The sequence below is a fragment of the Cygnus olor genome, chromosome 1 (genome assembly GCF_009769625.2).
Source record: "Cygnus olor isolate bCygOlo1 chromosome 1, bCygOlo1.pri.v2, whole genome shotgun sequence".
NCBI lineage: Eukaryota > Metazoa > Chordata > Aves > Anseriformes > Anatidae > Cygnus > Cygnus olor.
This window is the reverse complement of record NC_049169.1, coordinates 58,872,248-59,009,048: the sequence shown is the minus strand read 5'-3', so window position 1 is coordinate 59,009,048 and position 136,801 is coordinate 58,872,248. Positions and strand designations below refer to the sequence as shown.

At 41.5% G+C, this 136,801-nt stretch overlaps 6 protein-coding genes and 2 long non-coding RNA genes across 16 annotated transcripts; 3 read left to right on the top strand and 5 right to left on the bottom strand.

Moving 5' to 3' along the window:
• Positions 1-19,168: 19,168 nt before the first annotated feature.
• On the bottom strand, positions 19,169-50,021 carry NT5DC3 (5'-nucleotidase domain containing 3). The gene is made up of 14 exons (XM_040560536.1): positions 48,522-50,021; positions 45,611-45,795; positions 38,524-38,598; positions 37,970-38,025; positions 34,029-34,119; positions 32,236-32,373; positions 30,723-30,783; positions 30,402-30,504; positions 30,159-30,260; positions 29,146-29,227; positions 28,698-28,784; positions 27,439-27,579; positions 27,026-27,090; positions 19,169-22,334 (listed from the first exon to the last, which is right to left on the bottom strand). Exons 1-14 carry the CDS (start codon positions 48,712-48,714, stop codon positions 22,073-22,075), a joined length of 1,641 nt encoding a protein of 546 aa, XP_040416470.1. The 5' UTR covers positions 48,715-50,021; the 3' UTR covers positions 19,169-22,072.
• Positions 50,022-57,959: 7,938 nt separating this feature from the next.
• On the bottom strand, positions 57,960-81,629 carry LOC121071793. The gene is made up of 3 exons (XR_005820774.1): positions 81,536-81,629; positions 63,214-63,219; positions 57,960-57,972 (listed from the first exon to the last, which is right to left on the bottom strand). It is a non-coding gene; the product is annotated as an uncharacterized LOC121071793 (long non-coding RNA).
• Positions 60,359-61,797, bottom strand: LOC121071788. Its single transcript, XR_005820773.1, has 3 exons — positions 61,502-61,797; positions 61,354-61,427; positions 60,359-60,748 (listed from the first exon to the last, which is right to left on the bottom strand). It is a non-coding gene; the product is annotated as an uncharacterized LOC121071788 (long non-coding RNA).
• On the top strand, positions 71,527-81,885 carry HSP90B1 (heat shock protein 90 beta family member 1). Its single transcript, XM_040560505.1, has 18 exons — positions 71,527-71,774; positions 72,072-72,171; positions 72,842-72,983; positions 73,063-73,179; positions 73,398-73,729; positions 74,600-74,711; positions 75,445-75,561; positions 76,703-76,819; positions 77,460-77,597; positions 77,678-77,755; positions 77,852-77,917; positions 78,195-78,464; positions 78,687-78,932; positions 79,200-79,336; positions 79,748-79,826; positions 79,922-80,077; positions 80,644-80,742; positions 81,635-81,885. The coding sequence occupies exons 1-18, from the start codon at positions 71,726-71,728 to the stop codon at positions 81,662-81,664; spliced, it is 2,385 nt and encodes a 794-aa protein (XP_040416439.1). The 5' UTR covers positions 71,527-71,725; the 3' UTR covers positions 81,665-81,885.
• Positions 81,886-85,630: 3,745 nt separating this feature from the next.
• Positions 85,631-87,046, bottom strand: C1H12orf73 (chromosome 1 C12orf73 homolog). Its single transcript, XM_040560493.1, has 2 exons — positions 86,875-87,046; positions 85,631-85,979 (listed from the first exon to the last, which is right to left on the bottom strand). The coding sequence occupies exons 1-2, from the start codon at positions 86,980-86,982 to the stop codon at positions 85,884-85,886; spliced, it is 204 nt and encodes a 67-aa protein (XP_040416427.1). The 5' UTR covers positions 86,983-87,046; the 3' UTR covers positions 85,631-85,883.
• On the top strand, positions 87,023-100,324 carry TDG (thymine DNA glycosylase). 5 transcript variants are annotated; one of them, XM_040560427.1, is made up of 10 exons: positions 87,023-87,094; positions 88,805-88,953; positions 91,621-91,850; positions 92,369-92,438; positions 93,844-93,979; positions 94,065-94,147; positions 94,230-94,324; positions 95,892-96,063; positions 96,360-96,488; positions 98,173-100,324. In XM_040560427.1, exons 2-10 carry the CDS (start codon positions 88,860-88,862, stop codon positions 98,310-98,312), a joined length of 1,149 nt encoding a protein of 382 aa, XP_040416361.1. In that variant the 5' UTR covers positions 87,023-87,094; positions 88,805-88,859; the 3' UTR covers positions 98,313-100,324. The 5 variants fall into 5 exon arrangements, with proteins under 5 accessions (XP_040416361.1, XP_040416369.1, XP_040416350.1 ...); XM_040560435.1 differs by having other exon boundaries at positions 87,033-87,094; positions 98,176-100,324; XM_040560416.1 differs by lacking the exon at positions 87,023-87,094 and adding an exon at positions 87,121-87,215 and having other exon boundaries at positions 98,176-100,324.
• A 165-nt stretch (positions 100,325-100,489) lies between these two features.
• On the bottom strand, positions 100,490-115,821 carry GLT8D2 (glycosyltransferase 8 domain containing 2). 4 transcript variants are annotated; one of them, XM_040560452.1, is made up of 10 exons: positions 114,278-115,821; positions 112,332-112,376; positions 110,877-110,972; positions 109,557-109,725; positions 107,669-107,786; positions 106,993-107,077; positions 104,520-104,632; positions 103,618-103,784; positions 101,883-101,995; positions 100,490-101,070 (listed from the first exon to the last, which is right to left on the bottom strand). In XM_040560452.1, the coding sequence occupies exons 2-10, from the start codon at positions 112,348-112,350 to the stop codon at positions 100,898-100,900; spliced, it is 1,053 nt and encodes a 350-aa protein (XP_040416386.1). In that variant the 5' UTR covers positions 112,351-112,376; positions 114,278-115,821; the 3' UTR covers positions 100,490-100,897. The 4 variants fall into 4 exon arrangements, with proteins under 4 accessions (XP_040416386.1, XP_040416405.1, XP_040416415.1 ...); XM_040560471.1 differs by lacking the exon at positions 112,332-112,376 and adding an exon at positions 110,060-110,186 and having other exon boundaries at positions 114,278-114,664; XM_040560481.1 differs by lacking the exon at positions 114,278-115,821 and adding an exon at positions 110,060-110,186 and having other exon boundaries at positions 112,332-112,348.
• A 224-nt stretch (positions 115,822-116,045) lies between these two features.
• On the top strand, positions 116,046-136,477 carry HCFC2 (host cell factor C2). Of its 2 annotated transcripts, XM_040560391.1 has the most exons (16): positions 116,046-116,239; positions 117,952-118,100; positions 118,486-118,646; positions 119,684-119,892; positions 120,397-120,481; positions 121,503-121,606; positions 122,184-122,372; positions 123,668-123,853; positions 124,248-124,351; positions 125,364-125,526; positions 126,511-126,711; positions 127,912-127,982; positions 129,205-129,342; positions 131,268-131,453; positions 132,369-132,654; positions 133,519-136,477. In XM_040560391.1, exons 1-16 carry the CDS (start codon positions 116,074-116,076, stop codon positions 133,542-133,544), a joined length of 2,424 nt encoding a protein of 807 aa, XP_040416325.1. In that variant the 5' UTR covers positions 116,046-116,073; the 3' UTR covers positions 133,545-136,477. The 2 variants fall into 2 exon arrangements, with proteins under 2 accessions (XP_040416325.1, XP_040416316.1); XM_040560382.1 differs by having other exon boundaries at positions 116,049-116,239; positions 132,369-136,477.
• The last annotated feature ends 324 nt before the right edge of the window (positions 136,478-136,801 follow it).

The following is a 136,801-nucleotide window of genomic DNA, read 5'->3' as shown; positions in this document are numbered from 1 at the left end:
CCGCTGCCAGGCTTTTAGGAGACTTTTGCTGTCAGCCTTTTCCCCAGTTGGGCCAGGTCACCTCTGTGGCTGCTCCCGTTCCCAACAGTTTCCCATTCCCATGATGACTTCTCATCCCCCAAATGACTTCTCATCCCCAAGTCTCCCTTGGGGACCGGCCACCCGCAGCCGTTCCCCATCAAGAGCAGACATCCCCAGAACAATTTGCGGCGCGGGCAGCAGGAGAGGGCTGCATTCAATCCCGCCCCACTGACCAATGCAGGAATAAGTGCAGGCAGAGGCTTTGCAGGGTGGAAAAGTCAATTTAATACTGGGGTAATTGTGGCTGCCACCCCCAGCCCGTCCCCAGGTGAGGCCCTGCTCAGTCTTGGGGCCTGGCCCGCCGGCCCGCGTGGTCACCGGACCCCGGTTCCTCCAGCTGGACCCTTTGCAGCCAGAGTAAGTCCCCGAGGTTGTCATCCTCCGGGGACCGTGGCAGTCCGCGCCCCGAGTGCCCCGAGTGCCATGAAAAGCTTCGGGCAAGTTGTCGTGCCATGGGGGGGCTGCGCTCCCTGCGCCTGGGCGAGACGCTGCGGGACCGATAGCTGGAGGGGCTCCTCTGCCGCTGCTGCCGCCGCCCCAGCCCCACATTGCGCTCCAATCTTCTGCGGGGCCGGCGGGACGAGGCGTCGCGCTGAGCGGGCGGCACCAGGCGCACGATGGCTATGATGAGCCCGCGGCACATTGGGCAGCTGACCCTTTCGGCGGCCCAGACATGGATGCACTCCAGGCAGAAGGAGTGCCTGCAGGGGTTGATGCAAGCCGGGCTGGACATCCGGCCCAGGCAGATGGGGCACGTCTCGTCCCCGGGGGCCTCCTCTGGCTGCTCCTGCTGTGGCCGGTTCATGGTGCCTGCAGCCGCCCCGGCGTGGAGATGGTCGTCCCCTGTGGGAGGCTGCCCTGGTGCCAGGCGCTTATCAGCAGCCTGCGGTCCTCAGCACCTCCCTTGCTGGTCACCGGCAGGACCTCGATGCCTTCTCTCGTGTCGCTGGCTGGACCTCGACGCGTCGCGTGTCACCAGCAGGACTACTACAGATAGAACCAGGAAGAAAATATTCTATCAGCAAATATACATTAGCTTTCTAGGTTCAACCAAGTTGTCTATAGTACTGTAGCAGTAAATATTCTTCGTATGGATTACAAACATTGCTATTAGAATGGCAAATATGCTGATGATAGGTTATGCTTTACAAGAGTACACTTAGGACAGATGAGGTACATATATGTATAAGTATTTGATAACATTACCGAAGGACTTGGATGGATCGTGCGCAACAAAAAGGGCTTCGCGTGTGCTTCCTGCAACACCTCCGCCTCTCGCCTTCCAGCAATGGGACCTCGAGCACTCGAGTACCAAGAGCCGGACTGGACGCAGGCGCGACGCTCAGGGCACTTATGGCCAGCCACCTTTTGTGATGCCGTAGGGTGACAGTGACTCTGTGGCGGCATCACAAGGGTCTCGGGGTGCCCCTGATGGCAGCACTGACAGAGGTCACCTGACTGTTGTGAGAAACTGCTGACGTGAGATGGCTGCTCCACGCTGACAGGAGCAATGTCTGCCAGGCTGGGCTCCAGGCCAGGAGGTCGGCCTGCGGCCTGGGAACTGCCCCTGGGAGCCAGGGATGTCCTGGAATTATCCCCCACCTACCCAGCGCTGTTAATAAAGAATACCTGCTTTCTAATTCTCCAAAACGAGTCTTGGAAAGTTACTTTGCTTTTGGCGTTCCCCCATTGATAAGGACACAAGAAGAAACTGAGGAACAACTTCTCACCTGGGAAGGTGGAAATTGGCCAGAGACAGTGGGAACGTGCAGGAGAAATCTCGGGTTGTTTAGAGAAAATCAGGAATCGTGCTGTGGAGGGGCTGCGCTCCCTGCGCCTGGGCGAGACGCTGCGGGACCGGTAGCTGGAGGGGCTCCTCTGCCGCTGCACAACAGCCCCAAGCAGCGCTACAGGCTGGGAGCTGAGTGGCTGGAAAGCTGCCTGGCAGAGAAGGACCTGGGAGTAGTGGTTGATAGTCGGCTGAACATGAGCCAGCAGCGTGCTCAGGTGGCCGAGAAGGCCAGCAGCATCCTCGCTTGGATCAGACCCAGTGTGGCCAGCAGAACTAGGGAAGTGAGGGCACTAGAGGGCAACTAAAGGTTTTTGAATATTTAGCTGTCCACCTACACCATATAAATTACTTTGTTTTTTAAAAAATAAATGAAGAGGTTGTATCAGTGTGGTGGTTTTACTGTGCTAGGCAGCTGAACTCCACCACAACCGCCCTCTCACTTCCCCTCCTCAGAAGAGGAGGGGAAGAAGTAAAGGAAAGAACAACTCATGGGTTGAGATAATTTACTTAAAGGGAAAAATAATTATTAAGGAAAGATTTTATATTAATTAAACAATTTAACTAAAGGGAAAAAAGGGAATGGGGAAAAGGAGGGGGTAAAGGGAAGAAAAAAAATTAAAGGCTGTGTGAAATTGCAGAGGAAAGAAATTACTCTCTACTTCCCACAAAGAGCAATGCTTGACCACATTCTTGAAGCAGGGCCTCACGCATGTAGCCGTTGTTCGGGAGGACAGACATTTTCACAACGAGAGCCCACCCCTCCCCTCTTCTTCCTTTTTCCACCTTTTATTGCTGAGAGTGACATCATCTGGTATGGAATATCCCTTTGGTTGGTTTAGGTCAGCTGCTCTGGTGATGTTCCTTTCTCACTTTTTGCCCACCCTCTGCCTGCTGACTCTGGAAGGGTTAGAGAGAGTCCTGATGCTGTGCCAGCACTGCTCAGCAGCAGACACAACACTGGTGTGATACCAGTGCTATTCTAGCTACAAGTGGAGAGCACAGCACTGTATGGGCTGCTGCAGGGAAAGTTAACATCCCAGCCAGACCCAGTACAACACGTTAGGACAATAATGTGATTACTTTTTGCCAGGGTAAATTCAGTAATCTGTTTTCTAAGCAGGGGGACACAGAGCTAAGGTATCACTTGGAAAAGCCAGAGTAACTACCTATGAATCTCTTCTCCACTGGAGACCCCTCTTCCCTTCCAGGATTGCCAGCAAAGAGCACCATACTCCGGGGAGATCACATTCCAAGTGCCCTGCAATCTCTCTGGCAAAATTATCATCACACCAGCTCTGCCAGTCCCCTTCGTAACACCAGGCTATATCAGGCCACAGAGCTGCAGAAGGCAAACCAAAGCCCTAGTGTGGAGGCATTTTTCCCATTTAGACTAAATCCAGAGGACACGTGAATTTCCTTCAGCTCTTCACCTACGTATTTATTAAGAAGTTATGTAGGAACATAGAGTCTATCCTGGAACATGCAAAGAGCTGCTTGAATTGGCACTTTACGTGCTTGACTGAAGAACGATCTCAAGTTAAAGGCAGTGAACATCTCGGAGCAGGTTGATTTGAGCCCTGGTAAGCATGGCTCAGAGGGTTGTCTATCTGCCCACACAAAGCAGTGGAGAATGAGCCTGAACTCATAAAGAGACCTTTAGGGTTTACACCACAAGTTTTGAAAGCCACCTAAGGGACTTTGGTACCCACTTCTCTGCAGGCCAGTGTGGTTTGAGTTTCTGTGGCTACTTTGAAAACCGTGACTGGAAAAAGATGACTTAGGTGCCCCACTTAATGCATGGAATGAGAAGGGTGGATTTTAAGCAGGTTTGTGTGATTTTATGTAGTCAAAAGATGACACTGACAGAACATCACTGGACAAGTCCCAGCCTTCAAATATCACCAACCCCTCCTACGAAAGTTCTTCTGCGCTGACTCCACCAGAACCTACGTATGATCTTTTCTCAGTAAGTGTACATTTTGATTTGAGACACGTAACTAAGATCATGATAAGAAGAAATGACTTAATAAAGTGAAAATATCCGCTTGGGAAGGAAAAAAAGAAAAAAAGTGGGGGGGAAATACCATTCAGGATCTTGGCTTTCTTATCTCAGCCCAGCTAGAAATGGTGTTGGCCCACTTGAAGCAAAAATGAGGCTATGGTCTACAGATCCATCTCAAGTAATGACTCATGAGGCTGCGACCTACCTTCAAAGAGAGCTGAATTAAGTTGGACTTCAAATGCTCCTAGATGTCAGTGATGCATCTACACAAACTTTAAAAAGCCTTTTGTCTTTCCTTCTCTTTGCCGTAAACGCAGCTGAGTTGCATGCTAGCAGTCTTTGACAGAGTGTGAAATGCAGCAGGAAGGGGGTGGGAAACAAGGGAAGGAAAGTCTGAGTAAGACCAGAATGTAGAGGTAGCCTCAATGGTCCAATTCGGCAAGACTCCCATATACACAGAGAGTTTAAAGAACACAGTAAACCTTTCTGCATGCAGTAAAGAGACTTGTTTGGTGCAAAAGTAGCAGGTGCAAACTGCCATCTGTGTGGACAAACTGCCAAAAGGGAAGTTCATTTGTTGCACGATGTTCAACTCTGATTTTCTTTTTCCTTCTCTTCTATAGGATTCAGATGACCAGCAGCTTGTGATGAGCGGTCCGCATGATCAGAACTAAAGATGGAATTTGGCGTTAGTCAAATGTAAAACACACTTCTATTTGCATTCACTGTGAAAAAAAAAAAAAAAAAACAGCACCTAGAGCTTTCAGGGAATAAAATCTCACTATAAATTAAAAACCAAAACAAACAGTACAGCCTTGTTTAACATGCAGTCTGTACGGTTTGCAAAGTTACCAACCTCAGAAGTGTTACCTCTGTCTTAGAAATATCAACTATGAGTGCTAAATGCAAAAGTGAGTCTCGATTCTTAAACCACCCAGAGACACTTCTCTATGACAAGTGTAAAACTTTCACTAGCTTCCTATTTCACTACTTTCATTCTTCTGTACACAATCAAAATCTTCAAGTCAAAATCTTCTTCTGTACAACCATTTAGTCAAATGGCCTCAAGCACACAGGGCTGCTAACTTGGCAAATATCCTCAATTTGCTATTACTCCAGCTCTGTGCCTTTGTTTTGGCTTGGTTGTAAATACATCCACCTAGCATAAAACAGAACATGCATGAACCCTGTCTTTTTAAACTGAGGGGATGTTTTTATTAGTATCCTTGCTTATAAGGATTTCAGAGTAGGAAATGCAAGCTTCCTGTCTGTCCCACTTGCCTGCTCTAGCTTTTGTCTTTTCTCCAGCTTTCCTGGGTTTTGTTTATATCTCATATCACTATACAAAGAGAAATATTAAGTGTATCAGCTTTAGCAAGAAGTATAGGGTATATGAGGGTATTAAAATAGTAACCAATTTCTACTTGAGCCGTTTTTGTGAAAAAGTAGATACTGAAGATGGACATACCTTGCCATTTCATGACCGCATTCAGATTTTCAGGTCTGAAAGGAGCAGAAGCTATCTGTTTCTTCGCATACCACATTTGTGCAAAGCACATTAATGTTGCCTTTCAACCAACGCACAGCAATAGCAGCTATCTGCACCTTACTATTAAATGTCGATCAGACCCTACTTTGATTGCTAGAAACCACAAAACGGCAAGACAAGAAAGATTTTATTGCTGGCAGCAGCAATGTTCAGCTAAAACATACCTCCTGGTGTTTTCTGCATGGGGGGAGGGAGAGAAGATGGCCCTGCAGGAAAGCATCCATTGCCTCTGAGAACATCCCCAGGATGCCTCGTATCAGAGCAAGCTATACAGGCCAACCCAGGGTTGACAATGCAACTATCAAGGACAGCCAAGGGAATCTAAGGTGTAAATATGACTGAATGAAAGCCACAGATGGAAGTCATTTCCCTAACTCCTCTTCATGCCCCGACACATTCCTTCTTGATTTTTTCTAGAGACGGTAAAACAAAATTTTAGAAGGAACACGCACCCTTACATACACACGTTTGGGGGAGCTTTCCCCACAGTTTTGCAACAGTACAATTCCTGTTCTTTCCTTCTCCCATGTCACCCAAAAAATTAACGCTCATAGGGACCAGAAGACAGAGTCCAAGCATTTATTTTTGTAATAATCATTAAATATTTTCTAATCACAAAAACAAAAAAAGTTTCCATAGTTCATTAAACTCTTCTTTTACTGACAGACTATTCTCCTCTCAGTTTTTACAGAACAGAAAAAAAATTTCTTCTTACTTTGGTGTTCAAACGAACACTTCCAAAATGAACATAAACAGACATTGCCCTTTCAACGTGCTCAAAAATCTCTTGGAAGTCAGTAACATAAGGTTAAAATAAGTTATGCAGAGAGCACCAAGGTATGCAGCTCGAGTTCTTTGAAATAATTACAAAAACACAATACATTTTTAAAAGAATAATATTCTAGCACTGAAAAATAAATAATGCATTTTAAAATTCTCACTTAAATTCATATTATATGTATTTTTAAAAGAACATAACACTTCCATAATTATTTTTTTTCATGCAACGTTGTTTCAAGAAGTCATGCAACATAAACAAGATTCTACTTGAGCTGCGTGCTGTCACATAGCTTTGTACAGAAGTTTGATGGGTTTGTAAGTTGAGAGGGAGGAAAAATCATCTTGAAACAAAATGGGCAGTATGTGGGTAATATCATCCAACCCAATCAGACTGTTCCTGGTTAACACAGGAAAATTAGACAAACAAACTGACTCCTAGCCAGCTTTCAAATAGGAAACACAAGAGCTATAACCAAAACATTAGCAAATGCAGCAATGCAGAACTGAAGAACAACACTCTTAATTGCTGGTAGTGACATGAAGAATGTACAGTGGGTTTTGTTTTATTTTAAACAGTGCATTGAGATCTCTAGAGCATGAAAGGTGCTACGTATATGTAACACCAAGTTCAGTTCTAGCTGAGCATGAAGATAAAAAAATGAAGGCAAATTGGGGACATTTCCATCCCCAAATTTCAGCTGACAGAACAGCCTGTGTCGTCAAGTTATCACAGAATCACAGAATTATCTAGGTTGGAAGAGACCTCCAAGATCACCTAGTCCAGCCTCTGACCTAACACAAATGAGTCCTCCACTAGACCATATCACTGAGCTCTACATCTAAACGTCCTTTAAAGACCTCCAGGGGTGGTCACTCAACCACTTCCCTGGGCAGCCCATTCCAATACCTAACAACCCTTTCAGTAAAGAAGTTCTTCCTAATATCCAACCTAAACCTCCCCTGGCACAACTTTAGCCCATTCCCCCTCATCCTGTCACCAGGCATGTGCGAGAATAGACCAACCCCCACCTCGCTACAGCCTCCTTTGAGGTACCTGTAGAGTGCGATAAAGTCGCCCCTGAGCCTCCTCTTCTCCAGGCTGAACAATCCCAGCTCCCTCAGCCACTCCTCGTAAGACTTGTTCTCCAGACCCCTCACCAGCTTCGTTGCCTTTCTCTGGACTCGCTCAAGCACCTTGATGTCCTTCTTGTAGCGAGGGGCCCAAAACTGAACACAGTACTCGAGGTGCGGCCTCACCAGAGCCGAGTACAGGGCGACAATCACTTCCCTAGCCCTGCTGGCCACACTGTTTCTTATACAAGCCAGGATGCTGTTGGCCTTCTTCGCCACCTGAGCACACTGCTGGCTCATATTCAGCTGCCTATCAACCAATACTCCCAGGTCCTTCTCTGCCAGACAGCTTTATAACCCCTCACCTCCCAGCCTGTAGCGCTGCTTGGGGTTGTTGTACCCCAGGTGCAGGACCCGGCACTTGGCCTTGTTGAACCTCATACAACTGGCCTCAGCCCATCGGTCCAGCCTATCCAGATCCTCCTGCAGAGCCTTCCTACCCTCGAGCAGATCGACACATGCACCTAACTTGGTGTCGTCTGCAAACTTACTGAGGGTGCACTCGATCCCCTCATCCAGATCATCGATAAAGATATTAAAGAGGACTGGCCCCAGTACTGAGCCCTGGGGGACTCCACTAGTGACCGGCCTCCACCTGGATTTAACTCCATTCACCACAACTCTTTGGGCCTGGCTACCCAGCCAGTTATGCTAAATATTTCTTGTATGGCCCCACCAACAACTCTCCTCATAAAGCCAAACTACCTTCTTCTTCCACCAAGACAGCAGGACTGTCAGATGAACTTACCCATTTCAGGTATACTCTTCTGTTTAAACACACCACACACACACACACACACACACACACACAAGCACTCACTTTAGGAGTATGGCATGTCAAGTTTCAAATAGGAGCACAAGAAAACCATGAACGTAAAATCCATAAGCACCTCTCAGGACTTCAAGCATACAGGAAAATTGCATATGTAATGCTCTACTTATTTTACTCTAATTTACTCAAATTACTCTAAATTTTCATATGCACTCTAAGAGGCAAGTAAACTGCAGACATATAATACCAGCAATTAATTTGAACTACAGAAATTAAAATAACTCTTAAAAAATACCTTGTTTTCAGAAGCCTTTATGATAGCTAAAGAAGTTTAGGACTGTAGGGAACGGGTATTAAATCTGAACTGAAAGTGTAGAAAGTTATTTAAAGGGTACCTGTTCGTAAATCTGGCCTTTCTGCAATTTGTGAATTTTGTCCCAAAGCACTCCCAAAACACTCCCCTTTCATTCACATTCCAAAAAGGTCTTGAACAAAATTACACTGCTGTAAAAAGTGACAGAATTGCTAGATAAGTATTTACTGTGAAAAATATTCATCTTTCTAAAGGAAAATGTGCCTTATAGCATCTAAATACTTTCTGAGAGAAAAGGTAAAGCTCCAAAACTTCAGCTTTAGCCAGGTAAATGCAATCTATCTACGCAGTATACTGATAAAAACTATAACAGAGTTTGAGAACAACTGTTGAGAGCTAAGGCAGGAAACCAGCCTCCACAGACAGAAGGCAGAAAACAGTGACAATGGTCTGCCATTAAGAAGGAGTGATCCCAAAAAGGAATAAAAAATATGTAAAATCTTGCCCAATACCTCATTTTGCACAACTGAACAACTGAAGGAGGCAGCACAGGACTGGGGGGCTGTAAGGACAGCAAAGGGTTTCTTGAAATTAAATTGACCAGTGGTCAACGGCTGTCCAGTGCTCAACGGTTTTATGTCTGGGTGGAGGCCGGTCACAAGTGGTGTCCCTCAGGGTCAGTCTTGGGACTGGTTCTCTTCAACATCTTTATCAACGACATAGATGACGGAATTGAGTGCACCCTCAGCAAGTTTTCAGATGACACCAAGCTGAGCGGTGCAGTCGATACGATAGACAGAAGGGATGCCATGCAGAGGGACCTGGACAGGCTGGAAAAGCGGGCCCATGAGAACCTAATGAGGTTCAACAAGGCCAAGTGCAAGGTGTGGCACTTGGGCTGGGGCAGTCCCAGGTATTTATATAGACTGAGCAAAGAAGAACTTGAGAGCAGCCCTGCAGAGAAGGGCTTGGGAGTCCTGATGGACAAGAAGCTGGACATGAGCCAGCAGTGCGCGCTTGCAGCCCAGAAGGCCAACTATGTCCTGGGCTGCATTAAAAAAGGGGTGGCCAGCAGGGAGAGGGCGGTGATTGTCCCCCTCTACTCTGCTCTTGTGAGACCCCACATGGAAGACTACGTGCAGGCCTGGGGCCACCAGCACAAGAAGGACATGGAGCTCTTGGAACGGGTCCAGAGGAGGGCCACTAAGATGATCAGAGGGCTGGAGCACCTCTCCTGTGCAGAAAGGTTGAGGGAGCTGGGCTTTAGCCTGGAGAAGAGAAGGCTCCGGGGAGACCTCATTGCGGCCTTCCAGTACTTGAAGGGAGCATATAAACGGGAGGGGCAATGCCTGTTTACATGTGTTGATAGTGATACGACAAGGGGGAATGGTTTTGAAATAAGACAGGGGAGATTTAGGTTAGAAATTAGGAGAAAGTTTTTCACTCAGACGGTGGTGAGGCACTGGAACAGGTTGCCCAGAGAGGTTGTGGATGCCCCATCACTGGAGGCATTCAAGGCCAGGCTGGATGCGGCTCTGGGCAGCCTGCTCTTGTGGTTGGCAACCCTGCCCAGAGCAGGGGGTTTGAAACTAGATGATCTTTAAGGTCCTTTTCAACCCAGGCCATTCTATGATTCTATCATAAGCTGTTCAGTCACTCTCTACTGACCAAATACCCACCATAGCTTATAGTATCTGATTTTGGAATTCTTTGTGAAGCATGATCCCAAAATGAACCTGAATGTTCGAGGAACGTACGCTTCAGATAAAAACTGTGAATCAATGAGACTACTTAGGGACAGCGTTCTCAATAGCATCATATTGCTAAAGGTTAGCTGGCATATTAGTGTGAATCAGTTTGATAGTTTCCATCTTCATTTATCTATATTTAGAAATTGCTAATGGATTTTTATTTAAACTACAAGGTTGGTATAACTATTTTTTTTCCTCTCCTCTGTTCCCAGAGTTTGTTCCTTCAATTATGAGTAACATGCTGAACCCGGATGCTATTTTTTCAAACAACGAAATGAGCCTGTCAGACATTGAAATCTATGGCTTTGATTACGACTACACATTGGTCTTTTATTCTAAACATCTGCACACGCTGATCTTCAATGCTGCTCGAGATCTTCTTATTAATGAGCATCGGGTAAGTGAAAGTATTGGAACTACAGTAAATTTATGAATAAAGAGGATAATGGGTCACTCCTAGCTGAGGGAGACATAACTCATCTTGTCATGCCTCAGTCCTAGCTTGGCTCCTTTGTAACACATTTTGAACAACAGCTACAGATGAACCCCAGAAGTCCTGGTTTATTCTCAGCTACAGTTTTGAGCAGAGGAGAAGCTGGCAACAGTTAGGGAACAGGGTTTATATTTTTATTTATTTATTTAACATAGTGGTGGCAATAGGGTTTTGTTTTTGGTTTTTACCTGATTTTCAATTCTAGTAGTCACCCTAATGATATAAGAAGCTTGAAAGCTGTTTTTACTGTTTTATGCGTTGATGTAAGCTCACTGATTAATTTTCATGTGGAATATTTTAGCCCGACTCTTACGAAGTCTGTGATTGTGCTGTGTGTCTGCGAGGCGCTCTGTATGATTCCATCCGTTCAGCTGAGTTACCTAAAGGGGCAGAGCGTGCAGTGACACTGTAATCAGAGGCTGGATCCAAGAGAGATCAAAATAAGTGTTTAGCGCAGCAGTCCCCTAAGAGGGAGCGCTGATCTGCTGTCTGGCCGAGCAGCGCGTTTGTATTGGTGAGCAGTCAACATCCAGGCAGCTTGGAGCTGGTTTGGGGATGGCAGAAGGTACTGCGTGTCAGGAAGCAAGAAGGGAGGTAGATGATTTTAAAGGTTGTGGGGAAAACGGAAGGTTTGCAGGGAAAAAGACTGAAGAAAGTGTGGACTGGAGAAAGTAAAGGTAATTGCAGTATAGGAAGTGCATGAAAATAAAAGACATTAAAACATGGACTAGTTTAATTAATAAAACTGTTTGTATATTTTATGAAACCTAAATGTGAATGTGTGGTGTTATTCTACTTTCAAGTTTTAATCCAAAGGTTAGGAGCTATATATAAACATCTATAAATATATCTGGAAGAACAAACAAAGCTTCATGGGCTCTACAGGCATACACAACTTGATCCCCCTAAAATTTTGGCACGTCTTGGTAGCAATTTCTGTAGAATGCATAAATGTATTTTATAAAAGCTACTTGGTTCTTGCAGGAACCTTTACGGTAGCAGTGGGAAGACAATAATGTAAACATGGCTCAGTCTTTACTATTTGAATGGATGCAGATAGTAAGACCTTTACAGTTCTTGCTTCAATAAGAATCTCTTGAGCTGTAGTGAATGAAGCTACAATTGCTTTCTGAGACAGCTTGCTGAAGTATATCATATCTTGAAGTTTGAGGGGCAACAGTTTTTCTTAATACCAACTTCTGGAGCTGGTTAGTGGTTTTCTTGACGTTAATGTTAGCAAAAACTTTCCGGATAGCAGTGTCCACTATGACAGTTACAGTCAGTCTGAAAGATGACCAATTTTGGTCATGGCAGTTTAAGGTAATTCATCAGAAATTGCAAAATACCTTGTGGGAAGCAAGGAATTTTTGAAGTGTGTCCAAGAGAAGAAACATCAATTTAATGGTAATTTCAGAGGTGGCAGCAGGTGTTGAATATAAACTCTTGGTCTTGGATTTGTGTCTTTCCTAACATATGGGCCTTGTGCCGCCTTCTCTGGATTGCTGTTTCAGTATGTATCGCTCTACCGAGAGTGGTGGTGGGGGCTAAGCAAACAGTGCAATTTTAATCATTATTTTGTTTGGCTTGGAAGGCAGCTTTGATTTGTGTGCCAGGATAGGCTCAATCTTCTCATATGTACTGGCATGCATGCAAAAAGACAGCTTACCATGAGAATAAATTAAAATAGGAAAGTCAAGTATGCAGGAATTTGAAAAAGTCAAAACTAATTTTTCCTGTTCATACCTGGTTTGGCCACTTTGAGCATGTGCAGTACATTGTAGACTTGAATTGAACACATTCTGGACCCTCCCCTGATGTTTTCCCATGTTCCCTGGCCAAATCTACACATCCTCACAAACTGTCTTTAGGTTTGCAGTGCTGTTCTTTGTTCAAGTCAGGAGCCTCACCCAACGTTCTTTGGAACCCATAGTAGGGATGACAGTTGAGAAGTTGACAGAAGGTCTGTTTTCTTTAAATACGGATGCCTGTGCTTGGTACAAGCATGATCTGCAGCAATTGCAGAGCAAGTCCTTTTCAGCGTAGATGCAAACTTTGTGGAAAATGTAGGATTTCTTTATTTTTACAAGTAGCTAGAGCCTCTATTGTGAGGCTGCCTAATATACCTAGCCTCTGTCCCCCAGGCTTGTAAGGTAGCCATGTACCTATGGAGACTTGTACGAAAGGTGGAGGATATTCCTAGAGATGCATCAAGTTCTGAGAACAATGCAGATGGTTAATCAAAGAAGTGGAGTAGATGATCTTTCAGGGTCCCTTCCAATCCCTAATATTCTGTGTTTCCAAGTCTCTGAGAATGGCAGCTTTCCCAGAGCAATTCCTCCTTCTCAGATGGTCCGTTGCTCTTACAGTTCCTTGCCTTTGCCCTTGGTGGTGCTATCTTCAGGAGGTCTCTGGTTCTTAGGTACCCTTAGGCGGCACTTGCAGGAGGCCAGCAGCGCCTTCCAAGGATGCTGTGCGTTGCCAGGCCCGGTTCCAGAGCTGGCAGACATTGTCCGCTGCCAGGCTTTTAGGAGACTTTTGCTGTCAGCCTTTTCCCCAGTTGGGCCAGGTCACCTCTGTGGCTGCTCCCGTTCCCAACAGTTTCCCATTCCCATGATGACTTCTCATCCCCCAAATGACTTCTCATCCCCAAGTCTCCCTTGGGGACCGGCCACCCGCAGCCGTTCCCCATCAAGAGCAGACATCCCCAGAACAATTTGCGGCGCGGGCAGCAGGAGAGGGCTGCATTCAATCCCGCCCCACTGACCGATGCAGGAATAAGTGCAGGCAGAGGCTTTGCAGGGTGGAAAAGTCAATTTAATACTGGGGTAATTGTGGCTGCCACCCCCAGCCCGTCCCCAGGTGAGGCCCTGCTCAGTCTTGGGGCCTGGCCCGCCGGCCCGCGTGGTCACCGGACCCCGGTTCCTCCAGCTGGACCCTTCGCAGCCAGAGTAAGTCCCCGAGGTTGTCATCCTCCGGGGACCGTGGCAGTCCGCGCCCCGAGTGCCCCGAGTGCCATGAAAAGCTTCGGGCAAGTTGTCGTGCCATGGGGGGGCTGCGCTCCCTGCGCCTGGGCGAGACGCTGCGGGACCGATAGCTGGAGGGGCTCCTCTGCCGCTGCTGCCGCCGCCCCAGCCCCACATTGCGCTCCAATCTTCTGCGGGGCCGGCGGGACGAGGCGTCGCGCTGAGCGGGCGGCACCAGGCGCACGATGGCTATGATGAGCCCGCGGCACATTGGGCAGCTGACCCTTTCGGCGGCCCAGACATGGATGCACTCCAGGCAGAAGGAGTGCCTGCAGGGGTTGATGCAAGCCGGGCTGGACATCCGGCCCAGGCAGATGGGGCACGTCTCGTCCCCGGGGGCCTCCTCTGGCTGCTCCTGCTGTGGCCGGTTCATGGTGCCTGCAGCCGCCCCGGCGTGGAGATGGTCGTCCCCTGTGGGAGGCTGCCCTGGTGCCAGGCGCTTATCAGCAGCCTGCGGTCCTCAGCACCTCCCTTGCTGGTCACCGGCAGGACCTCGATGCCTTCTCTCGTGTCGCTGGCTGGACCTCGACGCGTCGCGTGTCACCAGCAGGACTACTACAGATAGAACCAGGAAGAAAATATTCTATCAGCAAATATACATTAGCTTTCTAGGTTCAACCAAGTTGTCTATAGTACTGTAGCAGTAAATATTCTTCGTATGGATTACAAACATTGCTATTAGAATGGCAAATATGCTGATGATAGGTTATGCTTTACAAGAGTACACTTAGGACAGATGAGGTACATATATGTATAAGTATTTGATAACATTACCGAAGGACTTGGATGGATCGTGCGCAACAAAAAGGGCTTCGCGTGTGCTTCCTGCAACACCTCCGCCTCTCGCCTTCCAGCAATGGGACCTCGAGCACTCGAGTACCAAGAGCCGGACTGGACGCAGGCGCGACGCTCAGGGCACTTATGGCCAGCCACCTTTTGTGATGCCGTAGGGTGACAGTGACTCTGTGGCGGCATCACAAGGGTCTCGGGGTGCCCCTGATGGCAGCACTGACAGAGGTCACCTGACTGTTGTGAGAAACTGCTGACGTGAGATGGCTGCTCCACGCTGACAGGAGCAATGTCTGCCAGGCTGGGCTCCAGGCCAGGAGGTCGGCCTGCGGCCTGGGAACTGCCCCTGGGAGCCAGGGATGTCCTGGAATTATCCCCCACCTACCCAGCGCTGTTAATAAAGAATACCTGCTTTCTAATTCTCCAAAACGAGTCTTGGAAAGTTACTTTGCTTTTGGCGTTCCCCCATTGATAAGGACACAAGAAGAAACTGAGGAACAACTTCTCACCTGGGAAGGTGGAAATTGGCCAGAGACAGTGGGAACGTGCAGGAGAAATCTCGGGTTGTTTAGAGAAAATCAGGAATCGTGCTGTGGAGGGGCTGCGCTCCCTGCGCCTGGGCGAGACGCTGCGGGACCGGTAGCTGGAGGGGCTCCTCTGCCGCTGCACAACAGCCCCAAGCAGCGCTACAGGCTGGGAGCTGAGTGGCTGGAAAGCTGCCTGGCAGAGAAGGACCTGGGAGTAGTGGTTGATAGTCGGCTGAACATGAGCCAGCAGCGTGCTCAGGTGGCCGAGAAGGCCAGCAGCATCCTCGCTTGGATCAGACCCAGTGTGGCCAGCAGAACTAGGGAAGTGAGGGCACTAGAGGGCAACTAAAGGTTTTTGAATATTTAGCTGTCCACCTACACCATATAAATTACTTTGTTTTTTAAAAAATAAATGAAGAGGTTGTATCAGTGTGGTGGTTTTACTGTGCTAGGCAGCTGAACTCCACCACAACCGCCCTCTCACTTCCCCTCCTCAGAAGAGGAGGGGAAGAAGTAAAGGAAAGAACAACTCATGGGTTGAGATAATTTACTTAAAGGGAAAAATAATTATTAAGGAAAGATTTTATATTAATTAAACAATTTAACTAAAGGGAAAAAAGGGAATGGGGAAAAGGAGGGGGTAAAGGGAAGAAAAAAAATTAAAGGCTGTGTGAAATTGCAGAGGAAAGAAATTACTCTCTACTTCCCACAAAGAGCAATGCTTGACCACATTCTTGAAGCAGGGCCTCACGCATGTAGCCGTTGTTCGGGAGGACAGACATTTTCACAACGAGAGCCCACCCCTCCCCTCTTCTTCCTTTTTCCACCTTTTATTGCTGAGAGTGACATCATCTGGTATGGAATATCCCTTTGGTTGGTTTAGGTCAGCTGCTCTGGTGATGTTCCTTTCTCACTTTTTGCCCACCCTCTGCCTGCTGACTCTGGAAGGGTTAGAGAGAGTCCTGATGCTGTGCCAGCACTGCTCAGCAGCAGACACAACACTGGTGTGATACCAGTGCTATTCTAGCTACAAGTGGAGAGCACAGCACTGTATGGGCTGCTGCAGGGAAAGTTAACATCCCAGCCAGACCCAGTACAACACGTTAGGACAATAATGTGATTACTTTTTGCCAGGGTAAATTCAGTAATCTGTTTTCTAAGCAGGGGGACACAGAGCTAAGGTATCACTTGGAAAAGCCAGAGTAACTACCTATGAATCTCTTCTCCACTGGAGACCCCTCTTCCCTTCCAGGATTGCCAGCAAAGAGCACCATACTCCGGGGAGATCACATTCCAAGTGCCCTGCAATCTCTCTGGCAAAATTATCATCACACCAGCTCTGCCAGTCCCCTTCGTAACACCAGGCTATATCAGGCCACAGAGCTGCAGAAGGCAAACCAAAGCCCTAGTGTGGAGGCATTTTTCCCATTTAGACTAAATCCAGAGGACACGTGAATTTCCTTCAGCTCTTCACCTACGTATTTATTAAGAAGTTATGTAGGAACATAGAGTCTATCCTGGAACATGCAAAGAGCTGCTTGAATTGGCACTTTACGTGCTTGACTGAAGAACGATCTCAAGTTAAAGGCAGTGAACATCTCGGAGCAGGTTGATTTGAGCCCTGGTAAGCATGGCTCAGAGGGTTGTCTATCTGCCCACACAAAGCAGTGGAGAATGAGCCTGAACTCATAAAGAGACCTTTAGGGTTTACACCACAAGTTTTGAAAGCCACCTAAGGGACTTTGGTACCCACTTCTCTGCAGGCCAGTGTGGTTTGAGTTTCTGTGGCTACTTTGAAAACCGTGACTGGAAAAAGATGACTTAGGTGCCCCACTTAATGCATGGAATGAGAAGGGTGGATTTTAAGCAGGTTTGTGTGATTTTATGTAGTCAAAAGATGACACTGACAGAACATCACTGGACAAGTCCCAGCCTTCAAATATCACCAACCCCTCCTACGAAAGTTCTTCTGCGCTGACTCCACCAGAACCTACGTATGATCTTTTCTCAGTAAGTGTACATTTTGATTTGAGACACGTAACTAAGATCATGATAAGAAGAAATGACTTAATAAAGTGAAAATATCCGCTTGGGAAGGAAAAAAAGAAAAAAAGTGGGGGGGAAATACCATTCAGGATCTTGGCTTTCTTATCTCAGCCCAGCTAGAAATGGTGTTGGCCCACTTGAAGCAAAAATGAGGCTATGGTCTACAGATCCATCTCAAGTAATGACTCATGAGGCTGCGACCTACCTTCAAAGAGAGCTGAATTAAGTTGGACTTCAAATGCTCCTAGATGTCAGTGATGCATCTACACAAACTTTAAAAAGCCTTTTGTCTTTCCTTCTCTTTGCCGTAAACGCAGCTGAGTTGCATGCTAGCAGTCTTTGACAGAGTGTGAAATGCAGCAGGAAGGGGGTGGGAAACAAGGGAAGGAAAGTCTGAGTAAGACCAGAATGTAGAGGTAGCCTCAATGGTCCAATTCGGCAAGACTCCCATATACACAGAGAGTTTAAAGAACACAGTAAACCTTTCTGCATGCAGTAAAGAGACTTGTTTGGTGCAAAAGTAGCAGGTGCAAACTGCCATCTGTGTGGACAAACTGCCAAAAAGGGAAGTTCATTTGTTGCACGATGTTCAACTCTGATTTTCTTTTTCCTTCTCTTCTATAGGATTCAGATGACCAGCAGCTTGTGATGAGCGGTCCGCATGATCAGAACTAAAGATGGAATTTGGCGTTAGTCAAATGTAAAACACACTTCTATTTGCATTCACTGTGAAAAAAAAAAAAAAAAAAAAACAGCACCTAGAGCTTTCAGGGAATAAAATCTCACTATAAATTAAAAACCAAAACAAACAGTACAGCCTTGTTTAACATGCAGTCTGTACGGTTTGCAAAGTTACCAACCTCAGAAGTGTTACCTCTGTCTTAGAAATATCAACTATGAGTGCTAAATGCAAAAGTGAGTCTCGATTCTTAAACCACCCAGAGACACTTCTCTATGACAAGTGTAAAACTTTCACTAGCTTCCTATTTCACTACTTTCATTCTTCTGTACACAATCAAAATCTTCAAGTCAAAATCTTCTTCTGTACAACCATTTAGTCAAATGGCCTCAAGCACACAGGGCTGCTAACTTGGCAAATATCCTCAATTTGCTATTACTCCAGCTCTGTGCCTTTGTTTTGGCTTGGTTGTAAATACATCCACCTAGCATAAAACAGAACATGCATGAACCCTGTCTTTTTAAACTGAGGGGATGTTTTTATTAGTATCCTTGCTTATAAGGATTTCAGAGTAGGAAATGCAAGCTTCCTGTCTGTCCCACTTGCCTGCTCTAGCTTTTGTCTTTTCTCCAGCTTTCCTGGGTTTTGTTTATATCTCATATCACTATACAAAGAGAAATATTAAGTGTATCAGCTTTAGCAAGAAGTATAGGGTATATGAGGGTATTAAAATAGTAACCAATTTCTACTTGAGCCGTTTTTGTGAAAAAGTAGATACTGAAGATGGACATACCTTGCCATTTCATGACCGCATTCAGATTTTCAGGTCTGAAAGGAGCAGAAGCTATCTGTTTCTTCGCATACCACATTTGTGCAAAGCACATTAATGTTGCCTTTCAACCAACGCACAGCAATAGCAGCTATCTGCACCTTACTATTAAATGTCGATCAGACCCTACTTTGATTGCTAGAAACCACAAAACGGCAAGACAAGAAAGATTTTATTGCTGGCAGCAGCAATGTTCAGCTAAAACATACCTCCTGGTGTTTTCTGCATGGGGGGGAGGGAGAGAAGATGGCCCTGCAGGAAAGCATCCATTGCCTCTGAGAACATCCCCAGGATGCCTCGTATCAGAGCAAGCTATACAGGCCAACCCAGGGTTGACAATGCAACTACCAAGGACAGCCAAGGGAATCTAAGGTGTAAATATGACTGAATGAAAGCCACAGATGGAAGTCATTTCCCTAACTCCTCTTCATGCCCCGACACATTCCTTCTTGATTTTTTCTAGAGACGGTAAAACAAAATTTTAGAAGGAACACGCACCCTTACATACACACGTTTGGGGGAGCTTTCCCCACAGTTTTGCAACAGTACAATTCCTGTTCTTTCCTTCTCCCATGTCACCCAAAAAATTAACGCTCATAGGGACCAGAAGACAGAGTCCAAGCATTTATTTTTGTAATAATCATTAAATATTTTCTAATCACAAAAACAAAAAAAGTTTCCATAGTTCATTAAACTCTTCTTTTACTGACAGACTATTCTCCTCTCAGTTTTTACAGAACAGAAAAAAAATTTCTTCTTACTTTGGTGTTCAAACGAACACTTCCAAAATGAACATAAACAGACATTGCCCTTTCAACGTGCTCAAAAATCTCTTGGAAGTCAGTAACATAAGGTTAAAATAAGTTATGCAGAGAGCACCAAGGTATGCAGCTCGAGTTCTTTGAAATAATTACAAAAACACAATACATTTTTAAAAGAATAATATTCTAGCACTGAAAAATAAATAATGCATTTTAAAATTCTCACTTAAATTCATATTATATGTATTTTTAAAAGAACATAACACTTCCATAATTATTTTTTTTCATGCAACGTTGTTTCAAGAAGTCATGCAACATAAACAAGATTCTACTTGAGCTGCGTGCTGTCACATAGCTTTGTACAGAAGTTTGATGGGTTTGTAAGTTGAGAGGGAGGAAAAATCATCTTGAAACAAAATGGGCAGTATGTGGGTAATATCATCCAACCCAATCAGACTGTTCCTGGTTAACACAGGAAAATTAGACAAACAAACTGACTCCTAGCCAGCTTTCAAATAGGAAACACAAGAGCTATAACCAAAACATTAGCAAATGCAGCAATGCAGAACTGAAGAACAACACTCTTAATTGCTGGTAGTGACATGAAGAATGTACAGTGGGTTTTGTTTTATTTTAAACAGTGCATTGAGATCTCTAGAGCATGAAAGGTGCTACGTATATGTAACACCAAGTTCAGTTCTAGCTGAGCATGAAGATAAAAAAATGAAGGCAAATTGGGGACATTTCCATCCCCAAATTTCAGCTGACAGAACAGCCTGCATCGTCGAGTTATGCTAAATATTTCTTGCACAGCTCCACCACCAACTCTCCTCATAAAGCCAAACTACCATCTTCCACCAAAACAGCAGGACTGTCAGATGAACTTACCCATTTCAGGTATACTCTTCTGTTTAAACACACCACACACACACACACACACACACACACAAGCACTCACTTTAGGAGTATGGCATGTCAAGTTTCAAATAGGAGCACAAGAAAACCATGAACGTAAAATCCATAAGCACCTCTCAGGACTTCAGACTGATTTCAAGCATACAGGAAAACTGCATATGAAATTGTGCAGGCTAGATTAAAATACATTCTTTACTTTGCAAACATGCTTTTAAAAACATGAGAGATACTGCATCTGGAATTCAGTACAGATTCTTGCATATAAGACAAGTTAAAAAACAAACAAGAAAACTTTTGGTCACCAAAAGTTTGTTTACCTGACTATCACGGTATGAACCAAGTGATATCCCATAATGAAATGAAAGATACCAAATGCTATGTATTTTGTCAATTATACGTTTTTAAGAACAGAACCCTTTATAACTAAATTTTGAAAACCGTTAGTCATTATGCCTTCTAAAATGGCTGGAGCAGGAAGCACCAGTTCAAAAATAATAACTTTCCTTTGGATGCAGAGACAAGAAAGCATCCTGATTTAAAAACAACTACATATCAGTTCTATAAAGTGCCTGTTCGAGGAAATACATCAACAGATGTTTTCCTTGTGCAAAATAGACATTTTTCAGCTCAAATCTTTGGAACATATATGCTACGCAAAGCTTGTGTTCGTGCCTTTCTTGCAATTTTAGTAATCCTATAAGACTTCTCACCTGCACAGTTAAAGTTGTTTTGCTTGATGCAAATTGTCCATCACCCCCAATCCAGCTCTGGGGGCTTGAGCTAAAAAAAATGTCATCAGAAAACTGTTTTTCATCTGCTCACGTCTCCTCTCCCTCCTCCCCCCCAAATTCATGTGCCCATTGTGCGTGTTTACTTTTGAATGCAGAAGTCCATTACTGAAGGCTACATCAAGTACCTCATCTCCAAGGGAACTTCAAAACTGCACTGCGTGCCGCACTGTAAGACACTTGTAAGTTTTAAAAGCAGCATTTAGGATCAATCTAAAGCCTGATGGAATTCTGCCTCCACTTTGAAATGCACACTGTGAGACCTGTTGCAATGGCTTTATTATCAGAGAGCAGGTATTTAAACAGTTTGGAATCTTAAAAGGAAAGGTGTCAAAGTCAGCACAAGGAAGCTGAAGCACTCCAAGCTTCCTGTCACTGTCAGGTTTAGGTTCAGGTCCACCTACAGCCAAGCACAGACAGTACAAGAACAGAAAATGATGTACAGGCAAGAAAAGAAGCCCACCAGCCTGAGCATGCCTGTACTGTAGCCATTGCAATGCTCCAGAGATGCACCCAAGCATTACACCAGTTAGTTCAGTTGCAGATAATGCTCTAGCTACGGCAACAGGAAGTTACTGCTTATGCCATATCCCTCTCAGTCTCACCATAAACTGGTTAGTAACAGCGTATCACTGAATGACTAACACTGGATTTAAGCTTTTCAGTGCCAAGCCATGACAGGCTCTAGCTACAGTTCTGATCACAGCCAGAAAGGACAGCACAGCTATTTCTTTGTAAGCCACAAGGCTGCAGATCAAAGTTTCCAACGAACAAACAAAAGCAACCATCCCAGAACATCACCAGCCTTTCCCCCTCAAATTTGTCCTCTCCCCCAGCCCTCTGCTATTTTGGCAGTCCATTATATCCTCTGTGTGTAAGAAGAGGTTTCACATCTCTGAGCAGTAGAGGAGAAAATAGGTGCTATGCTTATTGAGAACAAGTATGAATTACATCTAAATCAAGGTAACAGATTTAAGTGAGTTAAATAAAATGCATCCATATTCAAAAAAAAGGGTGTATTTGCCCATTTTAGAGATAATAAGGCAAGTGCTTATTTGATCTGAACCGTCTCTTGTAGGAAGGGTATTCTGAATGTACCAGTGCACAGCTGATCTGACCAGCCAGGAAGTTCGTGCTGCAAAGGAGTCCTTCTTGGATAAAATGTGTAGTCAGGCTCATAGTTCAAGAGACAACTCAGCGATGCCATGTAGATATCTGCAAATCTAGACAGACGTCTTAGGAAGTACGTGGGATTCTCATCCGTTCTGAATAAGCTTCCAAACTGTGCATTGAAGAAATTCCTGTTCATTTCCCTGTCCCCCAAAAAAAGAAAACAAAGAGAATGAATGGAACGTACTCGCACACATCTCTTTATCAGCTAGTTTCCAGAACTTGAAGCAAGCAGCTCCTATAATCTGTGCTGTGTGTTATTCTCTCACCATTTCACTTCAAAACACTTAAGTGCACCATATAAAGTTTTTCCACTTCTTGCATATACGTAGCCCAGATCTAGTCATCACAGTAGTGAAAAGAAGAGCATTATACTTCTCCCACTAAAACAGTGGTAAGATGCTCCTTACTTCAGAAACATGACATCTCAAGCTTTCACTTTAGAGATTTTTAGAGAAGACTTTTGTGTTTATCTAAATCCTAATGATATCCATTGGTCCCAGAGATAAAAGACTTAAAAAAAAAAAAAAAGATTTAGCTTAATGTACACAAAATACTTAAACATATCTTGGAATTAACCTCCGTTATTAATCAGTCACTGCCAAGCATTACTCCTATTTCATTTACTTCCACATTTCTGTGGAAGGCTGCTGTTAGCTCAGTTGTTGTCCTCACCAACAGTGCACTTCACACACTCTGTAATTAGGGACTGCTCCCTCATGCTAGCATGTTTTTAGGAGCTTTAGCCCTATTGCCTGTCTTTGTGATGAGACCATTACTAAATCCAGTGTAGCACAGAGCCCCATTTCTGTATATTCCAAAATACATTGTATGTAATCTGAACAAATCACCCAAAAAAAAAAAAGAGAGAACTGAAGAACTGACTTAGTGGTATTCCCTTGATACAGAAATACGTTTTCAAATCATGCAGAAGTTAAGCTGTGTAATCAATAGCAATGATGACAGCTGAACGTAGCAGAGGGACTAGAGAACCCACACAAGAAAGAAGAGTATTTGATCTAGTATTTGCCTAGATTTCAAGGCAATCTACCCCTCGCATCGCTACATCTTCTGTCAAGAAAGAAGGGTTATCGTCATGGGGGACTCCCTTCTGAAACGGACAGAGGGCCCGATATGCCATCCGGACCCAACCCACAGGGCAGTCTGCTGCCTCCCTGGGGCTTGGGTAAGAGACATTGCCAGGAAAGTCACTCACCTGGTACAGCCCACCAACTACTACCTGCTACTGGTTTTTCAGGCTGGTAATGACAAAGTAGCAAGGACAAGTCCAAGAGCGATCAAAAGGGACTTTAGGGCAACTGGTTAAAGGATCAGGGGCACAGGTTGTTTTTGCCTCTGTCCTTCCGATAGGAGGGATCAATGTTGACAAGCAGACTCATCTTACTAACACGTGGCTTCGAGAATGGTGCAACCGGCAGAACTTTGGGTTTGTTGATCACGGGAAGGTCTACGCGACGCCGGGGCTGCTGGCACCAGATGGGATGCGCCTCTCTCAAAAAAGGATTTTTGCCCAGGAGTTAGCAGGGCTGATAGATAGGGCTTTAAACTAGAGTCGAAGGTGGGAAGGCATAAAACCAGGCCTTCTGGTGATAAGCTAAGGGATGGCGCACTAGAATCAGAGGGACTGTGTGCTAGTGAGGTCCTCCGATCTGCTCCACAAGGTGCTGCGTGCAGTGAGGCACACTTGAAGTGCTTCTACACAAACGCACGCAGTATGAGGGATAAAATGGATGAGCTAGAAGTCTTGGCCCAGTCCCACAGCTACGACATCATCGGCATAAGCAAAACCTGGTGGGATGAGTCCTGTGGCTGGTGTGTCGCAATAGATGGTTACAGGCTCCTCAGGAGGGACAGGCAGGGTAGACGAGGTGGGGGGTGGAAATGTACGTGAAGGAGGGGCTGGACTGGGTGAAACTTGACGTTGGCGATGGCAAAGTTGAGAGCCTCTGGGTAAGGATTAAGGGACGAACAAATAAAGAGGATGTCGTTGTGGGAGTCTATTACAGACCACCCGGACAGGATGATGACGCCGAAGAATTATTCTTTGAGGAACTAAGAGATACCTCGGGATCAGCTGCCCTTGTCCTTATGGGGGACTTCAACTTGCCAGACATCAACTGGGATCACCACACGGCTGACACGAGCAAGTCCAGGAGGTTCCTAAAGCACCTCGATGATAACTTCTTGGTGCAGGTGCTAAGGGAGCCAACTAGGAAAGGTGCCCTCCTAGATCTGTTGCTGCAGTACAGAGAGGGTCTTGTGGCGGATGTGGTAATTAGCAGCTGTCTTGGTCATAGTGACCATGAAGCGGTTGAGTTTAAAATTTTTGGTGACAGAAGGAAAACTGCCACCAAAACTTCAGCCCTGGATATGGGGAAAGGAGACTTCAGGCTGCTCAGAGAACTAGTTAGCAAGGTCCCCTGGGAAACTGCTTTTGAAGGCATTGATGTCTATCAGTGCTGGTCAGTCTTTAAGCATTGCCTCCTAAAAGCACAGGATCAGGCGATTCCAAAATATCGGAAGTCAGGCAGGTGGGGCAGAAGGCCGGCCTGGCTGACCAGGGATCATCTGCTGGAGCTTAGGCAGAAAAAGAAAGTGTACAGCTGCTGGAAGGAGGGTCAGGCGACGAGGAAGGAATACAGGGATGCTGTTTGCGTTTGTAGGGAGAAAATTCGTGCAGCCAAAGTCCAATTAGAGTTGAAGCTGGCCATGTCTGTGGGAGGTTTTTTTCAAGTATGGTTTTTTTCAAGTATGTGAACAGAAGAAGGAAGACCAAAGAAAACATAGGTCCTCTACTTGATGGGGAAGGTCACCTCACAGACAAGGACATTGGCAAAGTAGAGACGTTTAATGCCTTCTTTGCCTCCGTCTTCAACGCTGATGATGGGCTTCGGGACCCTGGGTGCCCTGAGCTGGAGGACCGTGATGGTAAAGAATGACAAACTCCCAACCGACCCTGAACGTGTGCGGGATTTACTGCTCCACCTGGATCCATAGAAGTCCATGGGTCCAGATGGGATTCATCCCAGGGTGCTTAGAGAGTTGGCTGACATCATTGCTGGACCTCTCTCAATTATTTTTCAATGGTCTTGGGAATCTGGAGAGGTCCTAGTAGACTGGAAGCTGGCAAATGTTGTACCAATTTTCAAAATGGGCAAGAAAGAAGACCCTGGCAATTACAGGCCTGTCAGTCTCACGTCAGTGCCTGGTAAAATTATGGAGAAGATTATCCTTGAAGTTACTGAAGCACACCTGGGGGACAATGCAGTCATTGGTCCCCGCCAACATGGGTTCACGAGGGGTAGGTCCTATTTGACTAACTTGATTTCCTTTTATGATAAGATCACCCATCTAGTCGATGAAGGGAAAACAGCTGATGTGATCTTTTTGGATTTCAATAAAGCTTTTGACACAGTTTCCCATAGGATCCTACTGGACAAAATGTTCAGCATACAGCCAAACAAAAACATCATACAGTGGGTGAGCAATTGGCTGATGAGCAGGGCTCAAAGGGTTGTGGTAAATGGGGCCGCATCAGGCTGACTGATAGTCACTAGTGGGGTCCCCCAAGGTTCCATTTTAGGGCCAGTCCTCTTCAATGTTTTTATAAATGATTTGGGATGTAGGAATAGAAGGTGTTCTGAGCAAATTTGCTGATGACACTAAACCTGGAGGAGTTGTTGACTCTGTTGAGGGTGGAAAGGCCTTGCAGAGAGATCTGGACAGATTGGAGAGCTGGGCAATCACCAACCGCATGAAGTTTAACAAAAGCAAGTGCCGGATCCTGCACCTGGGACGGGGCAACACTGGCTACACATACAGGCTGGGCGATGAGATGCTGGAGAGCAGCCCCGCAGAGAGGGATGTGGGTGGGGGTTTTGGTTGATAGCAAGCTGAATATGAGCCAGCAGTGTGCCCTGGCAGCCAGGAGGGCCAGCCGTACCCTGGGGTGCATCAAGCACAGCATTGCTAGTCAATCAAGGGAAGGGATTGTCCCGCTCTGCTCTGCGCTGGTGCAGCCTCACCTCGAGTACTGTGTGCAGTTCTGGGCATCACAGTACAAAAAGGACATGAAACTGTTGGAGAGTGTCCAGAGGAGGGCTACAAAGATGGTGAAGGGCCTAGAGGGGAAGACGTATGAGGAGCAGCTGCGATCACTTGGCCCGTTCATCCTGGAAAAGAGGAGGCTGAGGGGAGACCTCATCGCAGTCTGCAGCTTCCTCACGAGGGGGAGTGGAGGGGCAGGCGCCGATCTATTCTCCTTAATCACCAGTGATAGGACCTGAGGGAATGGTGTCAAGCTGCAGCACATGAGGTTCAGGCAAGACATCAGGAAGAGGTTCTTCACCGAGAGGGTGGTCACACAGTGGAACAGGCGCCCCAGGGAAGTAGTCACTGCACCGAGCCTGTCAGAGTTTAAGAAGGGTTTGGACTGTGCACTTGGTCACATGGTCTGAATTTTTGGGTAGACCTGTGTGGTGCCAGGAGTTGGACTCAATGATCCTAGTGGGTCCCTTCCAACTCGGGATATTCTATGATTCTATGACCTGACATTACTCTTTCATGCAGAAAACTACTATCTGTTCTAAAGAAGGGGAATAGGGGCTTATATGCACAAAGGTCAGAGGGGAGAAGAGCTGAAGAAGAAACAGGTAAAATTTGCTATGTAAAGCAATATTCTAGAAAGTCAGTAGCTACCACAGAATATAAATCAAGAATGGAGAGAAATTCTGCAGAAACCTGTGAAATACATCACATTGAACACTTGGCTACCATGAAGAATATTGCAAATAGCCCAACTTCCATTTCTTACCTCATTTCCTTTCTTTCCTTCTTCCATTCTTCTAAAATCATCTGTGAATCAGGATCACGGTGAACCTGGAACGTAAAGTGTAGATGACAGATAACTAAGGATGCCTTCATAAATGAACCTTTCCATTAATAAACTCTTATCAGCTAACAGGAGATGAGGAATGCTTCAGCGATCATTATACAACAATCATTCACGTACCTTAACCAACTGAAAGCGGGAATCAACACAGCATGACCAGTGGAGGAAGGGGTCAAAATTTTGAGAAAACTAATCATTGCAAATAATTAAAGCATTTATTTGCAGTTAAACTGGGGGCTTCAGTGAGACAGAAACCACTTGCAACATCAAGCATTTAGAAACTTAGCCGGATCCCTTCAGCTATACAGAACCGATTACACATACACAGAACAAACCTGCATGTGTTCCAGTAATCCTGTCAGAGTCTGTAGCCAGGTCATGGTTTGAATGTACTTCTCTGTGTTCATGATTTTAATCTCTGATCGTAACTCTGGAATAATTGCACCAGTGCGCCAGCCATGCTTCAGGGTCAAATCCTATTTACCAAAAAGTATTAAAAAGAATGCAAGTATTAGTCTTAAAAAGAACTACTTAAAGGAATTGAATAATTTGACCATTCTTTACTCCCAAAGTGTACTAATTTAAATTGCTTCTTCTGCATAAGCAGACATATTAAACAGCGGGACTTAATTGTGCCAACATGCAACAGATTTTAATTTTAGAGTAAGCTCCAAATCCCACATTTTCCAAGAGGAAGATATTATAGATGAGATCTTTGCTGCTGTCAGAAGCATATGGAGGAAATTGCGTTGGGTTCGTGGTGTCTACCCATACACTCACAGTTGACAGAAGGCCCTATCAGGACCTCCAGCTATTCAAGCTTCTCCTGACAAGTACAAGACGAGGCAGCTGCTACCTGTGTTCTTTCCTCCATTGTGCCAAAGAGTAGAGCTTCCTCCTTCTTCACTTGGTCCTCAGCCCTACGTAGCACCCAGGCTTACTTTTCTTTTTAAAAGCATGTTGGGCAAAAATATTAACATCCACTGCTGAACCACAATACAGCAGCATGGCTGACAATCAGTCTTGTAAAGGAATTAATACACAAGGAATTACAGAAGAGTTAAGTGATGGTAACTTATTCTGAAGTAAGAGTGAACAGCACATTTGCTTGTAAGGTAATATGAAAACACATGGACAGGGGGGCTGCAAACCCCAGCAAAATCTCAGGAAGAAAGTCAGTTTACTAGTAGTGACAGAAAGATTGCCTCCTGCCATTCAAAACAGAAGTTCATTCAGCTCTTATTACACTTAGTAGCAAATGTCATCCAAATCAGCTACATCCTGTACGTTTGGATATCCGTGTTTACTTTCTGCTACATCTGGCACAATCGGTATCTGGATCAGGAATGCAAACTCACATCCCTGGGCTCAGGGTGTAAACAAGTTAAATGCTGCAAGCCAGGTGGAAAACAGGGTCAGCCTTTTATGGCACCAATTGTCTTCAACGCAGGAAAAGCAACTATCAACTGGAATTTTGCTGTATTCAGAAATCTCAAATGGAAGAGCATTATACTGAATAATTGTATTGAAGAAGAGAGGGAATCCAACAAAAAGTCTCGTATTTTATCTCGTTTCATGAAAGCAAACTACTTACTGCCAAGTCACTGTAGATGTGATCACCAAAGTAGAGAACCTTAGAGCCCCTCCAGCCAGTAAGCTTCAGAAATTCATATAAGTTACCCTGCAGAAATGACACGTACATTGTAGCAGTATGCAGCTTGCACAATCACAGGCAGGAAAAAGGTATTCAGTACACACCTAAATATATTTTTCTATCAAGAATCTTGCTCTCAGTTTATATATTACGAATCCCAAGTGCCATGTGTAATTTCAGTAATACTATAACTTTTCACTTGCCACTTTAAGAGGCAAGTAAACTGCAGACATATAATACCAGCAATTAATTTGAACTACAGAAATTAAAATAACTCTTAAAAAATACCTTGTTTTCAGAAGCCTTTATGATAGCTAAAGAAATTTAAGACTGTAGGGAATGGGTATTAAATCTGAACTGAAAGTGTAGAAAGTTATTTAAAGGGTACCTGTTTGTAGATCTGGCCTTTCTGCAATTTGTGAATTTTGTCCCAAAGCAACACTCCCCTTTCATTCACCTTCCGAAACGGTCTAGAACAGAATTACACACAATTGTTACGCTGCTGTAAAAACTGACAGAATATTTCAAAAGTGAAAAAAATGAAAATATTCATCTTTCTAAAGGAAAATGTGCCTTATAGCATTTAAATACTTTGTGAGAGAAAAGGTAAAGCTCCAAAACTTCAGCTTTAGCCAGGTAAATGCAATCTATCTACGCAGTATACTGATAAAAACTATAACAGTTTGAGAACAACCGTTGAGAACTAAGGCAGGGAACCAGCCTCCACAGACAGAAGGCAGAAAACAGCGACAATGGTCTGCCATTAAGAAGTGATCCCAAAAAGGAATAAAAAAATATTTAAAATCTTGCCCAATACCTCACTTTGTACAACTGAACAACTGAAGGAGGCGGCACAGGACTGGGGGCTGGAAGGACAGCAAAGTTTTTTTTGAAATTAAATTGAAAATGAAGCAAAGAGGAAAAAATTCCCACTTTAATCTCACTTTCAAAGTCTTAAGTACACATAAAGGAAGAGGTATTTTTCAAGTGCAAAAGTAGTACATATGCATTGCAAATATATTTACTTAACTGAACAAGTAGTCCGAATACTACAGCCTGTCAGCCAGTCTGCCCTTTAAATATTACATGTGACTAAACAAAACTACAAGTAATGAAAAAGATTTCCAGTAAGGGATGTTAAAAAGGTATTTAAAACAACCTCTATGACCCTAACTCAGTCCCGTAGGCCTGTATTAACTATTGCAACTTTCTCAGGTAAGAAATGGTAATATTTGTCCTTCAGAATTGGGTGTTTCTGCATTTTGTATTTAATTAAATCCTATTTAAGGTCACTAAAATTTAATTTTACGTTGCACCCAAATCAAAATATTTCATTAACATGCTCTACAGCCTTATATGGAATAAGCTGCTTGAATCAGTCCTTACTGACTAAATACCCACCTTCGCTTATCATTGAAAAAGTTTGGCTTATCAGCCTGTACAATGACCACATCAAAGAGATCCCTCCAGTCCTTGCCGACTATGAACTTCATGCCTTTGTCCCTAAAAAGGACAAAGGGTTATTAACACCAAAGCCTAACAGAAATGCTATTATCTGTGTAATGTAATGAATTACATTCAACCACCTCATCCTCCCCATCCTTTACATATGTATAGTTGAACAACAAACAACTGTTCACTTACACAAAACTGCTGGGACTGTTTGTGATAAGAAACATCTTCTTGCCATGATCAGCCAGCTTTGCTAACACTGCACGAGTTTGTTCAGCATAGCAGATGTATTTCTCTGTGAGGATTGGTGAAGATAAAGTATTAATTTAAAGTTTTTCAATAGAATGTTTTTCTGTGTTTAACCAACGGTTCAGATGTTATACTTAACAGAGGCAACCTATGCAAGTGGAAATACCTCTTCCAAGATTTAAAATTTAGAATTAGTGATATTAAATAAGGAAGCCAGAAAGATCATTACACAAAGCTTTGACAGATGATCTCATTAGTACTTACCAATATCTGCTTCAATTGCTCTATACATTATTCCTTTGATGTGGACATCCCTGATTGAATCCTGTCAGGAAAGCAACAGAGCACTGAAGAACTGAGAGATCTTTCCAAATATAAAAATCATGCTCACTGTGTATCAGTAATTTGCTTTTATAACAACTGCTTTCTCTTCATTATATTTTCAACTTTACAGAAATGCCATGCATTAATCATTATGTGCGCACCGCCACTAGACAAGGAGTAAACTTGTTCTCCAAGAAAATAACTTCATACTTTCAGGAAAGTACAAACCCGGAGCTGTAACAACTGTGAAAGAGAGCTCAAAAGGGTAAAGTTGGGTGAAATCCCACTGCAGAAGCCGAGTCATCACAGGTTTCTAATGACCTTTGGAGCAGAACACATTCCTTTCCTTGGGCCCGGGGGGGGGGGGGCGGGGAGGGAGACACAAGTCGGATTTTAGATTATCACTCCCAAATGCCCTGGTTATTACAAAAAAAAAATACAAACAGAAAAAAGAAGCTAAATCCTTAAGCAAAGGAGCCGTAAGGCACTCTGAGGGCATTTGGCAGCTCTCAGTTTAGGATACCGATACTGCCACACTGGCACTTACACAAGGTTTAAGGTCATAAATGCTACAAATTCTTTTAGAAATGCCACTTATGGGGCTTCAAAAATGTTGGTAACACTGAGCAGTTAAATGTATGGACGTTTTTAGAAACCTTTCAGCAAAAGCCAAAAACACTAGCCTTCTGACTATGTAACTACAGGCACAAGGGAAACTTAGCAGGAGGTCAAAAGTTTCTTAAAGCCTATCTGATCTACATGGGTAAGTGAGTTCAATATTCAGGCCCATCGCGTGCACTTAGCTACTCAGGTTTAATATATCTCAAAAAAAGGGGCCATGAAAAGATTTTGGGTGGAAAGCTCATACAAACACCATCAACTTGAGAGTGACCTCTTCTGTTCTTAAGTAACCATAACACAACTTTAACTCCTCTGGAGGATACATCCTGCGGAACCGGGAGAGTCAAATTACTCCAGTCATTACTACTTGGAGTAGGAACATAAGCAAACAAGCAAAAGAGATATGCCAAAAGCAAGAGACAAAAAAACAATCTTATACTAATAGAAATACAGAGGCAGTACAACTGAAAGCTCCATGGAATTCCCCACAGACTCTAACAATTCCTGCTAGCAAGAAAAGTAGACCTGCAATAGCAAGCAAAAGAAGCTTTACTGCCATATGAGAGCTTCTTTACTTTACTCCTATTCCTCCACAAACCTGAAGAAAGAACAACTGCCATAAAATACTAGATTTAAAACAAATTGCTAAAACATTCAGTTTATTTCCAAGGTCTACCATCATTTTACTTATGTTTTTTTGGTTTTATAGCAATAATTACTCTATACAAAACCTAAAGTTGATGTCTGGAGCTAACACAGGAGGTTGTCTTCAAAGTGCTCACAGATAAGATGCACAAATGTATAGGTTTACCTAAGTCTTCAAAGTTAATACCTTGACGTCTTTGTACAGATGAACAGGCTCATAGTCTATGTTGTTTTTCAGAAAATATTCATTTACACAAGAAAGGAGTGTCATTTCTGGCAAGGAAAATATATCCATGAATTGCTTCATTGTGTTTCCTTGTGAGCTCTACATATGGGTGAGAAGGAAAAGAAAAAAAAAAAAAAGGTCAAACATTTCTCAGATAAGAACTTTCATTGATTTAATATAAACACTTCAGACTAGTTGGAAATACTCAGCTTTTTCCACCACTCTTCTCATTGCCTTAGCATTCTTGCTGAATTAACAGAATTCCAATAAAGTAACTCCAACAAAAGCATTGGCTTTATTTTAAAAATTAATCATGAATAATCACTGCTTTAAGAGCAATATTTTAATTTATAAACACATAAAAGACAGTGCTCAGCTAAGTCAGGAAAAACACCTAAAGACCTCTTCACCGAATGTCTACAAATCTACAAGAAGCACTGATTGTTGACAAGGGGTGAGGGGGGCAGGAAGTCCGGTGGGGTTTTTTGAATAAAGTAGAATACTAACTAGGACTGCAAAACAATTTGCCTCCTTGTAAAGAGATAGTAAAAAGCTGTAAGAATCTACAATTACTAATGCAAGAACAGAAGAACAGATGCCCACTCTGCGAAAGCTGAAACTGTAGTTAATTTTCATGTAAGTAGAGAACCTCATTATACAGGAACAAATACTTCAAGTAAAACAGCCAGACAGCTTTCCTCAAGACAGCACACTGGTCAAGATCACAGAATGGTTGAGGTTGGAAGGGACGTCTGGAGGCTAACTGGTCCAATGGCCCTGGTCAAGCAGGGCCACCTAAAGCTGGTTGGCTTGACCATGTCCAGACAGTTTTTGAATATCTCCAAGGGTGGAGACTCCACAGCCTCTATGGGCAACTTGTGCCAATGCTCAGTCACTCCCAGAACTGAAACTGAAAAAAAAGAGAAAGCTTTTCCTGATGTTCAGAGGGAACCACCTGTGTTGTGCCCATGGGCTCTTGTCCTGTCCATGTCCTTTCCAAGGTCAGTGGATCTGTGGAGACCAAGATACCTGATGGGGAATGCCAGGCTGATACTCCCAACTGCTACTGCTGCTCCAGAGACCTAAGTTGGTAATCCTAAATTCAGTTCCTTAAAACAAGGAACAAATGTAGTAAAACAAAGTGCCCCACAGCACAAAGAAAGGTCTTTCCTGTCAGCAAGGAATGAACACCCAGAAGTAAAGGAGCTCAAATTAATTTGGTTTTGGCTAAAAAGACAGCATATATTTTTGGAAAAGTGGAAGGAACTTTCCAGTAAGATCAACCTCTCCATAAAGTCAAATCCTAAACTGAAAATTTTTCATGTTTTGTCCAATTCTCTTACTGTCACTGTACCAGCTCATATGCAAGAGAAGCCTCCATACATTTACATGCTGCTACATCAGGGAAGCCATTAGACCACCACGAAGAAGTATGTAGCTAAGGTAAGGCACCATCTATGGTTCACTTTGCAGTCTATCAGATTTGCTGTGCAACTGTGCAATTCACTTGATTTTTCTGTGTTCTACTTCTGCTTGTATGGCTCGGAAAGGGAACAGTGAAAGAAGAAAGTACAGCAAGTGGGAGAAAGAAAGGGTGTTTGTCACTTCAGAGGGCAAACTTCCTGTCCAGCACCATAAGTCAGTCAGGCATTGAGGAAAACAACTGTTAGTAGAAACAAGAACAAAACGTAACCCCACCTCCCTCCCCCCTTCAGAAGATTATTTAGTTTTTAAATAGCAGTTGGTATTTTTACCTTTCCATAAAAGTCACTCATTTGTTCCAAGGGGACATGGGAACCATCATACATTGCAATGACTTCTTCATCTGGGACAACGCTGAGGCCTCTGGAAAGCAACGTAAGCTTCAGTTCAAAAGTCATGCTGAAATTTTCAAGTAATTACTGAATGAAACCCTAACAGATTAACACTTAAATCTGGAGCTTACTGCAATGCTAATAATGACATAAGAACACACTGGTCTAGGTTAAAACAGCATCTCTCCTTACAGAACAAGTAACATTATAACACGCTGACGCAGGCGGAACACATTCCAAATTTAAGTCCCTTTCACTTTCTTAAGAGGAGAAAAAGCTAATTAGTCTCCATTGAAAGTCTGCCTCAAGGGTTTGGAAGCAGCTAGAGCTTCCAGTTTCTGAACACAAAGAAATTCCTCAGTCTGCCTTTGTTTCGTAAAGCACTGATGATGTGATAGAGTTTAAACCAGATTATTCTGCAGCATGCCCTTGAAGATTGAAGGGAAACAAACAAATACACAACCTCTAACTCAATAAGAGTTTAAGCTCTATCAACAGTTCAGCTTCCCAAAATTTAACACTACTTGAAGGATTGTTGACAAATAATGAAAATACAGCAGCACAACAACAAATGGGGGAGAAAAAGAGACATCATCTGTCACCACAGTCTCTTTATCAACTACTAAGTTAGGAAGGGCTTTACAGTGTTTTTATTTTGTTTTGTTTTCATTGTTTTTAAATACTGACACCATGAAGCATCCTGTATTGAAGCACCTGAACACTGCAGACATGCAATAATCCTCACCAGAGGACACAGAAGTGGAGGGGAAGGGCAGAGAGGTTTTGCTTAAGACTGAAGAACGCAAACAAAAGCTAGATCATATGCTCCTTTTCTCCTCAAATGCTTTTGCAGCCCTGCATGCAAGACAGTTGATTTCAGAGCCTCCGTTTCTTGATCACACCCAAAATGTTGTAAGACATTAAAAATAAACAAATGAGTAAGTCCGGTGCTTTCAGCTATCAGTTTGTATCAGCCTTGCAGTGCAATGGCATGGTATATGAGCTTCCACCAAGCTGCTGTGGCAGTAGAGGCCCATGTTAACTATCTCCTTTAGTGCACTCCTCAATGCTACATTGACTTGTGCATGGCTCTGTGCTACTGCTGGTAGCACTCCAGCCTTCAAGTTAGTACTGCACAGGACAGGACCAGAGCAGATAACTGTTACAAAATGAAAAAAGTTATTCGTGTCATCCACTCCACAGCAGGAAACAGAGAGAAATGCAACAAAAATGTGAAATGTCTACCAAGTAATACCATCACAACCAAGGACTGACTCATGTTCTAGTCTGTGGACAGCTATGCCGAAGGGTACTTGAATGCGGACTGCTACAGATCTGGATCTATTTAAACACAAATCCAGAGAGAGGACAATAAACAGCTGTGAAATCCAGAGAGAGAAGGCTGTGTAGGCAAAGCTGCAGATCAGGTCTGTCAAAAGACCCGCAGTCACGACACAGTTCACAGTCCAGCTGTAGAAGTACTAAGTTTATCCTATTCCACTCACAGCATGGCACTAAAAACACCACAGTTCATCCAAAGTAGTGCTTCCACTGCTGTTTTTGGAAATGTGCCTTGTCAGAACGGTGCCAGAATTGCTTAAAATCTCTCAGTGCAAATGAGGCTGTACACTTGGGCAAGTCCTGCTACTTTCAGCAGTATGATTGACCTACAAATGTATAAAGCACAAAGAAAGTTAAAACTATGAAGTACAGATACACAGCAACTGACAGCAAAGTTCAATGGTGGTACGGAAGAGAAAAATAGTCTTATTTTACGCACAACTAAGAGAACGTATATGGGCAAGCAGTCTGTCCAGGATTGCTTTGGGTGTGGAAGACAAGCGACACTAGCTCTTCAGCTAATCTCAACATCTCTTTGGTGTCTTCTTCATTGGTGCCCATGTGCTGGCTCTGGATATGCCTTCTGTACTAGGAGTTGACAGCAGCAGCTGTCTTCTCCCTCTTCATCCTGTCCCACTCTGAATCATAAAGCAACACCGCTGATGGACTCACCACCCATTTGTCTTCTCATCTGGGTCATTCTACAGCTTCAGTCATACCATCTCTCCTCCTGAAGTCTTCTCTCAAGGCCTTCGGTCTCTTTTTTGTTCCCCTCAACCCCGTATGGGAGAACAGCAGGTAAACATACGGATATCTCAATGACCGACTGAACCAGGTACCACCAACACATGCCAGCCTTTTGCCCCTTCCATCAACATTCCTTCTGGTGTCCTTGGATTAATTTGTTTCCATTCGTACCTCATTCATACCAATCTTAGTATTTCTACTACATACCTCTACAGATAAATATATATTTGATTACATCACCTAGCCTTTAATCTGGCAATTAAGCATTTTTCCAAAGTTCAGTACTGACCCTACCTGCCCCTTAAAAATTTATATATAGAACATATTTTATATAAATACTATACACACAATGTATTATTTTCTTCCTTACGCTCAAGTACATCCTGTCTTGAAAATCTGCCACCTCAGTGAATTGCTAGCACAGCAGTTGAAGCTTTAGACTCACCAACTGACTTTTATTTTCAAAAAAAGTAATTTTTCTTTTTTTTTTTTTTTAATATCACCATAGAGAGTTATGCTTTTCCCTCGCTGGGAAGTAGCATTTATATTTTATTTTAATGGCCCTTTCAAAATCTTCTGAAGTGACAGCCTCTTTAAATGAATCTACAACCACTGACTTTCGGATTGAGTCATATGGTTCCTTTGGTTCTTTCCTAACCCTGTATAAATGATCGCTTAGGAAAAAAACAAACAAACAAACAAAAAAAAAACCCACAGCAACCATTTTTGACAGTTGAAAATATACAGTAATTATTCTACATCAGCATGTATAAGACACAAGTAAATGGTATATAGTTTCACTACAAGTCCAATGATGATACAAACAGAACTCACATTGTTTTGGAAGATCCAGACATCCACTACACTGTTAATATCATCCTAGTGCTGGACCATGACATCATTTCTTCTTTCTGACTGAATCACGTACCTATCTGCCCAGTTTGCAAACAATGACACAATGAGCACACTATCGTTATTTTGTGCTAGCATATGCTTACATACCAACTCCCAGAGTAAATTACCTCAAGGTTGCATTGTCTTTTGTTGCCTAAGGAAAACTTTTGTCGAGTGAAATTAAGAAAAGTGCTTGGGCTTGTTTATTTTAAAGTATGGCATTGAGTGTGGTGTTCATATCAATCACACAGTGCTTCATTACCACAAACTAAGCCATACTAAAGACTCTCATATCTAAGATCACCTGCAGTAAGCCTATACCATGTAACAAAGTACAGCACAGAGTCTACCAATTTTCCATTAATTCAGTAAATTCAAAAAGTGTCACTCTGTGTGGACACAAAGCTATGACCACATCGCACTTCCAGAATGATGTTTCCAAACTTAAAAGCTCTGTGCAAATACAGCAAAACCTCTCAAGTGTATCTGCAACCACACTCAAGTCATGCTAACAGGCACTCTGTGACAACTATTTGCATAGAAAGCACCAGTGGAGAAGTCATCAGTGTATTTTTAGATGTCTTTCAGCACAATTTAACAGCCGGAAACAAAGTGAGTCAGCACTATGTGACCAAACAGCTTGCCAACTTACCCAGCTCTGGACTGGGGAAATCAGCTGTACTGTACCAGTCAGTAAATGTGTGTGCACATCTGTGCATACACACAGAGGAGCAAAGAAACCCCCTTCCAGCAAGACTGCAATATTCAATCATGCCCGTGCTTTTCAGAGAACTGTTCCTGATATGAACCAAGATGTACACAAATAAATGCAAGTAGAAGATTTATAAACAAGAGTATAGTTTAGTATTATTATTATTATAGGGAATAAGTTTACCTACCTGTAAACTGTTCCTAGCTGAATATAATGAAAAGCATCAATCTTCATTAATAACGCCTTACAGAGGAAAAATAAAAATTAAAAAAAAAAATAGATAAATTATTTGACATGAAACTATAAAAAAAAAACAAAGCAATTTTATGTATAACCTTTCTGATTCCAGAAAGGCTGAGCACCTTCACTTCAACTGCCCTTACAGCTTCCAAAATACTTTATCAATGGCTTTTACCTAGGGCTTGCAAAATCACCAAGGAAACACCTAATGACCTGAACTTAGTCATGAAGAAGTATCTTCTTCTAAAAGCAGACTGCTTGAGGTTTATTCTGTTGCACTCTCAATTGTCTTTTCTCCCCACTCCCCACATAATGAAATACTCAAAATACTTCATAAATGACAGCTATTAAAAAAAATACCCAAGCTCACAAAGAAAGAAGAACATGAAACAAAATCCTTACACATCAGAGTGAGAGACTGGAAAAATTAGAAGGCTCATTTATTTTCTTTGGCTAGGTTTTCAGTACAACATAACTCAAAAAAAAGATACATATACATACCCGATGTACATCGTAATGAAGTCCTCTTATTGCAAAATTCGGATCATAATCATATTTTCTTATTTCTGCAGGATACTAAGAAAATAGGATAACAGGTTGGTTTAAAACTCTTTATTAAAAAACAAAATCTAAAAATTGTTTCTGTGGAATTTGAACAGCCTATGTTTTCTGTGCTTCTCATTCTTGCCTGTCAGAAAATACTTGTTGATAGGTTGGTCAGATTTGCAGGAACATACATACAGTGCAAAGCAAGTCAAACACTTCTCAAAGATCCAGGGACAATGTTTCCAACCCAAGTCAAGCACAGTACCTAAAGCTGAACATCAAGGTAATCAGTTTTTATCACCTTTGAATATTAAACTTCTGTTCATCACGTTATTTTAATATATGCACTGCTGAAAACAAACTAAATTAAGAATTTAAAAGCTGAATTCCCTTGTACTGTGAAGTCTTCCCATGAAACTGACTTATACCAAGCTTTCCAACTCAACCTTTTACCTAGAAACCCAAGTACATGGCCTGATTTACAGAGATACCTGGAGCTTCCTGCTAACTTCTACCAGAAGAAAGATCAACCAAATATCATCAACATTAATAGAAGGGGGAAGGGTGTGTGTGTGTGGGAAGACACCTTTCTGGCATTCTCCAGAATGAAAAGAAGCACAGCTGTCTGTTTTGACTCCTTCAGTGTGGATGATACTCCTATCTTAGACCCTTAATTTGAAATGCAGGCCCCCAGACTATTGCAAGCACAAAGATGGGGAGTAAGGAAGAAGAGCGTTCACAAAAGCTGACATTACCTGGAGAAGCCACGCTCTCCTAACAAGGGTTGAGAAGAGCAAGACTCCCACAGCCTGCAGTTCAAAGCTGGGGACTAGTATGAGAGGAACAGGCCATGTTTGCCACAGTTTCCAAAGACAAGAAGGGAGACTGGCGCATCTCACCCTGGTTGGCCTTTGGGAATGCAATCAGAATGGCTGGTAAGTTGAAAGTTAAAACTAAGATGAATCACCAACTCTGCCTTCAAAAAGGCAAAGTTGGTGATTGCAAACTCCAAGAATTTCACATAGCATGTGTGGTACTGCCAGACACACGGCTGCTGATCAGCGGGAAATGCCTAACATGTAGACACTTTGCATCCAGCCAGCAGTTCATTATGAAAGTAAAATCCAACTGAGACTTAAAATCATTTTCTTCATGTATTCAGCATGTTACATCCTAAAACAAATATACCTGAACAACACATCTACACGTAAGATCAGACTTTCATCGGCGGAGATAGTACCTCCCAAGGTACCTCGCAAATATCAGATCCTGAAAGCGAGCAGCGCATTAAGCCCCATCCAGGTGAGTCACTCTGGTGAGTCACTTCAGAGGAGCATTACAGTGACCCAAGTATATTACTTCCTGGGGGTTGCTGAGCTGTAGATACACCCTTGCCATCCCAGAAAATCATGCACTGATAAAAAATAAGCAGTATTCATCTGTTTTGGAGAAGAACACAGTTTCCCTCTCTCTTCCTTCTCTATAGCACAAAGACAAACAGAAAAACAATTATCATCAGTAGCCAGGAGGGGCACTTATACATGCACTTATTTTTGGTGCAAAAGAATTTATACGGTTTTCTTTTTCTTTGCTTGTGTGGTTTGGGTATTTCAGAAGGTTTTGTTTTTGGGAGGAGCAGGAAGGGTACTGGGCTTTTTGTTTGATTTAAAAGATAAGGATAAAAGATAAATGATTAAGGATCCTGCTTTATGCTTATAGTTATGAAGTAAAAACAAAGAATCACAAAGTCATTTAGGTTAGAAGAGATCTGCACGATCACCTAGTCCAACCTCTGACCTAACACTAACAAGTCCTCCACTAAACCATATCACTAAGCTCTACATCTAAACGTCCTTTAAAGATCTCCAGGGATGGTGACTCAACCACTTCCCTGGGCAGCCCATTCCAATGCCTAACAACCCTTTCAGTAAAGAAGTTCTTCCTAATATCCAACCTAAACCTCCCCTGGCACAACTTTAGCCCATTCCCCCTCATCCTGTCACCAGGCATGTGCGAGAATAGACCAACCCCCACCTCGCTACAGCCTCCTTTAAGGTACCTGTAGAGAGCGATAAGGTTGCCCCCGAGCCTCCTCTTCTGCAGGCTGAACAATCCCAGCTCCCTCAGCCAACCCTTGTAAGACTTGTTCTCCAGACCCCTCACCAGCTTTGGACATGCTCCAGGGCCTCGATGTCCTTCCTGTAGTGAGGGGCCTAAGACTGCACACAACACTCCAGGTGCGGCCTCACCAGACCCGAGTACAGGGGGACAGTCACTTCCCTAGTTCTGCTGGCCACACTGGGTCTGATCCAAGCGAGGATGCTGCTGGCCTTCTCGGCCACCTGAGCACGCTGCTGGCTCATGTTCAGCCGACTATCAACCAGTACTCCCAGGTCCTTCTCTGCCAGGCAGCTTTCCAGCCACTCAGCTCCCAGCCTGTAGCGCTGCTTGGGGCTGTTGTGCAGCGGCAGAGGAGCCCCTCCAGCTACCGGTCCCGCAGCGTCTCGCCCAGGCGCAGGGAGCGCAGCCCCTCCACAGCACGATTCCTGATTTTCTCTAAACAACCCGAGATTTCTCCTGCACGTTCCCACTGTCTCTGGCCAATTTCCACCTTCCCAGGTGAGAAGTTGTTCCTCAGTTTCTTCTTGTGTCCTTATCAATGGGGGAACGCCAAAAGCAAAGTAACTTTCCAAGACTCGTTTTGGAGAATTAGAAAGCAGGTATTCTTTATTAACAGCGCTGGGTAGGTGGGGGATAATTCCAGGACATCCCTGGCTCCCAGGGGCAGTTCCCAGGCCGCAGGCCGACCTCCTGGCCTGGAGCCCAGCCTGGCAGACATCGCTCCTGTCAGCGTGGAGCAGCCATCTCACGTCAGCAGTTTCTCACAACAGTCAGGTGACCTCTGTCAGTGCTGCCATCAGGGGCACCCCGAGACCCTTGTGATGCCGCCACAGAGTCACTGTCACCCTACGGCGTCACAAAAGGTGGCTGGCCATAAGTGCCCTGAGCGTCGCGCCTGCGTCCAGTCCGGCTCTTGGTACTCGATTGCTCGAGGTCCCATTGCTGGAAGGCGAGAGGCGGAGGTGTTGCAGGAAGCACACGCGAAGCCCTTTTTGTTGCGCACGATCCATCCAAGTCCTTCGGTAATGTTATCAAATACTTATACATATATGTATCTCATCTGTCCTAAGTGTACTCTTGTGAAGCATAACCTATCATCAGCATATTTGCCATTCTAATAGCAATGTTTGTAATCCATACGAAGAATATTTACTGCTACAGTACTATAGACAACTTGGTTGAACCTAGAAAGCTAATGTATATTTGCTGATAGAATATTTTCTTCCTGGTTCTATCTGTAGTAGTCCTGCTGGTGGCACGCGACGCGTCGAGGTCCAGCCAGCGACACGAGAGAAGGCATCGAGGTCCTGCCGGTGACCAGCAAGGGAGGTGCTGAGGACCGCAGGCTGCTGATAAGCGCCTGGCACCAGGGCAGCCTCCCACAGGGGACGACCATCTCCACGCCGGGGCGGCTGCAGGCACCATGAACCGGCCACAGCAGGAGCAGCCAGAGGAGGCCCCCGGGGACGAGACGTGCCCCATCTGCCTGGGCCGGATGTCCAGCCCGGCTTGCATCAACCCCTGCAGGCACTCCTTCTGCCTGGAGTGCATCCATGTCTGGGCCGCCGAAAGGGTCAGCTGCCCAATGTGCCGCGGGCTCATCATAGCCATCGTGCGCCTGGTGCCGCCCGCCCAGCGCGACGCCTCGTCCCGCCGGCCCCGCAGAAGATTGGAGCGCAATGTGGGGCTGGGGCGGCGGCAGCAGCGGCAGAGGAGCCCCTCCAGCTATCGGTCCCGCAGCGTCTCGCCCAGGCGCAGGGAGCGCAGCCCCCCCATGGCACGACAACTTGCCCGAAGCTTTTCATGGCACTCGGGGCACTCGGGGCGCGGACTGCCACGGTCCCCGGAGGATGACAACCTCGGGGACTTACTCTGGCTGCGAAGGGTCCAGCTGGAGGAACCGGGGTCCGGTGACCACGCAGGCCGGCGGGCCAGGCCCCAAGACTGAGCAGGGCCTCACCTGGGGACGGGCTGGGGGTAGCAGCCACAATTACCCCAGTATTAAATTGACTTTTCCACCCTGCAAAGCCTCTGCCTGCACTTATTCCTGCATCGGTCAGTGGGGCGGGATTGAATGCAGCCCTCTCCTGCTGCCCGCGCCGCAAATTGTTCTGGGGATGTCTGCTCTTGATGGGGAACGGCTGCGGGTGGCCGGTCCCCAAGGGAGACTTGGGGATGAGAAGTCATTTGGGGGATGAGAAGTCATCATGGGAATGGGAAACTGTTGGGAACGGGAGCAGCCACAGAGGTGACCTGGCCCAACTGGGGAAAAGGCTGACAGCAAAAGTCTCCTAAAAGCCTGGCAGCAGACAATGTCTGCCAGCTCTGGAACCGGGCCTGGCAACGCACAGCATCCTTGGAAGGCGCTGCTGGCCTCCTGCAAGTGCCGCCTAAGGGTACCTAAGAACCAGAGACCTCCTGAAGATAGCACCACCAAGGGCAAAGGCAAGGAACTGTAAGAGCAACGGACCGTCTGAGAAGGAGGAATTGCTCTGGGAAAGCTGCCATTCTCAGAGACTTGGAAACACAGAATATTAGGGATTGGAAGGGACCCTGAAAGATCGTCTACTCCACTTCTTTGATTAACCATCTGCATTGTTCTCAGAACTTGATGCATCTCTAGGAATATCCTCCACCTTTCGTACAAGTCTCCATAGGTACATGGCTATCTTACAAGCCTGGGGGACAGAGGCTAGGTATATTAGGCAGCCTCACAATAGAGGCTCTAGCTACTTGTAAAAATAAAGAAATCCTACATTTTCCACAAAGCTTGCATCTATGCTGAAAAGGACTTGCTCTGCAATTGCTGCAGATCATGCTTGTACCAAGCACAGGCATCCGTATTTAAAGAAAACAGACCTTCTGTCAACTTCTCAACTGTCATCCCTACTATGGGTTCCAAAGAACGTTGGGTGAGGCTCCTGACTTGAACAAAGAACAGCACTGCAAACCTAAAGACAGTTTGTGAGGATGTGTAGATTTGGCCAGGGAACATGGGAAAACATCAGGGGAGGGTCCAGAATGTGTTCAATTCAAGTCTACAATGTACTGCACATGCTCAAAGTGGCCAAACCAGGTATGAACAGGAAAAATTAGTTTTGACTTTTTCAAATTCCTGCATACTTGACTTTCCTATTTTAATTTATTCTCATGGTAAGCTGTCTTTTTGCATGCATGCCAGTACATATGAGAAGAAGATTGAGCCTATCCTGGCACACAAATCAAAGCTGCCTTCCAAGCCAAACAAAATAATGATTAAAATTGCACTGTTTGCTTAGCCCCCACCACCACTCTCGGTAGAGTGATACATACTGAAACAGCAATCCGGAGAAGGCGGCACAAGGCAAGGCCCATATGTTAGGAAAGACACAAATCCAAGACCAAGAGTTTACATTCAACACCTGCTGCCACCTCTGAAATTACCATTAAATTGATGTTTCTTCTCTTGGACACACTTCAAAAATTCCTTGCTTCCCACAAGGTATTTTGCAATTTCTGATGAATTACCTTAAACTGCCATGACCAAAATTGGTCATCTTTCAGACTGACTGTAACTGTCATAGTGGACACTGCTATCCAGAAGGTTTTTGCTAACATTAACGTCAAGAAAACCACTAACCAGCTCCAGAAGTTGGTATTAAGAAAAACTGTTGCCCCTCAAACTTCAAGAGATGATATACTTCAGCAAGCTGTCTCAGAAAGCAATTGTAGCTTCATTCACTACAGCTCAAGAGATTCTTATTGAAGCAAGAACTGTAAAGGTCTTACTATCTGCATCCATTCAAATAGTAAAGACTGAGCCATGTTTACATTATTGTCTTCCCACTGCTACCGTAAAGGTTCCTGCAAGAACCAAGTAGCTTTTATAAAATACATTTATGCATTCTACAGAAATTGCTACCAAGACGTGCCAAAATTTTAGGGGGATCAAGTTGTGTATGCCTGTAGAGCCCATGAAGCTTTGTTTGTTCTTCCAGATATTTATAGATGTTTATATATAGCTCCTAACCTTTGGATTAAAACTTGAAAGTAGAATAACACCACACATTCACATTTAGGTTTCATAAAATATACAAACAGTTTTATTAATTAAACTAGTCCATGTTTTAATGTCTTTTATTTTCATGCACTTCCTATACTGCAATTACCTTTACTTTCTCCAGTCCACACTTTCTTCAGTCTTTTTCCCTGCAAACCTTCCGTTTTCCCCACAACCTTCAAAATCATCTACCTCCCTTCTTGCTTCCTGACACGCAGTACCTTCTGCCATCCCCAAACCAGCTCCAAGCTGCCTGGATGTTGACTGCTCACCAATACAAACGCGCTGCTCGGCCAGACAGCAGATCAGCGCTCCCTCTTAGGGGACTGCTGCGCTAAACACTTATTTTGATCTCTCTTGGATCCAGCCTCTGATTACAGTGTCACTGCACGCTCTGCCCCTTTAGGTAACTCAGCTGAACGGATGGAATCATACAGAGCGCCTCGCAGACACACAGCACAATCACAGACTTCGTAAGAGTCGGGCTAAAATATTCCACATGAAAATTAATCAGTGAGCTTACATCAACGCATAAAACAGTAAAAACAGCTTTCAAGCTTCTTATATCATTAGGGTGACTACTAGAATTGAAAATCAGGTAAAAACCAAAAACAAAACCCTATTGCCACCACTATGTTAAATAAATAAATAAACATATAAACCCTGTTCCCTAACTGTTGCCAGCTTCTCCTCTGCTCAAAACTGTAGCTGAGAATAAACCAGGACTTCTGGGGTTCATCTGTAGCTGTTGTTCAAAATGTGTTACAAAGGAGCCAAGCTAGGACTGAGGCATGACAAGATGAGTTATGTCTCCCTCAGCTAGGAGTGACCCATTATCCTCTTTATTCATAAATTTACTGTAGTTCCAATACTTTCACTTACCCGATGCTCATTAATAAGAAGATCTCGAGCAGCATTGAAGATCAGCGTGTGCAGATGTTTAGAATAAAAGACCAATGTGTAGTCGTAATCAAAGCCATAGATTTCAATGTCTGACAGGCTCATTTCGTTGTTTGAAAAAATAGCATCCGGGTTCAGCATGTTACTCATAATTGAAGGAACTAACTCTGGGAACAGAGGAGAGGAAAAAAAATAGTTATACCAACCTTGTAGTTTAAATAAAAATCCATTAGCAATTTCTAATTTCTAATTTTCTAATTTCATAGATAAATGAAGATGGAAATTATCAAACTGATTCACACTAATATACCAGCTAACCTTTAGCAATATGATGCTATTGAGAACGCTGCCCCTAATTAGTCTCATTGATTCACAGCTTTTATTTGAAGCGTACGTTCCTCGAACATTCAGGTTCATTTCGGTACCATGCTTCACAAGGAATTCCAGAATCAATACATGTAATTTTTGTTAACTCCATTAATATATTTTTATTACTTATCTTTGGAGTATCAAAAGGATACTGAGAAACTAAGACCGTTTACATACAGCCGTAACTGCAGGATCAACACCAACGTCAGTATTAAGGCTGTTTTTATTTCTTGTTTAGACAATTTGGAAGAGCAACTTCAGGAGGCTGACGGATAAACTATGAGTAAGTTCTCCTTCCTTTCCTTCCTGAATACTATCTTTATAATCCAGCCTTTGTTAGTAATGGAAAAAAAGGGCACTCTCATCATAAATCTGTTCTTGGAAGGGCAATTTTAAAGGGGGACATGCCTTGTTTAGTTACTTTCTATGTATATGTCTAGAAGGAGGTACTTGAGCTTATTTCAACACCTGCTGCTCTGAGGACAGATACGCTACATGCTCCACCATGGGAGGAAACCATCTCAACAAGGCAGGTAGCTGCGGGTACTCCAGATCTGTTAGAAAAATAATGCTGCATTTCAAAACTCAGGCCAATTCACAGAAAGGAAAACATTTCTTTTATAAAAGCAATGCCTTAGATCGCTGCACAGCTGACAGGCAGATACAATACTCTAAGGAACGTATACAGATGCCCAATAAATCGGTAATCCGAAACCACTCAACTTTCAGACACACCTGATTTTTTCAGACAATTTCACGGGGTTTAATTCCAAGTTTCACTTAAAGTTCAGCATCTCTTTCACTAACAAGATCCCAGGAATTTGCCATGCTTAAGCTGACATGAAAAGCTCTGTATTTCATAAATAATCATTTGGGGGGATTTAACAAAATAAGCCTCAACAAAAACATTACCTCCTACCATCTCCAGTCACTTACAATAATGCAGCAGATGAATGTTATGCTCAGTTGAGACAACAAAATTAATCAAAGGGAATTTGACATGCTACTATTAAGGCAAGTACTCTTATTCTATAAAAGGGGCCATGAATCATTTAATTAGCTTGAAGTCACAATCTTAGTTAAGTGAACTTCCAAAGCCATGTTACAACAACCGTTTCTACTTCACAGTTATTATAAATATTTTTTTCAAATGTCAGCTGTGGAGCCTGTTGAGTTGACATGTTTCAAGCAAAGATATTTCACATAAAAAACCTTGACTAGCAACTGCCTGAAAACGGACAGTATAAACACGTTGCAGCTATTAGACGTTCTGGCCAGCAGACAACGTCCCCAGCAGCTATAAACCCTGGGTCAAAAATCAGGACAGGTTTATCATCTTAACATCGTAATAAAACAAAATGTCAGATACTTGAAGCCACTTGGGAATTTAGGAGGTAATAAAATATTCTGCATGATTCTAGAAGCTCTTGCCTCATCTTTCCCTAACCCACACCCACTGACTGCCTTGTTTTCTCTTAATATTACCCTATGCTCTAACCTCGGTTCTTAAGTATTATTGGGTGTGGTTTGGAAAAAATTCCAAAAACAGGAAAAGAAAAAAAGATTCAAAATAAAAGGCATTCTCTCTTCTCTTCCTTTCCCTTATTCCACCATCCAAAGTCTACAGCATCTGCCTGACACCTGTAACACCACATCCTATTCCACCTGTGAAACGTTGCCCCTCTTTTATGTCTGCAAATGTTGTTTGCCCCCAGCGCAATGAAGACTCATGCTTGTCGGGTTGTGTTATGATACAATACGCTTTTGTTCGTTTGTTTCCTTTTTTTAAAGGGCAAAACACGCAAGGCTAAAGCGACATACAGATGAGCACTGCCAGCACAGGACAGGCGCTGCTGCCTGATGCTGCTGATACACAGCCTACCTCTTTCTGCTGGCGACATGCAAGCACCTCGGTAATGCTCTTCCCCATCAGAACAAGGGCAGAAGCAACAAGCTAAAACATTTCGTCTTCGTATGGTGGCTTCCACGGCCTATCAAACAGCCGCCAAGCGGCAGCCGCTTTTGGTCACGGAGCAGTGGGTTTTAGGTCCCAGTTCTGCAAACGTTTCCGCGTAACTCACACATCTCTGCGCAGCCTTTGCTTTCTGCTGGAGAGCTGGGCTTCCTCACTGCATCTGCACCTCCAGAACCAGTGCCCACAGCCACACGCAGTGGTACTGCTCTACCCCGGCTTCAAGCGTTTCACGGTATTTTAGTAGAAGCACAGGCAAAATAAATTGAAACCAGGGGCCAGCTACAGCCCGCTCACTTCCCTGGATGACACCCCGTGGCAGCAGGCACCTCACGGGGACGGCTCCCCGGACCTGCTCTCTCCTCACTACGGGAAACCGTCTCGCTGGGGGAAGAAACCCCCAAAATCCGCAGCCGCCTCCGGGCAGCGCGGCGCCGTACCACACACCGCGGTGACCCACGCATGGAAACCCTCCCGGGGCGGACAGCGACAGCGACACCCGTCCCCACAGGGTCCCTTCTCCCAGCAGCGGGTCCCCCCGTCCCCGCTCACCCTTGGTGACCCGCTTGGCCTCCCTGTATCGCGACCACAGGTAGCTCCGCATGTCGGGCGGCGGCCGCCGCTGCTGCCGGGCCACGGTGCAGTAGGGAGCGGCCGCCGCCACAGGCAGGGTCCGGGTCCGGCACCGCCGCCCGCCGCCCGCCCGCCCCGCCGCTAGCAGGGAGCGCGCCGCCGCCGCTGCCATGCTCCGAGCCGAGCCGTGCCGTGCCCAGCCGTGCTGCCGGCTGAAGTCACTTCCTCGGGCCCCGCCCCGGGGCCCTGCAGAAGCGAGGGAGCCCCGCTCGGAGGCCGCCCCCTCACACCCCCAGCGGGCGGCCGCCGGCAGGCAGCTCCGCCTCGGGGTGCAGGCGCACGGCTGGTTTGTGTACGGTGAGAGGTGGGGGAAGAAGGCTGTGAGAGCCTCCTAGTGATCCTCACTGACGTCTGCCAGCACCGCCGCAGCTGTGGTTGTGTTACCGTGAGCGTTACGCACTCGGTGGGCACACACCTACCAAGCTGGGCCGGGTTCTGGCACAGCTCTGCGTGCACAGCCACCTCAGTTCAGCTATAGTGAGAATAAAGCCTTCGCAGACTGCACCCCGAGGAGGCATTTCAGCAGCAGGAGGTAAGTGGCCTTGCTGGAATCAAGCTGGCTCCACGGCGTGACCCCGCTGCATTTCTGCAGCACCGTGCACAACTTCACCTCTCCCTTTATCCAGCACTTGATGCAGCATGCAGAAACCGTGGGGAACTCACCTGTGTAGACACCCCCACCTGTATATGTGGAAGCCAAATTCAAACTGTGACAATCTCCCATTTTGGTTTTGGTGAGTATATTGCTCACCAAAAATACAATTATCTTTTGTTGTTCAGCACAGGCCATGCCAAGACAAGACATTGCTTGCTACATTTTTCCAACACAGTGAGCATCAAACACCGCTTGTTTTAATACCACAAGGATCCACATAAGCCGTTGTGACTCATGCCGAGAAGTAACTCAGCCATTCCTCCCCATGCACCTCTAAAGCATCAGTCCTGTGCAAGTCTAAAGGATTTCAGCCAAAGTATTACTTTCCAGGCTTTGTTACCTGTAGAGACCAGACAGCTTTCATTAGAGCTCCTATGTTATTTCAGTTACCGCAGTATGTGATGCCAGCACACATTTTTACAAATCCCTCAAGATAATCCTGGGAACAAGGGGGGTAAGATGATGGTTAATGTTTAGAAGAGACGAGAATAAACAGCTTTAGAGAATTTCTCATCACCAGTACTCGCTTTCTGACCTTTCTAGTAAGAAAAAAAAACTTGTAGAAGACAACTTCTGCTACAGCTCCCTGGGGCAGAGAAAATTGAGACATTTACCTTTCAGCATCAGCCTTTCCATGTACAACTGGAAAAAAAATAAGTCACCCATGAAATTAAGAGCCTCGGTGAAAGTCATTCTGGATTCATGGCATCATAGGTTTTCTTTTCACCCCAACTTTTAATTAATCACCTTCAACAAAGGAAAAATGCTTTAGACCTGGACAGTTTTTTTTTTTTTTATTCCAGTCCATGGACTAATTATACCCAGGTGCAACTCAATTGAAATCAATAAAAAGGCACAATGTTCTTCTACTGAACACAAAGTACCAGGAGTATAACTACTGTGAATGATAACTACATTGGTAGGTGAACCATTCTCATGGAAGAGTTACAAGAACTGCTCTGAATTAAAAAAAGAGCAGTTACAGAGGCTGTTTCCAGCAGTCAGTGGAAGTTTTGCTGTTCTGACATAGGCAATTAAAAAATAACACAGAACCTGGGATTTATGTTCCCTTACACCAGCACTGCAGTTAAAAGACTTATCTGTAACAGAATTCTGGATAAAGACAGTATAGTGCTCTATAGCAGCACAAAGTGTCACTCGCCCCAAGAAACCTAAAGGCTTTGAATTTATTTATTTTTTTTTTATATTTTTTACACTAACACATTAGAAAACTGTACTTCTATTTCTTCTGCATACATGTGATGGACAGGGCCTAGGATATGAAACCCACTATTGTTGTTGGTGGAAAACCCTATTTTCACTGCAGCCAGCTCCCCAAATAGCCAGGACTAACCTTTAAAAAGGTGCAGGTGTGCCTGAGTTCCTGAGTATTCAAAGATCATCCTCTCTGCATTTCAAATAGTGTCTTTCTGTAACACTAGCATATGCTTAACGTGTACGATGCAAATAAAGAGAGAAGTTGTCTCCTTCACGTAATTCTGTTACTTAGAGCAACTTTCATGGTGTTTGTTTCTGAATGAAGACCCGTGAGGCCAAGGGGTTATTCACACAAATCAAATTAAAGTAATCCTTAAGCATTAGCAGTGAGACTAGAGACAGAACTAAAACATGATGTAGAAGTGTTTAAAGATAAGTTGTTAAACAACTCAACTTTAGATGACTCTGTCCTTTCCTTGGTCTGTTGGTCTCTGAGTAATAACTCAAGTGCTAGAAAATGTGATAGCGTAAACTGGCACGAAGAAGCACACATGGAAACTCATTTTTCTTTATCTGGGTTCTGTAGATACCAGACTTCCCTCCCCTGATATTTTCAGAACCGACCACACCTACAACACTTACCTGGTACAAATTCAAACTGAAAGGCATGGCTGGCAATAAAAATCACTATAAATGGCTTCACAAAAGAATTGTCCTTTGAGGAAGAGTCTCAGAGGGCTGTCTTACTGCATAGATTGAGTAAGAGATAGCATAGACCTAAAAACAAAAAGGCATGCAGTGGTGTTAAATGCACACTGCAAACCCTGATTTATATCTGTCATCCTGCTATTCGGGGCCCATGGGATTAAGCAGGGTCTGAGTGGGGATAATGTACACAATTTCTTAAAATATAAACAGAACGCTCAGGATCCGAATGTTTTTAGTCTTGACTGAGTTTTGTGACTAGGAGTAATCAGAGGCTACGTACTACCCTCAGTTCACAAACACCAACTCTTTTAATATCGTTGAAGGTTCAGGGCGTAGATACCATGTGATCTCCAAATGTGCATACATAAAACACCTTTGAGAACCTGTTAAGTGTTTCACATATAGGTCTAATTTGTAATACATGCTATAATTACACCGCTATCTAATTTCTTTGCTTTTCATAGTTTTGTTCACATGGGGGAAACATCCAAGTCTCCCTGCAGGCTGCTCAGCACTGTCAGCTCCTGCTCACTTCTGTGATTACTAAGAGCACTCAACACCTCAGAAACTGCTTGGCTAACAAAGGCACTCCTGCACATAAGTGATGGCAGGATGAATTTCTAATCAGCTAGTAGAGCTTTCAAGTTAAGCCTAAGATGGTGCTAATATCAGATTCATTAAAGTCCCATCAATTGAAATTAAAATGCAGTGCCAGGGAAGCTGATGTCTTCTTACTCACGCTTCTGCAGTACAATGTTCCAAACAGAACAGCTTCGCAAGCAATAAAACCATCTGACAGATTATATCAGGCAGTGTTTTATTACAGAGGTGAATGACCTTGGACTGACAGATGGCTTCTGTATAGGTTTTGCCCAATCTCTTTTGGAGGAATCAGAAGTCTCTCAGTGCCTTGAAAGATTCTGAGGAATGTTATTGTCCCCATCTATAATATATTGCTTGCTTACATAAGTCTTCCTAAATAAGTTCATTAGATAATTTCGCTTTGAGGATCACAGAACTATCAGATGCTGACGACAATTTTCAGCCACTATTGATATGGGTCCTCTTTGAAACTGTATCCTGTTAGGGTCCCTTTTGCCAGCCAGTACCCCTACCCTCAACAAATGTTTCCATATGGAAACTTACCCTTCCCTTCCCCTAGCTTTGTATTTTGCAAGTCCTCAAATCCAAATCTTGATTCAGGAAAGCACTTGAGCTACTTAGGGCAGCATCACTGCAGTACATTATGATATTCTTAAACTAATATTTTTCTCCACCACCATTCTTAGCCTACTCTTCAGGACCTCCCTCCTTCCCATGCAGTTCACTTTTATGAACTTTTTTCCTTGCTTTGCTGTTTCAAATTGGAAGAGCTTTGGGGAAAAGTAGTATGCATGTTGAATTTCTCTTATCTCACAGGTTAGCCATCTATGCCATGAGTATTCTTTTAGTATTTCAGCTTAAGGAGACTTAATACTTAGATCTGTATAGATCTTTGAACTAGTAATTACAGAAAACGATATGAAAGATAATTATTGGATCCAATAATAATTTGTACAAAGTCCCATTGTTATTTGTTTTGCAGCAGTCTAGAAATATAATCAATATATAAAACAAACATGCCACAGATTTTTATGCATAAGTGTACATCTATGCACACAATTCCTCAATATTCCATTAAACATCTCTCTTGATAAATCAGTACAGACATTAAATTCTTATGCATTTTTCATTTCTTGTATTGGTATTAAAAAAAATAATAATAATGTGAGCACTGTTCCTCTTCAATTATTTATAGGAAGAATTTGTAAGAAGCAGCTTTTTCTTCTGAGCTATTTATTTGGTACTTTCAATACCACTGCAGCAATACTAACACTGGATTAAATAAGTTATAAAACCAATTAAGAAAACAAGAATATAGACACATACTACATGCATAAGAATATATGGCTAAACAAGAGCAGAAAAAGGAGACAATTGAAATCAGAAACTAAAGTCTCTGTACTATTTCTCACAAACTTCAGTATCAACCCAAGCTAAAGAAGATTCTGTTTGTCTGTGCCTGGTGAGATTTTGTTAGTCCTCCCTCCCTTCAAAAGGAAAGGTTTAAGACAAACAAGTTATGAGACTTCCTGGTAATTTAAGTGGCACAATTTTACCATCCAGGCACCTTGCCATCTAAATTCCGGTGTAATGTTTCAGCCATTACGTCAGACATCATAAAACTTGCCAAAGGCCTAAATGTTTTAATGGAACTCAAAATGGCACAGAAAATCTGTGTGGGTATAGCCTTAAAGAAAAAAACACTTTGCAGCCTGATGTTGTATTAAGGTCAAATATCAACGACCAAAAAAAACCTTCCATTTTACATGAAATACATACTACTTTGGAGCACACTTGCCAGAGGAGCTAGAAGCCCATCATTCTGCTTTGTATGTGCCATCCAGTACAGTACATGTTTCCTGTTATGTGATGGGTAAGCACTTATCCAGCATCTGGTCCAAAGGGAAGTCTGACTCTGCAAAGTTAAAAATAATAATAATAATAATAAAAAATAAGCAGCCTTGAATTATTTTGTACCAGATCTCACAATGTTTTTTTTCCTGTTGATTTCCTGTCATTTGACCTCACAGCTGTGTCTCAAGTGCAACTGTGAAGTCTACCTAAATTCACAGTGGACACAAAATGCAAAAAAATACAGTATAGAGACAGCCAAACTGCCTGGAAGAAAGACAGGTCCCATATTAGGCATCTGTCTGGAACTGGACTCAATCACTCCCACAGGCTAGTTTAAACACTTGCGAAATTCTTCAGAAGTAAACCAAGGCTTTGCTCTACCCCACAAAACTACATCTAATTCAATTTTCCCTTAGAAATATGTCAAGTATCTGCTTATGTCTATATAAAACCTTGTCTCAGCCGGGGCAGCCCTGAAATCCAGGTGTCACACCCATGCTCCTGTAAGAGTCAGAGTGTGATTTCATCTTGACTTACACTAGGACACGGGATTTTCTACCCCCACTTCAAGCACGGGCTTGACAGCTATCCCCAACATGGCTGCCACAGAAAAGCTATCAAATTAGAACACTTGCACCAGGTCACGGCTTAATCCAGGCATTTTTCCCCTCTCTAGCAGGAATTAGAGAAGGGATGTGTTCCTGCTCTGCATAATGCCTCTGTCTGTCACGTAATAATGCCAAGGAGCACACTGTAGTCAAGTGACATTCCACAGGAAGCACGTCCCACATATATCTAGCAAAAAAAAAAATTGGTTGCCCTACTCTCTAGTGCATGGACTGCTTCCAAGTCATCTGAAAACTAATCTTCTAGCAGCAGCACCCTGGAGTTCCCAGCTAATTTATTCTGCTCCTAGCTAATAATTCAAAATATCTGCCTCTGGGCAGAGTGAAACAGCCTGTACACAACTCAGTGCTGGTAAACCAAACTGTTTCTAGTCCTGGCAGAAATACTGGAAAGGTAGCTCAGGCTTTTCTACATTATATGAATTGGAATTAGAATAGCTCAGCGAGTAAAGAGTATTTCTGGACTACACAGACAAGCAAGCATGGGCCAGAGTGTCCTCCACTAAAAGTTAAAAAGTTACAGTTGATACTGCCCTTTCTCTCTTAAAAGAGAACCAGCAAGGAGTTGCAGTGGCAGCGTAGGAGCTGGGAAAGTCATTTCCTAAGGCGAGCCTCATCTCAGGGCAGCAGAAAGAGGCAGCCTCATAGTGGTTGCTATCTTGGCTCCCTGCCACTAGAAAATCCCCCTGTACATGCCTGACTTGATTAACAGCATAATGTTATATCATGTCATGAGACAAATCTGGCCTGTCTATTTCCATTATACTTTACCAGGGCTCAGTAAACATCCCATGATCTAATTTTCAGTGAGTTTATGAGCAGGTGAAGAACAAGAGGCTGTAGCCCATCTTGGGGAATCAGGTTGTTCTCACTCACCCACCCACCTAGAGATAACACTGACAAGCTTGGGGGAAAATGATGAGCAGCTGCCAGCCATTAGAGAGCCTAATGAAGCTTGAATAAGGTTTCAGAATTCTTTAAGTATCATTAAGCATTATTTCACTTACAGACAATTTAAGGCAAGGCGATCATTTAATTGTATTTCTTTTATTGCTTAGCACTTTATATATAGCCCTGACTTTTTGCTGTTCTTGAGATGACTTGAAAACTCTGCCAGCTGTCCTTGACCTCCAACTGCAAGATTAAACTTGCCAGGCAAAGTGTAAGTTGCTTACAAACAGGAAGGGAAATATCCTTCATCCCAAAAAAATCTCAAGCCAAGACAATTTCGTAATTAAAAATAACCACTGTGTTAGTAGAAACTTTCTCTCTCCCTCCCCCCAAACATAAGTACAAGGAAATCTCAGCTCTAAAAGAGGATTATTTTAACGTGCAGCTTGTTTGCCTGAATACACTTAACTGATCAAACAAAGTTACATCAAAACATAAGATGAATACAAGCTTTGTGTGAATGTCCTAACATAGCCCAGCAGGCTTGTTGAGGCTGCAGCATGCTTCGCACCATGAGTTCCCAGGAGTTTTAGACAAGTCCCTGCTGAGCATGTGAAAACTGCAGTTCTTCAGCGACACCCAATAGACTTTCCAGGGGAGCCATCTGCAGTACATAGGCCACAGCTTCACATTTTAAGTCCCTGTTCTAAACCAGAATAATTTAGTTAACCATTTATACTTTTTCTATAAACAATCTCTACCTGAAATTAGAAAATAAAGAGAAAAGCCTGCTGTAACAGCTTTCAGGTCCACACACTGAAACTTTGTAAAAATCAAAACCAGCTGAAAATAGACTTTTAAGTCTGTCGTGGTATTACAAGAAGAAGGGCCTGTAATTCAAAGAAGTCTTTTAAGAAAAGGTGTTTTTAACCTTCTTTTAAAGAACAGTTATCTCAAAGTCAAGAGACAATGTGAAGAAAAAAATGTAAATACAGTATGTCTCCAAACTGAATACATCAGAGATGTGTTGTAAAAGTGTAATGTCTTCACAGATACTTCAGTGAAGTTAGACACTTTACTTTCTAATGCCAGACCCGTTGGATTTGTCTTCAAACATGCAGCCCTATTATTTTGCCTGATCTTTGCCTCTTAGCTTTAATTCATATAAAAAAAGACTGGTGAACGTTTCAATCTCCGCTGTTTTTTCAAGATTGGAAGAAAGCAAAACAAAGAGAACTAACCATGTTTTAAGCATATTTTACCACAAATTAAGTCAGAAGCCTCAGTCCTGCAACCAGACCGCATGGGTGAATCCTTCCCTCCTCTCCAAGCCCTGCTAACATGGGCTGTACAGACTGGTACAGCCCCAACACCCACACCATCAACTATCTAACTGGTTTTGTAGCAGAAGCAATACTGACCCATATCAGTCCATGGGTTTATATACATTCCTTCTCCATAAAACTAATTAGCCCAGCAATAGCACACTAGTAGGTTTATGTCTGTTTTGAAGGTATATGTACTAAAAGAAATAGAGGTATGATGCATATGCATGATATCAAGTGTTTAGAAGTATTTTCTACTTGTTGCTGGAGGCTTTGGAAAACTATCATAGATCTTTAGCAATTTTTCCTCAGTTCCAGCAGCCGCCTCCAGCATCCATTGCTCTTGCATTGAGAAAATCCTTAAATTTTAGATTACACAACAACTTGCCTGAACAGTATGATTATTCTCAAGTTCTAATACTAACTAGTCAGGAAGGAAAGTATATTTTGATGTTATTAGCTTAAACAACATTTAAACAATCAAAAATGAAGAGGAAGAGTTATGCAAGAAAAAAGATCAATGAATTTTATACCACTGGATTAGAATAAGTGGGCTTTAAAGGAAGCGTAAGTTATACTTGACACATTTTAACTTACCCTGTTAGAGAATAGTGCACGATCTCAGGCCTTCTTTACTTTGAAAAATTGCACCTGTTCAACTTAATTATAGAACCAGAAAACTAAACAAGGAGGTATAAAAGTTATGTTGGTTTACAAATGTTTTATTTCAGTTTACCCCATTGTGAGATGATTTTGTTCTATTAGGATAGAACATTTTGTTCTATTCTAATAGAACAAAGCAAAATAAACTCATACCAAAGTAAGCATCCACGCTGTTTTGCTACACTTACGCAGCTCTTTCATAGCCTTAGCACAAATGCAAATGAGAACACATTTGTCATACTTTTGGCTCTTCTCTATTCCTTATAATATATATTATATTTGATTATAATAACTAGATTTGGTTCTTTCCAAATGAAAATGACTGTTTGCAATATCTTTTACGTAGAAAACTTTTGTCTTAACTTTGTTCTAATTTAACTGCGTCTTCCACAGAGTTACAGATAAAAGGCATAAAAAAAAAATATCATCTCAGCGCTTCTGCTCATATAACTTATACCCTAAAGACTCCAGGAGAGTGTACTTGATAGAAAAGGCATTATAGCTGCATTCTTCTTATTGTGGCTTTCAGTCTGATGTAAGAGTGAAGTTCTCCTTAAGCATGGCCTACTACTTTTTCCCCTACAATCAAATCCATTAACAGATAATGACAACATATTGCTTTGAAGACGTGGTGTAAAACAGAACTTCCACTGCAATTAAATTAGTTTAAAATTCCATACATTTTGGCATGAAATCTTACGTTGCCACAAATGAAAAGTAAGCCTGTACCAATTAAAAAAGTTTTTCTTCTGTGTTTGAATTGTAACCTTTAGCAGCAAGCATGATGCACACTCGCTGAAGACCACAGAAGAACCATCACATCTGTTCTGCACCCTGTGAAGACCTTCAGAGAATTGAATCAAACAGATCTGACTCTCCCCATCTTAGAAAAATGAGATTAACTCCTGAGAATTCATTAATCCATCAATACCTTTTTCTGAGCCGTAGCAGACAAATCTTCCATTTAGCCTATATTTCTAGGGAGCGACTTAGAAAATCTGGCATAAGTGGGTCTTTTAATTCATCTTCCTCCAAAAACCAGTCACCTCTCTTAAGCAAGCTCCTTTCTTTTATTTCTGGAGATTTTACCAGCCTCCTGTAGGCTCTCAAGGACTCCAGCCCAGCAGCGTCACAACATTTACAACATTAAGACTTGAAAAAACAGGATGCTAGCATTCACTGGTTGAAAGACATTTTCTTTTCCCCAGTCTTTTGGGCCAAGTTCTGAAAATATGCATGTAGAATTAAACTCTCCTGTTCATTTCTATTATAGCTTTCTGTTGACAGATAGGTTTGATATTACCTCCTATAATCAGAAGGATAAGTGAATATTAAATGAGGTAAAGACAGATGCTTCATATTCTTATTGTTTCATAAATTAGATTATCTGTCATCTGTCTGCCTCTGCATGGCTCTCCTTTCTTCTGTGCATCCTGTCCACAAGATCAACTACATGACAATGCACCACAGTTATACAGTAACTTGTAACTAGCTTTAGCATAGCTACACCACATCTAGAACCTGTGGTGACTTACAGATATCCTTGACTCAGCTTTAGGCTGCTCTTTACCCAAAGCTATTCACTTAGCTAGGCCTTCACAGGCACTAGTTTAAGAAACATAGGATGCAGATACTGTCTTGCATGGGCATAATGCTAAAATAATGATATCCAAGTAGCAAATGGCATTCAAACACAGAAGTCAATGATAGTATGTATAAATTTAAAAATACTACTTCTTCATAACTTTGTCCACAACATTACTAAGCAACATGAATTTGCAGGCACTCTGCTGCTGAAATTACAGTGAACTTACAGATAAAGTTGGTACAGCTTCAGTCTGCAATCTGAGTAGCTTTCTCAACCCTATAATCATTTTTATTGGAAAAAGGACTCGGATTATTTCATTTCACAAAGAGTAAATAGACAGTTAATTTACAGAATTTTGTCTTCTGTGTGTTTTCTACTATGCAATTAAATATGCGTTTGCCTTTGTTCTGATATACTCAGCATCAGATACCCAGCCAAGAAATCTCAGTATCTGAAGGAACCGAACCATGTGTTGGAGACCTTATTGCACAATTGCTGGGTTAATGACAACAGTCTCCCAGAAGCACACCACCAACGCCACCAGCGATGGCAAGCACTGGCAGGTCATTCTGCAGTCAGGGAGGATGTGGATGGGGCAAGCAGTACGATGCCCAAACACATCTGCTAATCAAACATGGCAAGGTAAGAGCATCGTACAGCCAGTCAAGCTGTTTATTCTGGAAACTTCTTACTGATAAGAACTAGACACGTAACAAATACAGCTTTACAACCATACATTGTGCCACTGCACCATCTGGCAAGCTCAGGGTGCACATCTTGCTTGAAGTAGAGACTACAAGCATTTTTGACAAGCCTGCCAGCAATTCTTTAAATCAATGACACTTCACCTCACCCAGAGGACCTCTGCTCTTACTTTCTAGTCTGTTCAAGTGAAGATTTTCTCATACAAAACCATTCTCTGCAAATAACTGAAAGTATCTCCTGTAGGTCAGTCAAAAATTGGAAGCGATGCAGAACTTCTCTTGCATTTCAGAAGTCCTGGAAATTCAGTATCATATCAATAACACAGAATAGCACTTTAAACTGTGACACACCTCTCTTATTACAACAATCATATTTGAGCAACAAAAATATGAAATAAAACCTTGGAGACTTGATCATGCCCATCTGAAATCAGTAAGAGTTCTACTTCTATTTCAATGGGAACAGGCCATGAATTGACCACTCTGGGCAATGTTTTCAGGAGCATTCAATGCTTAGCATCTCTCAATAATAATAATATGGAACTGCTGGGTCAAGACTGAATTCAAAGGATGATTCTAGGTGTCCTACTGAGCACTGACAGCTTTTGAAAGTCTGGATGCCTGCCAGTATACCTAAATGCAGACAATGTGCCCCTCTGAAATTCCACTCCAAGATGAATGCTAAAACGCACTGCAACCTATTCACAAGCCGTTCTTAAACACAAGTTAGTCAGAAAAATCTAAGGACAGGCACAAAAATCTACTGCCATGACATTTAATGAGTTCATTACCTTCATAAGACTGCTAATTTCAGCACATTATCCACTGCATTCTGCTGCTTCTTTAAAACAACACTATAGTTAGCATTGCTATTAATAGAAATTCACAGCAAGAAGCATTCACCTCCAACAACATCTAGGTCCTGTAGCTAGAGAACCTCTGAATTACGTTGTACAGAACTATCACAATAGATTTCAGCATCCTCATCTCTTTTGATTACTCCAGTCTTTTGGCAGAACACAGATGATTCACTTTTTCTCCCACCTTAGCTTTAATGAGCTTAACTCAGGCTCAAGAGCATTTTATCTTACACAGCATCTCATCAGTTTAATGTCTTCTTTTCTTTCCTAAACTTTATTACTGCCTGCTTTTGTTACGTAAGTGTTCCTACAGGTATTTTCACAATGATATCTGCTGGATATAGTGTCTTCTTTATATTCAAACTTCCAAATCCATATCACGGCTCTGGGTAAATAACAGTGAAGTACAATGGCTTTATTGTAGCATCCATCAGTATCAGATTGCAGTAACCTCTGAATCAAAGAAAAACTACAGCTTTGTATTCTGTCCTAGTAGTCCTCATACACTCTAAAATCATTTTACTTTCAGAAATACTGGGAGTTACAACTGCATGACAACTTGCTAAATTTCGAAGTAGTTTCTAAGAAGTCTTCCTCACACAGAACTGAATAAGCGCTGGATTACAAGAATGACCCCCATTAAACTTTTTTATTATTTCCATATGACACATGGTTGTAATCTCAGAGGTATCATAGCCCACAGCCAACTCATCACCTGCTGTAATACTCTCATCCCACCAACACCATTTATCTTATTAGATGTGCCCTTTCTGCTATTAACCCCACCCTATTTTACGCAGATTATTCTGGAGGAAGACAATCCCAGATCAGATCTGCAGAAGGACTCAGACACTGGCAAGGAAACAATTTTCAACAGCCTTGACACAACATGAAACACAAACAGTTAACAAAGACTGAAGAAATCTCGTAATGCATAAAAGGATAGCAAGGCAGCTGTGGATAAAACCCTCATACACCAAGAGGTGGAATAGAGACCCAAGTCAGTTGGTCAATAGTTCATTTCTTCCTCATTATATTATCCTGTAGCCCACTTACCAAGCTGCTCATGCTATCTGACATTTCTACAGTGATGAAACTGCAAGTGGCTACTGGAGTTTCCTAAACTCATGCTGTAAGGGCAGCAAGAGAGATTTCACATTTGTTTGCACAGCTAGAACATCCAAAAGCTAGGATATCCCACTACCTACCACCCCAAAGACAGGGAACGCCATCTTAGAGCTAAGCACACAGTCAGCTAAGCACACAATCAAACCTCCGTCCTCCACACAGCCTTTTCTTCCCACCCCTGTGGACTTTAGGTGCCAGCCAAGCTATGCTCTGATGCAGTACAGCAGTGTAACCTGCATCAGGCTCCTATGAAAACAGCTGTGGGAAGCCTCCCCCTGCCTTGGCTCCTGAGTTGCATTTAAGTTCAGACCTGTTCTTTTGTCCTTATGTGGTCTATGCTCCAGGTACCCCAGCTTGGCTAGTGTGACTTCCCAGCTTGACTCAGACCCACCTGGTCACTATAGACTATCATCATTCAAAGTTAATTATGGAGAAAATTGTGGTCTCATCCTTAAAATACACTTCACAGTCTCAATATATAGAGCTTCCTTTTTTCTTAAATATATTTGGCCATACGATTGGTATGCAGGTTTTTATATTCCTATGGACGTGGATTTCATAGACCGATTTATGAAAGAAAATATTTTATGTAACTCTGACAAAGCTCAAAGATTGATTTATTTTTTTTTTAGTTAACATTCTTTTTCCAGGTTTGACCTAACATACAAGAAATGAAAGTTAGAGGTAATAAATTGTGCCTCTGGCTATTCACCAAGATCCTGGCACTCATTTCTGTATATTCAACAGGTTGAGTTCTCTGGCTACTGCAGTTTATTTGTGCTGTCTATGAATGGAGGAATGCATATTTTTTTTTCCTGACACAAACAAATGTTGCTGAAAGGTTGTCTATTAATCTTCCCCATTTCTGGGACACAAGAAGAAAAAAGTCATGACGTATTTGCAAGGAGGCAGTAATTTGTCTACCTGAAAATAAATAAATAAATAAATGTTTAGGAAGAGCTAGAGAAATACTCATTTTAAAGATATGCACAAACATATATATATGTAGAGAATAGTTTAAAAATGTACCTGAGAGACAGCTCTTTCCAGCCTGTCTCTTAATGGGGACGAGCATATAAAGGCAATGTGCTCTGCTGATTTGTTTTGACAAATAATTCTCAGTTATTTAGCCCTTGTAGAAGCAAGGGCCAAATGTAAGCAATTCATACAGCGCTAAGAGAAAGCCGTGGAAAACGTGGTGGTAAAACATCTACAAGTAGCAGAAACACCTTACTGAATGGAAACGCTGCCCGGGAGCCGCTAGGGCGAGCTCTCGCCCCACAAATGGAGCCCAAGTCCCTGCTGCTTTGGGTCGTTTGGTGGGCAAACAGAGAATTTGACCGCCTTATCCTTCCCCACCCTTCCCATACTCAAGCTTCAGTCCAGCGTCGCGTAGATGCGTGCGCTTGAACTCAGAGATCGGAATGGTTTCATGGCTTTTTAATCTAAACGCTCAGCTGGAGCTGGCCTCCTAAACTCAGTCATGCAGCACCCTGCTGCGCCCGCTGTGAAGCAAAGGGAGCTGGTAGTGGGTGCTGGGCTCTGCCCTTGTGCTGAACCAGGTCACCCTTAGGCTGTCCTCGGCTAGAGAATAGTAATTACAGCTCCGAATAAGCCTTAACTCTTCTGAGAGAGGTAATATTCCCTCTGATAGGTTTTTTATTCTTAGCCACAGAAACATTACTGCAGGTGCAGATTTCCAGTGATACTGAAACTCACAGAGGTTTTAGCATCTGAAGAGTCTGGGAGGTTTATATAGCTATCAAAACATGGTTATTTTCTCTGTACAGTGATCTTCTAGTTAGAGTTCTTCACCTTCACAGCTTTTGCCCTTTATCTTAGGCTCCTTAAAACCCATTCCTTTCTGCCAATTCATCTCCTACAAGAATGCAGAGCATGAAACTTCAAGGGACGCCTTGCAGACTTCAAAAATACTCAGGGTTATGGAGGGTGGGGGCACAGATTACTGACTTCACCACCATTGTCAGCTGCAGTGCAGTCATCAGTGGCAGGAGGAAAGGGATAAAGCAGCCCAAAGGCCAAATGAGACTTGAAGAACAAGTGCTTTTATCAAACGTGGTGCAAAGCAAAAATAAAAATTAAAAATGGAGGAAGTATGATGCTGAGTTTTAAGTCAGTATTAAGTCAGTGTTTAACATTTTTTTAAATAGGTTAATACTAAAAATATAAAACAGCAAAAGATACAGATGAAGGGCTCTTCCTAACATGATTTTGAGGATGTTATGAACAGTCTTAATGTTGAAAGAAACATTTGTACCAAAAACATTTGCTGAAGGAACAAGTTAGCCCCCAGTCTTTTAGATGTTTAAACACCAATACTGATCATGTTAGCAGCCTGCCTAGCATCGGTGAATTTTTCCTCAGACTCAGGACTTGCATAGCAGTACGAGTACAATGTCTCCTGCAGGTGTAGTGTCTGAAACAAGTATTTCAAACCAAGTTCCCACAAGATGTTTTGGGCCTCCTGGAAATTCCTGAAGTTTGAATACACAGAATGTCACAACTTATCTCCAGGCCCCTCGTCAGACATCTGAGTCCCAAACTGCTCCTTCCGACATGCTGCCTCAGCAGCTGCCTGGTCTTGAAGCTGCCTACACTCTGTCAGCACCTCAGTTTTCATTCTGAAGTTCCCAGAGCACTGAAAGTCTCTGGTACTGCCAAATACTTACTGCATCAAGTAGTGATGAACCTAGCTCATTCCTGACCTTCTCAAAAACAAACCTCCCTCCCTCTTCTCCGTCTTTTCAGTCCAGAAGGGAAGCCCAGAGCATACTTAGTAGATCAAGTTTCAAAAAAGGTGGAGAGTGCTTCCTTGCTTCAAAAGGCAGCTGGTATTCCAAGCACTTACCCTGCTTTTATCCAGCAAATCAGTGAGTAAAATATTAATCCAAGATGAAAGAAGCTTCAGTTCAATTCATTCTCTGCTTTAGGGTATTCACCTTCCTATCTATCACCACTCTGAATGGTGATCTAAAAATGGTGGGGACATGAAGAAAAGGTTAAAAACATACAGGGAAATTGAAAAATTTCACTGCAGTTGTTCCACTTTCTGTGATGAATGATGATGGATTAATTTGATTGAGCATTTTGCTGCCCAGGGCTCCTTCCAGATTTGGTTCTGACTGTTTTCTACACCCACTGCATTTGAGCCCCTGGGCTTTCAAGATGTTCAAGATAATGAAGCATGTATAAAACATACGTAGTACTCGGGAATGGACACCTCAGATCAGCCCAGTTTCTTGTCTCCAACAGTGACCAACTGTGGATGCCCAGGCAAAAATATAAGGACAAGAGGAAAATAAATCAATAAAAGCCCAGACAGTTCCTGTTCACATTACTAAGCTCCTAGTTCCCCTGCAGAATTAATTGGCCTTTTCCTAAGTCAACAAAGAGGATTCGTTGCAATATTAATATTGAGACCATTAAATAAATAAATAAATGGATAAAACTGACAGTCTCTCAAGTCCTTAGATAAAATGAAGTACAGTGTCATATTAGAGCTCCTCGGGTTCTGGTCTGTGAGTGCACTGATACTGTTTTATATGTTGTGCTATTTTTTCCTTCCTGTAGTTTCTCCAGAAACCAGAACTAAAATAGGTAAAGTGAGAGCACTGATATTACCGTAACAATTAAATAACATACAATCATAGAACAGCTTGGGTTGGAAAGGACCTTAAAGACCATCTAATTCCAACCCCCCTGCCATGGGCAGGGACACCTCCCACCCGCCCAGGTTGCCCAAGGCCCCATCCAGCCTGGCCTTGAACACCTCCAGGGATGGGGCATCCACAGCTTCTCTGGGCAGCCTGTGCCAGTGCCTCACCACCCTCTGAGTGAAGAATTCCTTCCTAACATCTAACCTCAATATCCCCTCTTTTAGTTTAAAACCATTCCCCCTTGTCCTATCATTATCTGCCTGAGCAAAAAGTTGTTCTCCATCTTTTTTATGAGTCCACTTTAAGTACTGAAAGGCCACAATGAAATCTCTCTGGAGCCTTCTCTTTTCCAGGCTGAACATCCCCAGCTCTCTCAGCCTTTCTTCATAGGAGAGGTGCTCCAGCCCTCTGATCATCTTCGTGGCCCTCCTCTAGACCCACTCTTACAGGTCCATGTCCTTCTGGTGCTGGGGGTCCCAGACCTGGATGCAGTACTCCAAGTGGAGCCTCACAAGAGCAGAGCAGAGGGGGACAATCCCCTCGCTCTACCTGCTGGCCACTCCTCTGTTGATGCAGCCCAGGATGCAGCTGGCCTTTTGGGCTGCAAGCGCACACTGCTGGCTCATGTCGAGCATTTCATCCACCAGAATCCCCAAGTCTCTCTGCACAGCGCTGCTCTCAGTGGGTTCTTCTCCCAGTCTGTACTCACATCTGGGATTGCCCCAACCCAGGTTCCGCACCTTGCACTGTGACTTGTTGAACCCACTTCTTAAGCTTGTCCAGGTCCCTCTGGATGGTGTCCCTTCCTTGTGGGGTATCAACTGCACCACTCAGCTTGGTGTCATCTGCAAACTTGCTGAGGATGCACTTGATCCCACTGTCCATGTCACTGATAAAAATATTAAACAGCACCAGTCCCAAGATGGACCCCTGAGGGACACCACTCATCATTGGCCTCCACCTTGAAATAAAGCCATTGACTGACATAGAACCATTGACCACGACTCTCTGGCTATGGCCATCCAGACAATTCTTTATCCACCAAATAGGCCACCCTTTAAATCCACCTCTCTAAAATTTAGATAAGTATGTCACATGAGACTGCTTCAAGAGCCTTATGGAAGTCCAGATAGCTGACATTGGTTGGTCTTCTCTTACTGACTGATGCAGGTACTCCATCATAGAAGGCCACCAGATTGGTCAGGCAGGATTTGCCCTTGGTGAAGCCCTGCTGGCTGTCTTGGATCACCTCCGTGTCTTGCATGTGCCTTGGCATTGGTTCCAGGAGGATCCATTCCATGATCTTCCCAGGCACAGAGGTGAGGCTCACCAGTCTGTAGTTCCGTAGGTCCTCCTTTCTCCATTCTTAAAAATGGAGTGATGTTTCCCTTTTTTCAGTCACCAGGGACTTCATCTGACTGCCAGGACGTTTTAGATATGATAGAGAGTGACTTGGCAACTCCATCAGCCAGTTCCCTCAGGACCCTGAGATGAATGGCATTGGGCCCCATAGACTTGTACTTGTTCGGTTTCGTCAGGTGGTCTCAAACCTGCTCTTTGCTTACAGTGGGAGGGATTTTGCTCCCCCAGCCCCTGCCTAGAGGTTCAGGAACTGGAGAGACCTGGGAAGACTGAATGTCTGTGAAGACTGAGGCAAAGAACTTGTTGAGTACCTCAGCCTTCTCCGTGTCTGTTGTTACCAGCTCTCCCTTATCATTTATCAGAGTAGGCACACTCTCCTTGGCCTTTCTTTTCTGGCCAATGTACCTGTAGAATCCCTTCTTGTTATTCTTTGCATCCCTTGCCAAGCTCAGTTCCATCTGTGCCTTGGCTTTCCCGATCCCATCCCTGCACATCCAGATGGCATCCCTGTACTCTTCCCAGGCCCCACGTCCCTGCTTCCACTGCCTGTGCATTTCCTTCTTTTGCCTCAGTTTGACCACCAGACACTTGCTCAGCCTTCCTGTTTGCCTGCCTTCCCTGCTTGATTTCTTACACACAGGGATGGAGAGCTCTTGAGCTCTAAGAAAAGTGTTCTTAAGGAGCTTCCAGCTCTGATCAGTTCCTCTTTCCCTAAAGACAGATTCACAGGGGATCTGATCCCCTAATTCTTTAAAGAGCTGGAAGTTTGGTCCTCTAATGTACAGGGTCCTTTTGCTTTTTTGCCAAGACTTTGCTTTTTTGCCTGGCCCATATTACTTGAGATCACAAATTCAGCCAGGGTGTGGTCACTGCAGCATTCCAATTTAGTGTCATTATTAAGGGTGAGCCGTGCATTGACAAGCAAGTTTTATAGTTGCAGAGCATTTTGCCATGCTCAGTGGGGAAGAGGAGTGGAAAGCAGGCTTGTGCCTAACTGGATCCAGGACTCTGACCCCTGCTGCAGCCAAGCAAGCAACTCTTTGGATAGCAGCCCACCGTCATCATCCATTGCCAGAGCTCAGGGAAAACACTGCTTTTCCTAGAACTGGCCTTGTTGCATTTGTTGGCATCATGGACACATACAGTGTTAGTTTTATCAGGACAAGTGTTCCCCTTTCAATTCAACCTCCAGGGTAAGGAAGATGCTCACTACAGCTCATGGTTTGAAAAGATTCAAAGAAACAGGCCTAAAGATGTTTGTATATGAAGATGTAGAATATTTGGTTGAGTAGCCTTTCACTGTACAGGAAGGAAAGAGTTACCCTTTTAGTTAGGATTCTGTGCTCTTAAAACTAGGGCAGGGGTGAAAGCCCTCTTTAGTGGAGATCAATAGTTCTGAGACTAAGTAGGTAGTGGGTAAAAGATGTATTTCTCCTAACCAGAAGAAGGCTGAAGTCAGAACATGGTAATTTGTTCAACAGAATTTCTTGATAAAAAGACAGCAGATAAGAATAATTCATAGCATAAGCATTTAGTAAAGATGTCAATGTTTATAGACAGAAGTATTTTAATCTTGCTTGTATGTAGTTACTCTTATTTTCTAATATCTGAATAATCAGCTTGAAAAGCTAATTAATAGCAATACTTTTTGCTTTAGTCCCCAAAACTGTGTAGCATCTTAAATATGTGGATATGTCTTCAGTTTGTTTTGTATGTACAATATTTAGTCCCTGAAGCAGAGGTTGCATCAGTTACAGATTTCAGTTTTACTGTGTATTAAAAGAGGCAATATGCTTACAATGCAAACTCAGTGTTTTCTTTTATGGTTTCCTTATACTTGCACACATGAACACGTCTGTCCTACATTAAGTTACATACAAGGCTTCTAAAAGTGGTGGCTCAGCTCACCACCATCAAAAGAGGGATATCACCTCCTAGCCATAAATTCCTGCTCTTTACCACGCTCTAATCTGGTGCGTGCTAGATCTGATATAAGCTGATTTAATTATGGACTATTTTGCTGGGCTGGAGAATTTAATCAGCTCAGCAATGAGTCTGACATATGCCAGAGCCAGTACAGTGAGAGAAGAACTGTGTCTTTTTTACAGATAGAGCCTAGGGAGAGCTGGCTAATTTAGCTGGTTAAACCAAAGTTGGGTCATCTGAACTCCTCAGTTTATCTCTACAGCTATTTCTGGAAAGGTAACACTTCTTGCTAGTTGCAGCTTATAGTTGGAATCATGTGGCATGTTTCAATGAGCAGGCTTCTCCTGGGACAGGTGGGTGAGCTGATAAGGTTGCACTCAGAGCACTGGAGAGGTTTGCTCTACTGTTTGCAAGGAAAAACACATTACCTGTACCGTGTTTCTCTTATCACCACATGCCCTCACGTTTTTAGTTAAAAGAGTAAGTACAGCACTTAAATACACTTTCAGTCATTATACACACAATCAAAAGTGTATAGAATTGCTTTACAGGACCTTTGATGTAGCTAAGTTCTCATCCTGAAGCACTATTAGCTCTTAGCAGTTACACCTTTACTTTGGTATTAAAAGATGAAAGGCGATATTCAGACTTCTTTTGAATATCAGCAGTAGTCAGCGCAACTAAGATTTTTAAAACTCCTTTGATTTTTCTTAAGCAAAAATTAAGAATGAATTAAATAAATTTAAGTGGAAATTCTGAGATTTGCTTAAAACATTCACAGCAATACTTTATGATATGTCCCTAGCTTTAAAATAGCTACAATAAACAATTTTTAGAAGTTTAATATTCAATCAAAGTTATTTTCTTCAATTGCCAACCTCCTTGTAAAGAGGAGAAACTTTCTTTGAGAGAGTGTAAGTACACAGCTGCCTCATTCTTACCTATCACTTTTGTGCTGGGTAATACAACTGGGCTTTAAGGAAAGCAAACAGTGTAATCTATATGCAGCAAACAAGGCTAGTCTTGACCTCTAAATTTGAAGCATAAAACAGAGATTTATCAGATTTCATGTCTTCTTCAAAAAGTAAAAAAAATAAAAAAAAATCTACACTGTATAATAATAAGAGTAAAGTAATCAACAAGATTTGGATTTCAACAAACTTAATCTAAAATCTCTGTTGGTTTAGCATAGTCAACAACAGAATTGGTTTGCATTTCTGCTACTCCAGCTGCCAAAGTTCAAAAAGATTGCAATGAAGCATTACATTTTCCCACTGCCAAGAAAATAACTACTATAACAAAACTGTAACAAAACATGTTAAGGCAAGAGTTCTACAGGTTGGAGATAAGTTTACTCTGCAAATATGCATGGACATTAAATGCCTATGCAGTCATTGAGCAACATACCTCCCTCTAGGAATATACACATTATTAGGAAATCAAATCCTGAAACTGCTTATAGGTGAGTTTTAGAAAAGACAAACTTTGTCCGTTTGAGAGTGACAAAACTGTACTTCTAATTAAGTATTTGTAAAATAATTCTCTGAGTTCAAATAGGCCTTCATGAAAACCTGTCAGATTTTTACATATAATCCTGACACTGAACCCTCCTAGACATATTTTCCTAGTCATTCTGACATACATTTTGGCAGAGTAACTTTCTCAGGAAAGCAAAGTGAGGCTTTGACACTTCAAGTATCTTATTAACATACAAATATAGGTGCATTAGATTTGATCACTTGTCAGCTGTCAGGGATGGGAATATCCAGCCTTCTGAACATGGGGCCTACTTTTACTCAAATTCACAAACTCTAGCTGATTTTCACATTAAATTCTCTGTCATTGTCACTGCAGGAGCCGGGTATGTGCACGCTCGTGGATCCCCACACGTCAGCCACTCATGGCGGCAGCTGAGGCGGGCACCACCAGCACTGCAGCGGGCAGGGATCCCCAGGCAGGAAGGGAACCAACGCTCTCGGCCTCGAGCTGACAATGACGTCCTTCTTCCAACCACACTCATCACCATGGCCACTTGGAAAACTGCATGTAATTTTCAGACGTGATTTTCTGGAGCCAGGGCAAACAGGATAACCTGGCAACCCTGGAGAGGCGGGACATTATAAATAAACAACAGCCCCAAGGGCAGACTGAGGAGTCAGAATAAGCCCTCTGGAGGATGGTTGCCATGATGAGCACTAGAAAGCTAGAAAACACGGGGACCCGCTAAGCGCCCAGCTCGTTTTATTACAGCTTGCTTTTTGTACCAAGGAGGTTTAAATTGGGTATCGGGAGGAATTTTTTCACAGAAAGGGTGGTCAGGGTTCGGAACAGGCTGCCATGGAGGCGGGGAAGTTGCCAACCCTGGGGATATTGAGGAGACGTGTGGATGTGGTGCTTAGGGACACAGATCGACGGTTGGTTTGTGGTGGTGGGTGGGCAGTTGGACAGAAGGATCATGAAGGTCTTTTACAGGTTTTTATTTTGTTTGGTTTTGTTTGGTTTTGTTTGTTTTTTGTTTTCTCAGTGACTCTAGGGCTCCGTGACCCCCACGAACACTGTCCCCTCAAGGCCGCGTGAGGCAGGAGGGGGAGCCGAGGCCATCACACGCCCGGCGCAGGGCCCCGTAATGGCGGCCCGCCCCGCGCTGCGCCGCCAGGGGGCGCCTTACTCCCCCTCCCCACCTAGGACTACAACTCCCAGCATGCCGCGCAGCGCAACCGCGCACGCGCACCCGCCAGCAGCAGGGGGCGGAAGAGGAGGCCCTCGGGGCTGACGGGAGAGGCCCTCCGGCGCCGCCACGACCGGAAGCGCCCGTTGCCGTGGCAACCGTGTCCCCGGTAAACATCCCGGGTGGCCCCGGAAGCCGTCGGGGCCGGGCTGCCCACGCGGGGACCGGCCGCACCGCTGCCGGACGCGGACGCGCCCCACGCGGCCCGGGCGCCAAGCATCGACGCCTGATTGGTCGAAAAAGAGCCGCCGGCCGCGCCCCTTAAGCCCCTCCGCCCAAACGATTGGCCGGGCGGCGTTGCGTCCGGCCAACCGGCGCCGGCCACGCTCCGTCCGCAGGAAACCGCACATGGAAAGCCGGGATTGGCGGCCTCGGCTCCGCGCCCCGCCCCCGCCGGCTCGCCATTGGCCGCGTGTTTGGCGTGGGGCGCCGCGATTGGCCGGCCGCCGGGAGCCCCCCTCGCGCTGCGGAGGGGCGCCGTTGATAAGGCGGAGGGGGAGGGCCGCGGCTGCGCCAGCGGGATCGGCGGCGGCGGGGCCGGTTACGTGAGGGACCGGTAGGGTAGGGCAGGGCCGTGCTCTTCTCTGCCACCGCGGCCCGCGTCGCCATGAGGTCGGCATGGGCGCTCGCTCTGGCCTGCGCGCTTCTGCTGGCCGGTGAGTGCTCCCCACACACCCCCCGCCGGCCACCTTCTGGAACCTTCTTGCGGCGGAGGCTGAGGGGAGGGGGCGTGGGGGGCGGCTGGGGGCATCCGCTCGGCGAGAAGCGAGGGGAGAGCGGCGCTGGGCTCGCTCCCGGGGGATGGGGGGCTCCTTCCTTCGTTTCTGGGCTTTATTCCACCCTAGGAGGTGGACGGGGGGCAAGGTTTTGGGGGGGGGGCGGGCGGGGAACCGACAATTTGGGTAGAGACACACCGGGGGGGCTCAGCTTGCTGCCTGTCTCGTTCTGTCTAGCGTCCGTTAGCGCTGAGGAGGTGGATGTGGATGCAACCGTGGAGGATGATTTGGGTAAAAGCAGGGAAGGGTCCCGGACTGACGATGAAGTTGTTCAGAGGTTAGTAGGTGGGGTGTTGGGTAAGCAGCTTTTAAAGCATCAGGAGGTTCTCTTGATTTCAAAAAATCAATTTTAGTATCAGTAATGCTTAAACTGGCAGAGGTTGGGGTGTGGGGGAGTAACGCGCAAAAAGAAACCTAGTCAGATGTTACGAATAAAATATATCAAAAGAAGATTGTTGCCTTTTATATAGAGGTGAGACTGAGAACTTGGACTCAGAAGTATTTAACTTGTTTTTGTCCAGTATCATCAGTTCTGTAAGAAGCAATAAATAAATTGGAGTTATTCTTGCACATAACTACATGTGGTAAATGGTGCAGGTTAGCGCCCACTGGTTGAATAGCTCTACACTGATGAATTGCTTCAAATCCTTTGAAATATACCTCACATTGAGTATTGCAGTAGTTGTAATATACCTCTGTTTTTCCCTCAACTTCATAATAAAATAGTCTTACTTGCAATCGTAGATTTTCACTTGCATTTTAGATTGTGGCTATGCACTTGATGATAGCAAGTCTCGCAAATCTCGTTTGATCACCACATTTGCGCTATCAGTGTCAGTGGTTAAAAGTTACTGTTTCTCTAATTAGACCATTGCTGTGGTTGCTAGACAATTAGTGGAAACCGTACGTAGGCAAGGTTATTTGACTGTTTTTCATTATCCTTACAGAGAGGAAGAAGCTATTCAGCTAGATGGCCTAAATGCATCCCAGATCAAAGAAATCAGAGAAAAATCTGAAAAATTTGCATTTCAAGCAGAAGTTAATAGAATGATGAAACTTATCATCAATTCTTTATATAAAAATAAAGAGGTTAGTACCTGTGTCAGTAGAACATGCTAGAACTGTTCATCTGTATTCTTGAATTCCTGACAGCTGGATTCTGTTTCAGATTTTCCTGAGAGAGCTTATTTCAAATGCTTCGGATGCTTTAGATAAGATACGGTTAATATCCTTGACTGATGAAAATGCTCTTGCTGGTAATGAGGAGCTCACTGTGAAAATCAAGGTAAGAAATGCCAGATACGTTGTCTCTTACTGAAGAGCAGTGGCAGGAATGTAAGAGGACAGTGCATCGTTATGTTATTCAATTTATTGCCCAATACTGATGCAAATACAAGTTAGGACTACGTTAGGACCGAGTCTCCTTAACACTCTTCCATGATAAGTGTATTAGGTAGTGAGATTTAAAATAAAGTCAAACTTAATCTTCTTCTTTTTTTTTAGTGTGACAAAGAGAAGAACATGCTTCATGTTACCGATACGGGTATTGGCATGACAAAAGAGGAGTTGATTAAAAACCTGGGTACCATTGCCAAGTCTGGTACAAGTGAATTCTTAAACAAGATGACTGAAATGCAGGATGATAGCCAGTCAACATCTGAGTTAATTGGCCAGTTTGGTGTTGGCTTTTATTCTGCTTTCTTAGTAGCAGACAGAGTTATTGTCACATCAAAACACAACAATGATACTCAGCACATTTGGGAGTCAGATTCAAACGAATTCTCTGTGATTGATGACCCAAGAGGAAACACTTTAGGACGCGGCACAACCATAACGTAAGTACTAAGTTTCCTTGGAAAAAATAAATGGTTTGTAGAGAAATCTTTTTCACTGGAATATGTGGATGACTTTGGCATTGCGACTACATGTAGTGTTTGATTCTTGAAGTATGGATGTTTTCAGTGTAATAGAAACGTCCAAACTATTAACTGTATGCAGAATGTGGACTGGTAATGTAGTAATACAGTTCTTCATTCTATTAGATGAATGAAAAAACAATGAGCATACTGACAACTAACTGTTGGCAAGCAATCTCAGGCTTCATCAGCCTGTAGATTTATTCGGTTTCTCGATGCAGTTGTGGTACAACAAAATGTCTACAGGCTTGTAGAGCCTTCTCTTGGAAACAGGTGATTGTTAATAAACCAGTCAGACTGGCCTGATGTGACTTTGAAGTTAGATGTAGTTTGACAACCCTATTTTTTCCACTTTCATGTGCACATAAATTTCTTTGATCTGGGCTTAGAGGAGCCCTTCAGTCGTTTCTCAGGACCTCTCACTACTGAGAGGTAGGGCATTGGCATGACAATGACATTCATTGGCAGGAAAATGTTTGTCTGGGCCCTCTGGGTCCAAATGAAGTCACAGTGCATCAAGGTGTCCTGATCACTGTTGATTAGAGGTTTTTGTTTAGATTTACAGATGTTGTGTTATGCCCTCAATTGTTTAAAAAAAAAAGTGGTTTTCCGTATGTTTTAAGTAGTTTTAATAGATTGTCTTTTTGAAGAGATACCTGAGCATTTGCTAGTTGAGCTGCAGTTGTATAATTCTGGGTCCTGAGAGCTGCAGCAGTGGAAAGATGAGTCTCCTCCAGTAAAAGTATTTTAAACTACTAGTCCAACACTTACTCTTGTATTTTCTTTTAGCCTTGTCTTGAAGGAAGAAGCATCTGATTATCTTGAGTTGGATACTGTTAAAAACCTCGTCAAGAAATACTCACAATTCATAAACTTCCCCATATATGTGTGGAGCAGCAAGGTAAGTGTATTTAACAGAGCACTGTACACTGAGCTGTATTTCATAGCTCATGGTCTTTCAAGGGCCAGATGTTTCAAGAAGGAGGGCATAGTATAGAATTTTTACTAGTCTAACTTTCTGAACTTTTACTGGTTTTGGCTACTTAGATTCCGTGGAAAGGAAGAACTGGCTAGTGTTTTGCTAGCTACTTACTACTCAAGGCATGAACTTGTGCTAAGATCACAAACTTTGAAGGAACTTGGTTTTAACAACTCAATTTTTTTTTTTTACCCAAAGAAGCAAAACTGCAAAATATTAGGAAACAGTCTTTATTTCACATGCTTCGATTGGTATCTGGAAGCTTTGGTAAGCTCTTAAGTATGGTTAGGTGCCCTTCTCAATCAATATTAGACAGCATTTGAACTTCAAGGATTGTTCTTGCAACGTTTTCTTGGTGTAGCACTAACTTGACATCACCTAGTCTGATTAAAGTTGGTGTTTTGTTAAAGGTAAAATGTAAAGCTATGAAGATCTTACAATTTGAGTACAGTGGCCTCCCAGAGTAGCAAAGGATAGCATGCGGTCTTAAGTGACTGAAAAAATGTATCTACCTATCTGTGGGGAAATGCTTGCAACAGGCAGTCAATCTCTCAGCACTATTTTAACTTGGGTGATTTAGGCCATTTGAGAGAATAGTTACCTAGCAGGTACTTCTAGTAAGTAGTCTAAACACCACTTTGAATTGTCTACTTAGACAGAGACTGTTGAAGAACCTATAGAAGAAGAGGAAGCAAAGGAGAAAGAAGAAACAGATGATGATGAAGCTGCAGTTGAAGAAGAGGAGGAGGAAAAGAAACCAAAAACGAAGAAGGTAAGCTTTTTCAGACTAGATGAGGTCTTTTAAGTCATGTCAGGACTTCAGCAATTTTCATTGTCGTCTAGAGGTGTTTTCAAACAGTCCCATTCAACAACTGGAGTTAGACACCTTGTAAGATGGTAAATAAGATGTGGTTGAAATAAGGTGAATGTCTAACCATAGCCTTTTGAGGCAGGGAGCCCCGCGAGCTTACTACAGGCAGGGAGCCCCGCGAGCTTACTACAGGCAGGGAGCCCCGCGAGCTTACTACAGGCAGGGAGCCCCGCGAGCTTACTACAGGCAGGGAGCCCCGCGAGCTTACTACAGGCAGGGAGCCCCGCGAGCTTACTACAGGCAGGGAGCCCCGCGAGCTTACTACAGGCAGGGAGCCCCGCGAGCTTACTACAGGCAGGGAGCCCCGCGAGCTTACTACAGGCAGGGAGCCCCGCGAGCTTACTACAGGCAGGGAGCCCCGCGAGCTTACTACAGGCAGGGAGCCCCGCGAGCTTACTACAGGCAGGGAGCCCCGCGAGCTTACTACAGGCAGGGAGCCCCGCGAGCTTACTACAGGCAGGGAGCCCCGCGAGCTTACTACAGGCAGGGAGCCCCGCGAGCTTACTACAGGCAGGGAGCCCCGCGAGCTTACTACAGGCAGGGAGCCCCGCGAGCTTACTACAGGCAGGGAGCCCCGCGAGCTTACTACAGGCAGGGAGCCCCGCGAGCTTACTACAGGCAGGGAGCCCCGCGAGCTTACTACAGGCAGGGAGCCCCGCGAGCTTACTACAGGCTTAAGGTTTACACAGTGAACTTATCAAAGTGATGCTGGATTAAGTAAACTGCCACTGACTGGTTTAAATTGAACATAGTCTCTGCTAGGAAGCTTTTTTCAGAGTGGCAGAAGAAGAGTAATCACAACACTTGAGTGAATGTGAAATGTGCACAAGGTACACTGAAGCGTGGACTTTTTTTTTGCCATGTGTTTATTGCTAATACATATGCTTGAGTGACGTTATCCAGGCCACTGTCTAATTTAGTTTGTAGATTAGAAATATGTAACTTCTCTAATGATATTTTAGGACTTTAGGCTCAGTGGAGTTTCTTTGACTCAAAACCTGAATTAAAGAACGCATCTTTATTCCTGTGTTTACATACCTAGGTTGAAAAGACTGTCTGGGATTGGGAGCTCATGAATGACATAAAACCAATCTGGCAGAGACCGTCTAAAGAAGTTGAAGAGGATGAATACAAAGCTTTTTACAAAACCTTTTCCAAGGTAAGCTGTAAGCTTCAAAATTGTTCCAAAGCAGTAGGCTTGCTGTAGTATTTCTTGCTGTGTAAGCAGCACTGAGTGCTTCGTTCTGAAGAATGAATTGCTGTCAGTAGGTGGACTGAACTGCAGATTTTCTCTGAGGTGTAGCATCTCAGCTAGGAGCTGCTTTCCCTTCCAGAGAGAGGATAATGCCACCCAACTGGCAGGTGGCCTAGGTAGGGAGGCAATGTGTTTGAGCTCCTGTGAAGCTTACTGATGAATTTAAATAACTGACAGGGAAATTTCATGTAGTTTAAGAGTGGCTATGTTTGTGTTGTACACGATAGAAGAATGAAGGGAATGGGGCTTTGTAGAAACAATATTGTCTTTACTTGTAAACACAGTGTAACATGACTTCAGGGTATCTTACTGTGCATCAGAATCACCTTGCTTGGCTTTAAGAAAGGAAAGCATCTTGTAGTTCTTAGAAGATAACTTGTGTGAGTAACTCAGTAGAATCTGGAACGAATCTGGAACTTTTGGTTCCATAAAGCATGGTTAGATAGTTTAATTATGTAATAACTTGCAAATTCGTGTTATAAATAGAAGAACTGACTTACCAATGCTTACCCAACATAGACTTAAAGAAAACTTCACTTCACAGGAACATGATGATCCAATGGCTTACATCCACTTCACTGCTGAAGGGGAAGTAACTTTCAAATCAATCTTGTTTGTTCCTAATTCTGCTCCACGTGGCTTATTTGATGAATATGGATCTAAAAAAAGTGATTTCATTAAGGTAAGATGAGCAAGTGATTATTGCTGTAGTTCTGTTTAAAAATAATCTATAACCTGATCGTTGTTCTTTTTGTAATTCAGCTGTATGTTCGAAGAGTGTTCATCACTGATGACTTCCACGACATGATGCCCAAATATCTTAACTTTGTTAAAGGTGTTGTAAGTATTAAAAAAAAAAAAGAAAAATGTAAGTAAGACTTAATCTTTATTTCCAAATGCTGCTAGCTATACTTACAAAATTTCTTCTTCAATTAGGTGGATTCTGATGATCTTCCTTTGAATGTATCTCGTGAAACACTTCAGCAGCATAAATTGTTAAAGGTAAGACAGTTGGTCTTAAATTTTTAATCGGGGGCACATTCAAAGTGAGTAAGTAGATGAATAGCAAGATTTAGATAAATAGCTTGATTTAACTGTTTTAAACATTGTTAGGAGTGTGAAAGTAAAGTATTGGTAACCAAGCACTGCTGTTTTCAGACCACTTTTGTTTACTTTGTCAGAACACTTCAGTGTCCAGAACCCATTCTTTGCAGTGAGGCTGAATTGAAGGATCTTACAGCAATGTGCAGATGAAACTTTGTATTACTGCTTTTTCTAGGTGATCAGAAAGAAACTTGTTCGTAAAACTCTTGATATGATCAAGAAAATTGCAGAAGAAAAATACAATGACACATTCTGGAAAGAGTTTGGTACTAATGTCAAGCTTGGAGTTATTGAGGATCACTCCAATCGTACGCGACTGGCTAAACTTCTTCGCTTCCAGTCTTCTCATCATGAAAGTAACCTTACAAGCCTTGACCAGTATGTGGAAAGAATGAAAGAGAAACAAGACAAAATATATTTCATGGCAGGTGCCAGCAGAAAGGAGGTAAGTGAGCAGGGAAGGAAAGAAGTGTTACTGCTATGGTTTTATGGTACAATAAACATTGTGAACTGCTTGTACTTTTTGTAAAGCATGACATAGCTATGGTCCTGTTACTACTGCAGTTCAGTTTTTCTTGTGTTAACATTTATCAAAGAGCAGTACAATTTTCAATAGCTGCTGGTATCAACAATGTTAAACTGGTATCTCGGTCTGTCCTCATTGTAGGCTGAGTCATCACCATTTGTTGAACGTCTCCTGAAAAAGGGCTATGAAGTGATCTATCTGACTGAACCTGTAGATGAGTACTGTATTCAAGCTCTGCCAGAATTTGATGGCAAGAGGTTTCAGAACGTAGCAAAAGAAGGAGTTAAGTTCGAAGAAAGTGAAAAATCTAAGGAGAGTCGAGAAGCCTTGGAAAAGGAATTTGAACCACTCTTGAACTGGATGAAGGACAAAGCTCTGAAGGACAAGGTTACAAATATTTAATGCTTATTTGTAAATGCTGCTCTAGTTCATACAAAGCCTTGCGAATTCTGGGGGTGTAGAGCTGACCATAACTTCTTGGTCTGCTCTTCTATGGATTAAGAAATGTTTTAAGACCTTTACTTCAGGAAGGCAGTGAGTTAGAATGTCACCTTAGAGCTTTCATAAAATACTGAAGTGGCCGTGTGTTAGCAAATTTGAGCTGTTTAACTCCATTTGAGTTCTGTGAACTAATTTCAAGGCTTTTTTCTACAGATTGAAAAAGCCGTGCTCTCTCAACGTTTAACCCAGTCTCCATGTGCACTTGTGGCTAGTCAGTATGGATGGTCTGGTAACATGGAAAGAATCATGAAAGCTCAAGCTTACCAAACTGGGAAGGACATATCTACAAAGTAAGCTTTCAGTTAGCAGCAAATGTGAAATGTAGCTGATAACCCTTGGTTGGTGTGGGCACAAGAAGCTTCCATGTGGTTCAAATGATCCTCTGTAATTTAAGGTCATTTATAAATAAGTTGCAACCTCTATAATAGTCATTGTTTCAAAGCCTGGTAGGTAAAACTCTGCTTACTGAGCAATACTCATGTCACCAAATGACAGATGCAAATACTACCGATAAGATGAACTATCACAATAACTTGTGTTTTTTAGAGGCTCACTGATTCACTGATAGTGAAGCAGGGAGGGAGGGGGGGAGATACCCACAGTAACAAGATTATAGTCAGTGTTCTTGGGTTTAAAAGGGTACCTGGGTCCCATCTATCAAAACTTACTGATGTGACTTCTATTTCTTCCATTCTTTCCAGTTACTATGCTAGCCAAAAGAAGACATTTGAAATAAACCCCAGACATCCACTGATCAAAGACATGCTGAGGCGAGTCAAGGTAAATTAATAACAGTAGTGAAATGCTGACTGCAAAGCTGTCAGTGCAGCCTAATTAACAGCTGTGTTTGTGGGTTTTTTGTGCTTCCATATTAGGAAAATGAAGATGACAAAACGGTTTCAGATCTTGCAGTGGTATTGTTTGAAACTGCAACTTTGAGATCAGGATACATGTTACCAGACACCAAGGAGTATGGAGACAGAATAGAAAGGATGCTTCGTTTGAGTTTAAACATTGATCTGGATGCAAAGGTTAGTTGCCAACAACTTGTAGCTGATGAGAAGCAGATATTTAAATCTATTAAGATGTAACTGCAGTGGTAGACTTACATAGGTACCTAGTTTCCTATACTGCAGTGGGCTCAGGAGCCTGGTCCAACTTTCTGGTTGCAAAAGTGATGAGCTGATGAGCCTTTTGTGCTTGTATCCTCTTCCACTGCTACCGCTCTTTGCAGTTGCGTGGGATTCTGCTTTTCCATTATGCTCTTTTCAAGCACCGCTGTCTTTAAGTGGTGGTTTTGTGGGAGTAAGTTAGGGGCTAGACAGACCCATGTGCCCACTTCACTAATGGGGAAATTCCTACGTTGGGTATAGGTCTTCCCACAGTGCTGTGCAAGAACTTAGGCTGGCTATCCTGCCAGGGGAAATATGATAGTGTATTAGTGCAAAAGAGAATCCAGTTTTTCTTTCAGGTAACCTGGAGCACGTGTTATGATCTGATAGTACCATAGCCTGTATTTAGCTAGTCTGTGACTAGCAAACATTCAAAGCAAATAAAGCTTTGAATGCATAGTGAAGTGTTTATGACCTTCCTGCAGGTGGAGGAAGAACCTGAAGAGCCTGAAGATGCAGCTGAGGAGGCAGAGCAAGATGAAGAAGAGGTGGATGCTGATGCTGAAGATAGTGAAACACAGAAGGTAAGGTCTCAAGTTTGATTCTTCTTTCTTCTCTTACATCTATGTGCAGCTTTACCTGGTGCTTCCTGACAACAGATTTCTTCACTTAGCATTCTGTTACCATAGTTGTCAGTGTAAGGTTTTCCAAGCTTTTCTTGGAGGGGAAAAAAACTACTGCACAAATAAGTCTTTATTCTGTATCAAGTTTTATTGTAAGAAGAAAAAACTAGGTGTATTCAGGGTTTAGAGCTAAATTAAGCTAAAGATATTGTAATGAGTGCTCCGAGGCAAAAAGTAGTAGTAAATCCCCAACTGTGAGCTTCCTCTTACCTGTTGGATTTCCACAGCTTGTGGGCAATAGTCTCAACAAATTGGCTATCAAGTACTGTGGTTTCTCAGTGATGTTAACTTCTAAGTTACTGTGAAGTCCTGACTGGACCTGCTTGCGTAGGCTGCTTTTGGAAGAGTCCTGTAACGTTACATTTTGAGACTAATAAAAATACAGAGCTTTTAGAGAGAGATGTATTTGCCTACTATTATGTCAGATTACCTAAGAATACACTGAAGAATAATACTTACTGGATTGTAGATAATTATACTAGTTTTGATGCTATCACTACTGCATTTACAGAGTAGTATAACCTGCAGTGATAGCAATAAATAAGGGAGCAAAGTTGTGGGATGTTAACAGTACTAATACTATGCCTGAAAGGTAACTTAAAGTATTAAAGATGGTAAACTAAATCTGAATAGACTGAGAAGTTTTGTTTTGTTTTTTTGTCTCTTCCCAAAGCACTAACAGAAGTGATGTAACTTTTGAAGTGTCAACAGTCTCTCAGTTCATCTGAAATAGCTCTTGTAACTTTTTGCACTTTGTAAAAGCAATGTTCTGATTCTCTGTTTGTCTCCACAGGAATCCACAGATGTGAAAGATGAACTGTAAACTGCACTTGCCTACCATCCTGCATTGGGGGGCTAGGAAGGGATGTGAATTAGATTTTTTTTTCCACTGTAAAAGGTTGAGGGATGGTATGGGGGTTAAGGGCAGAGGAGATTTTTTAAGTTGACTTTTCTAAAACATTCCTCATGAATGTAAATTTGTATTATTTAACTGACTTGGTGTAAAATCTTGTCATGTACAAAATAAAATGTTCCCAAACACCAGTAACTTTAAATTCTACATAGTAAGCTCAGCTCGTCTTCAAGAATTAAAGGGATTGTCTTGAGTGTTCAGGTCCTTTGTCCAGCAGGGAATTTGCTGTCCTGATGCTGTTCCGCACTGGTACAGCCACACTTCTGAAATACACAGCAGTCAAAAGCATATGCTTAAGGCTGGGTTTTGTGTGTCTGCTGTGCTGTTCAGTCCCAACTATACCTGGCATCTAAGAGCTCTACTCAAACTTGTTTGTGTGGAATAAGCATTCAGGAAGTTATATAATACTGACATCTTAAAGATGAGATAAGGCATTTAAAAATAAGTGTTGGAATTGAAGTCCTGCTGGCTTGAATGGAAAGGCAGTGTTGTAAAAAGTGAGGGTTTGTAGCAGGCTTTCAGAAACGTGCTTAAAACACAGTGGCACTGGATATGACTTTACTGCACTTTACAGAATAGGCACTGGTAGCTATTGCAGCTGAGATGAGCAAAATGATTTTCCTTTCTTTAAAGGATTGAAGAATAACTGGAAGCGGCTTACTCTCTGGGAGACTATCCTTATTCTCCGCTGTAGTAACCTTGCCTTTAACTCAGGTAGCTTTCCCAACAGCTACAGCAGTCCTTCCTCCATTTTTTCACGTGGAAGTTCTTTGCTGTTACAGTTACTCTTTAATGCTATTATTTCTGAACTTTTTAACTCCTGTTCTGTGTCCCTCCTGTGACAAATCACTGGACATACTTAAGCTAATTCAAGCAAAATCTGTTGACACCAAATGGAGTACTGTGTAATATAGACAAGTTGGACACACCACTGTCTCTTCTACTTACGTTAGTTTTGTGGTGTTTGCATGAAGCACTGTTTTCTCACTATTTTCTCACTAGTGCCTCTACTTGTGAAACAAATTTTCACAGAGTTGGTAGGAAAAGTTTACATTGATCTTTATTTGCCTTCTGTGAAAGTACATAGAGTTGTTGTTTAAGTACTGCTCCTGCTTGAGAACCACTCTTGTTAACTAGGCAGACAAAAGAGGGAAATTTAAGTCTCGTGATCTTTGGTGAAATCACCTGTAATTAGGTGAAGGTACCTAAATACTGAGGTAAAAAGCTTGTGTTCCCATTTACTTTTACTAGGCTGTGTTGCCCAAATAATTAGGGTTTATTCATGGGTACAGAGTTTGTTTATTAAAGTATGCTGTTAGAGACTTCCTGGAAGAGGAGCTTAATTGGGATGGGGGTTCACTGCTGAAGCGTCTTTAATACACAAAGTTGTGTAAGGAGTGGTTCCAACTCTCGAGTTGTTTAGCAGGTAGCAGCATCAGCTGTAATAGCAGCAGTCCTTTGTTAGTAAGTTCTTGAATAGGGCAAGAGCACCATTTTTAAGGCATGTGTTTTGTAGCAATTAACTGCTTCTAAGGTTTTCATTTAATATTCCCTAAAATAACTTGTAATGTTCTAGATTCACTATATAAAGCTTGAAATACAAAGTAAATCCTTTAATGCATTAAAAGTACGCATGCCCATCTTATCTATGCTTGACCAGCCTGAGTAGCAGATGTGGCTTAGGCCTGCTGTCTGGTTTTGCAGCTCAGAAACCTGGTAGGAATGTTACCAGAGGTGTAGGATTGTTTGCTATGGAATTATTTTGTGCTTATTCCTTACAAACTTCAAACAACACAACCTTTGCTCTGTTCCATGGCTGGAGTTCAGAAGGCATTGCCTGGTTACAGGATGCCCTATTTGATTCCATTTCAAAAATAATAAAGAGCACACTTTGGAGTCATGCTTTGTGCTTCTTCATCTTCCTCAGCTGAGACTATCATGTGCAGCATGGCTGTGGTCCAGCTGCTTTATTTACCCTGGAGTGACAAGTGTTTGCTATTAATAGGCACAAACACGCAGTTGTAACTTTTCGTCAACTTTGTGAAACAGTATCACTGCTGAAGAAATGTCTTGCAGTCATACGGAGTTGTGTTTTTTTTCACTCCTGTAGTTGTACTGATTCTGGGCAGTAACTGCTACTCAAACCTGGCGCCCTGGCACCTTTGCTGCTACTAGCTGGGCACTCAAGAGTGGTTCCCTCAGTGCTAAAACACGCTCCTTGTTGCTCAGTTTCCACTAGAAGCAGGATGCGTTTGGAAAAAATGAATTTGTGATTAAATTTGCTGCAGCCTTTAGTTCTGAAGTAGAATCCATCTAATGTCAGAGTCAGCAGCAGAATGAAAGAGGCGATAGTCTGACAAACTGTGAGTAAATCGGGTAAGGGGTGGTGAATCCCGTCACTTTAAAGAGAAACAACAGTGGTTTTCAGTTACCCATATTCAGAGCAAGAACAAAATATTCCCAAAGTGCCTCATCTGTCTTCAATAAGCTGTTCTCTGGTTCTCAAAGACGTTGAGGTCTACAGTTAGCAATCTAAACACTGTATAGGTACAGCAGAGCACAGTCACCAGAACTGAGCTTTTTTTTTTCCTTATATGAATCATCTGCCAGCCTGTGGTTTTCTTTTCCCCAAGTCAAATGTGAGTGAGATTTTGAGGTTGAAACCTGTGCCTAATCTGGGTGCCTTTGTCAAGGGAAAGCAATTCCCAGCCTTCACATGCTCTGCTGCATACTGTTCAAAAAGGGGTTGGCACACCATCCTCGTGGTACGCTGACTTGGTGTATCTTCTTGAGTTCCTCGTGCAAGAATTTTGTGGAGAGCCTGAGGACTGAAAGGTAAACCTGCACTTAGTTTTGTTCAAAAGCAGTCAATACATAAACAGAAGGTGCCCACAAGGAGTACAAACAATTTTGCTGTTATCTGCACATATTTGTTCTATTTTAACTAATGCAACCGAGTGGACCAAAATAGATTTCCTGTCAGTAATACAGACAAAGCCGCCGTAACAGCAGGTAACCAGCATTAGTCCTGTACAAGAAGTGCAGCTGTAAGGAGTTTTTATTTGTTCATGCCATAATTTACTGTACTAGGTTCTGTATTGCATAGAACAAAACTATTGTCATAGTGTAGCAAGATAGTAAGTGCCAACAGTCAGTTGGGGTTCTATTACAGAAGAACAGACACTCTCATTAGGGCTAATGAGTGGCAATAAAAGTTTGATTTTTTTTAATGTTTTCACGTTTCTCTAGCTTCCTACACTTGTTCATCAGCTGTTGTGGTTTAACCCTGGCAGGCAGCTGGGCACCACACAGCTGTTCCCTGAGTAGACCCATGGAAAGGGGGAGAGAATGGGAGAGGTAAAGGTTAGGAAACTCAGGGGTTGAGATAAAGACAGTTGGGTAGGTCAAGTAAAAGCTATGCCCCCAAGCAAAGCCAAGAAAGGCATTCAGTTGCTGCTTCCCCTCAGCAGGCAGTTGTCAGCCATTTACAGGAAAGCAGGGCTCTTGCATAACAGCTTCCTGGGAAGACAAAGGCCATCACTCTGTTCACACACTTCTTTCCCCTCCAGTTTTAAATTTGAGGGCATCACAGGGCATAGGCTATCTCTTGGGCCAGCTGCCCTGGCTGTGTCCCGTCCCAGCTCCTGGTGCATTCCCAGCCTCCTCGCTGGCAGGGCAGCACAAGAAGCTGAAGAGACCTTGCCTCTGTGCAGGCACTGCTCTGCAACAACTATATAACATCCATGTTATTGCTGCTATTTTCATCAAAAATCCAGAACACAGCGTCATGTAAACTTCTATGAAGAAAATTAACTCTACCTATACCAAAAGCAGGGCATCAGCTGAAAAGCTTCAAACTCCATCAGACACAGTCAATGTGAATTCACATCTTTTATTTTGGAGGATATTTACACTGCAAATCAAGACTAAAAATCATACGCTCTTTGGTAAACAACTGATTGGACTTCCGACAGTATTTATCACGCATTTATTTACAATGTATGCTGCCTGTAACTCTACTTCAGTGAAACAAAAAAGCATAAAGAATATTTCATGTGGATTTCTACAGCCGAGATAGTTGAACAAATGCTTTATCAGTTCTAGTTTTCATAACATAAGTAAAGCGTGGTCAGTGCTGGGATGTTTCAGCTTTGCTCGATCTTGCTTTTACACCCAACAGTTCTGTTCTCAGCTCTCCAGGCTTAGGAGGTATTTCAGGTATACTCTGTTAAAAACAGAAAGATATCAGTGCTGTAGCAGAAGAAAAACTAAACTCACAAAACCAGTACATTAACACCCTGTAAGAGATGGCATTATATCCAAATTGTCATTACATCTCCCTCATTTTTGAGCAGAGTATAATATTTTTTACAAGCAAAACATCTTGAAAATTAACCTATTACCTTTTTGTAATTTGACTTCTATTTCAAAGTAGCAAAACACACTTGTAGTAAAAGGAGGAAGGAAGCACAGGCTGTTTAAAGGCACAAAGCTGCTCTTTGCCATTTGGGAGAGTAAGCTTGGTGGAGGTGTCTAGCATAGCTTTAAAGCACCAGGTGAAGTTTCTGTAAATATTTTTCTGTCACCAAGAGGAAAAATAAGTCTCACTGCTTCTAGTGTTTTGTTTTTGTAAATTAAATGGATGAGATTACATTTTGAAAGGGAAACAGATGACATTTTAAATATCTTTCCTCCTTAATTAAAATTCTTGCTAATTTAAAGGGATATAGATCATTCTTAATATGTGCCTATTTACCTCTAATAAAGTTCTATTATTAAAAACGTGTATCCTTTTACTTATCCGTGAGAAGAGTGGCATCATTGCTTATATTTTGACACGACTGCAAGTTCTAAGGCCTTTAAGAGACCAAACCGACCACCGGTACCCCCGGGGGTGCTCGGTCTGCCACTTCCTAATGAGAAGCATCGGTCACCTTCATTAGCGGGGCGGGAGAAAGCCCTGCTTCCACCCCCTTCCCCGTTCCCCTTCTATACGCCCTTCCAAACAAACCACCACAGAGCCCCACGGCAGAGCCGCGGTCCCAGCCCGGCGGGAAGCCCCCGCGGGGGCACCCCTCAGCCCGGCCGCCCCCTATCCCCGGAGCCCCGGGAGCACTCACGAGGTCGGGCCTGTAGTACCTGTGCACCACCTCCGCCCCCGCCAGCATGGCCAGCAGGCTGGCCGCCAGCGTCTTCAGGTAGGTGGGCCAGGGCACGCCGGCGGGCATGGCGGCGGGGCGGGGCGGGGCGGAGCGGAGCGGAGCGGAGCGGGGCGGGCGCGCAGGATGCGCGTCAGGGGGACGGGGCCGCCGCGGCACCGGGCACAGCGACCGCTTCCAGGTCGGGCGGGCGGGGAGCGGGCGGCGGGCAGGGGGCGGCGGGGGGCGGCCGGCGCGGACAATAGCCCCATGGCCGCCGGCGGCGCTCCGGGGCCGGGCGGGGAGGCCGAGGAGCTGGGCAGGTAGCGGCGCCCTTCCCTTCCCTTCCCTTCCCTTCCCTTCCCTTCCCTTCCCTTCCCTTCCCTTCCCGGGCCGGTGGCGGGGAGGGGACGTGTGGTTTGTTGAACGTCCCGCGACGCAGACAGCGAGAACAAAGCGCCGGGGACCAGGGGAAGCGGGCTGAAGGGTTCCCGGCAGGGTAGAGGGAGGTTTTCATCTCGTCACCAAGCGTTGGAGGGCCTGGCTGCCGTACGGTGCGAGGCCTCTCGTTTAAAGGGAGCTTCCCTGTAATGGCAATTCCTTTACAGGAAGGGGATTTCATTAATGTTTCCAGTAATAAGACGTGCGTTACAAGGAGACATCTTGTTAGAGGCCGTCCTTGGCTTAGACGCCTTCGTGTCGCTCTCACTTCACGTCTCTCTCGCCGCTTTGCTCTGTGGAATTAGGCACTTAGGGCATTATGAACCAGACTCTTCGTCTCTTGACTGTGATCCCTGTTGCAAATCTGGAAATCTGTCTTGTTTGGTTCAGTAACTGCTTTGGTATTTTACATAAAATGCGACTGTGCCAGCTACTGAGGGCTGTACTATGCTCAGAACATCCCCTGTGACTTTGCCAGACAGCCCCCCAGAAATCTGGGTGGCCTAAGTTCAAATTTATTCTCCGTGATTCAGGGCAGGCGTTTGGGTCACAGTTAGTGGCCTGATGGCACACCTGTGGGCTGCTCCGGCCTAAATCTGACTGATAGTGGGGTTATTAAAAATTCTTAAATATCCATTGCGTAATAGAGAATGGTCCCTTCACATTGCAAGGGTGGCCTTTGAGTTATTTCTATATACCTAATAAAAACATCAAATAATTTTTGAATAACTTTCATAAAAATATTTCTTGAAAATCTAATGTTCATGCAATCTGTTCAATGTATTTGTGTTGCCATGTAATCCGTGGACAAGGTGGCTACATAGGCACAAGGGAACGACAGTATGAAGCAGAAGCTTATTTGGGGGTTTGAGGGCTGCGTGTGTCTAATAAATACATGGCACAAAAAAGCTGTATATAGCAAGATGTCTGTGTGCATAGATGGAGATTGAATCTGTGTGTGTGAGCACTTCCACGTCGAATAAGAGCAATATTTACGTTGGGATCCAGTGTGGGATAACTGGACAGCATCTGCCACGCTCTTTGTTAAAGCCCTTTAATAATCTGCACTGTAACTGATGATTTGTGTACTTGTAATTTTCCGTAGCCCAAAATGACTCGTCCATCCATTCGCTGTCACATCAGATAAAGTAACCGATGTAGAATTAAGAAATCTAAAAGTTGGGAAACTTAAAGGCCAAAGAGTTTTAACTCCATTCTGTTGTGAGTTGTTCGGTAGACAGTCGGGCTGGTTAATGTGTGCTGCACGCTGTTATTTTCCAGTGTTAGGGGAAATCTCTGTGCTTTCAGAGAACTGGACTGTTAGTGTTGGGTGCAGTGTCACCTCCTATCTGCTAAGCAGCTGGGCTGCTTAATGGATTTGTGTAATGTACTGCCTTGTTAGTAGAGCAGTTATATCACTAAATTTCTAAGTCGTTGATGGGTCATGCCTCTTTTTTCCTCCCCTTTAAAGATATTACGCGTACCTTCAGCAAGCTCAAGCTTTTTACACGTTTCCGTTCCACCAAATGATGACAGCGCCGCCTAACATGGAAATCATGACTGAGCAGCCGACTGTAGAGGGCATGCCAGAGCCAGAATTTGCTCAGGAACCTCCTAAAGGTAGTTTGACTGGGCTACACTAAGTAAGCAAAAATGTTAGGAGTCGTTGGAAAAAACGTATGTCTATATTGGTCTCAATAAACAGCTACTTTAGAGCTGTTGGATTTCCTTTTCTTGGTGCTCTTTGAGAAAGTATTTGATTAATTGTATTCTTCTAGTAACATTAGTTATCAAACAAGGAAGAAGCTAAGAAGAAAACCCAGTCATAGTATTCGCATTGTTCAGTCTCACAAAATTATCTTGTTCCAGGAAAAGCAGGCTTTTGCTTCAGTGGGTAAATGTATTGTTTTTAGCTGACTTCATGGCTTTTGGTATTATGTTAGAGAAGGAAGTTTTCTTTTTTCCAGGCTAAGTTGAAATTTATTTATTTATTTTAATTTCTGCCAGAGAAATACAGTATGATATTGTTTGTTTGAAATATTTGTTTAACTGGTGGTTTAATGTGTTGCAACCACAAATACTGAATTGCTAAGACACTAAATGTTTGTTTGTTTGTTTGTTTCAGTGAGTCTTATTTAAACAAATACAAAAAAATGCTGGAAACAGTCCCGTGTATTACACAAGTTCTGTATTTTATGCACTTGTGCATTGCCTTTCTTTTCCCTCACTAAGGTTTTGTGGAGTTAGATTTCACAGTAACCTTGCCAAGGAAAGAACCCTTGTTACTCTTATGCTTGCTCTTTACTACATAAAAAGGCAGTGGTTTTTGCCATGCTTGAATTCTGATTCTGCAGCAAATATGAACGCAGAGTTTAGTCTTGCATTTAATACCTAGATGGTCAGAGCTCTCTGTACCAAAGCAATACAGCAGCCAATTCATGCAGTGACATTGCTTACTTACGTGAGTCCTTTGATAAGCTTCAGTTTTTCTTTATAAGTTGTAATGCTTGGCCAGGTGAAATCCTGGAAGAAACCTCTGTTTTTAAATAGATGGGACTGCTGAGTTCATTCACTGCATTACTCACTACAGTTAGCATGCATCCCACGTGCTATATGGTAAGGCTTCTTTTGCAGCTTTATTCCTGGAATAATGTGAGTTACCATGAACACAGGGACTGTACTTTCAAGTATTTTTAGATGACTGTAACCTTGTGTTATTAAGCTGTTCACTAATATTTTTTTTGCAAAAATTGGAAGCTGAATAAAGCCTTGGAAGTCAGGGCTTGCAAATTTACCAGGTATCTGTGAAATCTGCAGGAACATGTATGAAAGGCAAAGATTCGATGTCCAACTGCGTGCTGTGATTAAAAAAAAAAAAAAAAAGGAAAACATTCAGGATTGCCCTCTGAAAGGCTGCCCTGGCATTGTGGCCAGACGGTTCATCTTTCATGACAGTGTCTGGTTGGTAGGTGTCTTACCAGCTTGACAGTTAGGAGAATTTATCCTGCCTCATTTGAAATACTTCAACTACTCTGAGCTGGATGACACTCTTGCATTTTGCCATTATGTGAAAACCTCCTAGTTCTACAAGGGATAGGAAAGAAAAGCTGCTTACGTGCCTCACCAAGTCTGCACCTTTCTCGTTTCTCCTTCGTTGTGACTCAACTGGCTGGAGGACTGTTACTATAGCTTTCCTAAGCAGTTGCTCCAAGGGTGTGGTGGGAATTTCACGTGGCTTTTGTCCTGCTTCTTGCAAGAAAGCTGACTGCAAACAAAAACAGCCCCAAAAAAGTTAGCAGGCTGAGGGCAGCGCCTCAGTATCCATCATATTTGTTTTCTGAGGGAGAATATCATCTAGAAACTGAAAATATGATGGAGTCTCAATTTTAAATTAATAGATTACTTTGGCTCTTTGCTGATTGCTGCCAAGTAAGTTTCCCTATTTTCAAGTGGTGTTCTGCAACTTGACATTATTAATGAACAAAGATAGATCTCTATTCACAAAGAGTGATTTCTAGGTTCATATTGTGACTATTACCTGTGCTGTTTCAATCTCCAAGCTTAAGGGGCCAGAAGACAAGGAAATTTCAATTGAGCGGGTAGTGACTACTTCGTTTGCATTTTGTAAATAAAAATTAATGTTTGGTGTCACTCCTTCAAACTGAGACCTATAAGCTCTCATACGTTACCTTGCTATATGATGCACTGGGCTGTATCTATTCTGTAAATGATAAATTGTGAATAGCTTATGCAGTGTTCAGTTCCTGTGTTTGTTTCTCTGACAAGTTTATACCTTACACTCTAGGTAATGTTTCAGACCTATTGCTCTTGGTGTGCAGTTTGGTTTCTTTGATATGTAATCCATAACAAACTTTCATATTTGGAAGCTGAAGTGTGAATAGTAGACTGTAATTTAGTTTAGCATTGCTTGGAATGCTAAGATTTCATGCTCTGGCATATTCTCCAAAAGAAATGAAACTATTTCCAAAAGATTGTTGCATACAGCATGTAGCAACGTAACCTAGCCAAGAGATTATTCTTTGCTTGTATCCTAAGTCAGTGTAGTTGCCTGTGAATAGTGTGTGCGCCTGTGGTGCAGAGACGCGCAAGATGGCTCCGTGCTGAGCCTGGAAAACTGAAATTCATCTGGTAATTGTTTAAGTTCTTAAATTTTGAAGGCAAATTTCCATTTGATTTCTTTTTGTATTCATGCATTCAGTTCAGTCTATCTGAACGTCCATGCTGCAGCATTAGAAACGTGCAGAAAATATATTTGCTGTGTTTCAGAAGTTAAAAAAGGAGGAAGGAAGAGAAAAGCCAAAGCAACTGAGCCAAAGCAACCCAAAAAGCCTGCTGCTAAAAAAGAAAAACCGACTAAGTCAAAAGGCAAACAGGAGAAGATCACAGATACTTTTAAAGTCAAAAGAAAAGTGGACCGCTTTAATGGTGTATCTGAAGCTGAACTTCTGACCAAGACTTTACCTGATATTCTGACCTTCGATCTGGACATCGTAATAGTAAGTAGCTCACAAAGACCTCGCAGAAATGCTCTGCGTTGTCACTTACAATCCACTCACAGTGGTTGTGACTTACGTTCCTTCTGCATGCTCATCTGTATTACTTACACGGCAAGATCTTGCAAGATAAAGTATCGAAACTGCTTCCTGTGTGTATAGCTGCTTTGCATTTTCTGTTAAAATTAATAGAAATATAATTCGAATTTCTAAGAAGTCTAAGGCTTACGTATACTACATAGTCATGAAAGACCGTTACTTGAGAATTTACTGGAAGTGCTACACCAGTGGTTATAAAATACATGCCACGAGCTGCTCCTTTGACATTGTACCTCTAAACGAGACCCTGCTCTAAAATTGTCAATTTTTTAAACTAACAATGGAAGATATCAATAACATGGTTTTGTTTATTGACAGTAACTTCAGAGAATCGAATAAGCTTCCTGGCTGTAACTTGATTACATTTTTGACTAGAAAGCCATGTTCTAATCGTTAAAACAGACTGGTATCTTGCTTTGTAGATTGGCATAAACCCTGGCTTGATGGCAGCTTACAAAGGACATCATTATCCTGGACCTGGAAACCATTTTTGTAAGTTTTTAATTTTCCTTTCTTTTTAACTATTTCCGTAAGTTTTTTTCTTTTCCCGTATTTTTATAGAACTTGCAGAACCCTGTTAGAACTTGTGGCACTTTAAACCAGTTTGGGGTTTTATTGGGTGGAGAGCGGGATTTTGCTTTTAACGCTGGGATTGATTTAAATGCCGTAACTTTCTGACAAACAGCGTATGTAGAAAGGAATGAAGTAAAAGAGGAGTAATCAGTGACTTTCAATGCAGGTTTAGAATTGTCAGGTAAACGCAGTTTAACAGGTTATGTTAGTAAATAACTTCTTAGTGTGTTAGTGTGCAACATAAGGAATAAAAAAATTAAATTGCTAGTACTTGAGTTACCAAGGTTAAGTCAGTAGGCATCAGCTTCTGATACAGAATAAGACTACGTGCGTTTTCCCCAGAAAGTGTTTCAGCAAACCCTCTTCTTCTTGCATTTACTCATTTCTGCTAAACAAGCTTTCTAACTTATGAAAAAGCAACAACCACTGCCTTTTCCCAGTAGGCATACTAGCGTACTCAATTCTCCACACAGTTGTTTGTGTTTTTTTTCCTGTGTGTTTTCCCGTTTAAGTAACATTTTCTGCAGCACGTTCTCATACCTGAACTCTGTTGAATACTCTGGTTTGCGTAGTGGGAGTCATTCTACCTGTGGTAGTAGGGATTTCCCCGCAGGCTAATTTGTAGCCCTGTGATACTCCAGCCAAAATGCTTCGGGTATCCAGCAGACCAGTAAATCAGGCTTGGTTATTTTTTTCTAGTGTTCTTTACCAAGAAGCAGACCAGATATACATGCTCTGACAAATCCAAGCGTTTGTAAGTTTCTTGGATCATTAAGAACTACCTGTGCTTAATTTGTCCTTAAGAGATTGGCACTGTACATCACACAAGCTATACTTTTTTACATTAACTGTTGATATAAGATGTTAACGCGTTCTGTTGGAGAGGGCCCAGCAGAAGAAGCAATTACAAAGATGTAAAACAAAACCAACGCTCCTTGTATTCGTCACATCTTTCCCTCAAAATCCATATTCATACCCTTTGTAAGTGATTTACAAAATGTAAAGCTCCATACTGAGCTTCTGGAGTGTAAGTCTGCTTTCCATACCAGTGATTGTGGTGGGGGAGTCCTGTTGCTCACTGCGCATTTTCTGTCCTCTTGGAATAGGTAAAGTAAGTTTAGTTATTTTAAACCTTTATAGATAGGGCAATAGTCATCCCCAAATTAGCTGATGCTCTGTTAACATAGACTCTTCCTGTAGCACTCCAGTACTCTGTGTTGGTAGTCGAGGGTTTTTTATTGGTGGTGTGTGTTGGTTTTGGTTTTGTTTGTTTGTTTTTGTATGTTTGTTTTTAAAGGCAAATACATATCTTCCTACTTCTCAGGGAAGTGTCTCTTCATGTCTGGTCTAAGCAATGAACAGCTGAACCATATGGATGACCACACCTTACCACATAAATACGGCATTGGATTTACAAACATGGTGGAAAGGACAACACCTGGAAGCAAAGACCTCTCCAGGTAGGATAACACAGGAGAATGTCACACTTGTTAATGAATTAATAGTTATAATTTTGAATGATTTTTTTTTTACCTTCTCTTTTAGTAAAGAGTTTCGGGAAGGAGGGCGAATTCTGATGCAGAAATTACAAAAGTATAAACCTCGTATAGCAGCTTTCAATGGAAAATGTGAGAATCTTAACTTTGAATGAGTTTGTTCTATCCGTGACTTTTTTTTTGTCCACTCATACCGTCATCTTCTCATTTTTAGGTATTTATGAAATTTTTAGTAGAGAAGTTTTTGGAATAAAAGTTAAGAACTTGGAATTTGGATTGCAGCCACACAAGGTGCCAGATACAGAAACTGTAAGTACTGATACTGAAGAACAACAGCAGAGCACTCCATTTGGGTTATTTCAAAAGCAATGAAATCTTAGGGCTTACCCCCAATTACAGTAATGTCAAAGTTTGACCAAAGTACAAGGAATGCGAAAGGCTTTTACTTAAACAGAGAAAGTGGGATTGGGCAACTTTCAGACACATCTTTCATATAGCTTCATCAGACTTACAGATTTTATTTAGGAAATTGTATGTTATGGCTAGTAGGTTAGCTCATTCTCTGAGGAGTTTTTAAAATATGAATAAAATATGCATGCCCTTGTAACCATCATCTACTTTGATCTGATTATCTGTGTCCAATTCTCTGTATGCTGTCACTGGGTTTTGATACTGAACATGACTGTGGTGCTAGTAGTGCCACAGTAGGGGAGAAAGAATAGCAAGTCCATTGTTGTGCTGTTCCACCCTACAGCACTGCTGCTCTGGGCATGCCCAAGCAGTTTAATCAGACTCAGTCTTCTTAAGCTGATTTGCAGCTTGAAATTAAGTTGGACACTTAAAGTACATCTTGATGAAGAGTGCATTAATCATAGACATCTAGCGCTGGAAAATACCTCATTCATCACAGACATCTGCTGCTGGAAGGTATCTCAAGAGACCAGCTATGTATCATCACAAATAGGTTTGTTTAACCTGCTCTTACAAACCTGCAGCAAAGGCGATTGCACTACCTGCCCAGGCAGCTTATTCCAAAGTTTCATTGCCTGTTCAGTTCAAACTTTTGGGTTGTTTTTCTATCTATCCCAAATCACTAGTGCTTCAAGTCCAAGCTGTCCTGTTCTAATGGTGGAGTGTTGCTATTAGAGCCTAAAGAGCTGTTGGTGATAAAATGCTTCCTTCTTAAGTAGTATTTGTAAAAGATAAATAATCCTATTTACAAGCACTTGTTCATAAATACTGCACTGTAATAAATGTACTGGATACAATTCCTTCTTTCTGAACTAACTTCAAGCCTTTAGAAAGGGCTGTTGGCAGAGACAGAGACACTTAAATTGGCTTCACCCATGCTGACTCCAGAATTTCAAACCCTGGCAAGCGTGATGCAGACGTACTTGGCCAAGAAGCAAGGCTAATTAACCCGTGATGCCTTTCTCACTGGGGTGGGGTTTTTGCATACTAGCACGTACTCCTCTGTGGACTTTCTGGCTCCAAACTCCACTTGCTCAGAGAGCTCTGCCGTGTGCTACACTCTCAGGCATATACTTGTAAATTTTAAGTATTGTAACACACACTTGTACTACCTCTCCTGCAGCACATAATCAAGTGGTGAGAATTGTCCTAGCTTCAACAGCTGGTAATCAGCCTCTGTCTTTAGGAAAAGACATTTAGCTGGCCGGGAAAAATGAAGGGCTCTTTTTATCCTGTCCCGGGCTCCTTTTATCCTCTCCCAGAACCACCTTCAGCATTAGCTGATGTTTGTACAAAGGTTTAAAACAATAACATGAGCTTAACTGTTGAGTTATTCTTGATGCATTATATATTAGCTAATAATTCAGGGACCAGTAATGCTATTTTTCTTGCTTTGTGTCTCAAGCTCTGCTATGTTATGCCATCATCCAGTGCAAGATGTGCTCAGTTTCCTCGTGCGCAAGATAAGGTTCATTATTACATAAAGCTAAAAGACTTAAGGGATCAACTGAAAGGCATTGCACCAAACACGGAGGTGCAGGAAGTGCAGTACACATTTGACTTGCAACTTGCACAAGGTATAGTGTTTATTTTCTTAGTGCTTTATAAAGGTGTAGCATGACATACAACACAACGAGCAGATGCACAAGCAAAAGGAAATTAAAAAAATCATGGGGGAGTGGGGGGGGAGATGTATCATCCACCCTAAATTGCGTGGTATAGAGCTGGAGATTCTACTCTTTTTAGCTTTAATTATCTAAGGGGAGCTGGAATTACCTGGTAAAATGTGTGACTGTTTTTTTCAAATGTTATCTTATAAAAATGCTCAGTGATCGTTTTTATTCTTAATACTTGAAGTCTTCTCTTTCTGCAGAGGATGCTAAAAAAATGGCTGTCAAAGAAGAAAAATATGATCCAGGTTATGAAGCAGCATATGGAGGAGCTTACTGTGATCGTGCACCATATGAAAGTGAACAGTGCAATTTCTCTTCAAACGGAACTGGTAAGGAGTGGTGCTTGGGGCATTCGGTCTGTAAACCATTATATATAGCTTTTTATAACCATTCCATACATTTAATTTTCTATCCTTTCAGCACTTCCACAATTCATACAATATTTTTAAAGTATAGCATCAGTTAGACTCATATAACTGAGGGATTGTGCAGTCTTTCTGGGAGGGAGCGGGGAGAAAAGCCATTTTCTCTATTTAAAATCATTTATCTGCAACTTCAAATTGTTCTCCTAAAGTCCGTCTCCCAGGACGTAACAAACAGACGTCACTAGTGACTTACACAGTCACTATTTTCGATTGCATTGACTTTTGTATAAACGCACCATGTTCTCCAGACAAAAGTTTCATTTTTTTTTCGTTCCTAAGGAAAGCAAAGACAGAGAATGGTGAAACAGATAAAATCACAGTACAATACAAAGTACAACTGAGATCGTTTCGTTACTGGTGGGGTAGATGAAGGAGGAGTATTTGAATGGTGTCATCCAAATAATGTAATGTGTTAGGATAGCTGGTGTAGTGACCATACAGTTTGCCTTGAATAATCTGAAGACAAACGTTACTATTTTTACATCATGGGTGGGCAGTCACCAAAACCCAGACCATACAGCAGTGTGGTATTCTTCAGCTTTTAGTGTGGAAGCAGTTTAAGAGTGGGAGAAAAACAAATTTTCGCTCTCTGTAGGTTTTCTGTGTTTGAAGTTCATGCAACTTCTTGAGTAAAGTGTGATTTTCAGTCCCGACAATTTTTGGAAAAAAATTGTAAGGAAATTAAGAAAGGAGCGAAGAAGAACAGAATGAAGACTAGAAAGATGAGTGTAGTGATCTTACTGTAACTAAGAAGTCAGGAATTTTACTTCCTAAAATACTACCAACTGTAATTAAAAAAAATATGAAAAACAATGGCAGAGGCCTTTCAGAACTTAAAGGGGGCTTATAAAAAAATGGACAAAGGAATGGTTTTTAAATTAAAAGAGGGGAGATTTAGGTTAGATTTTAAGAGAAAATTCTTTACTCAGGGATGGTGAGGCACTGGAACAGGTTGCCCAGAGAAGCTGTGGATGCCCCATCCCTGGAGGTGTTCAAGGCCAGGCTGGATGGGGCTTTGTGCAACCTGGGCTGGTGGGAGGTGTCCCTGCCCATGGCAGGGGGTTGGAACTGGGTGGTCTGTAATGTCCCTTCCAACCCAAACCCTTCTATGATACTATGAAGTAGTAACTGCCACCTTCGTCTGAAGTCATGAATTTTTAGTCCTAATCTCATTTATGTTGTAAATTGAACTTTTGCATTGTCTATCCTATTTTGTCAAAGAGAATGTCCCTTAGAGAAGAATAATTTTATTTATAGGAAACACTGCAAAATAAGTATTCTTTTAAACATTTAGACTCATAATTTACATATACACCACCCTTAAATTCTCTCTTCAAAGAAGATATGAAGAAAATATAACTGGGGGGGAATGATCTGGATCTACAGAAGTAGACACTCAAAGGAAATAAGTTGGAGTCTGAATAGGAAGCTGAAAAGTAGAAGGAAAGATGGAAACTGAAAATATCTTTAAGGGTAGTGACGTTTTGGGGGGGTGTTTTATTTTTAATTATTTTATTTTAGTTGATGGAATCGACTGTATTTTTTTCATCTCTATGTTATTATTTTTGTTTTGTTTGTTTTCTATCAGCAGGCAATCCACAGTATTGTGAGGGGTCATCATCCTTTGGTGAAGTTCCTAATGGACAGTGGATGACACAGTCCTTTGCAGACCAGATTCCAGAGTTCAACGCTGACATGACACAAGAACCAGAGGGAAGCAGTGCGTAAGGGCTGTTTCTTCTCAGCTATGCATACATGCTGCAGTTTTAATGCAGTGGTGAAGATTGGTACCTCGGTTCTCCAACTGAAGCATTTTAGTAGTATTTTATCTCCCTTAGTTATTTTATTATAGTCCAAAGTAAGTGTGTGGTAGGCTCAAATCAATGAACTAGGTAATTTTAAGGAACTGTCGAAACTTTTTTAAAAAAAAGTTAGCCTTTTTTGTATATGAGTTTTATATTTAATGTATGCCATTTCTTGCAGTTTTTGACAAATTGCTTTCCCATTGTGTCAATTTCTTTGGGGCGTTAATTTTATTCCATGAATTGTAATGTAGTAGTAAGAACAGCAGTATACTTTTTATTGATGCCTCAATGTCCTTTTATATATCTAGAGGGGAAAATGGGAAGTGTACCCTTACCTTACATGAAGTGGTGTTTTTAATTATGCACAGTTAAACAAATTGTGCTTTTTAAGACTTCCTTTTACTTTCTTAAAAAGTGCAGAAGGTTAAGTTCTGCAGCTGTGAGTACTGAGTATTTTCCAGGGCAGGAATAGAGAGGTCTGTCTGTCTAGTGATTGGAACATATTCAGGGTTAAGGGAGCAGAGACATCTCAAGTTAAAATGCTGGGGAGGAAAAATTGTGTCACGCAGGACAGGACCTTAAATATTCTAGCCGAACTGTCTTAGGGTAAGTTGTTCCTATCATTCCATCTATTTTCCCCTTAAATTCTGATGTAAGGAACTGGAATTCCTTAAAAAACAGTGGTTCTTGAATCTGTGGCATTTAAATTCTCAGTCACTTGTGTGATTAGTCTCTTCACCTGACCTCTAGCAGGAGAACAGGTTACATTTGCAGGGAAGTGAAAGACCATATTCCCTGTAAAAATATCTACAGTCATGTTATTTCTATCAGGTACAATTAGCACAGGGTGAAAGAAGATTGTGATTTAACTGTTTTAAACATTAATTTATCTTCAATCTGTAAGACCTTAGAGGGTGTTCTTATTACTTTTACAAGTGAAAAATACTAAGGTGAAGACAAGGGCAGCTGTTCCATGAACAAGAAGTCAGCTGTTGGAACTACAGCTCTCTTCTTTAGAACTTGCGGAAATAATACACACTTTTGGCCAATACTTGTGGCCTGAGAAAGAAATGAGAATCCATGCTTGTGCCTAACTATCATCTTCTTTCCCTCTTTTATTATGTGAGGAAGAGATGAAGTAAAAGCAATAAGCTGATCAAAACATTCAAGTTTTGATGATCTTATGAGAGAAGGTGCTTCACATACTTGAAAAACAGATACAAACAGTATCTCCACAGTCCATGCTGGTCAGAGGTTCCTGTACCAGTCTTATCCTTTCCTCACAGCCACTGACAGTTGCCACGCATTGAGTGTAACTAGTTGGCATAGACAGTAATCCTGCTGTAACATCTCTCGCGGAGATCATACACTGTCACCCTGCTGTCAGGCAGGCATGATGTTTACAGTTTTCTTCCCAAATGATGTGGCTTAATTCTGAGCGTCTGAAATCAAGGAGTGTGCATTATGATTATGTTGATTAGCTCCAGCATAAAGCTGTTCAATATATTGTCAAAAAGGTATAGGATTTGTCTTGTCTGTTATTTAATGTGTACTGTATCATGTATTGCTGTTTACATGGACATTTTCCTGCAGGTGCTCAAAGTATCTTGTATCAGGGATTTGTTACAATTCAATTTTATTTTTCAGCAACATCAGAAGCATGTAACTAGCACTGCTGATTAGGTGGTATAGTAGTACGTAACTACTGTACCGCTATCCTGTTTGATTTGGGGATAGGGAAAGGTCTCTCCTTCTTGAACAGAGGCACCTACTAGATTATCTAGGTGTAAAATACAGTTAAGTATATAATGACCGTTTCACTAAATATTGCAATTTATGTGTATTTCCTCAGAACTGGTGCTCTTTTCATTACAGTAATACAGAGGTTCTTAACCCGTCTTAAATCTCTCTGTTTCACAATAAAATCAGGAATTATATTGCAGTGTGTTTGAATGTGCTTTTGCATCTTGCTAGCAGTGCTCTAAATACACTGTGGTGTATGTAATACAGTCTGCACAAGTACAGCATTCTGCAGAGAAACACTGCAGAATAGTCACCAAGCAACTGAACTTTACATATTAAAAGGCTGCATAAGTTTTATTTTGGGGCTGTTTAATTGGGGCTAGTAGGCTAAAGCCACCTTATATGTAATATTGCAAGTATTTCCTGTGTCGGTTTTCTGTCAGCCGCTACTGGAGTCTTATAAATAAGGATCATACATTAAAACACATTGTCTGATTTCACCTCTGTAAATATTTAATGAAAGTATTTCATTGTCAAGTAAACTTGTTTCCTCACCTTATTTGAAAGTCAGGATAATCTGAACTGTAACTAACTCTCCCACCTCCCTCTCCACCCATAAGCCCTCAAAACTGATGGTCATTTTATGACAATATTTAAGAAATACTTAGTTCTCTAAAATCAGTTAATTATACATTTTGACATGTTGCTTCTCAAACTATTGCATGCTGCAAAACAAAGTATAAATGCATTTAAGTGTTTTCAGTATCAGCTGTCAGGACGAGTTAATTTGAACTTCCCTGAAGGGTCAGGAATAAACCAATTTTCCCAGAGATCGGTGTGAACACTGGGATAGTCCCAAGGTTTATATCTCCCATTCCAATGAAGTAATTTAGCTTCTTGAAGGAAATGTTCCGAATAACGGGTATCGGGACTCCAGCCTGCATGGGTACATGGAAAAAAAAAAAAGTTTTTTATAATGGAAGACACTACACAGTTAAACTTTTGTTTTATTAAAATAAGTCTGATTAGTATGGTTCCACTTACTTGTCAATAGACACCTAGTTGTATGATAGAGCAGCATTTTTCAATTTAACACCTTCAGTTCTGCATCTGAAAAATCTCAGTTTCCTCTCAACAACATCTTGCTATATCTGGGGCTTACAAAAACATCCCTTGTACCGTTCATTTTATTACATAAAGCTATTATCTTTTTCTCAGGATAATTCACCATTCCCAGGTGAATGCTAACTACAGCCTTCAGAACGTTGACTACACAAAGGCTGCCGGGCATCCCATGATCTTCTACTGTGGCTGCTAAAAATGTCAGGTTTTTTTCAGTCTCTGTGACTACATTCACATCTTTCATATATTCTTTCCATGGTTTAGGACAATATAGATAGTTGGTCTTCAATCACGTAGTTTTCTCCTTGGTACTTATTTTTTTTCTTTTCTTACCCAATTTAATGATTACTGGGTATTTTCTGCAGGGGTACAACTATTCTGTTTGCTTGACCTGTTAAGGTATTTGACTAACGACTACCAGTGGGATACGCACACATTCTGCCCTACCCTGAAGCAAGCAGGACTAGTGAGTGTTAGAGGAAAAGAAGGAAGCATGGATTACGTAATTTGGATCTGAGGTATAAAGTAATGTGTTGAGGTAAAGTAATGTAACATCCTACATTGGAATCTTAAAAACAACTCTCACTTTATTTAGTTCAAGCTGCAAATGGTGGAAAGCTAAACTTACCAAGATGCCGTATGTGCCACATAGGATTAATAGCAGAATACTTTCCATGAAATACAATCAGCATTGGAGAGGTCGCCACACCTCCCCCGAGGGTGCTGCTGTAGAGGTTTTCCCTGCAAAAGAGCAAAGTGTTCAAAACCTCAATAAAAGAGCCTTTGGCACAGAGATCAGAAATTAAAAATGTAAGTATTCTGGTAAAATTCAAAAGCATTTTGAACAGACTTATTTTCAGTGTACTCTGTTCTAATGCTGTTAATTGCTTGCATTTGCAACTCCAATTCTCCTTGAGTAGATTGTTGCTACCAAGCAAACTGGGAGTCAAGCCCAACATGAAGCCAATTACTTCCACATGCTGCCTGTAGTCTATGAGGCTGGCAAAATCAAAGTAGGAAAAAAAAACCTGTCAACATAAAGGAATTAAACATATTTTAGTTTGGTTTGCTAAGGAAATGTACATGCTTCCATGTATTTCACTCTCTCTTCCTTCCCCTTCGCCCCCCTGCCCAACTATTAGACCTGTAAGTTAACTTCAAACTAGACTGCCAAATCTGATCTGTATAACCTAACATCTAAAGGATATTAATTTCCTGGGAAGTTTGTGAAAACTCCAGGGCTTGAAAAAGCCAAACATTACTGTGAGGAGAGGCTTTAAGAGGTAGCAGCCAGATGTCTGGCCACAGGGTGCTTAAGGCCTGGCCAGTCAGCACATGGGAGCATCGTGTCACCTGTCTAGCCCAGCAAGGCGGAAACCTGGGAAGTATCAAGAGGTGCTTAGAGGCTACAGAACAATAAAAATCATAACCTCCAAAACTGTGAGTTTCAGCTGCTAACTAAGCAATTTATTTCATTGTCACTTCAAAACACAGCTAAAAGGAATAGGAATGTTTTATTATGGTCGAAAATCATCTTTGTAGATAAGACCTGCAGATAATATTCATGGATTTTTTTCAAGCTCTTAAAAAGCAGAGCAATAGCTTCTCAGAACGTTACCTAAGTGGAGTGAGAAGCACAGGCATTTAGCTTTTCATTCAGTCACATGCTTATCATTTGTGTCTCCTGCTTTGTTCAGTTCTGAAAGTAACCAGTAGTGGAGGCAGTCCAAAAGCACAAGCTAAGCTGTTTCAATTTAGTTTTACTAAATTTAAACTTAACTCTTTGCAGAGAAAGAAAGTAAATGTCAAGTTTGCAAATGCAGGTTAGCAACAAACATTAAAAATTAACAGTGTTTGTTTCACTGTGTTCAAGACTTATTTGTGGTCAAAGCCAAAAAGTTATCTTCATGTCAAGTTTGGTCTGTCTATAGAGAAAGCAGCGTTTTCTATTGTTATTTAAGAAATATGGTGTCCGATTACTGTTTGGCTGACATTACAGTAGGAGAGACCCCACACAAACAAGAAAACATTCCTTCTTCTCTAAAGTGGCCTCAAGAAGGGAAGATTTTGAGTGGCTTGGTCCCAAGTGAGGTGGGATCAAAACAAGACCCACATGGTCTCAGTGTCCCTCAGGATTAAGCGCGGTTTGCGATAAACACAAGACTAATATTCCAGGCAGCATTTTCTGGTACACTTTCAATCAGATATAACCACATGGAAATTCTGGAACATGAGTTACTTTGGTATCTCACAGAACAAAATAAAGTTTAAAGTTGCAAACTTTAAAGAGCTTACAAACAGAAAATTACAGTTTTAATACTCAGTTTACAGTTAAGTGCAAAGCTAGATTTCTCTATACATACTCTACATTTCTTTGCATCCACTTTTCCAACTGCTTTGTAAGCCGCTGATGTTTCCATTCAGTCATGTTAGCAACAATTACGCCAGGATTAAAGGAGCAGGTGCTGGGGCTGATGCCAAGATCTCTAATTGCTTGCTTTCTGTAGTCCAGGAATCCCATGTATGTGTTCTGGGAAGTTAAAAAAAGAAAGTTTCAAAGTATGTTTATCCCCTGAGAATCTCAATAAAAGTGAGAGTAAACACATCTCTATGCTGCTCACATGGAGACTAAGTATGCGCTTCCAAAGCTGAGTTTCTGTGATGATTACCTGTCTCAACTGCCATGTGATGTGGGGCTGAAAGGCAAGGTATGCCCAGCTACTGAATTGCTTTTTCCATGGTATTGTCCCACTGGAGGTGAAAAATTTCCTCACCACGTTTTTTTCTTTCTGTAGCTTACTCTAAATGAGGTATCTTTATACTTGTGCAACTGTAATGCTAGAGGGACTGACAGTTTTGGGGAACGCAACTCAGAAATTTGCTTTCAAACACTTTCGCTGAGTTTCATTCCCAATTCGACTAATACAAATATCTTATACTGTGGCTTCATTTAATACTCCAGAAGTGCTCGTGATCTACTGATAGCAAAATTAACTTAATAAAATACCAAACATAATTTAGTAGAATCCAAAGAGCAACAGAGATTTAAACTACTACAGGAAGCAACTCTGCATAGCACCATATCATTACAGAGTTACTACAGAAAGTAGTTCTTCTTAGATTAGTAATTCTTCTTAATTATCTGTAAAACTGGTACAAAAATAAAAAAAAAAAAAAACACTTTCACTTTGGGGAAAATATATAAAATCGTGTTACATTTATGAGTCAATACATTCATGATTAGAGTTCCAAAATGACACCTTACCTGCATGCCTACACTTCTAACCATTTCATGTGTAGAAGGTAGATCACAATCATCTGAAAAAGCCGCAGCATGTCCAGGAGCTAACTTAGTCTCATAGAGTTCCTGGATGTCACCTGGTTACACAGAGTTGAAAAGCTTAAGAGTAAACCTATTCACTGCTATGTAGCTGATAGGATAACTTCTCTTCTCACATGTTAGTTACAAACATATTAATTTTAGGGGATAGCTGAGATGTTAATGAAGGTTGAATTTTGCTATATGGGAAATTTTCAAGTTTATGTCCCATATATGGGTGTCTATCTTTAGCTATTGCCATCGGTATTCAATACATCCTTAATTTGGTCCAAATGTCCAAGATCAGCTGAAGCAGCAGCTGATTACACTGTTAAGAAGCTGGTTACAAAGTTATGCATTCAATTAGCTCTTATTTGGAGAAAGAGGGTACAGGCAAATGACTTCAGTCCCTCAGAAATATCTCTTCAATTTCCTGCACAGATCATTTTTTTCCTCTGTTCCCGTGTTTGTACCTTGTAGTAAGACACCTGGCTTCACACTGCTTACTAATAAGCACTGGCCAGCTGAAAGGTGCCTGTCACGTTTGTGGCTTCCCAGACCTCCCAGCTCCTTCCTGATGGAGGGAGATAACGTAACACATGATGTCTCACTCACCATCTGACTAGCACATATCTACTGTGCCAGAAGGATTTCAGGGCAGGTGGGAAGCACAGCACCACCACTGTACAGCTACAGCAATTAGGGGAGTCTGTATCCAAACCCCTTCAAGCTACTGGCAAAGGTCATAGGTAAGATGAATTAGGTTGGAAGGCCACACGTGGCCCATTAGCCTGAGGTGAGCACTCTCCACAGGTAGGCCATGAAGAAGTAAAGCTGCTATTACCAGGAAACCTCAATAAAAGACTAGAAACTGAAAACATTCCTCATACTGCAAAGAGTGAAACTACTATTTCTGAAAGAAAAATTCTCCAAACTCACCAGCCAGCTGGAAAACTTGGGATAGAACTTACATCCCACTAAATAAATAAATAAATAAAATGTGGCAGCTAGTAATTGTTCAAGATTAACAAGCCTTAATAGGTATTTTGTCCTGATTCTAAATAACTTGTGTTTTTTCAAGAGAAAAAGCAGAAAAAAAATGTGATGGCACCCAAAATGTTTCATTCTTACTTACTATAGAAAATAACTGGCCAACACACAAACAGTCCCAAAGTTAAACCCTGAAACTCCCCATCACTCCTTACCCTGTCAGAACTCCCATTCCAGAGACATCTGATAGAGAGCAGTCTCACATTACAGTTAAAACATGAGGAACAGCTGCCAAAACAGATGCACCCTCTCTCTGCCTCCACCCCCACACGCCCATCTTTATTCCCCTCTTTTGGGCCCTGTGATTACATGGCCCAAGGGTGAGCAAGCAAAGAGGAAAACAAATTTTGTTGTTGTTTTTTTGGTTGGTTGGTTTTGTTTGTTTGTTATATAGCCAGTCTTCTGCCGGGTCAACCAGAAAACGTCAGCTTATTTCGCAGCTGCACAACTGTAGGTGTGATACAAGAGAAGTGACAGGAGCTGCCTGCGGACAGGAGAGGCCACTTCCGTAGGCAGCAGCCTACCATTAGCTGTAATGTAAAATTACACCCTTATCCTGTGGCTCCAGAAACACTATCAGCTGACAATCTGGCACCCCTAATGAAAGAGAAAGTCCTACCTCTCCTCTTTCACCAGCCACCCCATTCTTTTCTGCTGGAGCACTGCCTTAAGTCATGCCAGGAAGCTAATTCAGGCTGAAAGTAATCACCTTTCTGTGTGTGCAGGCACATGAGGGAGGGATGCAGGTGAAGAGGTGGGGTCAGCTTAAAGCGTTCATGCAAATGGAGTGTAAACGAAGACTTAAGAACCTTATAAAAAGTTAATTATTTCTGTTAATGACTGAGGACAGAATAACAAAAACAAAAAGCAGAGATAACCATTGTAAGCCATAGATGTTGAAGAAACTGTAATAAATCTATTGCAAAAGAAAATGAGACAGGCAGAGAAGATTAATTGTATTTTATAAAGCAGCTCATAGTGGAGCAGCATTTGTGGGAAATTGAATGCTAGCAGGAAACACAAGTCACGCTTAACAACATACTACAGCATCCAAGTGAAAACCCTGATACCTTATCTTTCAGCAACTGACTGAATCCAAATAAAATGAAACCCATACAGTTGATTTTGATTAAAATCAATTTAAAAACAAATTTTGATTAAAATCAACTATCTAAAACACATATGAAGAGAAGGTTTTCTTCAGAATTTCCTTTAAATAAATAAACAGAAATTTTGTAGTTTTCCCAAGTACAATGCTCCTAGAAGTTTCCTCACTTTCCATTATACTCCGTATCTCCAGACAACTATAAAAGCTGCAGTAACTTTGATCCTAATTCTGCTGGAAACTGCTTTTTGGATGTCAGCTTACCTTGAACAATGATATCATCATCCAAATATATGACTTTCTCATGTTTCTGGATAAGCAAAGGAAGATAAAATCGAACGAAGTTCAGCTGTTAAACAGGGGGGAGAAAAAAGGAAATACTAAGTGTTAAAGCAGTTTAATGCATTAGTCTCTCTTTACTGACTAGTAAACTATCAGTTCTTTTAAAGAACTATTAGTTCTTTTACTGACAAGTTCAGAACTGGACACAGTATTCCAGACGCAGCATTACCAGTGCTGATGGTACAACAAAACACCCGATTTGCTTCTTCTGACAGCCAGTAACATTTAGTTTAGTCTTTAGTCTCTAACTTAACCTCAGACATAGCAGAATGCAGCCAACTCAGCATCATGGAGGCACAAGAAGCACTACTGTATCTTTCCTCTGATAAACTGTAAATATATTCTTAAATATATAACACATTCAAAACATAAAGTTTATACCACCAAATAGGTAAGGTGCCGGCAAGACAGAAAAGTTGCAAGGAGCTTGTTACAATGCACTTGTCCTTTTTGAGTGACAGCTTAGAATTGGGACCTGAAGTGGTTTTTTTGGGGGTTGCACCCCTCCTGTGTAGTGGAACAGAGACCTAGGACATTTAAAAACCTGTAATGTGCATTAAATTCTTGAAAATGTGTTGTGTGGTGTTTGTTTACTCACAGGCTGCAGTAGTTCAGGTCGTGATGCATCTTGCCTGATTTTGCCCTTTAGTACCATGGGGTTGAATTCCACAACCTTAAATTTTATTTCTTTCAGTTTAGAATTTTCAATCCATTTTCTGTGATAAAAAGAAGTGATAAAAAGAAATATTCAGCATGTGGAGAGTACTTCCAGTGTTAACTCAGACTCACAGGAAAATAACAGGCTTTGGAAACTCACTTGATCTATCCTACCCCAAGACAAAATCACTTATGTCTACAGCTATTGCACACAGACATTTGTTTAACCTGTTAAAAAAAAAAAATAAAAAGTGCCAAAAACAGAGACTCCACACATTGTACAAACAACCCATTTTACACTGTTGTGATGATTAAATATTACTTCCTGGACTTTCATGCTATAGTTAAAGACCATTTTTATCTTATCCTATCTGCTATGCTTTTAAAGCACAGGTCAGTTTTCTCCTTTTTACAGTTCTATGTCCTTCAAGATGACTGTCACATATTCACAGTTTAGCAGAGGATATTTTTTTTTCAGACTAATGTTTTTCAATATTTTGTCAGATTTCCTGTCATTATTGCTTGATGTTCGACTCTGACCTCTCTTCTAAATCTTTCCTGAAGTAAGGCACATAAAACTAAATGCCATACTTTTTCTGATGTGGTAGAAATGCCTAGGAGATCAGAAGTTGTTTTCTCACATCTCCAGAGGTCATATATATCCACAACTATATCTCACTATGAAGCATGCCTTCCCCTCCCCTTTTTTTTGCACAATAGTGTGGTCAGTTATCAGTTATAGTTGTGTAGGTTTCAAAATGAGTGTGTCAAAGAATATGGGGTCTCCAAATGCACAGTAAGAGAGCATACAGACAGCATCTATCCCTCCACTCCCATTCTCTCACTATAATCATAGGTAATAAAGCTTTTGTCTGACCTCCGGTAAATTGTACTTGTGTTATTATGCACCTGGAGTCCCCATATTATCTAGCAAGTGCTAACAAACTCCTGCTTCACCTTGAGTCAACACAATCCGCTATTTCCACCTCTACTGAATTTCATCATGTTTTACAGCTCATTTTTCCAACTCATTTGGAGTTTGTTTTCAGCTCATCATTGTTACTCAATATATCTTCTGTCTCTTCCAACTCCACGCCAACTGTAGAGTCATAGAGAACATTCTCCATTCTATTTTCTAGGTTACTGATGAACTGGATTGGAAAAACTCTCTGTGGAACCCCGCTTATCACATCTTTTCACTTTGACATAAATTGTAAGTACACAAGCTACAAAAGTAGTCGGAGGCAAGAACTGCTTAAAAAAAAATCTTTGAATCTTTGGTTCACACCTTTCCTCTCTCATTTCCCTCTCTTTTAGAGAATGTCTGCAATTTTTAACACCCAAACATGCTTTCATTACTAGCTTCTTTGGGCCTCTATTTATTACATTTACCACTCCCCCTTACCTGAAATTAGCTTTAGACAGCAGGCTTTTCTGCTCTGAAACTAAAGACACAGCTTCATATGAGCTGAGTGCAGTGCCACAAAGAGGGCTTGTGACAAGCAAGCATGTATGTACTTACTTACCTTACTACACACTCTCTTCTGCAGCTGATCAACAAAAGGCAAAAAGGTACAAGTACAGGCATGTTATGGTTATTTCATACCCCTTTATGAGAGCCAGTGCCTTAAGCAGAGCACAATGATCCTTTTTCCTATGTGTAGGGAATCCCGGGGACAGCTACCAAGACACTACTTAAAAGGAAGTACTTTCTTCCTACAAAAGGAAGAAACATTTCCTGGAAAGTCCTCCAAGGCCTATAACCGTGCTAAGGAGAACAACAACCCGGTCCAAATTACAGCATGAAATAAAATAAAGCACTTATATACCGAATATGAGGGATGGTGTTCTTCAGCCCAACTATGTAGAACAAAACATTAGCCTCCGTGTTGCTGTAGATGCTACTGATTGCTGCTATAGCTGCACCCATTCTGCCTGCAGCAGCACAGATTACGACTGGGATTTCTTCTTCCATTTCCTCAGGACTCTCCAAGTCAACTACAAGAAACAAAATTATGCATTATAATAGAAAATTGAGAATCTTTTTGTATCGCGTCTGGGTCATATGAGTGAGCTCATAGTTCTATAAACAGTAGAATCATATCACATTCATTCCACTTCCTTCCCACATCCTTTACACATCCACATCTGCCAAGGCACACAGCATGAGCTGTCGCTAACCCAGAACTACACGCAAGTTGACTGGGCTCTTAGATGCCTCCAAACAGAACATAGAAAAGAGTTCTCTGTATCTTCTGCTCCACGGGAGCACAAATCCACCTGTCCTCCATGTTGCTGCTTATTCACATGAAACCTGAAGAAGTTTGAATACCTTTGAGACTTCTACTTCTCAGTTATATTTAGTACAAATTGGACAACTGGCTCCAAAATTTTCAAAGGAAGGAAGTAAGTGGAAGAGCTGGTGTAATTGCATGAGCTTCACTTCTTTGGGAAGCAGGCTAGAAAGGAATAGTGCAAAATTTTGTACCACCAGGAAGTTGCTAATGATAAAAGGGAAAAAAAATCTGAACAGTACTGAAACAGCTCACATCACTGCTAAGGAAAATTTGTACCCCTAGCACTGATTAACTTACAGAAATTATACGAATAAATTTATACTGGTTGAAACATAATCATTAAACTCATAACAGCCCTACAAAAACATACTGAATAGAAATGGTTTATACTAAGACAGAATTTGTTTATCTGAGGAACAGTGAATAAGCTATTAGTATAAACACTACATACTAGTCCAACCACCCCAGCCCTAGCGGGCTTTTGTCACTATAAATATTCCAGCAAGAACTTCTGCTGAAAATTATATCAAGGTTTGATGACCTATCTGAAATCAACAAGTAGGCCAAGCATATTCCCAAAGGGCAAGTTCTAACTGAAGTTTATTATCACTTGGCAACTCCAACAGTATTCAGCACAAATAAGGATCTACACCAGCTTCCATTTGCATCAGTGACATCTGGATAAAAATGTGAATCAGGATGACCATTCTTAATTGTACTATCAATCTCCTACTATTTTATTTCAAGTGGCTCATCTACTGCAGGGCAAACAGGTTTAGTAATAGGAAAAAATGTTAAATGAAGAGGTAAGAAATATCAAACAGGAACATAAATGAAATGGAAGTCATTTACCTGCTTCATTCTTTAATGCAGATGGCACTTTGTGAACTTTGTTGTACAGAATTGCACATATAGTTAAGACAAGAAGTAACAGTAAGATCTGGTTAACTGAAAAAAAAAGGGAGAATTTGTTAACAATCACTCTAAAAGCTAGAGTACTAATTGTACCTTTTTTAAATCAAATTTGCAATTAGTACATATCAAAACCTGTATTTGCTGTTTTTTTCTTTCGCTATTTGATCAAACTAAAAACATTATGCTAAAAATGTAATGTCCTTTTACAATTATTTCCAACTACCTGATTTTCATGGATTGTTTGCTCACTAAATCATTAGGTTTCCAATACATATGGGTTATTCATACTATTAAATAAATGTTTCTAAACATTACTAGAAACCTGGAACTTCCTTTCATTGGCTACATCATAGGACTTCAAGAACTAATTATTTTACCTAGCTTTTTCTTTCTCCTATGCTTCCTCCAGACACAAGTAAAATTTTATTTGATTTCAACATGCAGATCTTCAAGGTATATTTGAGCAAAACTCTAACAGTGCTAGAAAAATAAACCCAGCATGCCATTCAAACCAGGTATGTTCCAAAATATTTGAGAATACATAAACATTTTGACACTGTAATTAGTAAGTCAAAACAAAACATGCAAAAGCAAAGACCTTACTGTGTATTACGATTTTTCAGTTCCTACCAGACTGTCTTGGACGAGCCTAAGCCATTCAACATTAACCACCTGTGAATTGTTAACCAAGACAGTTCAATGATAGGGCAGGGAAGGAATACGCTACCATCACTGCTACCTTGATGATGGAGTTCTTTGGGTTGACTTCATTACTTTGTACCATCATAAAGGTGATGGTACATATTCAAGGCATGCAAAAGAGCGAAGGGAACAAAGTTTTGAACTGTTTGATTCAAAAGGGCCAATTAACCAGAACTAGGCATGAGAATAAGCTGAAATTGGTACGCATGCATCACCAAACCTGCACTTGTTTAAATCAGCTGAGGAAAGAGCCCACTGAATTCAGTGAAATTTTGGGTGTATAACTGAAGACTCAGAGCGGTCCATTTTCAGTCATTGATCACAACAGGTGATGAGAATCCCAAATTTCTCAGGGCCACATTTCAATTTTGAGTATGAACAGCATTAACGTGCAGAGTTCTGTTCAAAAAGTCAGGTTGGGTGCTCCTGGCACAACCCACATGAAACTGGCAGTTACCTGCACTCAGTCTCATGCAGCAAAGTAGTGAGTAATATTAAATTAATAGGATTTATTGCTGTACTTATCTGATTTAGTTTACAGGAAAAGACTTATTTTGATAATAAAAGTTAAATATAATTTAGCAAAACTAGTTATAAATTTGCATGCAACTGTTAGAACAGTTTTATGAGAAATCACATCTCTGCCCTCTTTTAAAAATACATATTTTAAATGTTTTTAATCTTTCTTACTTTTCTTTAAAAGAGCCATATGTTCTGTTGGATATGAACTGTGGTCTGTAGTAAAATTTAAAAAAATAAAATAAAAAGAGAGAGAGAGGGAAAAAGTCATGAATATAAGCAGTGAACACTAGTTAAATATTTCAGGGACAAGGTTTAGCATTATCAACCAGTAAAAGCACTCTATCTTTGTAAATAACTTTCTTGTAACAAATAACTAATATTTTGAGCCAGAGCTATTAGATATTTTAATATTCAACCTACTAATAGACTGAAATGAATTGTTTTAATACATTCAGTCCAATCACCTACACCAGTAAAAACTATGATTTTTAACACGTTTTAAAATAATGTACAAAAATTATAAAAACACCAACTGATGCAATTTGTAAATACATCTACCTTTATATCTGATCTCACCTAAAACATAAGAACAATCACAAATACTAAGTTTTTGTTGGCATACAGTTCCCAAACATATAGGTATCATACATTGGAGCAGTGACTTTCAGACTATGAGAAAATTTTAGAGTAATTGTGAAAAGATTTTCTAACAGCAGTATCCTTCCAGCAACAGTAAAAGGGAAGCTTGTGCAAAATGGGTTGTATTTAAGCACATTATTTGTGATGCTTAAGATAAAGAAGTACCCTTCCCTGAAACTGTACTTCTAAGCAAGGCCTAAGAATGGCCATGACTTTGTACCTGAGAGGAAAGAACATAATCCCTAAAATTGTGGAAAAAGAACAACATTCACTTAAGTTCTGGAAGCAGTAGTATTGTTTATGAAAAAAAACAAACAAACAAACAATAAAAACCACCATCAGAGGTTGGGGCAGGAGGGAAGGAAAACTCAACTGTGTGATCTAACCCTTATACTATTGTAGCTATCTTCAAGATCAAAACCCATTTTTCCTGTTTACATACATACAGATATGCTACAGTATAGACAAAGATACACTGCAGTTTCTATCCACATACTAAAATAAAGTTCCTTCTCATTCCTTGAGAAGGAACACGAAACGGCAAAAATTCTTGAAACTTGAGTCACAAAAATGACCACCTCTCATTGGTTAATGCTGCTGGTGAGGGAGCATCCTGAATTAGCCTCTACTTTGACTAACAAGTAAAATGATAATAAAAACATAAATAAAGCTAAGATGTGGCTTTGTTTACAAACCACTTATATTTGCATATATTTAGCTCCCAACAGATGACTAAATCGTAGAGAGAGGAATATTTCTGAGATTCCTTTCACATCTGCAGTACTTGACTGCATTCCAGCAGTCCACTCTCTTCACGTGGCATTAATTTACATAGATATGAAAACAACCTTATCAGTTGAAAAAAAAAAAAATGCTGCTTAGAAATCCCTTCTCATGCACATTACACAAGTATTGTAGGCTTAGCCATTTAAAAGCTTATTCATTTAGATAAGGAGAGAGACAGCAAAAATCCCTACACTCGTGGAATAACTTTTTAACCTTGCTTAAGCCAGTAGCAATTTTCACTGACTTCAATAGAGCTGACTACAGCCTTTTAACTAAATTTGTAACAATAGTCACAAATAACACTGATGATCACTGCAAAATGAAAGTTGGATAGTCACAGCCTCATGATCTCTTCAGAGATGATTAAATCAACATACATTGAACCATGTTTTAAACTTTAAAATCTAAACACAGAAAGTTTCATATAAGAAAAGTTTGAATCCCAAAACTACAAAGTTCCTAAGTCTCTGCAACTCAGATTAACTAGCCATTGATTTTTAAAGAAAGGAATATTTATTCTCCTATAAATATTTACTCATTTTTTTCCTGAATTTAGACATTAGTTCCTAGGACCTGGCAGTCCCTAAGTCAGTTGCTAAATCCTGTAATAAAACAAGGGGCTGCAGAAGGGAAAGCTCAGAAACATGACATTACTGCTCAGATATTTCCTGCTTAATTAGTCTTTTTACCTCTTCAAAGCAGCACAGTATTCGGGACTCCTTTCTCCTGAAGAGCTTTTTACTTGGATCCTAGATAGCCCACAGATGTAAGCACTCTTGCCAAAGCTTCCTTGCCCATCGTCCTCCTTTAAAGTCCCCTGTACAAGGGCCTTACAGGGCACAGAAACAGTTTTAAGATTCAATTCCTTTTTCAAACTCTTCAAAGTTTACTTTGGAGTTGTGCTGGTTTTCTTTTCTCTCTGCTGCTGAGGAATAGCAGAGAGTCCAGACGCGGCACTGAAGGAATGAGAGCCCATAAACCACTTCCAGATGTGCTGAACGATGATGCAGCCCTAGATCTGGCAAACTTGACTTAGAGCTTCATCTAGCAGATTGCGAACAAATCCCACAAGACAAAAAGTCTTAAGGGGGTGGAGGAAAGAGAAGGAAACAAACCGTTCCAGAAGTTACTTTAACAGTCTAGTTGCAGGTTAGGTTTCTAGTCATTATTTGTGGTAAATGTGAACAAATAACTAGTGTGCAAGCGCCAGACAACAACATGCCAAAGTCAAAATGAAAGCCAACGTTTTTCCAGTGTCTGTTTGCACAGTTGTTGCAAGTATGAAATGGAGTGAAACTTGCAAAATTCAACTGAGCATGCATGCAGTATGACTTGAATTGTCTCATCCCCAAATCTCTGAGAAATTAGTCTGAACCCATGGGTTTGGTTTGGATTCAGAGGGACCTTAGATTAAGGTATCATGCAGATGTTAATACTGTCTGTTGATACTCTGTCTCCTAAATGACCCTGTAATGCTTTTGCACTTTTATGTCACTTCTTTTAGTCCAATTCTCTGCCTCCTTTCTAGGAGCCTCTTATGCAGTAAAGCAGTTTTATCACAAGACTGTCATCACTAGTGAAAGGAATAAGAATACACCTTAAATTCTATTTCACATTTCTAGCATGAGACAGCACACAACTTATGAAGGGTACCTAATTTAAAATGCAGGGTTTTATTTTTAGAATTTTGACTAAGATTTTTGTTCCACTCCTAGAATCTGAAAAGGTTGGCTTTTAAGCATATGTCTCAAATATGCTTCAAGGGTATTATCTGTGTCTGATTTACTACAGAAACTGATTTTTTGCAGAGCTGCTTGTTGGAAAAATAATTGAAGAGCAGTGCAAGGAGTTACGTGCTTCGCGTAGATGGTCACAGCCATCACTTTTTTCTGGTGTGCGGTACTTTTATGCACGATTATGTTCACATTCATCGAAATCCACTTGTGTTTTATCAGTGTCCCTTGCATTCTACGTGCACACTGATGAGCTCTGAGGTGTGTGTGGCGGCAGCATGGGGACCACCAGCTCTCCCCGCACTGCCAGCAGCGCCTTCTCCGGGTTTCCCTCCAACCCAAGCGTTTACAGCCTCACTTAACGCCCTCATCACAGAGGGAAAGGCACAGCTTCCGTCCCGCTGACCGAGATCTTCAGCTTTACTCAGCTCGCCCGCTGCTAGCTGCAGAACCGAAACCTCGGTTTCTCATCTCAGCCCTCAGCGCCTACCCAGCGCCCGACTCCCCTCACAGGGCGACACTCAGGGCGCGCAGCTAAGCCTGAAGGGAGCTCCTGAGGACGGGAACACCACACACCGCAGCCCCTCCCGGGCCTGGCTCCGAGGACACGTGGCACACACCGGGGGCCGCACCCAGGCCCACCCGGCGCCCCATCACGTCCCCCCCTCTCCCCCCCCTCCGGCCCCGCCGCCATCACCCCCTCCCCTGCGGCCCGGCCCGCCGGCGCGGTGCATTGTGGGAGCGGCGGTAAGATGGCGGCGGCCGCCGCTGGGCTGAGCTGGAGGCGGGTGTCTTCCTTCACGGGGCCGGTGCCGCGCTCCCGCCACGGGCACCGCGCCGTCGCCATCCGCGAGCTGGTCATCATCTTCGGCGGCGGCAACGAGGGCATCGCCGACGAGCTGCACGTCTACAACACGGGTGCGCGGCGCGGGGCGGGGCGGTAGGGAGCGGGGGGCGGCGGGGAGAGGGCGGCGGCGCTGCCGCCATGTCCCTAGGGGCCTCCTCCTTCCTCCTCCTCCTCCTCCTCCTCGCCCCCCGGAGAGCACGGCTGCCGCCGGGATCGCCCTGTGCTCCTCATCCCCTCCCTGTTTGCTGAGTCCTGGAGCCTGGGGGCTCCCACGGTGGGCGCTCCCCCGCCGAGCCCAGGTCCCCCTCTGGTGGCAGCTCGCAGAGATGAGCGCGGTGGCTGGCACCGGCAGCCTTTTCAAGCGGGAAGCTGCCAACGGCTGCTGTCCTGGGTGAAGGATGAGGTGCCCGAACTGTACACGATGGAAGGCTGGAAAACTTCCGTGAGATTTCAGTTTTCGGCCTGAGATGGAAGAGTGAGGTGGCTGAGCTGCGCTTCTCGTCACTGCTTGTGGCTTCGTGTGAAATACACTGCAAGCATGAAAGTTACGAGCACGTCAACCATCCTTTTAACTCGCCAACTTCTAAAAATCATTCAGAAGTACAACCACACACTCCAAAAAGATGATGATATTTTTTGCTGAATGGATTTTTATTTATTTATTTATTTTTTTGAGACGAAATTCATGAGGGTGGAAATGTTCTGGACGTAGTTCATTACGAGGAAAATGCGTAGTGTTAGAGTTCTTCCAAGCGGATTATTCTGTGGGAGCTTAAAGATGTCATGTTTCGGAAGGCTGCAATCTCTTAACCTCACTGTTATGACAAGTAACCTAGATAAAGCTTTTAGATAAAGCAGTCACGTTGCTGTCTTAGAGCAACGGTTGTGGCAGATGTCTTTTAAGTGAGTCTTAATGTCACTTTATTTATTTTCCTGCCCAGATTCCAAAGGTGTTTGCCCCTTTGCAGAAGTGACAAAAAGGACCGACCGTGACTCAGCCATTCCAGCCCCCAGACGTGTGTTTGGCTCAAACCGACCTCTTTTCTCAGGGCTCAGATGCAGGGCTGTGACCTGGGGTGTCCGAGTGTGGGATGGCACCCGTTATTCCTGCTCTGAGCGTGATGACACACTGAGGACCTCTTAATCCCCTACAGCAGTGTTCTCTGGAAGCTTTTAATTTCACACATTTCCTCTTCTTACTCATGAAGAAAGCTTAGGAAAAGGAGAAGGCTATCGCTTGTAACTGCTTAGTTCCAAAACACTTTGAATGACAATATGCTATGGTACCAGACAGTCTCAATTGCTGTTCTTGCTTCTCCTTTCCCATGTATCGGTGCAGGGTGCAGTACTCTGTAGATATTAACATCCCAAAATAGTGTAATTAGTTTTTCAATAGGGCTATTAAGTCCAGGCACGCTGCCATGCTGCTGCTGCTGCTATAATAATTCTGTTTCTAGGACTAACACTCTCCGAGTGCCACTTTTTTTCAGCAAATCTATTAAATTGCTGTACAGCCTTTGGTAACTGACTTACCGTGACCTCGTGCTCGTTTATATATTGAATAACATTGGTTTGATAGAGGTGTGTGTGTGTGTTTGTTTGTTTTAGTGTTTTAAATCGGATTAAACTGATTTCTTATTTTAAAAACTTAGTGTTAAACAGCCCGTTCACAGTCATCTGGCAGTTAAAAGGTAGTTCTTTAGAAAGTAGAAGTTTTTAAAAATACACTTTCCTTCTCAGTGTTTTTTTCTGTGTTTCTTTTTTCTTTTTTTTTTAATTGTAGCTACAAATCAATGGTTCCTTCCTGCTGTAAGGGGAGATATTCCTCCAGGTTGTGCAGCACATGGATTTGTTTGTGATGGTACCAGAATATTAGTTTTTGGAGGAATGGTTGAATATGGAAGATACAGTAATGATTTATATGAATTACAGGTAGGCAATGTATGAAAACGTTCCAGTTCTGAGGACTACTTTATTTATTTAGGAATAAAACATTTTATATTACCAACTGCAGAGTGCAGTTAGATGAGCTTTGCTTTGCTCAAGGGAAAATAAACTCTTTAAATAGACTCTGAAGATGGAGCAAATATAAATAACTTTGAAAAAAAGACTTCCACCTAATCAAAGTATAAAATATTTAATGTTTTATGAAGGTTAGCTTTTATGTATCCCTGTTAATGTATGCCCTAAGAAAAGCTCAGCACTCTTTAAAAAATCATTCACATAATATGCAAGGAGTGTTAATATTATCTGAATTCATTGAGTATGAATAAATATAAATGAAGATGTTTCTCAGCATGTATTTCTTGTCTTTAAGGCAAGCCGATGGCTCTGGAAAAAAGTAAAACCTCAAGCTCCTTCCACTGGATCACCACCTTGTCCTCGACTTGGCCACAGCTTTTCTTTATATGGTAACAAGTGCTATTTATTTGGTGGCCTGGCAAATGAGAGTGAGGATTCAAATAATAATGTTCCCAGGTATGCTGTTTTGGTTTGAATCCAGTGTCTTTAAAAATAAATAATTGGATGCAGCAATTTTGAAGAGGAATGTTTTAGGGAGGCTGTCTTGCTTGCTGACTACCCGCATTTGGGTTGGTTGTGGGATGGATGGCATTGCATGCTAAAAAGCTTAAATATTTCTTCCGCTAATCCCATTTTATGGAACACAGACTGAAAGCTGTGACACCTTTGGAGGGAAAACTAAATAGGGTTTGTTTTTTTCCTTAATATTTTGGGGGATGTTTTTAAGAACATGTGCTTGTGAGGTTTACTTAAAGAAGCAAAGTCTCATGAGTCATCAGGGAATTCACAATGGAAGTTTCTTCTACAATGCCCTGGAAAACAATCTGGAATTTTTTTAAAGTAACAGTTGCAGTTGCCTTTATTATCAGCAAACAGAACTATAATGATGAAATTTTATACCATGCTCACCTGCAGTTTAGTGCTTACATCCCCTGAGGTACAAACTGGCAATCTGAAGCTCATTAAATGAGGTATTCAGTGTGAATGCCAAGATTCAAGTTATCTAAAAATAACATTCCAATAGATTCATCAACACATGACTAATTGTCTTTTGGCCAGCCTGAACACACCAGTAAAGAACCAGCTCCTTTTCACCTTTGTTACCTTAGAGTTGCAGAAATTCTTTAACGTCCCATGTCATAGTGCATTTCTTACAACTTCACGCTCTATTCCAGCTTTATCCATATGTGGTAATTTCTGCTAAGAATGTTGTTTACCAGTTTTGAATGTTTCTTTCACAAACTGTGGTGTATGAAGTATGATTAAGGAAGGCACACCATACTTTCGAGGCAAAAAGTTATAATAGTTCATTTTTTTTGTTTTAAATTCATTTAGTTTTGATACTGTCCACAATGCCATCGAATGTTTTGGGATTTTAAAATTCTCTGCTCTTCCAAGGCGGAAGGTGTAATGCTTGTAAGCAGTCAGCATTTAAAACTCACTTAAGTCGTGTTTTTAAACATATTTTTCATACTGTGTCAATCATACCCTAGATATTTAAATGATTTCTATGAATTGGAGCTGCAGCATGGTTCTGGAGTTGTTGGCTGGAGTATTCCTGTGACAAAAGGTATCTTGCCATCTCCCCGAGAATCTCACACCGCCATTGTATACTGCAGAAAAGATTTGGGAAGTCCAAAGATGTATATTTTCGGAGGGATGTGTGGCTGTCGGCTTAACGATCTCTGGGAACTTGACATAGGTGAGTTCATCTGCCAGTAGAAGTCAGTTCAGGGGCTTCACTGGCAACGAGGAATAATTAAAGTACGTGAGGATTAATGGCATGCTGTAGTGTAGATGTTATTGGGACTTAAACTATGGTGTTAATCTTCTGTAATTTTTGGAATGAGATGGATACAGCATTGTTTGCATTTATTATCCTCATCCCCACGGATTTGGGTTATGCTGTGAGATTGTTTGTTTTCTCAGGCTGCATTAAAGAATGTCACTGTGATAACAGAGTTGAATAATCATAAAAAAATGAGCTTAATATATCCTTTTGGAAAACTGATAGAAAGTTCTAATTTTTTATGAATTTTAAAAGAAGCTTTAAGTGCCTGTTACTGCGCTTTCTTTTTTAAAGTGGCCACCTTAAAAAGATGAAATTTTGTTTTGTTGAATGTTAGAGGTACATTCCCTCCTAAAATCCAGGTTGAGAAATTCACAGTAATAAGTTGATTAAAGATTTTTCTTCTTTTTCTTTTAGAAACCATGACCTGGTCGAGACCAGAAACTAAAGGGACAGTTCCACTTCCTCGCAGTCTCCATACGGCCAATGTAATAGGAAACAAGTATGTCTGTTGTTAAAAGCTCAACTATAGAAAGGTACACGTAGTAGGAGAACGATGATGCTTATCCACTACTGCTCAGTATAAACCATCAGCCCCGTAGAGTACTTTTCTACTTCTATTACCCTACCTCAGTGGAAATTAAAAAGAACTGGTTTTAATTTAGAGTTCTCAAACTGTCAGAGTTTCCATGCAGCAGGATGATTTGCCCAACCCACAAGTAGTTTTCCAAGCTCCTTGATGCATCTTTGTGCATTCAGGGGCAGCATCAGCTGGATCTGAGCTGGCTCTGTCAGGAACCAACTTCGGTGCCTCTGAATCTGCGACAGGGAAATAGAGTACACAAATAAACTGACCCAAAGAGTAGAGTTTAGTTCTAGGCAAAGCTGTTCTGTATTTTTGTGGACCAGTTTTTCTGTAGTCTGTTCTTCAGTTCTTTGCTTCTTGCCAGCGTGACTTGTTCTGGCAGGTAGCACTGACAAAATGGATTTCAGTACATTTTATCTGTTTACAAGCCAGGGTGAGGAGAAAGAGGCAGGGGGTGGGAAAGAAGTGAGAAACTGTTTCCTGAGCCAAGAGCTTAGCATTTTTTATATATAAAATGTTATTAGGTTGTAGCCTGCATTATGTTTTTGGGTTTTGATATCTGACTTAGATACCTGTCTTCTAACTTTAGAATGATTTATTGAGATGTCTACAGTAAAGGGCTGTAGAAATTCCATGTAAACACATGACTTCTGGAGAGTATTAGCAGGTTGGTGGTTTGTAAAAGGAACACAGTACTAATTTCTGTTTCTGGGGAGTTGTTTGAGATTTTATTTATTTTTAATCAGTTAACTTACTCAAAATTTTCAGAAGGTAGATGTCCACAGCGAGACACAAATAAAATCTGATGTAAAGAAGAACTGTAAAGCGCTGGAAATTTCTGTTTTGTCCTAGTTTGAGAGAGCACATGCAGCAGGTCTGGAAATGTTAATTCACTTTTCTTTTCTTCTTCCCTCTTCCCTCTTTTCCTATATTTCAGAATGTATGTTTTTGGTGGATGGGTTCCACAGTCAGCAGGAGGTGAAATTTCTGCTCATGATGGTGAATGGAAATGTACCGGTTCATTTTCTTATCTTAATTTGGGTTAGTGTTTCTGTCTGTCTTGGAGTGGGCATTTTGAATTAATACTTTCTTAACAGAGTAGAATAAATATTCTAAAGACCCTGCGATAGTTTTTAAGATAGTTGTAAACATAGTTGAATACAGAAGATACCTTCTTTTTTTTTTCATCTTTCTTAAGAAATGCTTTTTTCTTTGATCATTCAGCATGTTTGCTGATGCAAATCTTTGTTCATACAACTTTTAATACTAGGTAAAATAGATAGCACTTCTTCATTTATAGTAGGACACAAGAAAGATCCTGAAATGAGTTTTTTTTCTAAACTGTGATAGAACTGTCCCTTAATCTTCAATTTCTGATCTTCTGTTCGTCTGAGATGGGCACCAGAGGTCAGAAAATTGATCCTGAATCAACTGAACGTATCTTACAAATGAATTGGAAAGTGACCTTCTATTTGTAATATTGAAAAATCCAATGCAGTCATTATAAAAACAGATGTGATTTATTTTCATTTTCTCTGAGCAGTTAAGTGTACTAACATCTGTATTGCATGCTTTGAAATCCATCGAAAAACTAAAGTTTTTGAGTTTTATTTACTAGATACCACAGAATGGATAGGTCTGATCTCAGATTGCCAGGAAGACAAAGGTAACTTGTTACCAGGGCCAAGAGCAGGACACTGTGCGGTAGCGGTTGGCACTCGTCTGTATATCTGGAGTGGTAGAGATGGTTACAGAAAAGCTTGGAACAATCAAGTTTGCTGCAAAGATCTTTGGTACCTTGATACTGGTGAGTCAGAAATAAATGAGAGACTTGTACTATGTTCCATATTTTATTAATATATTGGAAGTTGGCATCATCAGTGCTCGGAAGCTCTGAAGCTGTAGCAAGCACAAAGGTGTTTTAAATTTTAAAGCTTATTCAAATAAGCCACGCTTCACTGTTGATTGTTTGAAGACTACAGCTGTAATTCAAACGGAAGAAAATAGAAAGGCATGTTTAAAGCCCCTGAAAGAACTTTGTGGCTAAATTCTCTATTGCATGCCATAGTTGGTAGATACAAGGTGCTAAAGGCTGTTTTACCTAAACTCAAAGTTCCTGGCCTCTCCTCTTAGAGTGATCTCTTCTGTTGCTACTTACCTTTTTTTTTTTTTTTTTTTTTTAACCAACCCCCTCCTTCTCTTGGGATCATTGCTGCTGCTGCTGCTTCCTCATCTCCTGGACTGAAAAAAGATACTGTTGAATCAGAGAAAGGACCAAATTGTTCTGGGGCTTAGGGGATTTTGGGGGTGTTAATCACTCATTAGTAGCTGACATGATGGATATTTGTTTGTTAGCAGGACACGGAGATGGTATCAGGAGTGAGGAAACTAGAATAGCACTTTCGGGAGGGAGTTGTTGCCTGCTCAAGCAGAAGTGTAAGAATGGTTATTGGAGAATGTGAAACATTTAGGGCAGTGGAGAATTTTTCTTTTTTTTTTTTTTTCCTTTTTGCCTTTTTTTCCCTCCCCTCAGAATAAGGTTAGAATAAGTAAAGGAGTGGCAGGGGAGGGATGTGCTTGAGAGTGCAACCTAGTCAGGCATCAGGACAAGTGAGGAGAGCAGGTCGTCGGCATTGAATCGTGCCTGGGCTTCAGCCTGTGCAGAAGTTTGAGGGAAGGTTCACTTTAGCTAGAGAGAGCAGACAAAAAGGAAGTTCAGTCTCCCGTGAATTCCTTCCAGGAGTATGTAAAGCTTTAGGAGCCAAAGAGCTGCACATAGCCTTTTAGGAAAGGAAAAGGATCTCTTGTTCTGTAATGCCTATGATGATGTATATACAACACAAAGACATACCAGCAGCAGAAGAGCCATTAAAACACTAAGAAAGGCATCAAAAAATCAATGTTTTTAAACACTTTAGAATGCGAATTTATAATTCTGTGCTCGACCTGGCACACTTGACAATGTTTCTTGTTGAATTTGGTACATATTATACATCACTGAAAAGGGAGCTATTGATTTTGCTTGCTTTATGTAGATATTTCTTCAGGTTTTAAAAGGGGCAGTTTCAAATACGGCACCTGTATTCTATTGGTTTCTTGTAGAGAAACCTCCAGCGCCATCACAGGTACAGCTGATTAGAGCTACAACCAACTCTTTTCAAGTGAAATGGGATGAAGTACCTACTGTTGAAGGATATCTTCTTCAATTACATGCTGATTCACCAGTGCCATCAGCGGCTGGAATACCTGGCTCTGGGGCTCCTGAGACATCCATGCTGAGTTCACAAGGTAGTAGTCAGATCACATTACACTAATGCTTGTGCAAAGGTAGAGATTTGAGTAAATAATTGAGTTGTTTGTTTGTTTGTTTTAAATAAGATGACTCAGAGAGATATACCCTCTTTCTTTGGATATTTCCAAAACATGTACACCGTAATTATGGAAAATTCAGCTTAACCTGTCTCTTGTCAGCTCTGGCTATCTGAATGCTGGAGATATTTGTGTAGTACTGGGCATGAATTGAGGAAGGGATTTTAACTGACTGTTTGGCCATGCAGTTTCATTTCAACCAAGTCATTCTTCAGGCAACCTCATGTCTCCCTCGTGCTTACTGGAATAGATTCCACCCATTAATACTAAGTTGTATGTAACTGATTGCGATTTGCTTTTGTTTACCTGAAAGGTGGCTCTTCTGTACATCAAACTCCACAATCATTGACTAGTGTCCCTTGTCCAGAAATGAAGGTGGATCATCCCAGCCAAGCAAATAATGTCATTCCTAATAACGTAAGTGTAAATTGAAAAATGCTTAAGTGGCAAAGTAGTGTGGGAAGCAAGAGAACTGCCAAAACACTTTCTCAGTTTTTAAAGTCCCTGCCTACTTTTTAGACCTTAGAAAATTCCCAAGTCAAACAACAACAAAGACACCTGCTGAAGTGGTTGTAAATGCTTTTTTACATCCTTCTTATTTTCATGATTGACACAGTCTTTAAAGTCCTCTTCCTGGTAATACAGAGAGCAAACTGCAACTGTGTTGGCTTCCAGAATACTAACTGGGAGCCTGATAACAGGAGAAATACTTTTCACCCTCAAAATGTTGGTGAAATTCATGTGGGAAGCAAAAAGGATAATGCATGTTCCTTCTTAGTTCAGGTTTTCATGCTGCTCTGCTTAGCAATAGGTTTCTACTACAGTATAAACCCAATTATTATGTATTCTGGCTGTGTAGTTGTACATGTTCCACTGTTTTGCCAATAACAAAGGAACAGAGGAAGAACTCTGGCTAAAGGAACCCATTTTTAATAATGTAGACCTTTTCTTAATTGTGTAAGCCCTTAGATCTGTATGGAATTCATAATGTGTTCTTGCAGAAAACACACGTAGAAGTACCGTGAATTTTACTAACAGTAGAAATATCTTAGGTATGTGCCAGGAAAGCAGTGGTTGAAAGCCTCTTTAATTGTGATTTTTGTCCCCCTGCCCATCCCAACCCCTGTCCCCCCACCCCAATAGGCTAAATGTATGCATTAATGAGCTTCTGTGTGATAAGAATGTGAGCTCACTCAGATAAAATGTAGCGTGGGACAGGGACACTTCTAAGTTAACTTAGTTTCAGTCTTTGTTTTATGGTGGCTAGAATAATGTGGATTGTGAGGTTGATTGCTTGTTGTATTTTAAAGTGCTGGGGGATTGGTAGGAGGATTTTTGTTGTTCTTGAGCAAGCATTTTCATGCCATGTTTGCAACTGAAATTTATGAACTTCACAGTTAACCAAAACAACTTATTTGTTAATATTTAGGTCCAAGTTTCCCTTTCATCCAACTCATTATTAAAAATAGAAGGAAAAGAAAAGGTTGCAGCACCTGAGAACAAGATTACACAGGAGACTATGAAAAACCATGCAGATGCAACAGGATTCAAAGAATCAAATGCCCCTTCTCTTTTGCCTGTTTGTACTTCAAGTAAGATATCTATAGAATAAAAATTAATTAAAAAGTGAGAATTGAAAAGTCATCTCAAACACAGAATAAGATTATTTCTGTCTTGCAATTTAAAATTATTTTAGATGCATTTAAAAAAATCCTTATGCTAGTTACTACTATACATAATTTTAGACATTACATGGAAAAAGGACATCCTAAGTTGTATTAAGTATCACAAGAGAAAATTCTTAATATATTCAATATTATGATGGCAAATGTGTCTGTTTAAACATAAATAGCCCTTCTTAACATCAAAGACCAGATGGACAGTACCAGATCTATTGTACTAGGTAAGGTTATAGTAACTCAAGGCTCTTTTTGGTAGTACTTCTCTGCCTGTTAATAATGAAAAGTTACTAGCCTATTTAAAATTGTAGACAACGTAGAGAGGAGCATGTTTTTCTCTGGCTACAGAGGAAAAAGAAACTGACTAGTCACTGATGTAGGCACTTCATTGAAAGTTCAGTGGGGTGAACCCAGGCCCAAGCAGCTGATCTGTTTATATTTGACTTTTACGTAATTTCTGTGGTGTTACATTTTTTCATTTCCTTTGCAGTGTGTTTTAATTATTGTGTGGAAGTTCGGGATCTTAGTGCTGAGCAAGAAATAGACTTCCACTGATGTTAATATGAAATTGCTTGTTATAAAGCTGTGATATTCATTTGTGTCAATACTTTTTTTCCCAAAATTGGTTAAGAAAGGATTAAATAGATACAGAATACATCTAGCACAAGTGAAATTGCTATTTGAATACAACTGTTAACATGTATTTGGTTATGACTATACAGACCAGTTCTTATTAAGCTAGGTACATAAAGTGTTAGAAATGCATATAATCTGATCTATTTTAGTCTAAGCCTGAGCTAACGTCTGTTTTTATGTGAAACTAAAGCCGTTAGATCAAGTTGAGATTTGTTAGGTGTCATCAGTATTGAATTCTGGTTAATATTTTCTTTTTCTAAGGTCCTCAGAGTTCAGCAAATGTAGGTGAATTACATGACTTGGACAAAAGAACTGTAATGCCTGATGCTTCTGTATCCAGTACTGTCTCCAGCACACAAACTATGGTAACCCAGCAGGCTGTTAAAACTGAATCATCAAGTACAAATGGGGCAGTTGTTAAAGATGAAACTTCACTAACAACATTCAATTCAAAATCTGAAGGTTTGAAATGTGTTTCACATACTGTATTTTGAGCCATATATATCTAAGGCCATCAGAGTTCCTGTAGTGTGGTGGGATTCCCATCTTGGCTAGTACCTGGGATTGAGATAGGGCTTTGGGCCGTGGAGGACCTTGGGCAGCCTGAATGATCTCTGCTATGTTTTACACATCTTTTAAAATCAGGATATTCCTTTTATATTCTTGCAAACAACTTTGTTTCCTGTAAGTGAAAAATCCTTTAAATCTTCGTTCATGCAGAAGCCTGTTTTTTAAACAGCAGTGGCAGCCAGTTTTGTTGCCTGTAGGATATTTGCTTTCATTCAGTGATTGTCTGCTTGTTTCATCAGCAAAAGTCTACAGATAATAACCTTACATGGTTTTGATTTTAAACAATTGACCCCTGTAACAAATACGGCCAGCTTATGTGACTGTGGCTAGCTCACCACTAGCCAAAGGTGGTGACCTCTTCACAGTGTGCTTGAAGTATCCAAAATAAGCACCAATACAAAAACTAAACATAAACACTTTTCCAATTCTGTTTTTCATGAAAATCAACAGGCTGTGCTTGCTATTGTTTTGAGTGTTAGCTAAAGTATTTTCTTACTGAATACAAGTAGTGTAATTTTTACTGAACAGTATTGTTTTTTAAAAACAAACACAAGTATAGAATACTAATATTCCCTTGAGTTTTTCATGTGCTTTGGTTTCTTTTTTTTTTGTTTAAGATTCAATTTTAAATTTAGTAAATGTTCTTTTCCCATTTGTTAGGTTAGTTTAAAGATTAATTGCTCTTATTCAGAATTCAAACTGTATTTATTTCTGAAGTAGTGTGTTAAGATTTCATGCTTAGGCGATTCATACTGTGTCATCAGTATGTGCCTCAATCTGATATTTATTACTTGTTCACAAATATTTCATACTGATTTCATAATTCTGTCATATTTTAAGATTTTCTGAGTCTTGTCTGTATTATCTGTAGTTGTCTGCAGTGTGAGGCTCTTATAATTGTTCTGTGAATATAAAGCAAACCAAAATTAGTTGTTCATGTTACAAATAAAACTGCATGCAAAAGAACTTTGAGACATACTTTTGCAGCAAACACTTGTAAATGGCTATTGAGGTCAGCTTTTATATTCTGTGGACTTTGTGTTATAAAGCTTAATTTGTAAGAAAAACTTAGGTGTAATTTTTTGTTTCTAGCTGCTGAAACTGCTTATATCATGCCTTCAACGAGGGTCAATACTGGACAGACAAATGATTCACACTCCTCTGTAAGTCTGCTTAAGTATAATTAAGTTCTGTTGCTCTGTTGGTTAGTTGTAAGGGCTCTTCTGTTTTTCTTTAATTGTATCTCTTTGAAAGAGAAGCAAGGTATATTTAGGGCTTGAAGTGAATAATACAGGGGTAAATATTCTCTGTTGTGAATTAATTTCATTGTGCGGGTTAGATTTGAATCTAAGTAGCAGTTGTGTATTCGGGAGGAGATCCAAGTTTTTGTTTCAGCTGTTAGATCATTTTTATTGACTGGCACAGTGGAGTGGTCTTTCTGCTGCATAATGTGCAAATGTAAAATATTTTTCTGTCTGCACAACTGAATTTAAAACGTATTAGATCAGATATAGTGTTAGCTGCTGATTTGTAGGTTTGAAACATAACTGAACTGACATCTTGATGTTTTTCCCTAGAGGAGATGGGGACTGGCTATGCAAGCTGTAAATACTGCCTGAAAAAAAGTAAATGCCTCCTATTTCACCTGCTTACAACTTAATACACAAAACCAAGGTGCCACCAAAAGAGTGGAGCTAAGGATGGGAAGAAGCAGCTGCTACTAAAGGGTTGGGGTGCTTTTGCCCATAGCAGCTGCCACTCCTGCCCCTCTTCCATACTAGCAGGGGCGTCATCTGTCTGCGCTGGGCAGCACTGCAAGTGTTCTCCTTGGTGCCTGGAAACAAGCAAGAAAGACAGCTTGTCTTTCTGGGCCAGTCAGGAATAGTTCTCATGCCCTCCACAACCATTGCCCCATGCCACAGTGGAGGCCCTGATCTCAGATGCAAGTGAATTTAGTAGCTGCTTTCAAGGGAGTATATTTGGGGCTGAGATACAGCAGAATCCCAGGTAGAGCTGCTGATGTACAACCACATTGCAGTGTTCTTCTTGGCCTCTGAGCAAAATTAACTCACAACTACTGGCTGCTACACACGCCTAGTTCTACAGCTGTAAACTTCTTCCCCTTCCTGTTTAAACTAGAATGTCAGAGATGACGTCCCATCTACAGCTTTCCTATTTTCTAAATGATGGACTGAGTCTAAATTCTTAGAACTGGTTGGTTTTGAACAGTATTTCAATAGCAGATGCATATTCGTTTAAAGTATAAGGAAGTAATTTACTGGTATGAAAGGGGATTCTCCTGCATACACTAGAGTCTTGAAATGTTTTTTTTATATTACATTAAAGTGTATGGATGGTCTACATAACATGTTCTTCAAATACTAGAAAACTCCACAAAGACAGATGGCACTGGTGAAAACAAGAGACCGGCAGTGGTATGATGTTGGAATTTTTAAGAACAACAGTGCTGTGGTGAGCCAATTCTACTTGCTGCCAGAGGAAACACTGAGCAACTCTAACAAGGTAGCTGCTAATTTTTCTCTGACATACCTTGCACATAGGTGTTTTGGAATCCAATGTTCATATGTTTGACAACAAAGTGTGGAACTTTCTGATACAAACTGGTGCTTGTAGGAGTTTTGAGATCAAAGTTCCTGACATATTTGGTGTTTTTTTTTTTTTTTTTACTGTTTCCTAAACCAGATGCATTTTGTCCTGTTGTTTTTGTCTAATTATATGGAACATCTTATTGTGCCATTGCTAATTCTTTCCGTATTTCTATTTGTAGCCTTAGGAAGGAATATTCAACTTAATGAACTTTCAAACCAGTAAAAACTCTTAAAAATAAAGAACTTTTAAATATATTATTTCCCTACAGTACTAAAATATTTCAGTTTCCTCTCTGTCTCAAGGATACATTTTAAAGATACTAGTAACAGTCTAGAATATTTAAAAAGACTAGATGTGGAACAGTAGTGGCTTTTGCATTAGTTTTCTATAAGATAATGTTGTTAAATATGTAAGTCTGTATGTGAACGCACTATGCACATGTAATTTGCAAAGCCTTTGTAGTCTTGACAGTGAAAGTGTAGGTTAATGATGTCCAAGTGGACTAGAAACAAAACTGATGACTGTATGTCACTTAAATGGGCAGAAATACCTACAGCCAGGAGGATGCTTCTCTTAAAAAGATGCATGAGTTGATTTCAAAACTCAGAAATCAGCATTTGCTTCCTTGTATGCAACCTGTCTGTCAGCAAATGTCTTACGTACAGTAAGTAAATACTACAGTATTTACTTAGCTGTGCTTTCCTTCTACCAGAACAGATGTCTGCCTTACTTGTAGCACTTTACCTGTTAGTAGGCAGCTTAGGTATCTTACTTGCAGGTAGTACATGTAAGAGAAAATAAAACTCGTGGATGGATTTTAACCTCTGCTGCACATGTATGTATTAATAGGCAACCTGAGCACTCCAAACCCCTCAGTCTTCTTTCACGAATGTATTTGTAGGACTGATTGTATTTAAAAAAAAAGAGAAAAAACTTCACAAAGAGTAGAACAAGCTTCAGGCACTTGGGCTTTCTTGTTGATAGTGGTGGTTTTTAAACGTCATTAGAACTTAGATGTTTTTAGTAAGAGGGTGTTTCATGGAGGACAGGTTTCAGTCTTAACCATGGGTTAGACAAGAGCTGTTGTGTTGGTATTTGTGTTAGAGTAGATGAAGGTATTCAATGTGCTGTCTTACCCCAACAGGTTTTCTTAAAACACAACAGAACAGAACGCTTTTTTTGAAAACACTTCATTATAAATATTCCACATACCAGTTTTAAAAAGTATATGTAGTATATTTTACGGTGTTTATGTTGTTTAAGATTTGTTACACATTATTCACAAGGAAAATAGTTCAATAGGAAGCTTCAAAGATGTATCAAGGTATGTGTTAAGCGAGGAAATACACTAGCACATGATGTTTCAGAAACTTACTTGTTACTAACTTACTGATTGCGTTTCTTCAAAAATACTTAGGTACCTATTCATAAATTGCAACTCTTAAGTATAGGAATAAGTAATTTTCAAAGAAAAATATTTTTGAGGACAGTGGACTATAGTAATTAAGTAATAAGTATACAGTTAGAAATGCTGCTTTGCTTTTACTTTCCGAAGTAAAGCTAAACAAGAGATGCAGTTCAATTTAAGTGTCTGGGGTTTTCATGTTTTTTGTTGTTTGGGGGGAGGGAGTTGTTCTTGGACCAGTTGTTTTGAGGCAGGCTAGTGCCTCAGTCAGAAACTTTCTGATTTAAATACAAAAGCATTAGATCAGGTTTGGGTTTCAATTAAACTTAACAATCTCCGTTTATTGCTACCCACTTCATGTCTTTTTTTTTTTTTTAGGCTAATTGTGTTTAGAATACTTTTTAAAGTAACAAAAACACTGCTTTATTTTCAGCTGGAAAGTGCAGATGTACCAGACTACAGATTACTTAAGAAACAGGATCTTTTTCCAGGCACAGTGTACAGGTTCAGAGTCGCTGCAATTAATGGCTGTGGTGTTGGGCCTTTCAGTAAAGTCAGTGAATTCAAGACTTGCATTCCGGGTTTTCCTGGAGCTCCTTCAACAGTCAAAATCACCAAGGTGAGAAACGTAAATAGTTCTTGTTCTGATGCATACAATTCTGTTCAAGCTTAATCCTGGAACTCTTGTTTTTGGCTAGTTGGCTTTTTTTTTTTTTTAAGTGAAAAATGAAATGTTGAATAGTGCCAAATGTTTAGTTGGTGACTTCTGCTCAACATAATATTCTTTAGGAAGCTCACTAGAAATATTTTAAAACTTAATGATCACATTGCAAGATACATCTTAATTGTCTGATAATTTTCCCATTGTTTTCTTTTCCTGCATTCTTAATTTTATAGGGGTTTACTATGTTTAAAACAAAATTTAAGACACTTTATCTCCAAAGGATGATTAGGTTTTAGTCTTTTTGCATAAAACAACAGTGATGTTGGTAAAATCAGAGGGCAATTCTGAGTAATGAATTGATAAGCTAACATGCATTTTCATCTCTTAAAACTGCTAACTTTCAAGTAGATAGCTTTTACAAACCCGTAGCCCAACAAATTCCACCTTAAAAATACTTAGGGATTTTTGTCTTTCTTTTTCTGGGGTTTGTGACTTGTTTTAATGGTAGATGTGTTTTATTGTTTAGTGTTTCACTTTGCCCAACATACTGTCTTTTTTACTAGTGAAAATTTGGTACATCCACACATACAAGTAAACCTGTATTTAGAAGTGTAGTATCTTTCTTTTTTGAAAGAATGGATCAGAAAATAAGCATTCTTATTTTCTAAAATGTCCTTTGGCATCTGTGTTCATTCTGCATTAGTACCAGGAGAAAGAAACAAAAGGTTAATTTTAGAATAAAGAGTAACAGAATAGGTTAGAAGTTTAAGATGCACCTTAGGTTTTTATGTATTTATAACTATTTGTATTATATATAGTTGAGTGTCTAATGGTTAGCTGAATAGTATCATATTTTCTCTTTTTCTTCAGAGCGTAGACTGTATTCATCTGTCTTGGGAGCCTCCAGCTTCACCTTCTGGAAATATTTTGGAATATTCTGCCTACTTAGCAATTCGTTCCACACAATTACAGGAAAATCCAAATCAGCTTGTATTTATGAGAATATACTGTGGGCTTAAGACATCTTGTATAGTGACAGCTGCCCAGCTTTCAAATGCTCATGTTGATTACACTTCACGACCTGCTATAGTGTTCAGGATTTCTGCAAAGAATGAGAGAGGATACGGACCGGCCACACAAGTTCGATGGCTTCAAGGTAAAGTCAGTGTCAGACACAGCATTTAAGTGGGCTGTGGCAGAGAAAATAGCTGATTGTGCCTCTACAACCAACACTTTTCTCAGCAGCACATGTCTCAGCAGTTCGCTTTTCTCAGCAGTGTAGTGTCATTTTGTTCTTTGTAGAAGTTTTAGGAAAACGTGGATGTTAACTTTTAGCTTAACATTAAGAGATGATATGTGTTCACAAGCAAAGACAAGCAGGTACTGAGTGTTGGTTATTGAGTCTCACTTAGTCCCTCAAATAATAAAATGCCAGTAAGCTTCTGATTTCCCTGTACTTCGCTTCAGCTTAAAAGTTTTCCATTTTATTAGTAAGTAATCCAGTTATATGCAGGAATGTAGTCTTTTTTTCCCTAATCTTTACCCCTTCCTTATCAGAATAATTTTTCATAAAGTGACATAAGGTGCATTTTTGTGATTTAATGTACTCTTTAAAGTCTGTATTAGAGCTACTAGGAATAGGTTTTGTCATCTCATCCCTACACTCAAATTTGTGATTAGTTGGGGATGGGAATGGATCAACTTGAAATTCCCACCCTCCGGGGAGTAACGGGCTGTTGGATGGGCTTGACTGTCCTGCTAGTCCCTGCGCTGGGATCCACAGGGCGCAGTTGAAAGTGAACTGTTCAATACACTTCTGGTTGTTTTGAGTGTAGTTTTCTGGGATGGGTAGCAACAACGAAGAAGTTGTCTTCCTACTGTTTAGTACTCTAGTGCTGTTTTAACCCTGATCCCAGAACTATGTATCCCAGAACTACGAAACAGTGGTTGTTTGATAGCATTTGATCATGTACGCCTGTGAAATTATGAAATGTTTCACAATGTCTCCTTCTTTTTGCAGATATGAAAACATCAAGCTCAAAGTAGAATCAAGATAATAAATTTCAAGTTTCGAATGTAGTGTTTAATGTAACTCTTGTACTATTTGTAAATGCTACAAATATTTTATTTTTGCATTGTTTTTATCTTAAAAATATATAACCTTTTTTACGTTTGAGACATCAGCGTTACAGAGCCTTGCTCAGGTATGAGTACCATATGGAAGCTATACTGAAGATGGTGGGGTGGAGGACCATACTCTATCCAGTAGCTTTTTGGTAGCGATAGTTAAAATATTAAATATATATATATATATATATATATACACACAGAGTTTCAAATAAAAAAAATTGGCATATGCAGTACTATTTGAGGTAGAGTCCCCATGATTGCTAGAGATTTTGCATAAATAACTCATAAAGATTTGGTAAATGAGCAAATTGTTTGATTTCAGTTTCTTATACCACATTCTTCATTGTGGTGTCTGAGTACAAGGCAAAAAATTTCCAGTTATTATTATAGTAACTTAAAATGTATAAATATTTTAATATATACTTTTTTTGTAAAGAAATGATTTTTCTACTATTTGTAACAAATATCTTAATCCTGAAAGATATCCCCTGAAAATTTAAAAGGAAAAAGATACTTAGTCATTTGTCTTATTACAAAAAAAAAAAAAACATAAATTCATTGTAAATGCACTACTAATATTTAGAATTATCCTTTTGTAGTTGTACAAATCTTAAACTTGTAAATACCAATGTTTACAAGAGACCTTTCTGGTCTTGTATTAAAACTTCCATGAGATTCATTCTCTTTTTTTTTTTTAAACCATATGCTTTGCTTTTAGCATATGCTTGCTTTTTGCACTAATAATAACTTACCTCATTCCTGTGTTTGTAATCACTTGTGTTGCTTCCATAATGTTTCTGTAAAACTTCAATCTGAAAACTTTAACCAAAGTTTAGAATACATGGTAAGCAATTTTGCACATATCGTATGGCAACTTTTGACATATTTATTCCAGTTAATCTTCTTAAGTGCTTGTTTGCTTTACCAGTATATTCTACCAATCAAGTTCAGTATCTCCCTTTTACTATGCATCATTTTACATTAACTAGCTAGCTGATAAATTCAACAAGCATTACTTCTAGGAATAGGTTGATCCATTCCTATGCTAGATGAAAAATTTGTTCACAGTAGTGAAGTAAGGGTAAACATTTTAAATGCTATTTATGTATCTATAGAGAAACCTATGTTTACCAAAGTGTAGAGGAAAATGGCTGAGTTGGACAAGGTCACTAGGTGAATAGATTGAGGCACCTAAGATTTATTTTAAAATAAAATCTAAATTACTTTACCGTGCAATGAAGTTTATACTTTGCACTTTAATTTTACCCTGAATGCCAAAATACAATATACATCAAGGTAGAATTACTTGCCTCTGCCAGTTAAATTTGTCTTAACAGCATTTGTAAATAAATAAACTAAATGAATTGATGTGCCTGGTTTGGTGGGAGAAGTATCACTAAGATGTTAGAGATTTAACAGCTCAAGTATCCCAGAGCAGATTTTATAGCCAAGTTTTAGCTACCCTGAAAGTCAGGGTTGTAACAGAAGTGCTGATACAGCCTTAATTATTGCAACGCATCACATGCTATAATAGCATATAAAAAGTGCTGGGGACCATAAATTGCTATAATAGTGTTAATTGTGGCACAGGAGTAACACACACGGTTTTACTCCAGAGAAAAATCTTGTGATTATGACAATGACGGATATCCCAGATTCACTTTAAACAGTGTTTATAGTATGAATGTATAGGAATTTTTCCTGAAGTTAACTGGCTTTAAAATACTTGTGTTTTAATGGTCCATTTCATCAGGTATGATCTCACTACCAATACTGTCTGATAACTAAAAATAATACTGTACACGAGCTGTTAACTAGAAAAATATAACTTGGTTTTTCTTATTAGTACTGTGAAAGAAGCCTTTAGAGAAAACACTTGTGGCTTTGATTTTGTTGGTTGATAGCTGTGATTGTAGAGTTGTTATTTAAGAATAAAATCTGTTGGGTATGTCTGGGTGAAGTTTTTTTGCACTTGGTTTCACATGGTTTGCACAATTTCTTTTCCAGTGGGTATGTCACAACTACCAAAGGGTAAAACTGTGGCGTTTTCAATGAAAGTATAATTTCCTTGTAAGTGTGCTTTCTTCAGCTGACTTGACATAAGATGTCATTTTCTCTTCTTTGTCCAAGTTGGGTGATGTTGAATAGTGATCATATGCAAATCTTCAATTCCTTACGGTTTTACTTTAAAATGAAATTGTGGTACATGCTGTAAAATACACTTTGTGGTCCGTTTTAGAACTGTATTTAGAACATGTCTAAATCTCACCTGTTTGCCTATCAACTAGATATCAGACAAATACTGATTGTTTGATTTAAAATTCATTTGGAAGACTGTTGATATCAACTCCTTGAGAATCCATGTTATCCACTCACTCTTTAAGTCACTAAATGACATGTAACAAGCTGAAATCTATCAGGCGACAGTATCCATGTTGTAGAAATGTCTAGGTTTACTGAACTTGCTAAGGAAGTTGTGACGTGACCGTGGGTGCAGGACAGTTGTGCCGGTTAAGGCAGACGCTGCTACAACTTCACCTTAAGAATGTTCTTGTGAAAGTGGAAATAAAGTGAACAATAACCTACACTTTGTGTTTTCAAAGTAATTATAGCAATATCTTTTGAATGTAGTTTGGAGTAGAGCACATGATCATGCCATAAATTCTGAAGATATAAGTATTACTGTTGTTATCTGATATTTCAGGATAGCGAATTTGACGTGAACTTAGTCTTACAGCCTGTTACTTAATGACCTCTACAAGGAAACTGACATTTTGTACAATTAAAGTTGATCAGTCTTATTTCAAAGCATTGTTTGTTCTTTGTAATAAAGTGGTTGTCCTATCAAATGCGTTGTAAACAGTGAAGTGTACGTCTGCTTTTTCCGAGGGGATAATACAGAGAAGAGAGCGAGTGTGTTTGTCTTGGGGAGAAATAAGAGGGCTTACTGATGAGCAGTGTAATCCTGAGTACTACTCTTCCATAAAAGGTACTTCCCAAGTGACTTGGTTACATTATGGCTTGTCTGGTTGCTTTTTTCTTTCCTAGTTGTGGTTCCCCAGTTTCCCACCACCCCTTCTGCTGCAATTGCTGCGCTCTTCACTTGTTCTCTGCCCCCTTCCGTGCCTTTGTGCCATGCAGCTTGCTGGCCCCTATTTGGGACAAGAATTTTT

Coding starts and splice junctions, on each gene's coding strand:
- NT5DC3 (XM_040560536.1), bottom strand. CDS start 48,714: ATGGCAGCGGCGGCGGCGCGCTCCCTGCTAGCGGCGGGGCGGGCGGGC. Junction 34,120..37,969: donor CAGCTAGGAACAGTTTACAG/GTAGGTAAACTT, acceptor GTTGCTTTCCAG/AGGCCTCAGCGTTGTCCCAG. Junction 30,784..32,235: donor ATCTGTACAAAGACGTCAAG/GTATTAACTTTG, acceptor CTTTCCTGACAG/GATTCAATCAGGGATGTCCA.
- HSP90B1 (XM_040560505.1), top strand. CDS start 71,726: ATGAGGTCGGCATGGGCGCTCGCTCTGGCCTGCGCGCTTCTGCTGGCC. Junction 72,984..73,062: donor CTTTATATAAAAATAAAGAG/GTTAGTACCTGT, acceptor ATTCTGTTTCAG/ATTTTCCTGAGAGAGCTTAT. Junction 77,756..77,851: donor TTAACTTTGTTAAAGGTGTT/GTAAGTATTAAA, acceptor TTCTTCAATTAG/GTGGATTCTGATGATCTTCC.
- C1H12orf73 (XM_040560493.1), bottom strand. CDS start 86,982: ATGCCCGCCGGCGTGCCCTGGCCCACCTACCTGAAGACGCTGGCGGCC. Junction 85,980..86,874: donor GGTACTACAGGCCCGACCTC/GTGAGTGCTCCC, acceptor TGTTTTTAACAG/AGTATACCTGAAATACCTCC.
- TDG (XM_040560407.1), top strand. CDS start 87,163: ATGGCCGCCGGCGGCGCTCCGGGGCCGGGCGGGGAGGCCGAGGAGCTG. Junction 87,216..88,804: donor GAGGCCGAGGAGCTGGGCAG/GTAGCGGCGCCC, acceptor TCCCCTTTAAAG/ATATTACGCGTACCTTCAGC. Junction 96,489..98,172: donor TTTCTCTTCAAACGGAACTG/GTAAGGAGTGGT, acceptor GTTTTCTATCAG/CAGGCAATCCACAGTATTGT.
- GLT8D2 (XM_040560452.1), bottom strand. Junction 109,726..110,876: donor TGCATTAAAGAATGAAGCAG/GTAAATGACTTC, acceptor TGTTTCTTGTAG/TTGACTTGGAGAGTCCTGAG. Junction 101,071..101,882: donor GTGGCACATACGGCATCTTG/GTAAGTTTAGCT, acceptor GTACCCATGCAG/GCTGGAGTCCCGATACCCGT.
- HCFC2 (XM_040560382.1), top strand. CDS start 116,074: ATGGCGGCGGCCGCCGCTGGGCTGAGCTGGAGGCGGGTGTCTTCCTTC. Junction 126,712..127,911: donor ATTCAATTCAAAATCTGAAG/GTTTGAAATGTG, acceptor TTTTGTTTCTAG/CTGCTGAAACTGCTTATATC. Junction 127,983..129,204: donor CAAATGATTCACACTCCTCT/GTAAGTCTGCTT, acceptor TTCAAATACTAG/AAAACTCCACAAAGACAGAT.